This window comes from Aythya marila (assembly GCF_965140915.1).
Source record: "Aythya marila genome assembly, chromosome: 2".
Lineage (NCBI taxonomy): Eukaryota > Metazoa > Chordata > Aves > Anseriformes > Anatidae > Aythya > Aythya marila.
Window position 1 is genome coordinate 75,452,030 of NC_139043.1, and position 144,179 is coordinate 75,596,208.

The window sequence follows — 144,179 nt, forward strand, 5'->3', positions numbered from 1 at the left end:
ATTTTGATGAATGAGGAGTGTATTGATGGAAATTGCACAGTCTAATTAGTTCATGAAGATGCCACATCCAGACTGCATGATATATATCAGTAAGTGACAATATTATGTTGCTTCTACTGTTTTAATTCACAGACAAGAAAAAAAAAATCTATGTTTTGCTTTCATTTCAGCATATACTAATACAGCAAGTACAATATTTTTCCTTTAGCTGTCCAAATATGAAAAATAGTGTGCATATCATCTAGGAACCCCTTAAACAGCATAAGGTTTCAGGTTAAACATAGATCTTTTATCTTTTCTAGACCAAATGAAAATAAAAACTTAGGCCCTTACTTGAAAGCTAACTAAGTTAATATTGACTTAAAAATGTGCAAATCTAGGTGACTACATGAGTATTTTATTACTGAGATCAAAGTAATCTGAAGTCCTAGTTTAGGATAGGAAGCAGCTTCCAACTAATAAAAACTTAAATTGTATGTTTTGCCACCTTAAACTGTGAAGATGTTTTCTGACTGGCAATGGCATACATGCAATCCCCCACCACAGCTATGGTCACTCACTAAAAATACACACAGGTTTTTACATATCAAGGTTGCTTTTTTTTTTTGTTGTTTTGTTTCTCTTTTAAAATCAAAGGTTGGAACAGAATACGCAACTTCATTTTAAAGATTTTCAGAGATATTGGCCACAACAGCTTGAATCTAAAAGCTCCTATATCCCACAAACACTCTTCAAAATATTCTCCTAAATGTCACTTAGGGTGTACTCTAAAAAGGGCCTCAGATCTTAAATGTTCCTCCTCCAGCTGTAATTCAGCTCTGTTATAGAGCTCTCAGATTTTTCTTTAATGTTTTATTATCTGCATCACATTTGGGAAAAAAAAAAAAAAAAAAGTCTATGAGCTGTGGCTAACTGTAATGTATCCTACTGTGCCATAGGGCACAAACAGACAAGCTCAAGACTACAATGAAGCACTTCTAAATATTTCTGTGGTTGGAAATTTCAGGAAAAAACAAATCATTACTTAGTATAATATTTAAACATAGTTATGTTCCCCTATTGGAAGCAGAGTAAAGGATGAAAAGGGAGAAGTAAAGACTCTGTCCTCATCTTCCAATTACATGATACAGATGCTGAAGACAGCTCTTGGAGGCATATTAATCATCTGTCAAATTGCTATCTAGCTAAAGGGCCAAATGATATTTTCCAAGCTAACACTATGGTTTTTAGATTTTTTCATAACTAGTGTAATGATTTAAAGGTCAGTTAAATGAGAAGTGTCATTTTCATTTTATTTAATGACACTTAATACTCAAAAGATTTACCTTTAGCATATTAAAGATAAAATAATGCTTTCAATGCCTACTAGTAGATTTAATCTATTTATTTGAATAGTGAATACACAGTTTTCTCTGAATCCTCCCTTCTCAGTAAGAATGTGGTCATTACAATGTCTACTGTGAACAGAGGATAATCTGTTACATTATTTGTACTCCTTCAGCTGTGAGCTTCACTCACAGACTTGTGCTCTCTCAGCTGGTAGTTTGTTAGCTCTCAGCAGAAAGTAATGATGCCTTCAGTCTCATAGTTGCTAACGGAATGGTCTGATTTCTGCCTTAGAGAACTTAATGTCATGCATGAACTTACATTGATGCAACTCTAATATCCTTCTTTGCCTCTTACTTCTATATTCAGTATTTTTAAACAATATGTCACAGAAGGAAGCTAGAATATCTGAAGAAGAAAAACACTGCAAGAAGGATGGCAAATACATACTTATTGTTAACTATTATTTTGATGAAGCCTAGTGCTTTCCAGTGAAAGGGAGGGAAGTACAATCATTTATCACAAAAAGTTGCCTTCTAATTATATTGGTTCTTAGAAATTAAAACATTTCTTTTGTGTGTGATTTATTATTTCATGTTCATGTAATTCTTGTCAACAAACTATTTTTTATTTCTTGTTCAATTTTCTGTAATACGGTCTTTCAAAATAACACGTAACACTAATAGGTCATGTAAACGAGTCTTGATAAGGTCACATGCAACAATTACTTCTTTTACAGACAGTAGCTAAAGGGTGGAAATTATTTTAAAATGACATTACTCAAAAGCAAGTCCAAAAATTCTTTTAATTAAATGAAACAATGTTCAGTGCTATGTTCAGTAACTACAAATATGTTCTTACCAGTCCTTTAGCAACATTATCAGCCATGGAAAAAGGAAAACTTAGAAAACCAAGCAGTTGCGAGTGAATTACATTGTCTGGGGAGATGAATATAACATACAAAAGCAAAACTGAAATGACTGTACTGCTTCTATTACCACTACAAAGTTTTACCTTCCAAAATTGTTTAGTACAAATTCAGATACGAGGCGTGGGAATAAGCACATATTACTTGTAGTTTGACTAAATAATCCACAAACTGTAAACATTAAGCAAGAGAAAACTTTATTGAAAACAAGCAACATGTACTGAAAGTATGGAAATTATTTAAAAACCCAAACCAAATCAATGGTTTTGTTAATAAAAAGGGCAAAACTACCACAAATCTCTTTGACATTTATGTTTTCAGAGGTAGATATGTAGAATATACTCCATAATAGTTTACTTTACCAGCAACATTTGACCTTGTTTTTCAGAAACACCTCAATTTATTTGCACATGTAAATCTGAAATATGAACTGTCTTTTAAGTCTTTGAGACACAATTAGGCTCATAAGATTTGGAGAGTGTCTATACTGCATAAATACTATTGTGATCATTAACTTATGAGTATCCAGGCTCAACAGAGAATTACTTTTTAATGTGGTGGTTATAAGTGTACTGCACCGTGTAACATACAACAGTTTTGTTTTGACAAATACCTTGTAATTAAATTATAATATAATTAATATACCTACATGTCAAAAATGCATTCATTAAATATGAAGGGAGTTAGAATGATGATGAGCCTCTACTAATATTTCATCCTTCTGCAAGTGAGGAACTGTGACAACCATCAAACTGTGATTCCAAAGACATTGCTATGCAGATAAGATTTAGTCAAAATCAAATTTCAAAGTGCTACTGCTTACTATTTATTTTTTTTTTTTTTATTTTAAGCTTGGGAACTAACCTTAATTCTATCGGGCATGTTTTGTTTGTTTAAAAAAAAATTATGAAGGTTATATTTTTGAAAGTAAATTTAGATTAATTATTAAATGGTTCTTGATCTTGCTGCTTTTTGGATGAAAACATGTGCTGACAAAGTAGTTTTAGTCAATAAAGAATCATTTTATGAATTATTTTAGGAAATATTTAGGAATTATTTTAATATTAGAAATGGATTTCAAATCCTAATCCAAGGGGTGAATAACTTCATCTTCTTCTGAGAGAATATGATTTGCATTCTTGATCTCTTGATTTCAATAAAAAGTACAAACCTATTTGCACTTATAATGGAAAAGAACTATAAAGTTAGAAATTATGGAAACTGAGGTAAGCATGAACTAATTTGAGTTTCTTAGCCTGATGCTTAAATGACTTGCTCGGGAACAGAACAACAAGGTTCTAAATGCCTAAAGATGGCTGGTGAAGAGGTAAGTATAGTCCATTTTGCTATACAGCACAGAGGAAATTTAGCATGCAGCAGGGAAAGTAGGGGCTATGTATTAAAAACATATATATACATTTCTAATAATAGGAGTTATTTCTAATAACTCATTATTAGAAAAGATTAGATATAGAAAATAAATTATGCATGGTTTCATCTTACATTTAAGATTCACATTTGGAATGTCGGAAAATTTCAGCCTTGACTATTGCACAGACTTCCTGTGAAACCTTCTAAAATCCACTTAACAACAGTGCTAAAGAGCAAAAGAATAGATACTATCTGTGTATCATTCATCTTTGAAACTCATTTCTAGCGTGCTACTTGATACATGCAGGTTTTAATGAAAACATATATTATGAAATGTGTATTTAAGGAGCAGCAGTAGTTTCACCAAGGAATTGCAATGAATGTTTCTGCCAGAACATACCTGATGATTTTGAAGAACTGTTTGCTCATATTCACAATGACTGGAGACAACTTTATGCAACAGCCCAATTATATATACTGAAGTAGGGTTTTGCCGGACATTTAGGTCATCAATATTCGATGAGTATTCATGTAGTGGGCTGTCTTACCTGGATATTTTCCTAGAGTGTAGTTCCTCAGAAACTTGCACTGACAAAACAGAGGAGAGGGTGGATTGTATGTGCAGAAAAAATGGGCAACAGTGGGTGAAAGACACGGGGAAGTTCTTAAGCTGGCTTCATAGTCAAATATGTCATGTGTTGTAAATGAATTCTGATTGAATCCCTGGAAAACCTTGGACATACAGAATATTAGTCTGCAGAACCTCTAAGGAATACATGTTCTTATTAATTCTACATCAATAAACATATGTTTATAGCATCAAATGAATTCTACTTTTCATTGTGTTCATTATCTCATCATCTTTATAGTCTAGAAAATAGAATTAGGCATGTGCAATACAGACAGCCTCCAAAACAAATAATTTCTATGGTTCTTTCCTGCTGTTTAACTACACAGAGATCTATTACCAGGAATGCTTCATTTTGCTTGACAATTGGAGAATAAATTGATCTTATAGGTCATTTCACTGATATCACTGATTTGTCTTATGAATGGTTCTATCTGCTCTTTATGGATCCTCTTCAATAAAGATGAAAATTGCTTTTGTTCTGAGCTGGATTATACGAATATTAAAATTTATGAATTGTAAACCTGGTAAAAAGTCAGAATCTTGTTACTAAATGAATCTGTGTCCAGTGTCTTTTTTTTTTTTTTTTTTACTTTAATTTTTACATTAATTTAAAGAGATCTGTTTAGGTTTTATATCTATATTGGTACAGTGGATTTTATTTCATGAATCCCAGATTTTATATATATATATATATATATATATATATATATATATATATATTTCATATCACCGTAGAAATCTTAGAATTTGAAAGATATACACAAATGATGCAATGTCTTTGGAACCTACTTTTCAAGATTTCCACATTCTTTCATATTGTTTTTGTACAGCTTTCATTGGCCTACTGCTTATGTGTACCCTTGCTGTTTTTGAGAGTTCAGCCATTTCAAATCCATTTTGAAGTTGGCTGATTATGCAACCTAATTCCACATTCATCAGTCTTCTATAGGTATGTTATTTAAGCCAGCTTTATAGCAATAAGCTGTTGGCTCAAATCGCTATAGAGTTGTCTATAGCATGTTCTACGGTTCGTATTCTTGGTCACTGAGAGCTCTCATATTGTAAAAAATATATATATATTAATATTAATTCTTCTTTCATACCTAATTGTTATTCAGTGCAATAATGTTCATTGTTTGCTAGAAATTCTTATCGAGCAACACTGAATTAAAATTACTGAATTGTTATGATACCGAATACAGTATGCTAGCCCCTGTTCTGCTTTAGCTGTTTTTTTGTGATATCAAAGTTCTGGATGAAGTCTACTCAACCTGAGTGGACTGTATCCTTTCTTTACCCTTGAATACAGTGCAAGAACATAATTGTGAATAGTGTTATGGCATTTTCTTATTGTGTGGATTGTTCTTGAGAGGTGCTAAAATATGCCTGTTGATATAAAAAAAGCATGTAATCCACATAATCCACTTTTTTTTTTTTTTCCCCATATGGTAAATTACATAGGAACACTCCAGGATAAAGCAGTTGTAAGAGATTCTGTTTGTACCACTGAACTTGCACATATGACAAAATACTGCGTTTCTAGCTGGTGTGGCTACAGAAGCTAAATTTTCTATGGATAACAAAATGTTAAATATTATGTTTAACATATATTACTGAAATTATAGTAACTAACATAAAAGTGGTAAGATCTCTGGGAATCTAGGTTTTAATTAGATGGTGCTACAATAGGAAATGGAACTAGTCAGCAAAAAAAAACAAAACAACGCTCTCCAATGATATGGCAATCTAAACAAGCAAATAAGTAAAATGGCCAGAGAGCATAAGTTAAAAGTATTGTTTAGCATGACTGTAAATGCTGTTGGTACCTCACAGTTTTCTATTGCTTGATTTGTTTGTTTGTTTGTTTGTTTTGTTCTGTTTTGTTGTTTTCTTTTTTTTTTTCTGTTTGTTAGTAGAACAATCAGCAAATTTAAAAGGGAGCTTTAAGAACAGCTATACAAAGGAAGATTTCTTTGACTTTGCTGTATCATTTAGAGCACATATTAAAAAAGCTATGAAGAAACAGAAAAGGAAGAGTACAACAGCATTTTTTGATAACATTATCTCTAAGTGAAAGAAAAATGTCATTAATTGCTGAGATTCAGTATGGAAACCTCAACTCTGACATCCAACAAAATTTTCAGGCTTAGTTGAAGGACTCTGAAACAGAAATATGGATAATTTACATTCTTTTGGCAGGAATAAAGGGAACTATAGGAGGATATAATGGAATGGTAAAATCCTAAATGCAATGAAGTTGGAAAATGAAATTCACGCATCAGCATTGTATCTCAATCATTATTAGTTCAAAATAATGTTAAGGCTAGAAAAGAGAATGTTTCATTGTTTGAACTTGAAATACGGTAAGCACTGTATGAAAAAAAATCTTCAGAGGCACGGATTGATGGTAGAAGTCTTTTCCTAGGGATGGTATACATAAAGATTGTAGAGGATGGTTTCACAGTGTTTGATCTGATACAATTGGAAGCTGCTAAAGTCTTGAGGCACATTACTGATACTTTTTTTGAAAACTAAATAATATTAATTTCAAGTACATTTCAGCATTTACTCTGAACACTACTGCTGTCTGTTCCCACCTTCGATGCTTAATGCAGACTGATTTAAAAAGAGTGTATCTCAGATATTATTTTGCAAAATAAAATAAAACAAATCCTAAACTACAAGATAGTATGCAGCAGGAAAAAAAGTAAAATATATACATTTGTTATAAAATTTTTACCTACTTCAAGGTAGTGATAGATAAACATCCTTTTTTGGTAATGTTAAGAGATTGACAATAGACAGTGGGATTTTGGAGATAGTACTACATCTTTTGGGGGGTTTAATAACATTATGTACATTTTCCTGATCTCTCTGCCATGTTTATCTAATTTCTATGCACTGTTACTATTGATGCTATAGTTTCTGAAAGAAGTTTCACTACCCTACCCCTGCCTTGGATTGAAATGTAAATGAACCATGTACTTGTCTTTAGTTTCAAGTTCACCAGTCAAACTTGAAATAGACTTATTGAAAATAAATAAATAAATAAATAAATCTCCTTGTACTACTCAATGTAGTGCACAAAAGACTTGATACATAATGATATGTATATGCAGATGTGCAGCCCTCCTTACCCACCCTCAGTCTTTGGTCCATTGGATAGATCACTAATAATTAAGGCACAATAGATTTTAAAACTGCACATAAAAGGAAATGTAGGAAGTTATGCTTTTTGACCTAATAATGTTACATACTATTCTATCTTTTAAAATGTTTTCTTTGTATAGTAAATGGATGTAAATGAGCAATTTAACAATACATTAAAATATTTTGTGCATTATGGTTTACTTCATCTGTAAATTGAGATGTTGGAAATGTTTCCATTCCACATATTCAAAAATGTCACAAAAGATTTATTCTAGCTCCTATTTTAAAAAGCTGGAAAAAAAAAAAATAATAAAAAAAAAAGTATATTTTTGACAGAGGAAGGGATATCAAGATGTAATGAAATGCCTGTTTAAACTGTCTCAGCAGTTTCATGGATTTGACAAATTTTTGCAGTCTTCTATGTCTTTCCCATCTGCATTTCACATCTTTTTTTGATATCAGTTGAACATTTGTGAAAAAAAAATAATAATAATCAGACTTCTGTTTATGAATTCTGATTAAGTTTATTAGTGTTTTGGATGTATCTGTATGTGAGTGGTATTTCCAGTTTGCATATGGGGCCTTTTGCTTCTCTGATATTTTTTTTCAGCTCAGTCTTCAGAAGCAGCTCAGAAAGGGGATTGTTCAGAGCTAGCAGCAGAGGGCAGTTGCTTTAAGTGCTGATGCTCTGTAAGTTTTCTAACCCACAAGCTGACTATGTTTAAGGAAAACTAGTTTGTCAAAGGGAGAGTGTTGTCAAATTGATTAGTTTCAGCAATGATTCCAGTCAGGTTTCCCATCAAACAGACAGAGTAAGGAGAAAGGCAGAAAGGAATGGAAGTGGAGCTGTTTTATTTCCAGTCATGTTCAGCAGCTGAAAAGCTGAGGAAGACCCTCTTCATCCAGAACCACAGATGGGGTGAGACCTTCTCAGCAGTGTCAACACCAGTGCTGCTGAGCAGGAGGACCTTCGCCAAGAAAGGTTCTCATATCAGACAGAAGAAAATAAACGTGTTGCATCCCTTACTAGCAACCCATCACATGGCTACTCAGTCATAACTATCCCATTAGCCTTGTACCTTTGTTCACTAGGTTTCCAGGTAATTGTAGGTGGATGCTCAGTTTGGCTGAGTCAAAGTGGTGATACATGTGTTGAAAGGCTGGTTTACTTATTTCAGTGTTTGAAAGGCACTTCCTCACTGTCCCATGCTACTGACTTATGTTTTCTTTATTCTACATAACTTATTCCACCCCCCTTTCCCCATTCCCAACACACACACATTTCCTATTCCCACTGCATCTGTTTTCACTGTCAGCTCTCCTCCTTATCTATCCCCTTGTTATACTTCCTGTTAGTCTGGGATCTGTAGATCAATATGCACCGAACCTGTCATCAGCTGAGTGAGTGCAACAGTCATCTCAATCCCGGAATAATATTCTGGCAGATCATAAATAGTGTTATAGCTAGAAAAAGTGTAATTTGCGTTGATTCATCATATAGTGAGAAGTCAAATTAAGTGTATAATAAGTGAGCAAGAGATATTTTAGCAGGAAATGCAGCTGACAGGGGGAGGTGAAATAATCTTTGGAAGGAAGTGACAATCTATTATCCACTCATCTCCATTTTTCCATCATCTGCAACTGTAAGATCCAATTTATAGCTGAGGATACTCTTTACCATCCCAGTTTTACTATAAAAATGAGTGATTCCATTTGTTCTAGGTGCCAGGTTCGATCAAAATTGAACACAAATGTTCTGTGTATCGTTGGAACCTGAATGAAATGTGAAATATACACAACTCTTCCTAGTCTGATACGCAAGCCCTTTTTTTTTTTTTTTTTTTTTTCATTTTAGTGCATGGATGTAGCCTATGGCTTGTATGTATATCAGTTATTTAATTTAGCTTAATTTAGCTCATTTCATATAGCCTCAGGGATAAATAATTAGGTATAATAAAAATAGGCATTTGTGGTTGTAGATTTAATAGGCAAAACTCCCATGATTTGCAGTTGAAGATACAGAAAATAGAAATTCAGTGGAATAAGACTTTAAGTCCTAATTTTTCCCTGTTCTAATCAGAATTTGTGGTGGTTTGACTCTGGCCTGATCTTTTATTGCTGAACGTGATTGCTGAATATGATGTAGGACATCCCCTTGGTCAGTGTAGGTCAGTGGAATAAGACTTTAAGTCCTAATTTTTCCCTGTTCTGATCAGAATTTGTGGTGGTTTGACTCTGGCCTGATCTTTTATTGCTGAACGTGATTGCTGAATATGATGTAGGACATCCCCTTGGTCAGTGTAGGTCAGCTGTCCCAGCTGTGTCTCCTCCCAGTCTCTTGCCCAACCCCATCCTACTTGCGATGGGGGGCGGGGGGAGGTGGAAGGGGGGAATAGGAGTGGCAGGAAAGAAAGCCTTGATGCTGTGCAAGCACTGTTGAGGCAAAAGACTGTGCTGTGTTATCAGCATAGTGTTAGCCATAATTGGAAAGCGTAGCACCATATGGGCTGCTATGAAGGAAGTCAACTCCATCCCAGCCAGACCCAGGACAGAGTGTAGAGTAACCCCCCTAATAAACTGAGAGCTCTATACCATTAACATTCCTGCAGCTGAAACTGTGTTTATTTTACAGGCAATATCTAAAAATATTCCAGTAGACATCAGTATTATTTCACAGCGCTGTTTCTTTTAGTTCGATGTTGACTCATAAGCCTGTGAGAGAAAACTTAGTTCTCTAAGATAAGTTAAAAATTAAATAGTGAATCCTTTTCTCATATTCTGCAGAAGTAGGGGGAAATCTCTCATATTTGTAATTCCACTGCAAGTAACAACAATCTTACTAAGAAAATAAAATGTTTGTCAAGCAAGATGGCGTATTAGAGAAGTGTTTTCTATATTTATCTTCATCTGTAGAATCTTTGGATCTTCTTATCCAAAATATATTCTTTCTCAGTTAGTGACAGTTAGATTTTGTGATGCCTACTCACCTTTTTCATCTTCTGTTCCCAGTAAAGGTCCTTCCACTGAAAATGTTTCATTTTGCACTTCAATAGGTTTTAATAATATATAATTTCCCCCACCCCTCTATATTTAACAACTTTATGGACAGGGCTTTTTAAACAGTTTTTAACCAGAACTGATTGGGCAGGAACAGATAGCTGGAGATGGGAGCTCTGCTGCCAAAGAAAACCTACAATCTAACTAGTTTCATAGAGTTATTATTTGCAAATAGTATTTTCAGAAATGCTGCCTTTCAGGTGTTTCTTCCTTAATACTATATAATTTTTGTCATAAGACTTTTTGCTTTGCAATTTACATTAAAAAAAAAAAAAAGCAACAGTTCAGTGGGTTGTGTATATGGCAATAGGTAATATTAATTAACTCCTTAGAGAAGCATTAAACAATTATTAGAACTGCAGTAGAGATATAACAGACCATACTGCAAAAAGATGGTGATATATGTTTTTTTCACCATCACATTTTTCACTGTTCTCTATGACTGGTAAGTAGGATTTATGATAGCAGTACAGTTGTTGTGACCGTATTTTCTTTCTTTCTCTGTGTGTATACATTATATATGCATATATATGTGTATATGTACATACGAGAGAGTTTGAATTTTTTCACTTAAAGCAATACTTATATTGTACAGAGTAATTAATTTGGGGAAATACATGAAGTTATTCTGAAGAGAGGAAAATGAGCTATCATTAAAATGTGTTTTTTTTTTCTTTCTTTTTTTTCTCTTCAAATTCTCTTCCCCTTCCCCTTCCTTTAAGACATTTCAGGGTTAGAAATTTGTTAGGGATGCTAATTATCTACTTGCTACGTATTAATAAGTTTAAGGAAGAATTTAGTTAAAAGGTAAAAAGCACATTTACTCTTGAAAGTCCGGTGCAGACCATTGAAAATACCCTAGTCACTAATGACCACTTTGGTTCTTTGAGTGGTTTTCTGTAGTGGTAGTAAGAGTGAACAGAACTCAGTAATAACTCAGCAGTATTTATATGTTGGTTATACTCTGGGAGAGATTTTATGTTATGGGAAGGAGGATTAAAGTTGAAAAATCAGAGCAGGGTGATCTCTTGTAGCCATCAAAACCTACTGTTTCACAAGGGATGTATATTCAGATAGGGCAGATGGGAACATTTCTAGAAGCATCTGTTCCCCATCATTCTTCTACATAGCAACCCAGATGCTGTTGGCAACTTTTATGTAAATCATGCTGACAATTTGTTCAGTGTCTTTCCTGCTGTGACTGAGGTTGTTCTGGTCGTACCATCTATCAGATAGAGAAGATATTACAGTCCTGCAAGAATAGCTCCAACTGTTTTGTTGGCCAATGAAGTATGGAAGTCATTAAATCAGTGAAAAAGTTTCTCTAACCAGAATTTATCTTTATATTACAGAAGGAATTGTTACCTCATTCCCCGATTTTGTGGGAAAATGAATATTGGACATTAAATGTCATGCTGACTAGAAAAAGGCTAAATTGTTTTCTGTGATTGTTCTTTGCCTTTTTGCTTTAGTTTTTTTAGTGACATTGGCAGATATTTCTCTGACCTTGTGTTTTAAAACTACTTTCATCTCAAGGATGTGACAAGTAAGGGGGAAATTATGCATGTATTATTGTACAAATGCCAGGCTTTCTAGTTTGTGAATGCCTGCTATAAAATCTTCATATTCATAGAAAATTGATTTATACTCCATATCAGGTTTGAGTCATCTTCCTAATCTCGTACCCTAAAGGAAGGAAAAGATTTTGATATTGTATTATGGGGATGAGGGGTTGTGGGGAGGAGGAAAAGGGGGCGCAGGTGGGGAAAGAATGTCTAATGTTTTTTTAATTCATAAAGTTCTCCAAATAATGAACTAAAACACTGGCATTTAATAGAGTAATATAGCACTGTTATATATGGATTACGTGATTACATGGTTCTTCTGTAGTTTAAAAAAAAAAAAAGAAAAAGAAAAAGAAAAAAAAGATTTATGTAGAATGATATCCTACTTAAAAACAATGGAATAGTACAGATTTATTAGAAAGTAGGTAAGACATAGTACTTATGTGACAATTAAGAGAAGGCTTGCATCTTAGAGTTGTGATTGGTTTTAACATACCATTCCTTAATGGATGAGACTGGTGGTGGGACTCCCATGGTCAAATGTTAATGAATACAAGTTTCATCGTATGGTTGAAAGAATCAGAGAAAGACATTATATCATGAACTCTGAGTGCTTCTAGAGAGATAATGAGTTTACTCCCTATATATATAGGTTATATAATATATAACCTCTAATGTATTACTATTCCGAATACCTTCCAAGAACATGTAGAATTAGAAGACCAGAGAATGTCATAACAGCAGACATCCCAGAGTCTGTGCATTAATATGTCTAATAACCTGAATTCTTCTGTTCGTGTGAATGCCTTTGTGATCATTCTGTGGTGCTACCTATATGAGTGCAATGAATGAAATCTTGTTTGAGAAAAAAAAAAAAAAAAAAACTGTTCTACTACTTCACAAGTTATTTTTATGAGCCCTAATTTTCTGTCAACAAATACATAGAAATTATAACTTGAGGTTCTGCTGAATAATATCCCATGGCTTCCATTGTCTTAGGCTTGCTAGAGTCTCCATAATAGAGATTTTCTTTCAGAAATTCCTTTAGAATTCCAGTAGCACGATGGGAAAACAATTTGCTGTAGATTTTTTTTTTTTTTTTTGAGGGTCGTTTTTTTTTCTTCTTCTTCTGTAATTCAGTTCAAAACGTACGGAGTTTTCCTTATCATTCAGAAACAAATCTATTCAGAAGACCAGACAAAATGATTGCAACAGTAACTTAGTCCCTAAAACTTCACCCCAGCATCTTCACAGAATATACATATATTGGACTGTAATATATTTTAGAAATATTCCGTATACTTTTTTTTTTAAAGTACTCTTTTTGAAATAAAAAAGAAAAAATGGCTTTAGTGTTTTTTTTTTTCTTTTGTTTGTTTGTTTTTAATATATATATATCATTAAGATATTTCTGTTATGATCAATGGCAGCTGTTCTCCTGATTAATTTTTGATATGTTCTTAGGTTTATTCATGTTCATTATTCTCTTATCAACTACTAACTTGGAATAAAAAAGATAATATTCTCATTATTTTCTTATCAAATATTTTTTCTCTTGTCCTTCCTTACATAAATACTATCCAAAATAATAACTAGGTTCCTACACCCATGCACCAGTGATATTAACATAACATCTTGAACTCAGAGATGGTTAGTCTGAAAGGTTAAAAGTGAGGTTAAAACTGATTTTGTAGTCATGTCTGCAACAGGGAGAATCCAGTCTTAGCTATTGAATACTGTGTTTAAAGTAACCAAGCAGTACATTGATTAAAGAGATTACATGTGATATAATTCATTTATTGAAGTAGTAGAGTTTCTCAGCTACTTCCTATTATTCAGCAGCAAAAGTTGTGAAGTAATATTTTTGTTTGATATATTATTGTTTAATTTTAAAATTTCAAAATTTTGTAAAAAAAGGTTAGAATTTTTTGAAAAGGTCTTCAAAAAGGATAGTCACATAACTTAATAATATACATTTAATGTAGAATCCACTGTTACAACCACTGGTACAGCCTTCATGACCATGGAGCATCCAATGATGTGTATCTCAAATAACCTTTTTTCATCAAAAATAACTACTGTCTGTGCAGTTCATGTAAGAATGAGATCTCCTCTTTCTGCTCAATATGTATTTTGGGCAAAGCAGTATTTAACATTCATATGTCAGAGTAAACTCTAAGGAAATAGTTAGAAGTCCTATAGACAAAGAATAACACTATTGCTTAGTTAGAAACATGGTGTTCAGATTTAGACAATGAAGGATAGATAGAATAATACAGAAAAGGAACAATTTACAGTCCTGCCATCCTTGATTTGAAAGTAGAATTCTGATATGCAAAATTATTTTGCTCTTTTAACAATCGGCTTATTTTTATGGAGAGACTTTTCTTTTGATGAACTTTTGTGCCCATTGGCCTTTGCTAAATTCTTAAAATGTTCTTCTAAAAATTATTTTAAATAACATTCCTTGAGAAGTTAGGGTAATTTTACAATCTCAGGAGGTAAATTGCAGTGAACTTTCAGGATACTAACATTCCAGTCATGTTCACAATCCCTTTATAACCAAATCATTTCGACATAGCCTCTGTCGAAATGCTTTGTAGGAATATGAAAAGTTACTTGCTTTCACTTTCTAACTTCTGTTGCCCTATCCCCTTGTAGCTCTAACTGTAATCTGAGAATGCCCTTTAGTTATTTGTCTCTATATCTTACACAGTAAAACTAAGGTGCAAAAGAAAAATAACACAGGATAAAATGTGTAATTCTGGAAGCTTGATTAAATATGGTCATTTTTCTTTTTAAAATGTATCATTTGTAGCCATCTACACTAAAAATTTTGAGTATATTCCATACTTGATTTTGGTATGTTAATTCATTTTGCTTATTTTCCTGTCATCCTTTACATTTTAAAACATCATTGAAATAATGCAATTTAGTATTTAAGGAATTGATCTTGTAGCTAAATAGGATGCAGGAGTGCTTCTTGTTCTCATTCTTCAATGTTTATGGTTGGACTTGAATATGATAACTCTGAATCTGTTTTCTACTTTAGTCCAGCTCCATTTCATTCAGATTACTTCATATTTCTGCCGTGACATTATTATTTTTTCCCTGTAATGGTCATTACTTGAACCAATTTATACAAATATATTTTTCGGTAATGCTTTTTTTTTTTAATTTCAATAATGCATTTATCCATAGATGTGAATGCCAAAATCTTTATTTCAGTTTGTTTTATTGTCCCTCTGAAGGAAATGAAAGCATCTGGGAAATCATTACAAGTAGTCAGACATTTGTTGTAACTGAGTAAACAAGAGCAGGAGTTCCATCACATGTTCTCTTCCATTTATGGAAACAAATGTTCTTCCAAACATTTTAGAAATATTCCCTATACTATTTTTTTTTTTTTTTATCCCCTGTTTTTGGGGAACAGGGATACTTTGAACCACATATAGGACATAACTGATGTAGAGCTAGTTTTGAGGCAAAAGATTTAGGAAACCATGAATTGAGGTTACTGATTGGCTTTGATGATAATAATAACTAGAGTCAAAAAAATGACTTATTTTACTGATGTGGATAAATAAATGTAAAGGAAAATATTTTAATTGACTGATATTCTGTGAGTTTTATTACTAAATAGACAGGTGTATGAAAAACAGCTGAGAGTTTTCCTGTTGCTCTCTTGAATTCTTGTCATCAGGAGTCATGAAAATTGGAAGGACCTTCCCTTCACCCAAGGGAGGTGAATACATCTTAAAACCGTAAATACATCTTAAACGATTGTATGAGGTTCAAGAATGCTGTTTGTGAAATATAACAAGTTTAGTTAAGGTAGAAATCATTGTAGAATAGAAGTTATTTGGATGGGCTCTGTATGTCTGAAAAATAAGCAAATTGGATCCAGAAACTGGATGTTTTTAATAAAGAGAGAGATAATTAACTTCTACAGTTCCTTCTTGGTTCTGTTAAGAATGTTCCAGATTAACCTTTGGTGGGAGAGCTCTACCATCAGAAGTCTTAGACAGTTTTCTAAGGCTACAAGACCACAGTGTTTGCCTTCTACCTTTCACTTCCCATTGGTAGCTTTTGAACCCATTCACCACTTAAAAGAAAATTTCTCAAAGACATGAAAGTCTTAAAATTAACCTGGAAGACAAGTAGAAGAACCCATGTATGACCTGGAAAACTATACCTGGCCTGTTACTTTGTGTCTCTTGGACAGCAAATCATAAGTAGATGAGGAAAAAAAAAAAAGTGGGTGCAGTGATAAAAGTGTGTGGTGAAAGAAATACCAGAAATAAGTTGGAGGGACAAGATCACTACAAAATAAGGAAGAGAACTATAAGTACACTTGACTTCTCTAGCAAATTAAGCTTCATTATTTAACTTGCCCTTGGAACATATTGTTTATTGTTAAGAAAAATACAGAGTGGAGCTTCTCTGAAATTTGAAGTCTGTTACAATGGAGCTTTAAAAAGGCAAATAACTTCAATTTAATGTGAATGAGTTTATGATCCTGGGCCTCCAACCAAGATGTTCAGTAGTGATTAGTAATGTCATGATTTTTATTATGCTAATAGCCAATAGTAGATGTTGTAAAATGACCTCATTTTCAGAAAGCACTTTATCTTTGAAATGTAAGATTCTTCCTTTCAGGTGTGCAGAAGGGCAGAGCAAAGTCAGAGGAAATTGGATAGAGGAAACAGAGCTTACAGGTAGGATGTTTCTTTCAGTCTTTGTCATGACATAATTTATAGGAGTGGTTACTATTAAATAAACTGTTATGTTCATTCTACAGTTGTGTTATTTAGCAATTAAGCTTATTCAGTTGGTGAATTATTCCCAAGAGAGACTGTTGTGCATTGCACAGTTACAGAAACACTGAACAGTTGTCTTTAATATATTTTCTGATTATTTATTTTTCATTAAAAAGAATGGATAAGAAAGTAGTTTTTATATTGCGTCCATTTAACTACTTAGTACTGTAAGCTAAAAATAAATATAACCTTGAAGTGCTGTTTGTGATATAAATAAGAGGAAAATAAATTATCTGAGATTTCAATACTTAAAATAAGAAAAAAGCAATTAAAACAGTTCTGAGGACATCACTTCACATTAACTTTATTGTCAATCCCACTATAAAACTATGTAATGCATTTCATAATCCTCAACAAGACAAAAACCAAAATTATTCAGAAGTGATTCCTAAATTAAGTGTGGTACAAGTAGTAGAAATTTGGTCTTGCAATTACTGAAGGTCTGTGGTTCATACCTACTGTTTTCTTGTGTCTTGTTTCTATTGTGTCTATGAGGACAAATACAGTTGTAGGGTACTGAAAATACACTGTTACAGTACAGTCTCATCTACTTAGAATTTTTGAGTGGATTGAAAGGATCTTATAGAACTAATATTTCTGCGGCCTGCATGTTTTTTTGTATAATCCTATATTGTAATTCTTTGTGTACTTAATCAGAGGTTAACACAAGGGGAAGCAAAATACTGTATTAATATGTATAAAGGGAAATGAATAAAAAATAGAATAAGAAGCTTATTGTGCTTTTATTGGATTTATAGTATTTGCTCACAATTCTGATGAGGTCAAAATATTCCACATATGTATTGGTGAAGAAGGCATATGAATTAGATATTTAAGGAAACTCTGAATACCTCAATTTTATTCCCATTCTGATGGTTTTATCTCAGTTTTTGACTCATTTAACTTCTATCTGTCATTGTTCTACACTTGTTTAATGTATGTAATGAGAATAAATGTACTTCCATCAGCAAACTGGTCTTCTAGTTACTGGAGAAAAGGGTTCCGTTGGAGGATGGCCTTGAACGGAAGATCATGTCTTGAATACTCATTGGGTGTTTTGGCCAACTCAGTTGCAGGAGTAAGCTGTACTTAGGGGGAACTATTACCTCTGTTCTTTCCTTTAGAAAATAAATTTTAGAAAGGAAAGCATGTAGGATGTGCTGTGTGGAAAATTAACTATTTTTCAGCAAGAAGAAAGCTTATAAATATGTACTCACCAGATAGTCACCTGTTTAACCTCTGGAGCCACAGATACCACCCATCTGCTCAGAAAGAATAAAGTCAGGAGACTTCACACTATTTTACACTCTATTAACAGTTTTAATGAAATAGTGTTGAAAAAAAAAAGATTGTTTCTGGGAACAACAGGAGTTCTGCAGGCCTAATTGGTTTTTCAGATTTTTCAGCCTCTCACAGTATCAACCATGTGGTTTTACCGTGCTAGGCAGCTAAACACCACAACCGCTCTCTCACTCCCCCTCCTTAGACAAGGAAGGGAAGAAGTAAAGCAAAGAACAACTCACGGGTTGAGATAAGGATAATTTAATTAAAGGGAAATAATAATAATAATAATTAAGGAAAGGCTATTATGAACTAAACAATTTAACTAAAGGAGAAAAAAAGGGGGAAAGGGGAAAAGGGAGGGGGGAAGGAAAAAAAAGGGGGGGGGGGGGGAGGAAAACAAACAAATAAAACAAATAAAGGCTATGTGGAAGTGCAGAGGAAAGAAATTACTCTCTACTTCTCACAACTGAGTGAGGATTGACCACGTCCTTGAAGCAGGACCTCAACGCACGTAGCCAGTGTTTGAGAGGAGGACCGACATTTTCACAACGAGAGCCCACCCCTCCCCTCTTCTTCCTGTTTCCACCTTTTATTGCTGAGTGTGACATCACATGGTATGGAATATCCCTTTGGTTGGTTTAGGTCAGCTGCTGCAGGGAAAGTTAACATTCCAGCCAGACCCAGTACAAACCATCAGAGCCTGGATGTGGGGAGAAAAGTTGGACTCAAATTTCTTGCAATATTAAGGCACGTAGCTTGTAGCAAGCCTGGTCTGGTGCTGTAGGACAGAGAAGACAGGGTCTCAGCTCTTAAAAAAAAAAAAAAAGTAGATATCTAAGGAGGTTGAGCAATGACTACAAGCTAATTCACAGCCTAAAAAATTTGCAAAAGGTCAGGGGCTGTGAACAGTAAAAGAAGAGTTTGAAGACCTACGGTGTCAAGTCCATCATTTTAGGATTTCCAAATGCATGGTATGTCATATGCTATTCCTTTGCATTGGACACTGTCTAACACTGTCTTTGTACATCATTTTCATAATGCAGAAATAAATTAAGGAGTGAGCTGTTAAATAAAAAATACCAAAAGCCTTGTTTGGATCTTCAAATAATCTTTAGATTTCTATCCCAAGGTGAAGGAACCAATATCAAATTTCTGTGCTGTCTTCCAGAGGGGCATCAACAAACTAGCACCTAATTTATATGCCTAAATTTGCCTTTCCCTTTGAAAAATAAGGCACTGAAATAAAAGTTGTGTGAAGTGTTTCTTGTCCTTTCTGCCACATTTTTGTATTTTTGTGGACTTGATATTTAAGCCATTTGGACAGATAAATCCAGTATGAAGAATCTTCAAAACTCAATTGTAAGCATCTTGAAAAACACTAATTTGTTTAAAGATTTCCATCTTAATATTTACCAGATATTTGTATATCTACATTCTCTCTTTTCATAACAGTTTCACAAATGAGTTCTATTGTGTGGATGCTGTAGCTCTGATAGAAACATTTAAAAGCTGCCATAGTACAGATAACTCATTGGCAAAAAATGACTTTTACTTCATTCATGGAAAGCTGGAGACTGAATTTTCCTGAACTATAAGAAAACAATACACTTTATATAACTGGGAAATGCTTTTTCAACAATCTAATTTTAGACTGTTAACTGAATAATTTGGATTTTTGGGATTGTTTTTTTGGTTGCTTTTATTTTCTTTTCATTCATCACTCTCCTTGAATCTTGTTTTGAAATGCCTGCTCCTTTTTTTTTTTTTTTTCCCCTAAACCTATTCTGTCTTTGTGCTTCTTGATAGAAAAGAAATTAGTGCTGCATTTGAGACTGGACAAAATGTTACTATATTTTTATTATGAGTAAAACATGGATACTTTTAAAGGAAATTATTTTAAGATTAATAGTCTAAGCTATCTTGCAGTACAAATATTCAATATCTATAATGTTGCTATATTGCTGTCCTTTATTATACCTAGAGTAATCACTGACATCTCTCCACTGTGCTTTACAGTGTGCATTGTAACAGCTTGTTCTGTAGCCAGGAAAGTATTTAATACTCCTCCACTCCTCCGTCTTATAAAAGTCTTCTATATATTAAAATGTAGAAACCATTACAGAAGTGTGGTATATATCTTATTAGTATTACAATAACCATTAGGAAGATGATCTATATATCTTATTAACATAGCAATAACCATTAAACTATTTTAATATTAATAAAAGTGTGTAAAGATGTCATTTTAATATACAGCCTTAGTATCTTTTGTATACACAGTACATTTACTGTAACGTTACAATAAAAAGAAAATATTGGTCAATAAATACAGCAGACATACACTTTTATGTAATTTGAAGAATAGTTTGAAACAATCTCCACTATCCAACAAAAATTAAAACCTATACAAAGATGCATGCTATGCTTATGTAAATATACTTTGGATCTAGATTAATTGATCAGTGAGAGCATTTATATACCTATTTAATGGATTGTAGTTGTTATTGCCAGGCTGTATAATTCATCTAATTCTTCCATTAATTTCTCTTGACTAGAACTTGCATTAACACTCAAAACATTTGAGCAGATACACACAGTTGTATTTGAAAAATAAGGGAAATGGGAAGAAAATATTATGGAAAATTTCACCCCTTTCCACCAAGTTTTGATTTTATGACATTGGACTTCTACATCAATACTGAGCTAGTGAAAATTTTACTATCTTGTATCACATTAATTTCAACTTTCTGCTTTCTACTTAGTGCATAAACACTTTTTTTTTTTTTTTTTTTTTTTTTTTTTATTAAAACAGGAAATCTCTGCACAGTAGAACCATTGAAAACTTTTTTTTTTTTTACTGATGGATTTGACTCTTCATTATATATAGCTCTCTGGATTCACTGATGGTTTTTGCTACAGATTGGAGAATTAATAGATATACACACACACACATATATATATAACCCTCTGCCTGGATATTTATTTTAACAATTTCTGGAGAGAGGAGGCTCAGGGGAGACATTATTGCTTTCTACAACTACCTGAAAGGAAGGTGTTGGGAGCGGGGGGTTGGCCTCTTCTCACAGGTAACTATCGATAGGACTAGAGGAAATGGCCTCAAGTTGTGCCAGGGGAGGTTTAGGTTAGAAATTAGGAGACATTTCTTCTCAGAAAGAGCAGTCAGGCAGTGCAACATGTTGCTCAGGGAGGTGATGGTGTCACTGGGGGTGTTCAAGAAGAGGTTGGACATGGTGTTTAGGGACATGGTTTAGAGGGGGACATTGGTAGTAAGGTGACAGTTGGACTGGATGATCTTGAAGGTCTCTTTAAACCTTAATGCTTTTATGATTCTATGAAAACTGTAGAAACAATATCATTAGAAACAATTTGCATTCTTCAAGAATTCAAGAAATTGGATGGATGATTTGCAAGGTACTAGCAGGGGATTTGCATACATCAGCCTTGCTTCTGTATGTGTGTTTGTGTGTATTATGTGTGTGTTTATGTGTACTGACCACTTAAAACATCAGTTTATAGCCAGCGATAACAAGCAAATGGAATGTTGATTAATGCAGTCTTATGTCTTTGCAATCTATATTAATTCTGTAATTCCCTTTTGCATGTAGAGACGTGTACTTAGACCTACACTTCTTGAAATAAGGAGAATCCTTATTTCAAGAAGGTACAATCAAAAACTAAAATAATATCAATAAACCAATGTATGGAATATTGAAAATATGTGTGCATGTTTATGTTTATTGCTACTAAGTGGACACTAAGGGACCTGGGTCTCAGATCTTCAAGCACACAGTTTACATGTGTATACACCTACCTTTATTAGACTAAATAATCTTTTAAGTGATTAAATTTCTCCCTCCATAGATAAGCACTTTTCAAAGTTTCTAAAATATGAGGTTGTAATCTGCATGAAAGTTTCATTGGAGTTATTTGCTTGCTGATTTTCAGTACACACTGTACCCTGTTAATTAGCAGACTGGAACATTTTGTAAGCATTGAGCTATAAATTCTGTGCTAATATTAAAAATTAATGTTTGCATGTGTCAAAAATACTGTGGTAAAAATCAGTATTTTAAAGTATTAAGACAAAATTTGAAGTTCATAATGCATCTTAAATACTTGTAAACGAGTTCCAGAAAGAATTTTAGATTAAAATAAATTCATAAAAAAGGGTAAGAACAACATTCTGTACTTTTCTTTTTACATTTCCAAATTCCACTTACCCTGATGTTTTTGGAATGAAAAGTCAAATCCTAAGCAATTTTATGCATATGAAGAGCCTACTGATCACATTTCCTTCTTAGTTTGTCTTGTCTTTTTTTTTTTTTCTGTGAAAGCAACCAACCACACAACCAAATTTATTTTACTATTTCTTAAAACATATCAGTTCAGTGACCTATATAATTTGATGAATGTGTTTATTTTACAGTACTGGAATAATAAAAGGTTTGCTCTATAACAATGAAAAGAATTGGAAAGTGTAATAACTCTAATATTGCATCTTTCTCATATTGAACTTGGAATTATTTACAAAATATCCTTAATTTAATGATATCCTTCTGCCCATCATCAAATAAAACACTTTGAATTCACTTTTTGTAGATTACAATGCAGAATCATTTTTAGTATAAATAGTTTTTCTTGTGTAACATGTATCATATTTCCTTTAAGACAATGAAAGCTAAATATTACTATGCAAGTCTAGTGAACGGCAGTCTTTAGCAAAGACACCACAGAGTTTCTTTCATTGTTGTTCTTCAAAAATATAATTTTAATTTATTAGATACATTAAAAGGGAAATTATGTATCTGTAATAAAAGAGACAGATAATTTGGAATGAATGATGAGAGTCAGTAATTTTATTGAAGATTACAATGTGCGATTGTAAATAGGTCAGTACCAAATCAATTCATTAAGTATGCAAACTCCTAGAGTCTGTGATTAGAGTTGCTTGCCTGTATGGTACCTCAGAATTTAATTTTTACATTAACTTTTGATAGCACATTTTTATAAAGATTTTTATATTTTTGGTTGGTGGCAATTTTTCTGGGTAATGTGGCACAGTTTACCACTTTGAGTAGTTCTCCAGTGCTGGCTTAACTAAGAGTATCAAGTTACACGTATCCTTGCTGAAGCAATAACTTTGACCTTGGGCAGCCTTTTCACTAGAAAATGGTTACTGGGAAGACTTCAACTAAGAAGATATCACATACCTAGACTAATTTTAATATATCACATACCTAGACTAATTTTAGTAGGTGCTATACATCCAAGGCCTGCAGTATCATAGAATCATTCAGATTGCAAAAGGCCTCTAAGATCATGTAGTCCAACCTTTAACCTAGTATCTGACACTGTACTTGCAGTGTCAGGTGATTTTGCATATGGACAGTCCAAAGGATCTTTTCATTGTAAAATTTTGGAAGATACATGGAAGAGAAGAAAAATCAAAAAGTATATCCCCCAGGAAAGAAGAGCTAATATTTTGTCCTGACTTCACATTCTGTACTACTACAAGTTGAAGGGAAATGAAGAAAAAAAAAAAAAAAGTTGGAAAGAACTTAGAGATAATTGTGAGCTGCCTGATAGTACCTAAGAGACTATCAGTTGGATTTTTGATCTAAAATATTAATTTGGTAATAATGCTAAGGAGACTAATCTTCCCACTCATATATACTAATATCTTGACATGTGCAAACTGTATGAAATGTAGTTGTGTAAGAGAAGGGATAGTATTCATTCTATGAATGGATAGCTACAGAAATTGTCCTAGAAAATAATAAATGTATCTAATTTTAAAGAGACTCAAAGATCTTCCAAAGTAAGATACAAGCTTAGTCTACTTTTTCTTTCACATTTTACTCAGATTGCTTTGTGCTACCTAATCAGCTTATATTAATCATTTAGGTACCATGAAATACATACAAGCCCTAGGGGCAGTAGTGTTACATTTATCTTATTGTGACAGAACTGGTGCAGAACTGCCTTAAGATGTCTGTTTTCCTATAGTGTGTGTATAATGTCACTTGGAGCCACGCTGTGAATACGTGGCAGACTAATCAATCCTGTGAGCTTGTCCCTTCTCTTGTAGCCAACATAAAGAGTGTGGAATGGAGGTGGGAAAAGAGGAGAAGTTACTACCTTAACTCTAAACAAAATGGCTCTGGAGAACTCCTCCATTTGTATTTCAACTGTCATATTTATAATCTGTTTCATTAGTGAAAAAATAATGGGTTACTTTCCCTTCCCCTTCCCCTTCCCCTTCCCCTTCCCCTTCCCCTTCCCCTTCCCCTTCCCCTTCCCCTTCCCCTTCCCCTTCCCCTTCCCCTTCCCCTTCCCCTTCCCCTTCCCCTTCCCCTTCCCCTTCCCCTTCCCCTTCCCCTTCCCCTTCCCCTTTCCCCTTCCCCTTTCCCCTTCCCTTTTCCCCTTCCCTTTTCCCCTTCCCCTTTCCCCTTTCCCCTTTCCCCTTTCCCCTTTCCCCTTTCCCCTTTCCCCTTTCCCCTTTCCCCTTTCCCCTTTCCCCTTTCCCCTTTCCCCTTTCCCCTCTCCTCTCCTCTCCTCTCCTCTCCTCTCCTCTCCTCTCCTCTCCTCTCCTCTCCTCTCCTCTCCTCTCCTCTCCTCTCCTCTCCTCTCCTCTCCTCTCCTCTCCTCTCCTCTCCTCTCCTCTCCTCCCCTCTCCCTTTCTCCCCTCCCCCCTTTTTTTGATGTGAAACTTACACTTCTCATCAAGCAAATGGACAATCTAGCCTGAAATAATACACATGAAAAGTCTAGTTTTTGTGGTGTTTTGGTATTTGGATTGCTTGTCTCATTGCTTCAGTTAACCATCATTTAAAATAATAACATCTAAGTATGTGGTATTTCATAGGCTTTTGTCAGGCCTTTGAGTAAGCTGTAGTCTCAGACACGCATATTTGAATAGATTTGCTATCTTTTTAATTTCAATATTTCGTTACACTAGGGAAACTGAAGATGATTAATCTGGAGCTTGGTGTTAACTTCTTTTTCCTTCTAAATGGAGTCAAAAAATCAGACATGATGCTTAAAGAATTATTTTTTCCCTGTAAAGTTCATTTTCTTATTTAATTACCTGTTCTATTGGTCAGAAAGCATGTTCTTGTATTCACAGAATCATAAAATGGTTTGAGTTGGAAGGGACCTTTAAAAGTCATCTAGTACACCTGCCCTGCTATGGGCAGGGACACCTCTGACTAGACCAGGTTGCTCAAAGCCCCATCCAGCCTGGCCTTGAACACCTCCAGGGATGGGGCATCCACAGCTTCTCTGGGCAACCTGTTCCAGTGCCTCACCACCCTCTGAGTGAAGAGTTTCAATACTGAAGAATTGCAATGAATTATGAGTCAATGGAGGTCTTCAGACAATACTTGTGAGTTGTACTAAAGGAATTAGGAAGGGCTTCTCTGAGAAGACAATGTGACCAATAGCCCGTCTGACATGCCTCTACAGCAACATATGCAGCATGGGAAAACTAGCAGGAGGAGTTGGAAACCATGGTGCAATTAGAAAAGTATGACTTAATTGCTATCACACAAATCACACAACTGGAACACTGTAATAGAGGGCTACAAGCTTTTTGGAAGGGATAGGTGGGGAATGAAGCACGGGGGTGTTGCCCTCTATATTAAGGAGTGGATTGATTGTGAAGAGATGACAGAAACAGCCACAGACAGGTTGAGAGCTTTGGGGTAAAAGGACTGGACCAATAAAGGACACCTTGTGGCTGTGGTCTACTACAGTCCACCTGATCAAGGGGAGCCTGTTGCTGATGCCTTTCAGCTTCAGCTACAAGAAGCAGCGTGTGCACAGGCACACATCCTGATGAGGGTTTTCAACCACCTGGATGTTTGCTGGGAAAGCTGGTGTGGTATTAGACAAAGAAACCAGAGGAGAAGCATTATTAGCCCTAGTGCTCACCAAGGGTTTAAGACTGGAGGAAGTCTGGGCTGCAGTGACCATGCCTTGTTTAGGTTTGCGATCTCAAGGAATATGGACCTGGCAAAGAGCAAAGTCAGGACCCTGAACTTATGAAGAGAGAAATTCCAGCTGTTTAAAGACCTAGCGCATGAGATTCCCTGGAATACTGTCCTTAGGGACAAAGGTGCTGAACAGAGCTGTCAACTCTTTAAGGACACTCTTCTTAGAGCAAAAGAGCTCTCCATTCCCATGTGTAGGAAATCAAGGAGGGAAGGCAGGAAACTGGGATGGATGAGCAAGGACCTGCTGGTCAAGCTGAGGTGCAAGAAGAAAATGCACAGGCAGTGGAAGCAGGGACATGTGGCCTGGGAAGAGTACAGGGATGCTGTACATGTATATCCCTGGATGTGCAGGGATGGGATCAGGAAAGAAGGCACAGATGGAGCTGAACTTGGCAAGGGATGCAAAGAATAACAAGAAAAGATGCTGTAGGTACATTGCCCAGAAAAGAAAGTCCAAGGAAAGTGTTCCCCCTCTGATAAATGAGAAGGGTGAACTGGTAACAACAGACACAGAGAAGGCTGGGGTACTCAGCAACTTCTTTGCCTCAGTCTTCACTGCCATTCAGGCTTCCCACGTCTCTCAAGTCACTGAACCTCTAGGTGAGGGGTGAGGGAGCAAAGTCTCTCCTATGGTAAGCAAAGAGCAGGTTCGAGATCACCTGATGAAACTGAACAAATACGAGTCTATGGGACCCAGTGACATGCCTTCCAGAGTCCTGAGGGAACTGGATGATGAGGTTGCCAAGTCACTTTCCATCACATTTGAAAAAAACATGGCGGTCAGATAAAGTTCCTGGTGACTGGAAAAAGGGAAAATTCACTCCCATTTTTAAAGAGGGTAGAAAGGAGGACCTGGGGAACTACAAACCGGTGAGCCTCTGTGTCTGGCAAGATCATTAAACAGATCCTTCTAGAAGCAATGTCAAGGCACATGCAAGACAAAGAGGTGATCTGAGACAATCATCACAGCTTCACCAAGGGCAAATCATGCCTGACCAATCTGGTGGCTTTCTATAACAGAGCGACTGCATCAGTTGACAAGGGAAGACCAATCAATGTCATCTACCTGGACTTCTCTATGGCATTTGACACAGTCCCACATAACATGACAGCCTGACCTCCAAACTGGAGAGAGAGAGAGATTTGATGGGTGGACCATTGAGTATATAAGGAGTTGGCTTAAAGGCTGAACTCAGAGAGTTGTAGTCAATATCCAGGTGGAAGCTAGTGTCGAGTGGTTGTCGTCCTTCAGGTGTCTGTCTTGGGACCAGTGCTGTTTAATATCTTCATCAGTGACATTGAGTACACCCTCAGCAAGTTTGCAGATGACACCAAGATGAGTGATGCAGTTTATGCAACAGAAGGAAAGGATGTCATCCAAAGGGGACTGGACAGGTGGGAGAAGTGGGCCCATGTGAACCTAATGAGGTTCAACAAGCCTAAGTGCCAGGGGCTGCACCTAGGTGGGGGCAATCCCAGACATGAGGAAAGGCTGCAAGAAAAACTCATTGACAGCAGCCCTGCAGAGAAGGGTTTGGGGTTTCTGGTGGACAAAAAGCTCAAGAGAAACCAGCAGTGTGCACTTGCAGCCCAGAACTACATGCTGGGCTGCATCACTAGAGGTGAGGCCAGCAGGTGGAGAGAGGTGATTGTCCTCCTCTGCTCTGCCCTCCTGAGGCCCCGCTTGGGGTGCTGCATCCAGGCCTGTGGTCTCCAGCACAAAGAAGATGTGGACCTATTAGAGCAGGCCCAGAGGAGGGCCTCAAAGATGATCAGAGGTCAGGAGCATCTCTGCTATGATAAAGGCTGAGAGAGCTATGTTTGTTCAGCCTGGAGAAGAGAAGGCTCTGGGGAGACCTCATTGCGGCTTTTCAGTACTTAAAGGGGGCTTATAAAATTATGGAGAGTGTCTTTTTACTCAGGCAGACAGTGATATCACAATGGGGAATGGTTTAAACTAAAAGAGGGGATATTTAGATTAGATGTTAGAAGGCAATTCTCTACTCAGAGAGTGGTGAGGTACTGGAACAAGTTGCCCAGGGAAGTTGTGGATGCCCTATCCACACCTTGAACAGGTGTTCAAGGCCAGGTTGGTTGAGGTTTTGAGCAACCTGGTCTAGTGAAAGGTGTCCCTGCCCATGGCCGGGGGGTTGGAATTGGGTGGTCTTTAAGGTGTCTCCAACCCAAACCATTCTATGATTCCATGATGCAGACTGCCACTGACTTTAAAACTGAACTTACACTTCTTCTATTTTTCCTTAAGTTATAGAAATTGTTTTGTATAGTGTTAGAATAATCTTGATGAAGAAGAAAATTCAGCAACTAGTTCACAAAATGGAAAAAGATAGAATGCAAAGGAACTTGCTTCTCTTGCAACAGTTTTATACTGATGTTTTTTATGAACTTCAGTGGAATAAATTCTGATATACACTAATGTAAGGAGAAGCAAAATCACATCCTAAGTCTTTAGATATCATTTCAAAGAACAGCTTGAGAGATACACTCTGGCACATTTAGCTTCAAGCAATTAAAGATTTGAAGACTAAACTGCAGTCTCAAATTGCTAAGAAGATTGCATGTATTTAAAAAGGAAATAGAAATTAATTCTCACTCAACTAATACGTATCAATCAGATGAAAATTCAAAGCTCTTTTGGCTCTTTTAATTAGATATTGTTCATAGTAAGGTTAATGCTTCAAGGAAATATTTAGATGCTGCTAATTTTAAACTACTGGAATTATGTAAAAAGCTGAATGTTCTTTGTCATGTAATAATCTCATGGCTGTTCTACATGGCATGGAAAGGACTGCAGTGTTTTAGTGAAGACCTGCAGTCAGTGGAGAAGAAAGGAAAGGGTATTAGTCTTGAAAAAGTTTCTAAAGGTATTTTACCATCAACACACAGAATACATTGTATATGAAAAAGTATTTGATTCTTTTATACACGCTTATATATACATGTGTACATAAAAGATAAATATGTGCTATACATATATATGGAGAGAGACAGGGCTTAAAAATAAAGTATAACTGGTCATTACACAATAATTTTAAAACAAAAATTGTATGGAGTTAGTATGCTTGTTTTCTACATGTCATACTGAGAATTGTCCCAGACTTAAATGGGATTAGGACTACTTTTTGAGGCTTTATGCAGATGCAGTAATCTAAAAATTGTTTGGCCCATTCTTGGTTGAACTTGGACTAATTCGAAGCATCCTAATCATGACTGCCTTCTTCTGTTCCATCATTCCAATTCATCTGTTTAATTCATACTTTAACATTTTTCTGAAAACTTTTTTCATATGTACATATGGAGAGAAAAATATAATACTGAAAATGATGAAAAAAACATGTATTGCGTTCATCATTCATTTTAAGATTCTTCTTGAGAAGCCAGCAACATTTTGACTATTATGCATATCTCAAACATACTAAATAGTTGTGCATTACACCTTATGCTAAACTACCAGGTTATATCTTCAGTTCATCTGAATAATCTTAATATGACTGTCCTCAGAGGCAAACTTGCTGCTGCCCAAGATTCCCTCCAACAGAAGAAAGCATTTGTTGTTTCCTCGGCAACAGCTCTAATGATCCTCTGATCTTTTTATCTTTTTTTTTTTTTTTTTTTTGAGTCAATACAACTGAAAACTGATTTTAAACCCCTCCACAAAATAAATAAATAAATAAATAAAATAAAATAAAATAAAATAAAATAAAATAAAATAAAATAAAATAAAATAAAATAAAATAAAATAAAATAAAATATCTGCTGGGTTGCTGAGATGAATTTACTCATCTTTTGGTAAATTCCTCTACAGTTAATCTAACAAGTCCTAGAGTTGGCATGAAGTAGGTGGCAGAATGATACAGAAATTCAGGGGAACACAGGAGAACCGTGTGAGGAGTGAAACCTCTGGTTTTGGTGTTAACAAGCTACTAAATTTGCTCATCTGTATCATTTAGCCATGTCCCTGTGATGTGATTTTAATACTTTATATAAATAAATACTTGTGCTATGTTTCGGGCCTTCTTGTTTGTTCTTCCTCTGAGTTTAAAAAGCTCTTGTAAATGTAACTCTGACTACATCAGACAAAAGAAATCCACCCACCAATTCAGTTCTTTACTTTTCTGTCTTAATAAGATACAAAGATATTTAAATTGACATATTGCCTATGTTAATCATCACTGTCATTCCCCTGAAAGGTTAATGTCTCCACAAGCTCACTTGGACTCATTTAGCACAAAAAACATTTACACTTCCAGCTGTGTGATGATATTGTGTCATAATGTACTTGAAGAGCTCGGTGCCTATGTTAAAAAACAAACAAACAAACAAACAAAAAACTAATTTTTATTGTTTTCCCTAGTTCCCGTCTGTATCTGTCCATATCGTCTAGAGTGAGACTAAAAGTGAGAGTGTTTTGGTGGAGGAGGCTGCAGTGAAGGAGAAAGAGGAGCAGAAGCTCTCTTTCTTATTCTGTCTTACTCAAAATCCAAACAAGAATATTTGCATAGGTTTCCCGATCTTGGGCAATCTTGGGTAGTAGCAGTTTTTAAATAAAAGCGTGGTAAGGTATTTAAGAGAATGCAATTACATGTGATTACATGTGGGGTCTGGAGCCATCTAACCCACCAACTTAAGGAGCACAGTCACTCTGTGCCTAGTTGTTTGTAGATCCAGCTCTCTGGATCAAACAGGTATGACAGAATGTGTTAAAACTACTGTGTTTATCAACAACCATTTGCAACTGCCTGATGCAGTTGTTTAGTGAAAAAAAAATATATATATTTGCTAGCTTTTGTTTATCTAATAGTGTTGTTGAGACATAGTTAGCTAAATCCAAATTTTAAGTGTTTTTTTATAGCCAGAAATGACTGCATATATGGAGAAAGTGGAAAGGGTAGCTGTCAAAAGTTTGTGCAGTAGCAGCACTCAGATAAGTATTAATGCTGCATGCATCTGCATGGCTTTGGTTTGGCACATTATTACAAAGTTTAAAACATCTATTGATGCTTTATTTCATACTTTCCAGGGACACTTTTAAGATTCTTAAATTGGCATTTGTTTAATTTTGAAGAGGCTGCTTCATGCATGGTCAGATTAAGAGCTAGGCATTTTCCAAAGGTAAGCAGGAAAGCCGAGAAAGTTAACAAGAGAAGGAACATAAAATGACATAAAACATATAACGCATAACTGGTCAGAATTGTCTCTAGGAGCCTTAAGGATGTTACTGTCAGCTGAAAATGTACTAAACCATTTCTGAGGCCTGATCTCAGAGACTACTGAAGAGCACTGCAAGTTACTACCATACTTATTACAATCTATGCAAATAGATTGTAATGTGAGTATGTGAGTACCTTCTTAGTGTTAGAGCTATTGTAATGGTTTATTTCTTTTCTGTGTTAAATAATTAATGTATTTTTGATCACAATTTATTATGTTGTTATAAATGTTGTTATAATTTCTTCATTTTTTCAAGTTTGAGAAAATAAGTATTTAGTGTTAGAGAAAATACATATTTAGTGTTCAATCTTTATGATATTATATGGGAAAGTAAAAACATTCAAAAATGTAAGGAAGAAGTTACAGGAATGGAGTTTAGCCATATTTGACCCTAAAGAAGTCCGTTTAATTGCTGAGGTAACTATGTTTCATAGTTGTACATGGTGTGCATTTATCAAAAGTGATAAGTAATGACTCACCCCATAAAAACCAAACAAACAAGCAAACAAACCAACCAAACAAAAACAAACAAGAACTTTAAGAAAGATAGGTCTTTTTCAGCCCTAATCAAAACTGAAGTTTTATTTAACTAGAGTGCAAAGCTTTTCAAACATCTGTCTTTTCCAAATGTTGGCAGTTGGCAATGTTGGATATATATATATATATATATATATATATATATATATATATATATATATATACACACACATGTATATATAAAATATTATATATATATATTACAATGTATAATATAATTATATAGAATTATATACAATATAATATATTATTATATATTATATACATTATAATATTATATATTATAGCATTATATATTATATATGATATATAATACATAATGTTATATATATAATATATATAATATACATAAACGGTCTATTATTTAGTGTCTTAGAACATATATTTTATGCATAAATAATACTGAGTAAATTTTAAAATTCCTGGCTGAAAATATTTCTCCCAAACCCCCTGAAAATAAAAGCAACAACAACAAAAATAAATAAATAAACCCCAAATCAAACACCACCCAGTGACAGATGTGCATGTCTTCTGATTACCTACATTCCTTGTCCATCTGTTTGGGTGGCATTATGTTTAATCACATGTAAATCAAAGCCTTCCACAAGAGTGTTTTGGTTTGGCAAAAATAAGTTTGGAAGTAACAGTTTGTATTATGCTACGTGTGCCATTTTTCCTCTAGGCTAGCATTGTACATTAGTAGTGCATCTGTTCAGTTCTTAGTGAAAATCTAGTAAATAACCAGGACAAAATCAAAGCTGTTTATAGAAAGTCAAGCCTTGCACAACAGGTTGCATACCATTGTGTTGCTGAGAAAGTAAGAATTGAGGTCTTGAATTGACTTTAATAAAGGAAAGGTTCTCCCTCACAAATTGATGCCATTCACTTTATAACGCAAACCCTCACACATTGCCAATAAAAAAAGAAGCAGAGTAAACTATGAAAAATGTCTGAGATAATGAATTAACATGAAAAGTAAGAAGCAGTTCATAGGGCATAACATTCACAGAAATGAGCTATGAAACATCTTTTCAAAAGGGTTGAAGGACATACAGAATAGTGCTTTTCAGAGGAAACTCCTGGCTATTTTCCCCCTATTACCTAAAATTTTACCAAAAAAAAAAAAAAAAAAAAAAAAATGGATATTTAAAATAAACAGACAAAAAACTGTTTACTTAAAAATAGTGTGTCAAAATTTAATTTAGTCCTTTTAAAAATCTGAATTAGCTTCATTGTACTTTTGCTCTCTTTAAAATTTGCATGGAAGAAAATGAGATCTGTTTCACTGCTGTAGTTGTTATGATGCTAGAAACTGAATTGGCTAAATCAGGTGTTCAATTGCCATGTTTTAGAAAGCATTTTATGCTAGATGATATTCTGTACAAATTTGTCTCAGCCTGAAAAATATGTTTCATAGCCTTCTGCAACAGTTGATCTAGCTTCCATAGAGAAATTATATGGCCTTCTTTTTGTACTGTGAATACCATAATAAAGAGTGGCTCACATATAATAAGAAAAGGGATATGGTTTCAGGAAAGCTTTCAACAACATTGTATTTTCATATCTTGCTATTTGAAAACCAAACGGGACTTCCAAATGGGTTTTCCATGGAAAGACGGCTAGAATGGTTATAGCCTCAGGCATCAGACATAAGATATGACTGACCAGGAATGTCTAACAGTCCTGAACAGGATGCCATTGCCAGTTGAAAATGAGCTAAAACAGCTAGGAGACTTCAGCTCAGAAGAGATACTAAAGAGTCATAAGTTGTCACTATACTTGCAGTCTGTGTGAAATGTATTGAGAAGTTTTTTAGAGAGTTTCAGTGAGGGATGCAGTGTGCGAGTGGGATATTAGACCTTTTGCTATGAAGATAATACATGTATTATTTTAACATGAACTCCAGAAAAGTTTTTGTTGTTGTTCTTTTTTAAGAACATTCTTACAGATATCTCGTTAGTAAACAAAATCACTTAAGAAAGGCCTTAAATTTATCCTTTATCTAATTCTTTCTAGTATTCTATGGATTGCATTGATAATGCTACTATAGGACACTTAGTATTTGAGTACACTTTAAGTAAGACTTAATACAGTTGAAAAAACTATTATTCCAGCAATCTAATCATTTATGTAGAATAAATTAATGCTCTTGTAGTGTGATTGAACCCAAAATATTGAGGTGAAAGCAGTTTGGCAGCATTGTTGCTTAATATGACTGCTTAAAATGCCATAGTTGAATGGACTGCATCATGGAGATCTGCTCCATGTGGGACCCATGGGCTGCAGGGGTACAGTCTTCTGCTCCATGCCTGGAGCACCTCCTTCCCTCCTGCAGCACTCACCTTGTGGTCTGAGGGCTGCTTCTCTCACATTTTTTCACTCTTCTCCTCCTGCTGCTGTTCTACAGCTTTTTTTTCTTTTCTTTTCTGTCTTTTTTTTTTTTTTTTTTTTTTTTCCCTTTCTTCAATCTGCTCTCCCAGTTACCCCCTGGCTCAGCTCTGGCCAGCAGTGTGTCCCTTTTGGGGCTGGCTGGAACTGGCTCTGATATGGCATGAGGGCAGCTGCTGAGCTCTGCTGTAGAGACTACAGAATGCTATACATACCATGTATGCTGGAAATGTTATGACATATATTTCTGAAATATTTTATTAGATATCTATATACTTTGTATAAAGTATACATTTGTATAAATTTGTTTTGCTCATCATGTGCATTTAGTATGGGAGTCAGGAGTTCAGTTTGATGCAAGTTCTTGGCAATATCCTAATACTTAACATTTAACGGATTTATTTTTTTCATGTTATAAAAATAGCACTTGTTTGCTGAATGTCATGATATATTTTTATGTTCTTCAAGACAACAAGAAAGCAATGGATCACTGTTGGTAGTGTTTAAATTTAGTGTCTCAGCTTTTATTTGAGTATACTCGAGAACATATGACTGAAATATGCCAATCTTTGCATACTCAGCAAAACAGATGATATCTTCCATAGAAATTAGAAATACTGAGCTTTGCACTGAAAGGCAGTAGAATTTTGGCATATATAATGTGCAGTAATGTCTTGAACCTCCCCTTAGTGGCCTAGGTGATATTATCAAAATGCATATATTTTAGGAAAAGCATTTAAGAAAGATTGCAAAATGGACCATGTCTTTATATTTCTTGCCACCTTTAACAGGTCTTCTGGATAAGCAACCTGTAACCAATTATATTAAAATCATTTAATCAATGTGATGTGGTATTAACATATTTGGTTCTCAGAGAAATTATAAAGTATTGAGAGCAACATTTTTGCTGACACCTAGTAATGCCAGTCATGCATGCATATGGGTGATCTTCAGTACCATACAGAAATATAGGTGGTTTTCAATCTTTTATATATCTATATATATATAATAGAATATATATATATAATTTTTTTTGACTTATCAGTAAAAAACACCTCTACTGTTATTGGTTGCTTTTATGAATCATGACAGACTTCAGAGTTACACTGTCTTTTCTGGTTTTAATGTTTCTTTCCTGGTTTTCTCCTTATCTATCTTAAGGTTAATGGCACTTCCATCTGGAATTACACCAGGATATAGTAGTAGAATTTATTACAGTGCCTTTTCAAATTTCATTCTCTTCATGCCCAGAGCACAGATTAGTTTATGACCAGCTGGGCTTAAGAAGAGCATTAAGAAATGCATAGTCTGTTTTTTATTTATTTATTTATTTTGCATCTGAGGGACATATGAGAGACTTGTAGACTTTTTGAATGAATAAGCATTTACATTTACCTTGTACCTGCTTGTTTCTCAGGTACAAAATATTTGAATTGGAAGTTTTTATTTATTTATGTTTTCATCTTTGCCTGTTCTCTCTGAGTCCTTGATGGTGCATGAAAAAACCCACCATAGCTTTGAGAGACATGGAAAATTCAGAAATCATAAAGTAGGTGATTTTAATTAACTCTAATTGTATGCTGCTAAAATTAAGTGGATGTCATCTTATGGTAAATCAAACTCCATTGCTAGACTTAGTGCTCTACTTACTTTAACATCAAGGAACTAAAGTGTACTAGGGCCTAAAAACATTCAAGTAGGGTGTGAATGTAATCATCTGGATTTTGTACCAGATCAGAACTGAACTGAACTGAACTGAACCTCTCAACTATTTGAGGTACATCTACTGCTAACATGAAAGAAATAAAACCTAACTGTAGATAGAAGGAAATGTTTGCCATTTTCGCAAGTAATGCAGCAATATTCTGTTGTTATATTATTTTAATATTTGTCTTCTACTAACACTGCTCAAGAATAAGTGGAACTCATTGTTCAGCTTCCATTACTTTATTTATTAAAACTGAATTTATCCAGTTGCAGCATGACTTGATTTTGATTCTTTTCTCAGTTTTGGGGGTATTTGAGTGGTAGACAAAAACTAGACTGCTTCCCTCTTCTGCCTGATGTTTTTCTTTTAAAAATTAATTGTTTTCCTCTTAATAACTCATGTAAGATAAATGTGTGTTAAATGGCTTAGAAATTTATAAATAGCTGAAAGGTACTGGGAGGAGTTATTTTCAGTGCACTTACAGAGACTGTATACACATATAAATGTTGACTAGCATTGCTTTTAGTGAAATTAATTAAATTAATGGATGTACTCATAGAAATGTTTTGTCTTCATTGAAATGGAGAGAGGTGACAAATAACTACAAGGCTGAAGGTATACTATTCAGAGAATGTATTTTCTTGTTAGCTATATGAGTTGTTTTTCTTATTAAAAACTTTGAGAAAGATTTCCCCTTCTCTTCCCATTACAGGTCTTTAAAGTTACTCTCAAATCTGTTTTAGCTGTCTTCCACAAAGCTTATTGCCATTCACGTTAGTTATATTAAAGCATACTTGAGAAATAGATGGGTCTTGCTTGTTTTGTAGCACATGCTTTCCTTAATGATTAAAGCAGTAGCACCCTTTTGTAATGAGGAACAATCAATCAGCTTTATAGTGCTGGAACTATGCAGATTTGAACCTTGAAGGCAGATACTCTGAAGCTTGTTTGTTCTCTTAACTAAAATACACACTTTCTGTTTGAAAGCATGTTTTCTATCTTCAAGAATTGTGTTATATCCCGAACCCAATGTAGAAGGCTACATCACTTTTATATGCATAATTTTGCATTACAAATTTAACATTATTGTTACAGTCTTTGAGAGTATAGAGAAATCCTATGGTATTATGACAAGCGTTCATAATTTTATTAGCTTATCCCAAGGTGTGTTTCACTCCTTTCTCTGAACAAGTATCAAATCTAAGTCAAGGATGAGCTATAGGGCTCCAGGAGAGGCTACAGTGAATTACTGGGAGCATACCCCTAAAATTCAGTTTTATATCTCTCTTTGACTTAGTTCAATGAAAATAAATTAATGGATACTAAGAAAACAAAAAGGTATTCTTCCACTCAACACCTAGCTACATAACACTGGTTATGAATCTTGTATCCAAACTGCCTTTTGTGGCTGCCTTTCCTCTTCCTCCTTCCCCACAAGTACTCCGCTATGTTAAAAGAAAGGAAACACTAAAAGGCAGGTATAATGGGCAAGAAGTTTTCTACTTGGCTGGTAGAAAATTCAGGAAGATGACTTTTTATGATAGTATATGTCAGCTGCACTGTGGAAAAGCCAATAAATTGATCAGAATTTAACTAAAACTAAAAAGAATTTGTACTTCCTCATTTGAAGTGAGAGATGGAGGGGGCCCAGTGTGAAGAGGAAAAAGTGGCAGAGAGAGAGGAGCTGTTATGGACAGCTCCTGTGCTGCTTGTAGGGCAGTTGGGAATGGAGGAATGAGATTTGACCTGGGGAAAAGAAAGGGGGTGGAAGGGGTGGGTAGATGTTTTAGTTTTTGTCTTTGTTTCTCATTACCCAAACATATTTTAACTGACAATAAGTTAGATTAATTTTCCCCAAGTTAAGTGTGTTTTTTCTGTGGCAGTTAAAGTGTTCTCCCTGTCTTTTCTCAACCCACAAGATTCAACCATTCATTTCATTCCCTGTCCTGTTGCAGAGGGTGAGTGAGTGAGTAGCTGGGTGTCTAGCAGATGGTCAAGATTGATCCACAGCAGCATGAAAATCAAACTTGTGCTTAGCTGTCCTTCAAGGGAGACCCCAAACCACTGGCATTGCCTAGGAAGACCTTTATACAGTAGAAATGAATGTATTATATAAGGGTGATTCAGAAAACCCACTTCTGACTTCCCAGTCTGTATTATTTTAGTTATAGTCTTTCTGTGCAGAAACTTAAAATCTCCTGTGTTGGATTATGTCAGTGTCAATTACATCAATGATCTACCTCTGTCCAGTAATGATAGGAAAGAGAAAATAAGAACAGGAGGTGTTTTGAGTGACACTTTCATAGTCAGCAATTTAGGAATGTTTAGAAATAATGGTCTTGTCAGTGCATGTTGATGGTGCTTATTACATATTTTGTGTGATTTTATATATATATATATTTTTTAAAAAAATTCTTGATTGAAAATAATATTTGACTGAGATGTTAGAATATGATCACATAACTTTCTGATTTTGTTACTGTTTTATTTGTGAAGGTTTTGTGTTGTTGTTGTTTTGTTTTGTTTTGTTTTTCCCCTTGTATATGGCAGAAAAACATTCTGAAGTTTTACTTGGCATTTTTATAGAAGCTTCTGTTTTTTAAGACATACATATCTGGTAGAACCACGTATGCTAAGTAGGGAACAAAGAAAGAAGGCAGTTTTGATCAAATTTGAAATAAATTCATTTTTTTTAAGAATGCTAATGCTGCAAAAGTATTGTAGACCAGGCAAGTTTGGAAAAATGTATCACGTTTATTATGCATTACAAGGTGGTGAAAGCTGAATTTCTAAGGAAAAAAAAGATGACCTTTATTACATAGCAATTGCCATTGTACTCCAAAACCACTTTAGTTAACATTATTAAGTTGCAGAGGTAACTGAGGAAATGCCATTATTGAGGTTGTTTATCCTTATTTCTTTCATCTATGTGCATTGAGTTAATTCTTAAATACATAGTCATGTGGTATTTTTGTTCCAGTTTCTGCTTCACTGAATGTGAAGAATAGCCATCATGCACTTCATAAGTAACTATTGCCCTTGACCAATGGGCGTCCATACATTTCATTTGCTTTGTTCTGCTTAGAGTGGGATGTCAAGCAGATTTTTCAGTCATTCCTGTGGTGCTCATCACTATAGAAGATGAGTGTCTCACAATTTAGTCAGAAAACTCTCCAAGGCCTAACATAGTGTGTTTTGTTTATGTGTTTGTTTTTATTTTATTTTATTTTATTTTTTCTTAATCTGTATTTTACAAATGAGAAGTTGAGGAATAATTATTAAAGCAAGAAAATCCCATTTAGTTGAGATATGTCCTTCTGCATTCTCAGTCTTAAGGATTGATGGTTTTGCTTATCAGGAATGATTTTACACCAGTTTGGAAGTCAGTAAATGAAAATTATATTGGTAATGGTTACCAATACATTTTATTTTATTTTATTTTATTTATTTCATTTTATTTTACTTTATTTTATTTTATTTTATTTTAAGATGCTGTAGTAGAAGTAGAAATCTGCTTGTCTGGGAAGAATTCAGTGTGGTTAGAATACTTGTACTGCAAACTGTACAAAAAGAGGTAAGACTGCACAGAAAAGTTGTCATGCAGTAGCCTTCAATCATTCCCAGTGCAGTCTATCCAATGCATAACTGAGGAAAACAGGGCAATATGAACTAACATAGCTGACAATGTAGTAGCTATGAGAAGATTTGGAGTACATGTATATGGAAATTTGTGTTGAGGAAGAAGTTATCTTCCTCTCTCAATAGTGCACTAGTATGGAAGAAGGCCAGACTGAGCCCTTAGCTGAGTAATGGAGTCTTTTAGTGGAGTCTCTTTACAAAAAAATGTTTTTCAGACAGTATAATTAAAGGCCAGAAGACAACCTTCATGCTTTTTTTTTTTTTTTCCCTTTATCTTCCAGCCTCATTTATACTAAGGCTGCTTAGGTCACTGTTTTGAGATGATGATACAGAAAGGTATATGTATATTTGGCATAATTGTGCATAGTAGCTGTCTAAAGTTTCTCTTCTGGAAGTGTCATCTAGAAAGGTTGCTGTGACATTTCCAAAACAGTCTCATGTTAATATGAATAATAACGCCTAGGCATGACATGGGAAACAAACGTTGTATGTATGCATATGTGTATGTATACATATGCATATGTATATATATATATGCATATTTAAGTAAAGAACATAATGTATATGTGCATATATACTGAATATTGACATTCAAAATAATCTTTTCTTTTTGTCTATTCTGCCTTGAATGTATCAATAAAGAGTAGTAAGCATAACCATACTTCTCAAACATGGAAAATTTGGAGGAGAGAAGATGGGCAAGGTTCTTTCTAATAATACACTTTTCATCACACTCTCAGTTATGAATAAGTTTCACCAACTTCTGTTACTAAATAAAGTGCGCCAATGGCAGATAAATTAACTATCCTCCATTGTGTCTGATGGACTTTTATCCAGAGAAATAATTTAAATGGCATTTTAAATATAGCCACATTAAACCTAATGACTGTACAGCTTTTATGCCAGCAAAGTCTTGAAAATGTAGACAATATATTTTCATAGAATAAATTCATGTTCTGGGCCTATTTATGTTGAAGTGCAACTCTAGGGAAGGCAAGGTGAGATTAACTGGGTTTGACAAGTAAGAGAAAGTTTTTCTATCAGTACAGCTTAATGCATTCTTACTTCTCTTCTGGATACTACTGTTAAAGCATTTTCTGGAGAAATGATCCCATGATCATTCAGCAGCAGTTGCAGATACAAAAAAAATAAGAAATAAAAATAAAATAACAAATTCATTTGCATTCAGAATTATAGGCTGGGATTTGTTCTGGGGGGCAAATGGAATGGCTTCTCTTTCTTCTATTGAAAACCACAGTGAACAGCAGCTCCTTCCTGTATACGATTCACATTTTCATTTTGCCAACATGTCCCTACAGTTCTTATGACTGCCCTTTTATTTACTGGTCTTAATTATAATGACAGAAAAACTCTACTGCCTCTTTATTTTTCAGGTCAAAAGATCAAATTATGAAGGATTCCACTGGTGGGTGACCTTCACTCCTAATGTTTACTCCTATCATTGATTTTCTGTCTTTTGCCCAGGTGAAGACTATGACAGCTTAATTCTTTAGGAGTTTTGATTATAGCTCTTCTCAAACACCTTTTGGAAAACTAAACAGACTGTGTAATCTGGAATTCCCTCCTCCACATGTGATTATTGTGACTGTCTTGGTTCATACCAAGTGAAGGCGATGTACTGCAGGTGTCTTTCACTTTAAAAAATGGTTCAGAGACAGCTTTTGTCCCTGTGATCAAGCAGATTACCACACTATCTGGAAAACAGCCCAAAATCACAAATGTTCATTGCTTCTTTGTAATGATGAAATTCAGGAGGCGGTAATGAATAATAGAGACATGTATTACAACAGAGCCAATCTTTATATCTTTATGCACCATTGTTAAATATACCGAAATTCCTCTGTAAATTAAAGTTTGTCAACACTTTTATGACTTCCAAAACTTTGCATGAGTCATTGATTAACTCACTTATTGGATTTGGATTTGCTGTATTTTTTTTTTTTTTTTTTACTGTACAGCTGCAAATCACACAACTTTTTCATCCGGTAATTTGGATTTGGAACATTATGTTTAGAACATAAAATATACTCTTTGGATTAAACTGTCGGGTTTCACTGGCATTTTGATGAATATTACGTAATTAGAGTTTGCTCTGTTTCCCTGAAAAGGACGGATATACAGGAGGTTTGCTGAGAGTCTTTCATGCACTGTATTTAAACATGTTTGCAAGTATTTTTAGAAAAGAAAGGTTTCTTCCATGCTTAACTGATAATCAACATATTGTTGTGCAAACATTAAAGGAAATGGAAATTGGGTATTTTGCCAAGTATATGTTTAATATATATATATGTTTATATATATGAGATGATAAGGATGTCTCAATTTACCAGGTAAGACTCAAAGTTAACTGTCCAAAATATGTGGTTTGTAGCCAAAAATCAAAGAAAGAGTACTTGTCAATTTTATTTTCAATGTGTTTTTTTTTTTTTTTTCTCATTGTTTATTTAGGCTGACATCAACTTAAAACCAATGAAGATTTCTTAAAAATTAAATGTTTGAGTTGAAAATTTTGTTTTGAAAAAGGAGGCATTTACATAACTTGGAAATTTGGATAATTTTAAAGAAGAGAAAACAGAAGAACAAAGAATTAAATAAGTCCTGTCAGGCTTATTGTACTTAGAGATTCAGATGTTGTTACTATTTTTTTACATTAAATGTAAATATACATTCAATTATGTGTAATGTGATTTTTCAGACACTTCAACCATATTAGAGTAGAGTTTCAATAGGCCCCAATAAAACTGTAACGACAATAGAGAAGCCCGTGAAATTTTATAGGAAAAATTACATTCATGTATCTTCTTATATTTGTTTTTATCTCCCTATGTTTGTTATTTCCATAATATGTTGGACATAACAGGTTACACTGTTATGAATAAGTGAAATTGTTTCAGCTTAAACATTCATCTGTTCACCTTTTTGTGAACAGATTAGTTTTGGGTGATTTTGGTACTGTTCAAGAGAGTCTGATAAAATAATGCAGAGCTTGAAAGCTCCTAGTAACTTTTTGTAGTCAGGTCTGTAGTTTTCTAATTTGAAGAAAAGGAAGGAAGCCTAAGATCTTGTTGATATGCTTATACCACATACATGTCACTAACTAGTCTTCCTAAAAAAAATAATCATTGATTTTTCTTTTGAGGAATTAGTGATGGGGCAAAAGAAAGTACTTACTTTTTTCCCAAATGTTGGAAGCTGAGAGGAACACTCAAATATTTTGTTTTCTGCTACAATAATGGCATACCAGTCTGAAAAGCAGAACATGGGGGCAATGGTTGTGCATAGTGAGAAGCTCTGTAGCCCTTAACAGATATCTTTGTAATTACTCCAGTAGGAACAAATTATAAGAGGTTTGGAGGAGAATAGTGTAGCAGATTTGGTTATTTTTCTTGCAACTTTGTGTAATAGGTAGCCCAAGAATAAATTCAAAAACCATTGTGGGAAAAACTGATTCAAGGGAATCACACTGAGCAATGAGTGAAAGAAATGAAGGGTAGACACTTTTGATAGATGGCAATGTTATTGATAAATAGTTTGACAAGCAGCAAAACTTTTTTTTTTTTTTTTAAATTTTCCTACAGGCTAGGAATAGTATTTTTATATGCTGTTGAAGTGTTGAAGTAGCACTGGTGGAAATGTTACCATGTGACAGTGATGAGTAAAAAACAGCTGCATACCTAGGGGTGGCAAGTGGTGGATTTGTTGATCTGATGATATGCAATGAGACAATTTTGATGATTTAGGTGTTTTTATTTTTATTCACTATTTAATCTGCTTAAACAGTTCTTACCAATAACCATTTCCTGGAAGGCCCTGTGAAATGTTATTTTATCTATTATTGTTCATATATCTGGTTAACATAAGATCTTGTACAGCCCTCCTTTCTCAATATTCACAGTTTATGTATGTATGCATGTATGTATGTATTTATTATTTGGTAGAACAGGCACTAAGAACTCACTGTGGATTCAATGGTTACAATAGTTTTGAAGTTTCTGAATTTTTAAACATTCATTAGATTTGTCTTGTAAGTAATTCAGATGTTCCACCTGAAATGCAGTATTTTCACTTTGTTTTGTCTGGTCTTGTAATATTTTTATCATAAGAAGGTATAGAGAATTAATTTGGACTAAACAGTACAAAAGTCTTATCTCTTTGTTACATTTTGCTATATTTCAGTCACGTATGTGACTAGGTTTATCAGGTACTGATTGGGAAGGGGGTATCCTATCTTAAATTTTCTCTACTTTTTCAAGTCATTTGGGAGTTTCACTTTCCAATTCTTCACCATTCAATGGAATAAGAGACACTGAAATAGTGTCCTTGATTCCTTTCTTCTCCTTTTCCATGGCTTTCATCTCTTGTTCTAAGGCCCTAGGTTTTACTAAGCTGCTGTGACTCATTTATGGCATGGAGAACACATTATTTATGGACTATTCTATGTTTGAGTGCAATATTAAAGACCAGACTCAGCTGATGATGCAGTTCCTAAAATAAATTGAATATGACAATGAATTATTTTGCCTACATGGATGACTGCATGCTCCTAAGGAAACTTTCACTGGGATGCAGTATTTGTACAGTAACATGGTAGATATTTGTAAACTGAGATGTTATTTGTACAGTAACATGTATACTGCTGAAATTTTTGTTTGTTTGTTTGTTTGTTTTTTCTTTTTAATTCCAGAGTGTATTGGGAAATAAAACTCCAAGGATATGGCAAGAAGTAAAAGTAATTTTCATTTACACTATTCATATAATATTTTTAGTAGTATATTTATATGTCGCTATATGTTTCCACAAGGTATACCACTATTTTATTTAATAGGCCATGGAGGTTTCAATTTTAAATACTAGCATAAGGTTCTGCTCAATCATTATAAAATAACCTCCTTAAAGGTAGTGGCAGAGAAAAAAAAAATCATTAAGATTCAGAAATAAATACTGCAATGCAAATCAAAATAATAGAGTCTTATTTGATATTTGCTGATATATTTATGAAGGGAGGTGGGTGAGGGGTGCTTGTGTTTTTTGGTTTGTTTTGTTTTCAGGAATAAAACAGAGAACCTTACTGAATTGCATGTAAAAGTGTTGTCTGGGTTTGTGTAACCCAAATCTTTTTTTAGCAAAAGGATGGTGATGGCAAGCAGCTGTATTACCACCTTTATCTTCTGTCCTAGTACATACTCAGTTAAATGTACATGGTGTCACTGGTCTCAGTGCTGTTGCAGACAGAGAACAGTATTGGAAGAGAGCCTTTTGGCTATATACATATTAAATGGATTAATTTTATATGTTTATTTCCTACTGGTACGTGTTGAAGGACAAATGAAAGTTGGGAAAGGAGGAAAAATTAGATCCATTTCAATAAATAATCATAAGAAAGATCATAATCATAAAAAAATGTTCATATGGCTTTTCAAAAAAACTTTATAATACTAAATATCTAAGATGTTTCTTAATATTCTCAGAATTATTTTTCTATTAAGGAATATCAAAATTCCTTTGCTAATGAAGGTACTATTGAGTGAAATGAAGAAAAATCTATAATCTTCAAAGTTTCTTAATGGAACAAATACTTTAATTTGATATCAAGTCAATAAAAATTCGGTCTTCATTGCACCAAAGTAGCTTGCATAATGGCACTGTATTCAGCTTTCAACTTCATTGGGTTTAATCTCTCCATTTAGGAGAAAAAATATCTGGTGTAATAAGAATGCAGCAATGCACTTTTACAAGGACTAATGCATTTTCAATACCTGTTGATTTTATGCCAGTAAGAAGTTAACGGAGATAGAGAAGGAGAGATTGTCCTTCAGATGTGTTTCTTCCACAGTAAAAAAGTTATCATAGAACCTCACATCCTACTTTTTCTCTGAAATTATTTCCTCTTGGAAATGTTTATAAATCCCAGAGTGCTTGTTTGCGAAATAGATTTCTGTAATCTGAAGACCGTGGGAAGAAAGAGACATCCTAAAATGTCTTGTGATACATACTTTGTTTTGTGATAGCTAGGCTATGATTTCTGTTCCGGTTGGCTAGTTGCTCAGTTCTCTTTTTACTAGACTTTTCCAAGCCATCAGAAAACTCAGTAAATTGGGTGGGAGTGTGTGCTAGTTTTACTGGCACTTTGTCAGCCTTCAGCCTGGCAGTTTTAAAAGAGATTACTTTACCCTCATATAGTTGCAATAACATGCAGTGGTTTGTCATTTGGCTTTAGAAAAGGTTGGTGCATAAAAATAGCTGCTTAAACATCTTTCTGCACTTTCTCTGTTGCAGTTACAGATCACCTCTAATGATGCAATTGTGATTCAAAATGGAGGATGATAGAACAAATAATCTGTTTTCAGAATTAATTCTTTTATGAATTAGTTATATCAGCATGTTTTTAGAATTGTGTAATTCGTGTTGAGACAAAATAATAATTCATCTTTCTACAATAAGATAACAAAACAAATTTTCTCCTAAACATGACAGCTTTAGGAAGTCGAATTTTCAAGCAAGCAAATAGATCTACGATTTGCTTCTCTCCCTGTGAACACATGCACTTCTAGCATGTGTTCACTTATATGCATGCAGCATAGAGATATTGGCACTTGGCTGTGCTGTCACTGGAGAAATGTCATGCTTTCTTCAAGCCTGGAATTGATGGCCAGAACAGGCAGGCAAGCATCAGCATAGTTGTAAAAACTGGTTTATTTCTTAAAAATAAATACAAAAATATAAATATAAAACATTGGCAGATAGAATTTGATGAAATGAAGTTGCACAAACTTTTTTTTTTTTTTTTTAAACCAGCTGCATATTACACTTATTAACACCACGTGTACAATTTGTTTAAATTTTAATGTACAGAACAGGACATACTTGGTTTTTTCTTCTTTGCCATCTTAAAAGCTGCACTTGCAAGGGTAGAACATGTATCTAACAGAAGCGGCTTGTACATGAGGTTGCTTAAGGGATTATCACCCTGTTCAAATTTCTGAAAGTAAGGTATTTTTTATTTTAATTACTAAAATGGACAACACTGAATTTCCATAGCTTTGGCTCTTGGAAGGTGATTAAATAAAATGCTGTATATATTCCAAGTGGCATTCTACTAGAAAGAATGAATGACATTAATGGACAAACTGGAAACAAATTTTAAAAGGAAACCATTGTGCTGAGTGGCAGGAAAATTTTCCTGAATGTTAAATACTGTTGAGTGCAGAAGGTGTCTGTAAAATTACTTCCGCTCAAAGGAACCAAAAATGTAGCCTACTGTAGGTTAAGAAGCGTCTTTGTCACTTTCTCCTCCACCATACATTTCAGCTAACTTATTAAACCGAGGGCCCCATTCTCGGAGGTAATCATAGTTTTGGTCTCCTTCGGTAGTACCTGACTCTAAGGAGCTCAAGGATTCAGCTATTGAATCATTTCCCTCGTAGGCATAAGTTGCAAGTGAGTCATACGGTGGTGCAGAAGGATCAGTATCGTGCTCTTTTAGCCTTTGGTTAATGAAATCTCGGACATCTGTGTTATCTGGTGCTGAAGGAGTCCTCCGTGGTACAAATAATGTTTCAGGGATAATATCTCGTCGAAGCTTCTTATCTTCGATAGCTGCAGGATTCCTCAGTGTGCCAATATCAAAGGCTTGGGTGTCTTCCTCTCCACCACCTTCATCGTTATAACTCACAATGTTGTCTCTGATGTCCTCTTTAGACAGGATCAAAGGCTCCTTCTTTCGTTGCCTCTTCAGAGCAGCAAACAGCACCACTATAACTTGAAGGGAGAAGGAAAGAATGGGTAAAGATTTCAATTGAACAAGTTCTTAGTAGCAGAACCATCAGATACAACAGATTTACATCAGCAACATTTCACCAACTCATTTCTGCCTGATAAATCTGATAAATGGATAAACTTCACTGTTCCCATTAAAGTAACACAGTAAGGGCTGTACCAAAATGTGCTTTTAATGCAAACATTGTGTGTGCTGCTTTACAGAACCATGAGCTTTGTCTAGCGCTCCTGTAATAACTTTGATGAGCGTTACAATAGCCAGGTTTATTCTGAAGTTCTTTTCCTTTTTTTTTTTTTTTTTTTTAAAGCTTGGAGTATACTGTTCAAACTGTTTTCCAACTGGTCATTAAGTGATATTCTAAAAACCACAAAATAGTGTGTATACAAAGTTTGCAAATTTTTTGTTACCCCACAGAAACCTCTGGATAGACAGTGATTTAATACAGTAAAAGTATTCACTAGCATATTCTATGTGAAATATATACTGCAAGTTGACTTTAGGTATTTATTTAAATAAAACAAGATTTTTCCTCTCTCTCAAAACAAGTAAGTTAAAAATGAAAGAAAGCGATTTTTGATTATGTTATTCCTTCTGCCTGATCCCCTTTTTTAAAGACAACAAAAGGATAAAAATGCTGCTGGTTATACACTGATACATTTAACACTCTGGAACCTGATTTCATTTTTACTGTGTCCAATTTCCAGGCAAACAGTTTTTGCTTTTTTTTCTTTTAATTCGCAGTTGAATGTTTCTTGCAAAAGAAGCAAAACCCCTGGTCATTAATTCTACCAACCTGCATAGCTTTGTAAAATGTGTCAGGCCTGACACATTTGCTCACAGGGGAAAATATACATTTATTTTTCTTACCCAGCAGGATGATGATGCAGAGGAGAATGGCAATCAGTGCCCCTGTGCTGAGGCCAGCAGGGAGGAGCAGGGCCTCTGCATTGCAGGATTGCATGTTTCCCCGGCTGTCACAGGCACATACGCGTATGGTCAGCGTGCCAGTGCTGCTCTGGATCGGGTAGTCATTGTCTGATATCACCACCGGTAGAAGGTATGTACTTATTTCGTGTCGACTAAAGCCATTCCTTCTTGTCAAAATTCTGGCAGTGTTATCTAGATTGATTAAAATATACTGTTGTATTGTATAGGAATATAGAACATGTATCACATACAGTACATGCAAGCTATAATATTTTACGTCACTGGTAGTATTTCAAAATGGGCTTTTCCTCATATCATAGTGATCCCTCTCTTCTCTAGTGACATTCACATTTAATCAGAAAGCTATTTATGATTTTTTATGTACAGCTGGCCTGCTCCTCTGTGCCTCTGCAGAACCTCTGAGTGTGATTTGAAAAGAGGATTTCTCAAAGCTTAAAATGTTTTATAGATTAATGCATGCAGTGCACAACACAGTTCCATTCCATGGCTAAAGCCCTGAAATGAAGTGGCCAATGGAGAAAAAATAACCTTCCACTTCACGCTGTTTAACAAGCACTCTGTTCTGAAAGATTCTTTCCATGGATCTTCTGTGACAGCACCCAGGGGAATGCTATCTGTAAATGCAGGATGAGATTTTCCACACTAAAACACTTTCAACATGCTGTAGAACAATGAATTATATACTTTAGCACATGGCGTAGAATTTTTGTTGGAAATTTTTTTCAGGAATTCAGAAAACTGAAAGATGGTATTCCTGCTCAGTTTTGAGATGTGAATTTAATAAACTGTATTTGTGGCAAACGAATCTTAGTTCTACGTAATACATTTGAGCATCAAGTCTATTCAATGCAAGGGCAGAGAAGGAAAGAAAAAGGTACTGGAAAGAAATGAGCAACAGGAAGAGACTGTTCTATTGTCAAAGCCACTTTATGTTTATGAAAATGTAAGTCTACACTACAGTTTTGGACTTTTTAGCCCAAAAGAGGGAAAATATGGACATTAGAAGGAAGATATCATTTCCATCACACGTGGATTTCTTGAGGTAAATGGTTAGCTATCTTGCCAGCCAATATCAGGCTGAATTAAAATAACTCATGCAAAAGGAAGAAAGTAATTTTGGATAGAAAAGAAACACCAAGGTCAATACCTCTACATGCTCAGGACATAATCACTAGGATGTAATATTTGTTTAAAAAATTAATTGATATTTTTTTTCATGTCCTCCATGAAGGAAAATACAAAGTTCTTCTTTACTACATCCCTTGATTGCTTTGAGGTATTTGCATGCTATTTGTTTCACTCAGTATCAAAAACAATTTGTCTAACGTGTCTTTAAATACCTTTCTCTGCTGCTGGGGAATTCATAAGATACACAAACAATTTCACTCCAGTTCTTCACTCTCCCTACTGATGTAGTTTGTATCTAACCCAAATCTTCCTCAAGTTGTTTGCAGCCTGTTACTTCCTGTATTCTTCATCATTAAAATATAATTATTCCCATTGCCTTTATGAATTTAACTTATTTGAATGTTACATTGTATCCCCTCATTTAATCCTTCTGTGATCTACAGAATCTCTGTTAATTGTACAGATAATGAAGGCCAAAATGAGTTTGTTGTCCCACAGAATCTTCTGAAATTTTTTACCTGATAAGAGCTGAGGAATCTGACAAAGAATCAAAGGAAGTAACAAACTGGTGCTTGGAGTCATCGTTTTCATTCATCATCACAAAGAAGCAAAACAGAAATCAGGGGAATTGGAATCAGACAGAAGGCTAAAGTGAAACATCTAACCTTGCGACGTGAAGCCATTTTTGAAGCTTTTTTTCTCCTCCCTTTATTTGGTTACTCACCCTAAACCAACACTTTCACTGATTTTCTTTATAACTTTTTTAATTCTGTTTTTTACCAAACTAACTTTTGCCTTTCCTGCACAGATGAAAATATAGAAGTCCCAAACCACAAACATCCATGAAGAATTATTATTGTTAGCAGTAGCCTAAAGAGCTTGTCTATATATTGGTAGATATAAAAGAAAATTCAAGATATTATAGGCATGTATATGAGATAGTAAAGATACAATTTCCATGGGCTAGGCATGAATTTTACCTTCATTATCCTGAACAGTGAAGTTAGGGTTTACAGCAGCTAAACTGAAGAAAAATTTTTGTCCCCCGAGAGGGTCATCTTTGTCTACTGCACTTATGGTCTGAATAAGCTACAGGGAAGAAAAAGCAAGCAAACAAACAAACATCAACAAAACAAACACACAAGCATACATCTAGTTTGTTTACACAACTGTGATTATTTTAAGACTAGAAGAGTTAAGAAAATTTTGTATGCAAACTATATACATATTGGCTTAATACTTAAACTGCAGGACATATTAGCTGAACAAATGTTGAAAAAATGTATCATATAAGTTTTCCAACAAGAGAGCCCATACATATTTCATATGGTGTTACATGTACACATGTCAAATGGTCAGCTTATAACTTAGTCCTCCTCTGTTTCTTTTTTTTTAATACATATTTATATATTTTTGTAACTACATAAAGAACAAAACTATGATCAAATCAACACCTAAAACAGGAATTCAGAGGATATATATATGTGTATATACATAAATATATATATATATATATGATAAAAATGCTATTTTATCAGATATTAGATTTTATTAGATGCTTTTGGTAAGGAAGTTAAAGTTTCAAATTAAATTTCAAAATAAGAACATTTGTTTCTAAAACAACATTTTTCTGTTTCTTAGTAAAGCAAAAGATACAAATAAGATACTTGAAATTAAAAATGCCAGTTAAATTATATGGATATATTTCTACTTGTGAAACATGTAATACATAATGCCATACAGATTCACCACCTCAGGCTGGGATCTGAATCTGGTGTCACTGTTCTCTGAATAAGCTGCATCAGATCTGTTTGATGCTTAAATGGAGTGTTTTCTGCAATCCCTACATTTTTTTTTTGTTGTTTGTTTGTTTGCTAGTAATAGTAAAACTTTCATCAATGTTTGTGTATCTGTCAGGTAAATAAGTGTTTGGCTTTTTTTCCTCTGACATTTCTAGACCTAAGGCTATCAAGGAGCCACTTACCAAACAAAACACATTTTTTGTTTTCTCCATTGCTTTGTTTCAGTGCTTTGTGTGGTGTTTTATTTTGTTTTACACCTTAGCAATAAAAACTATACCTATTGCTGTTTTGTGTGTGTGTGTGAGAAAGAGAATGTTCAGTTATTTTCTTAAGTTTAACTTGCCAAAAATAGATTAATCTTTAGCCTAGGTCTTTTTTTTTTTATTCTTCATATCTGATCCATCATTTTAAATTGCAGTGTTTTTTTTCGAGTATGCAATAACTTCTAATTTTTGACACAATTCCTTCCCTGTGGCATACTTGTTAAATTCTTTGGTTTTCCTCTTCCCCTTCCTCCAAATACATCAGTTTTTAAGGTTTTGTCAGGACCAATCATCTTTAACATCAATGATTGCACTATACTCCAGTTTAATAAATGCATGATTAACTCCCAATTTCTTTCTTGTACATCCAGAATACAGCAACAAATTTCTTCATGAGGCACGGATTTGAGTTATTTTAATACAGCACTTTATGTTCTTTCTCATGTAGAGTTTTGTCTTCCTCTAAATTTGTTTAATCACATAAAACTCCAAAATCTTACTGGATGAGCAAAACAGATAATACAACTGTAGTATAGTACTTGCTTTTAAAGAATGAATCTTTTAATTATTTAGTGAGTTTATAAGTAAATTGGCAAATAAATCTTTACAGACTTTTGCAAAATTAAAGATATTTCTTAAGTCAAGAAAAAAATAGTCCGTTTTACTTCACAAGTGGAGACCATGAACACAGTCAGTTGTTGGTGTTAAGCTGATGAAAATCCAGTTATCTACTTGTGATTGTCCATACCCATCTTTTAGAATAAGTATTTAGATTTTTTTTTATTGCCTAGTTGTTTTATATATATAATTTACAGAGGTTACTAACCCACCACAACAATATCAACCAGTGTCCAGATCCCTTAGCAGAACAAACTGCAAAAAAAAAGTCACCTATTAACTTTCCCATCCATCATTTCTTGTAGCATTTGAAGTTCTGAATTGAATACTGATCATGTTTGACAATATAATACATTTTGTAAGCAAATTCAAGTAATTTGCTTATATTAGGAAGAAAAAATTCTTCTTGTGCTTTTTGTTTTTTGGTTGCAAGCATCCTTTGGATATGAAAATGTACAGATAATTTGGAAATGCTAAGAAATGTTTGGCTGACTAAATATTATGCAGTTTCCTATTAGTTACTGATATGTATCTTTAAAAGGTAAAGTTTTAAGGACAATCTTATTGAAACAATGTGTTTATGTGCATTATCACATTTATAGCATCTCACAGGTACATCACAAGTAACAGCACTATTTGTTTTGCTATTGTTCTCAATTAGAACCTAAGCTTTTAACAATCCTTGCAGATTTAGATATTACTGATAATTTACACTGGAAGTGCTTTACTAGCTCCTTTTCAAATAAATGCATATACACATAAAACAAGCACTCATCATCTCCTGTGCAAGCCTGGAAAGTTCTCCTTGCAGTATCTCTGGTGCACCCAAGTTCCTGATGTATGTCAGCACAAGGAACACACACTTTTCACCAGTGTGGGTGAAGTTTATATAGATCAGGGCTTGTGGGCTTCGGAGGGAGCACCATCTTCCTGTCAACTTTCTGAAGCACTGCATATGTTCTTTCAAGACCTGTATGTGAAGCAGGCTTCAGACAACGCATGGCCTCAACATACAAATGAGCAAGGGAAACAGCAGATTCTTCCTATATTGCTGAGAAGTACTCAAAATACAGATGTGTAGCCCACAATCAGTGATGTAGATTGTTTCAGTGATTTCTTTGCTTGCCTACTCCATCTCTCTTGCAGACAATTATAGCAGCATTGGAAATTTGGGTGGGAGATGAGGTCCCACAACCTAAATGGGATGTTTGACTTGTTGACTGTTGAACAAAAAGAGTTATCACAACTTCTGTTTGAGAGTGGGGTGAGGTCGGAAACCTCACTCAGCTGCATTACCATTTGTTGTTTTCATGATTGCTTCTTTGTATTTGCTTCCTCCATTCCTTTATTTCACGGGTTCTGGTCAAAACGAAGGAGAGGAGACACCAATAACCCCAGTGTGCTGGTGTGTCACAGGAAATCGTGTTTTCAGATTTTTTTCAGATTAGCCATTTAGACTTTAAAGGCTCTTCCTCTTCTCTAAGACTTGTCTAATCAACACTTGGATTGGCGTCAAACCCTTCAAACCCATACCATTTGTATCTGACAGTTCTTTGTGTTTGACTCTTCTTTTTCTACCTCGTCCAAGTGATTGCAAGGTGAAAGTGGTTCATAAGACTTACGTTATCTTCCAGACTTTCAGAGTATTGTATTTTCTGTTCCATGTCTTGTTCCTCCAATATTTCAATCTCAGCCTTCTTGGGGGCAATTTATGGATCTTATGAAAATGTGTCTTTGTTCACCCCATTTTTTTTTTTCCACAGATCTAAACAGTTTAGGCACACTTTACCACCGTCTGCTGCAGGTAAATCCAGTAACTCGACAATTTCCATCTGGTTATTATCCCATTGTTTGTGGGCACAGCACTGATGGAAGTAATTAAGAGTGTAAGTAACCATGGGAGCTGTGTTGCACAAGCTTTCCTTTCTGCACAGTTGCTAGGCAGCCACTTGGAATACTATCTGTGTTTTACCAAAGATGGACTCATTCTTGAAGCTTCAAGGACTGATACAGCCTTCAGTATAATCATTTTTAGCTGTTGTTTGCCTGACTCTGAAAACTATGGGCAGTAAATGATTGCATGGTAACTATTAAATATATGCAAATCCACTTGAAGAACAAAAAGACGTTTATCACGGAGTACACCTGTTTATTTGTAATCAAGATCTACATTAGTTCTTCAGCAGCATTTTCTTTTGAAATAGTAGAGAGTAAACCCTGCCTTATAGTTCATCTACCACCCAGAGTTGCATTGTAAATATATATAATATGTCTTACAGCATATTTGCCACTGCTAACATACATTTTTGTTATTTCATAGGAAAACTAAACAATACTGAAACATTAAAGGCTTTAGTCTTCAGTTTCTTATATTTGTCTATACCATTTCATACTATGTTTTTTTTAAATGAAATTAAACAACAACATCCATCCACATACTCCTGTCTCATTAGAAATCCTGTTTATTTAGGAGAAGGAGAAAGTAAAGGAGAAAATAAATAAGATCAAGTTCTACATCACCCTGACTTTTCATGATAAACTGATTTAACACACCAGAATTTCAGAAAGAGAGAGCCTACCAGGAAATAGCTAGTCTGAGGAAGTTTAAATGCTATCACAGCTATTTCAAAAAATGGAAATCTGGGGAACTTTTGTTTCCTTGGAATGGTAATAAAATTATTTTTCGTAGCCTTTATAGACAGAGCAACTGCATTGGTAAGTGTACTGACACAAAACAATATTAATAATCTAAGGGGGTTCTTACATTACATAATATGAATGCAATAGTCACAAAATTTATTTATTTTTTTTGTGTTGTAGATGTGGTGAGGGGCAAGCCTGGTTGGTGAGTATTCCATTGCTCCAGACAGTGCATCAAAACACAAATGTTACTTTGTCCTTTGTTCTGTTTACTTCTCATGGTATGGGGTGAGGGGAGAGAGGGGGTGCTTTTGGGTTACCTTAAACAAAACAAATAAACAGAATGTGAATGCATTTTCACGTATGATTTCCTGATGTCATTAGTATTGATGTGAAATACCCTACATTTCATACAGCATGGTTTTCCCTTTGTACTGATCAGCTGTAGGATACCTCCATTATTCCCACAGTATGTTGCTTCATGCATCCTAGCAGTGGCACAAAGCAGTGACAACAGCAGGGAAGCCAAGAACGTTACTCCAATGAAAACCAGGCAGAAATATAAGAGCCTTACAGTAGTCAAAGAGGGTTGCTAGCCACTGAAAAAAAATAGATAAAACACTAGAAACAATGTTGCTGTGTAGGTTGTTTTTTCCAAAACAATTCGCCTTTGTGCTTAGGTCCTCTGAAAATGTAAATAATCTTTTTTTTTTTTTCTTTCTTTCTTTCTTTTTTTTTTTTTTTTTCCCTGAAACAAACTATACATTTGCTTTTAAGTTCTGTGCAAATAAAAGAAAATATGTGTTATTAAGGAAAAAAAAAAGTTATTTGGAAACCCTATGTTGATTTCCATTACTAAAACTTTATTTTACTGGAGTAAGTCAGAGTAAAACTTTGAGAGTTATTGAATAAAATGGTGCAAAAAGAAAATTCTAGTACCACTAAAACCACTGGAATACATGAAATATAAGGAAATAGACTGAAGGGACTGAAGTAAAAATAGATTAAAAGAGACAGAAGAAGAAAGAAGAAAATATTCAAGTAAATTGACCACAAATTGTAGTATAACTAAAGAAAGGAGGAAGATACAAAAATGAAAGATAAACTAATACTTCAGGATCAAAAGATACAAGAAACTTCTATAAAAACATATAGAGAAAAAAAAAAAAAGAGAGAGAGAAGTAACTAAATTACTAGAAAATGAATTAGGAAATAATTTAGGTTTTAAATAGATATTTTGTTTTAATTTAAATAAGTTCAACAAGTTCAATAAGAGGAATAATGAATAGAAAGACATCTGTTGAATACAGTAAGGAAATTGTTGGAAATATAGAGGTAACAAAAGCCATGTTTAAGCACAGCTATGTTGGGGTAAATATCCCTGATGAAAAAAAAAACACGTTTTTATATGTGGGTCAAATGAGTTTATAAGAAGAGGAGGAGCAAATTAGTGAAAGAAACCTAGCATGATTATATAATTTATGATGAAGATTCAGGAAAAACAAGCAAGCAAAAAAGAATAAATCAGACATTTTAAAATGTCATTTAAAGAGAATTTATGATGAGCTAGACTGATTTATGTAACATCGGCAAAAATTAAAAAGGGAGTAGATATATACATATCTATATACATGTATACATATCTACTAGATTTGGTAAAACTAAGCAAGCATTCTTAGGGACCCAAAAAGATGAAAACACAACATTCCAGCATTCCTTATTACTTCTGAGGCTTTGAAAGCTGTAGGGAGCCACGCTGTTTTCCTATCTGCTACCTCTGGCTCAGGCAGATAGTCCTTCAGAGAAAGGGCACGGTTTTTGAAAGGACCAGAAGGGTGCTGGGCATCTGAGGCTGTACAGGTCTGTTACTGCAAGGCCTATGGCATGTGGTGTATGTTTGTTACTCAATATTTTTACATTTTAAATATATATATATATAATCCCCAAGACACATGTATATATGTATTAAAATAACCAGAGTAGGAGAAGATTGTGAAGCACCAAAGACACATGCACACACACACACAAAAAAAAAAAAAAAAAAAAGAGAGAGAGAGAGGAGAGAGACAGTGGAGAAAAACAATCAGGAAAGAAAAATTAACACACATGGAAGGAACCAAACGTTATTTAGTATGGATTAATTGTATTCAATCCCTCAAGACAGACTGAATTTCAAAATAACAAGTCTTATTAATGATCTTCCAGTTAGCAAGAATATAATTACATTCAAATAGATTACTCGTGTTATCCTGTATTGTATTTTTTTCTCTTCCTGTGAATTGATTTTTTTAAGACTCAATTGCAACTCAGATTGTTTAAAAATGGTTATAATTATATAATATATATAATAATTATAATTATATATTACATATAAAATGGCACTTCCTTCTGACAAGGGATATGCTGCTGAGCATTATAACACTTCAAATAAATGGGTATGTACACTTATTTAGCTTCTTATTAGTTATAAATACTTAGTCAGGTTTTGTTTGTTTGTTTGTTTGTTTGGTCTGACAGCCATTTCTGAATGTAAACAGAAATTGAGTTTTAATGCAGAAATAAGTTTTATATTTATCTTAAAATTATAGTAACTTAAATATTTTAGGTAGCTCAGAAAGAAAAGGATAGTCCAAAGTACATTTACCTGAAAATACAATGCTGTTTGTGTTCTCTATCGTTATTAAACCTGGACAAAACAGATTCTAAAACTTCAAACAGAATAAGAGTTCTGGATTAATGTGTTTCTTTTTTTTTTTTTTTTTTTTTTTTTTCAACCAGAGATGCTGGTGAAACTGCAAAAGAAAATTCTAACTACTGTTGCTTTAGAAAGACAAATGGCAACCTGAATGTGATGACTGAAACAGTTAAGACAAGCTGGCACTTCTTCCATGTTCTATTCAAAGGTGCTGAAATGCTTACACTGAGTTTCTATTGTGATTGTTTTAGAGGATTTATAACTGGCTGACTGTGCTCTGGGACATGCTGCGCTCTAATAGGAAAACAGTTTTTTAACAGTTCTAATAAGCAGCTGCCTATTAGGAACTGGATATTAAGCGCTGCAGTCATTTCACATAAATTAACGTATGCTTTCTGTAGACCATAAGAAGCAAAACAAAATCTTATGTTCCCAGATGAAAAATGTATGGTGTATATTTTATTTTCAAAAGTCTTTGGTGGTAATAAGACAAGTATTACAAATGGAAAAGAAAAAGAAATACAAAGGTGACAGATGTAGGCTGTAATCACCAACAGAATGAATTGAAATATATTTGAGGTTTGCCAGTTGTAATTTATTGAAAATAAATCAACTTTTTAGTAGATAAATATAACATTTTGCTTTCTCTGTGAACATAATGGCAAAGCTAATTATGTCCATGTCTCTTGGGCTTATCTAATTAGGATTTAACAATACTAAAGAGTTAGGTTGATGAAAGTGGTAATTCACACATTGATGCTGTTGTAATATATTGGTATTTCACTCTAAGCCTCACCTACAGAGCTACTTGCTACTTTCATTTTCAAAATTTCAAAAGATATTTTGGACATAATTTATCCCAAAAAACAGGCAAGAATGATCTACAATTGAGTGCCATAGCAAAGTTGGATAGTGGAAAGTATTTATCAAAGGCATACCTGTCCAGCTCTTGCATTTTCACAGACAAAGGTATCGTAGAACACAGCAAACTGTGGGGCATTGTCATTAACATCCAAAATTCTTACATAGACAGGAACACGAGTAGTGTCTTTGGGGTTGTCTGACAAGAGAAAAGAGAAGAATAATGAGCTTATTTTCCTACTAAAATTATTCTATCTTCCAAATATAATGAGCAGTAGACATTTAAAATTAGGTTTGAAATTAATCAAAATGTAGCATATAAACTGGTACCAGGTAAGAATCGGGTCTGCTGAAAAGTAAGGAGACGTCTTGCTTAGAGTAAAAAAAGAACAATGTGTTGTTATCTAGTGAGCAATTAATTTTTTTACATGAAAGTAGGGGCTGTTACTGCTAATGTTCTATGCAAATACAGCATGTGAAAAGTATGCCCATTACTATAATGACAAAATTGTTGATTTGGTGGGCTCAGGGGTATCATTCTGATGTAAGGTTTTGATTTGTAATTTTAAATCTGATTTGTTTTACACAGAAGAGACATATGGTTAAAGCTTTCCTGTGCCTTTATTAAGCGGGGAGAAATTCTGATAAAGCCAATATAAATATCCCAATAAAAATCAGAAGTGATTAGAATTAGAGTTTTTTATGTTTAAATTGTCTTAAAAATACAAATGTAGATTTTCAGACCTTAGGTTAAAAACCAACAATAGTAACTCCGTCTACCTCCCAAGATGCCCTACCCCTAGTATTATTTAGAGTGCCCTCTCATTACTTACTATAGGTTAATTCAGTAATACAAGTTCATTGATCCCACTTGCAGATCTAGCAAGAGTAATGCCTGGGAGTAACAAAGTACAGCGATTTCTTTGAATTCTGCTGGCTGGTAGCTAAAATTTATATGATTTTGTTACCGTAATGGAATAGGATAAATAGCAATAGGGATGACTCATATTTATTTATTTTTTTCATTTTAAGCTGAACCAAAGAAAACAGTAAATATTCAGGAGTAACTGACATTAAGTTCACATGTGATTTATAATGTCTTTGCTGAAATGTGATGTGGATCTTTTTGACATGCTGAAATGTTTAAAGTGGCAGGTTTGGGACATTTTTTTCCAAATTTATACTAGATTTCCAAGTGCATTCAATTTTTATCACTGCTCTCCTGTTGTCTCATGTTTCACAGGTAATATTTTTAAATATTTGAAAACTATTCTCCCCCTTCCATTCTTTCTCCAAAACAAATGTACCTCTTTAGAGAAGCTTAGCTGCTCCAACTATATTCTGGCAGGAAATAAGTTGAACACTGTGATATGATATAAGTATAAAATGATAATAGGTTTCTTCAGTATATAAATGCTTCTGATAAGTATTCTTACAACAGTGGATAACACTGTGAAGGAGTGCAAGCTCATGAACATGCACTGCAAAAAAAAAAAAAAAAAAAAGCTACTGGGTGTGCTCAATACAACCAGCCTACTGCAGGAGACACTTGGTCTCCGACTGCAGAAATAGTACTGGGCAGGCTAAGATTGGTTAATTGTCTGGACATGATGTTCCATTTAGTTCTCTGCATCGTAGTTCCTGCCAGTTGTGCTTCTCTGATGATCAGCAACTTCTCTGAGTGATTTAGAATTAACCCTAAAAATCAGTGTCTTTGAAAGCACATGACCTTCACTAGCTGATTTCAAAGATCAGATTTTTGTCTCTCAGAAAATTATCTGGCAGAGGGATTAGAGTTAATCTCAACCATGTGGTGGGATCTTTGCTTTCCTCGTTGTACTTTCAACATGAAAGTATCTACAAAAAGATGATGTAAACAGTCCAAGAAAAGTTACATCTTAGGGGTCAAGTGGAACCTAACTAACTTGTAAGATTCCAAGAGCTGTAGGTGTGGATACCAAAGGAATAATAAAATTATTCCTAAGGAAATGAAGAAACCTAAAGAGACAAAAGCATAGATTACCATTTTGAATTCTGCTACTGTAACATCAAAATCTGTCATTTTCCTCAAAGGAAAGAAAGGGAACAAAATCACTCCAGTGTTACTACTTAATTGGGTGACATTTCAAAAGTAGCTTGGATATTAAAGGTCATTGAAGGAAGAAGATGGGGAAAAAAAGCAACATGGAGATAGCTGCTGTTATCTATTACCCCAATTTAATTTCCAAGAATATCTTACAGAATTGGGTGGCAGGAAGGAAATGTTTTTTTTTTCATTATTTTTTTATTTTTATTTTTTTGCATGGAGCCACAGCTGTAACTTTGCAGGCTAAGGAAAACTGAATGAAAAAAAGATCAAATTGGCTTACTGATCTCAGCTGCTATAACGCTAAGATTGTGCCATTGTGATATCTCACGGTCAAGTGGCTTAGAAGTATAGATGGACCCATTTCCAGAATGAATATTGAATATCCTGTCAAGGTCTGTGTGACGATCCAGAGAAAACCTGCACACAAAGAAAGAAATTATTGTTAAAAGGATAGAAAATGAAAAAAAGCATGTTTCACAGCAAGTCAATACACTTTTCAGGTTCTATACATTACGTTAAAAAGGTTGCTTTTTATAAAACAAATATTTAGTTTTTGTAAATTTGGTGTTTCTTTTTTTTTTTTTCCCCACGCTGATCATTGCTATTTATTTTAATGATTGTTTCTAAAATTGAAATTGCATGTGCACATTTATAAAAATTCTTAAGAGTAATTCTGTAGAATGAGGAATAAAAATTGAAAGAATTTCATAAATATGATAAAATAGCGTAATATTTGATCATCTGAACATCTATAGACCTGTATAAGAATCATAAAAAGTAAGTCAGAATTTCAATATAATGATTCAATGATTGCTTTAATCCATAAAGGAAAATTCTCTTTGATGTACTGTTCCTTTAGACTGAGACAGACAGCTAATTTCTGAGCTTTTCAGAAGTGGTGTTATAAGCTCTCCTTACACTTTACTTATACACTTACATACTTTAGGATATGTTAATTTACTGGAGATGAAATTAAAATATATATATAAAAAATAAGTTCATATGCAGAAATTTCACTTTTATGAACATGCTCGTGTCAAAGGACTTTCTATAGAATCATAGAATCATAGAATACCCTGAGTTGGAAGGGACCCATAAGGATCAGCAAGTCCAACTCCTGGCATCACACAAGTCTACCCAAAAGTTTAGACCATGTGACTAAGTGCACAGTCCAAACACTTCTTAAACTGACAGGCTTGGTGCAGTGACTGCTTCCCTGGGGAGCCTGTTCCAGTGTGCAACCACCCTCTTGGTGAAGAACCTCTTCCTGATGTCCAGCCTAAACTTCTCCTGCCTCAGCTTAACACCGTTCCCGGGGGTCCTATTACTGGTGTTTACAGAGAATAGGTCACCTGCCTCTCCACTCCCCCTCACGAGGAAGTTGTAGACTGTGATGAGGTTCTCCATCAGCCTCCTCTTCTCCAGGCTGAACAGGCCCAGTGCCCTCAGCTGCTCCTCATACGTCTTCCCCTCTAGGCCCTTCATCGCCCTCCTCTGAAAACTCTCCAACAGTTTAATGTCCTTCTTGTACTGTCGTGCCCAGAACTGCACACAGTACTCGAGGTGAGGCCAGACCAGTGCAGAGTAGAGCAGGACAGTCACCTCCCTCCACCAACTAGCGATGCTGTGCTTGATGCATTCCAGGATATGGTTGGCCCTCCTGGCTGCCAGGGCACACTGCTGGCTCATATTCAACTTGCTGTCAACCACAACCCCCAGATCCCTCTCTGCAGGTCTGTTCTCTAGCACCTCATTGCCCAGTCTAGCACCTCATAGCACCTCTAGCCAGGGTTGCCCCATCCCCGGTGCAGGACCCGGCACTTGCCTTTCTTAAACTTCATGCAGTTGGTGATTCCCCAGCTCTCCAATCTGTCCAGATCTCTCTGCAAGGCCTTTCTACCCTCATCCGAGTCCACAACTCCTCTAAGTTTGGTGTTGTTGGTAAATTTGCTCAAAACACCTTCAACTACATCCAAATCATATATAAAGACATTGAAGAGGACCGGCACTAAATTGGAGCCTTGAGGGACCCCACTAGTGACCATCCGCCAGCCAGATGTGGCCCCATTAACCCTTTGAGCCCTGCACATCAGCCAATTGCTTACCCATCATATGATGTTTTTGTTAAGTTGTATGCTGGACATTTTGTCCAGTAGGATCCTATGGGAAACCGTGTCAAAAGCCTTGCTGAAGTCCAAAAACATCACATCAGCTGGTTTCCCTTGGTCAACTAGATGGGTGATCTTATCATAAAAGGAAATCAGATTTGTTAGGCAGGACCTACCCCTCATGAACCCATGTTGGCTGGGACCAGTGACTGCATTGTCCCCCAGATGCGCCTCAATAACTTCAAGAACCATCTTCTCCATAATTTTACCAAGCACTGACATGAGACTGACAGGCCCGTAATTGCTAGGGTCTTCTTTCTTACCCTTTTTGAAAACTGGGACAACATTTGCCAGCTTCCAGTCTACTGGGACCTCTCCAGATTTCCCAGGATCATTGAAAAATAATTGAGAGAGGTCCCGCGATGATGTCAACGAGCTCTTTAAGCACCCTGGGATGACTCCCAACCAGACCCATAGACTTGAATGGATCCAGGTGGAGCAGCAAATCCCGCACACATTCAGGGGTGGTTGGGAGCTTGTCATTCCCACCGTCATGGTCCTCCCGCTCAGGGCAACCAGGGTCCCGAAGCCCATCATCAGCATTTAAGACAGAGGTGAAGAAGGCATTAAACGCTTTGACTATGTCATTGTCTGTGAGGAGATCTTCCCCGTCAAGTAGTGGACCTATGTTTTCTTTGGTTCTCCTTTTTCTATTAACATATCTAAAAAAAACTTTTTTATTGTCTCTCACAGACATGGCCAGCTTCAACTGAAGTTGGGCTTTGGCCCCACAAATTTTCTCCCTACAAACACGAACAGCACCTCAGAAGATCCCTGGTCAGCCAGGCTGGCCTTCTGCCCCACCTACCTGCCTTCCGACATTTTGGAATTGCCTGACCTTGTGCTTTTAGGAGGCAGTGCTTAAAGACTGACCAGCACTCATAGATGCCAGTGCCTTCAAAAGCAGCTTCCCAGGGGACCTTGCTGACTAGTTCTCTGAGCAGCCTGAAGTCTGCTTTCCCCATATCCAGGGCCGAAGTTTTGGTGGCAGTTTTCCTTCTGTCGCCATAAATTCTAAACACAACCACTTCATGGTCACTATGACCAAGACGGCTGCCAATTGCCACATCTCCCACAAGACCCTCTCTGTTTTCCAGCAACAGATCAAGGAGGGCACCTTTCCTAGTTGGCTCCCTTAGAACCTGCACCAAGAAGTTATCATCTAGGTACTTTAGGAACCTCCTGGACTTGCTCATGTCAGCCCTGTGGTGATCCCAGTTGATGTCTTGTAAGCTGAAATCCCCCATAAGGACAAGGGGAGTTGATCTTGAGGCATCTCTTAGTTCTACAAAAAATAATTCATTGGCGTTGTTGTCCTGGCCAGGTGGTTGGTAATAGATTCCCACAACGACATCCCCTTTATTTGTTCATCCTTTAATCTTTACGTAGAGGCTCTCAACTTTGCCATCCCCAACTTGAAGTTCCATGCAGTCCAGTCCATGCTTCACATGCATCGCCACCCCACCACCTCACCTACCCTGCCTGTCCCTCCTGAAGGTCCTGTAACCATCTATTGCAGCACACCAGCCACAGGACTCATCCCACTAGGTTTCGCTTATGCCAATGATGTTCTAGCTGTGGGACTGGGCCAAGACTTCTAGGTCGTCCATTTTATTCCTCATACTGCATGTGTTTGTGTAGAAGCACTTCAAACGCGCTTCCCTACACACAGCACCTTGTGGAGCCGACTGAAGCACCTCACTGGCACACAGTCCCTCTGATTCTAGCACACCATCCCTTAGCTCATCACCGCTGTGCCTGGTTTTATCCCCTTACCCCTTCAACTCTAGTTTAAAGCCCTATCTATCAGCCTTGCCAACTCCTGAGCCCAAATCCTTACCCCTCTCTGAGAGAGGCACATCCCATCTGGTGACAGAAGGCCGGGTGTCATGTAGACCTTCCAATGATCGAAAAACCCAAAGTTCTGTCGGTTGCACCAGTCCCGAAGCCATGTGTTAATGTGGTGAGCCCACTTGTCAGCATCGATCCCCCCTATCAGAAGGACAGAGGCAAACACAACCTGTGCCCCTGATCCTTTAAGTAGTTGCCCCAAAGCCCTAAAGTCCCTTTTGATCGCTCTTGGACTTCTCGTTGCTACCTTGTCATTACCAGCCTGAAAGACAAGTAGTGGGTAGTAGTCGGTGGGCCGTACCAGGCACTTGACTTTCTTAGCTAAATCTCTCACCCGAGCCCCAGGGAGACAACAGACTTCCCTATCAGTTGGGTCCAGTCGGCATATCGGGCCCTCTGTCCCTTTCAGAAGGGAGTCCCCCATGACAACAACCCTTCTGTCTTTCTTGGCAGATGATGTAGCAATGCGGGGGGTAGGTTGCCTTGCCTTAGGCACCCTCTCCAACTGGGACGGGCTTTCGTCTACTTCGTTGTTCTGACTGTCGTGTTCTAGAGCCTTGTACCTGTCATATAAGGGTAGATGGGAAGGTGAGGTGGGCAGGGAGAGGGTTCGCCTACCACCCTGAACAGGAACCTGCCTCCATTCCTCCCCATGGCCTAGGTTCCTTCCTACTGCCTGGTGGGATGAGGGGACTTTTGTCTTCTGTGTAGCAGGAGGCACCTGTGCTGTGGCAGGCTCCTGAGTCTGTCTCAGAGAGGGCAGAGTACACCTCCACCAGTCAGTTTCCCTCTCTGACTCCCTGATGCTCCTGAGCCTGCTCACCTCCTCCCGAAGCTCCTCTACCTGTTTGAGCGGCTCTTCAACCTGGGCACACCTTCCACAGGCATACCCCTTGCTGCTACTGTTGGATATTGACAGGAGACTCAGGCACACCCTGCAGCCGAAGACCTGGACGGTGCTGTGTTTCCCCAAGCCCTCTATCTGAGTAGCCACATCGGTGACTGTGGCTGGAGAGGCCACAAGAGATGCAGAGGCCATGGTTTTCTGCCTGGTTGATGCCATGGCCAGGTTTCTCGCAAGCAGGCTACCAGTACCAGTACCGAAGGCAGAGACCGCTGCAAGGAAGTGGCGAGGGGCCCCCCCTACTCGCCCTGCCTGCGCTAACTGCAGCGCCACTCCCTTCTGATGCACCAAGCCCTGTTTGCCCGCTCCTGGTCGCCGCGCTCCCTAGGGGCTGCTTTTGAACAGCTGGGGAGGGGACGCTGCTGCCTCCGCCTCCGCCTCATCAGCCTCCCTCGCAAGGGCTGCTTGGTCCTGGCGGTTGCCTCGGCTGCTTCGAGTGGCCTCGATGCCAAAAAAAAAAGCCCTGCCTGTCTCGATTCACCACTCCGTTGCAGAACGCATCTGCCCCAGAGCCGATCGCCTTGGCAAATGGTGCTATATGGTGCTACAGATGCTATCCTTCCATGGGCAAAAGTTCTACTAAAATAAAATGGCAGAAATGTTAAACTACAGTCTGCAAACTGTTCTTTCCATCAATTTTTTCTAATATTCAACACTACCTTCAAAGCTAGGATCGAACCTTTGATGTGGAGTTAAGTGTAATATTTTGTGAGGTACAGAACATTTCTCTACTTCTGGCAGAATTGGGTCAATTTATCAAAAAAAAATCTACTGTACTTGTACAATTTGATAGAAATAATTGTTTATGTTCATGTTTGTATGAACTTTTATGACTGACCTAAACATTTCATAAAGTGTATCTATTTTTACTTACAGTATTTAACTGCATTAAGCCAAATGAAAAAAAATGTAATATAAAAATAATGCCTGTAACATTTTGGTGGGTTTTGTTTGTTCAATTCACAATAAAATAAATATATAAAAACAATGAAGCAACAAACTAGCTAACACCAAAATGAATACAAAAAAATCCCAAAAAAGTTAGAACAGCCAAAAAAAAACGTGAAACTGCAGGAAAGACTTGCTCAAATGTTTTTACTTGCTTATGTATACATAATAACTAAGTTACAAGTTACCTGAACAAATCTATTTTTCAGATAATTTATATTTAGGACTATTTGGCCCATATGATAAATAAGTGATTTTACTTCATCCATGGGACGAACTTCAGTGAGGAAAATAGCTTATTTAGATAGCAGTCTAACTAACAGTTTTTCAACAGGCAATAATCACTTCTCTGTCTAACAAAACCTATGCCACATTGTCTCATTAAAAATTCTGTACCATTTCATATTTGGTTGGCAAATGCTAATGAAATTATTAGTTTCAGAAAAAAAAAAAAAACCTCCATATTTTTTGAATAGAAATTAAGAAATATTGCAACAAGAAGCTGCAGGCACTGCAGGAATTCTAACTTACCTAGAATTTTAATACACAGAAGCTAATATTTGAAAAGGAACAGGTAAAAATAATAATAATAAATAAACAAAAGTTAAAAATCAGAACCAATTCTAAAACCTGAAGTTGTGATTTTTTTGTTGTTGTTTGTTTAACAATAGTATTAAAGTATTAAATTAATAGTATTAAATTGCTCAAATTTCAAAGTAATATGACAACTTCAAAATAATTTAGTTTAAATGTTACCTGTTCACTTATGGGGTGAACACATATTTCTTTGTATTTAATTTTGATGTTGTAAGAAGTAAAAGCTTATGAAAACTTATTCTAGCTAATTATTATTTTAGTGAGTATATAATGTTGCTTTGGAAGTTGAGGGATAGAGCCAATACTGCAGAGAAGAATTTGATCTATGGGGTGCAAGTTCTCTTAAGGTACTTAAGACCTTCTCTTAAGGCCTTCAACTAGGTAGCATTGAATGAAAGCTAAAAAAAAAATAAAAATGACTGAGCTGTATGTGAAGCAAATTATCACGTATAATTTTTTTTTCCTTTTGTTTTTTAATGAACTAAGTCTAAATAATCCCCGTTTGTTGTTGTTGTTGTTTTTTCTAGAAATTTATTTGCCTTTTTTATTTGCTATACCTGCCTCTTCACAGTTATGTGAAACATCAACTGGACACAGAAAAAATATATAGAATAGTATTTAAATTGCTAGTCTGCGTAAATGATACTGATGAGAGAAATACCTGCCACAGTCCTTCAAATCATCATGTGTGTCAGAAACAAAAAGGAAAAACACCAAGTCTGTTCTTTTTCTAGTCATGACTATGCAAACATAACTGCTAAAAATGCCAGTTGTCTCATGCAATTAGAGTGGATAAAGATGCAATGCTAAGGTATTTATATATTCTTAAATTTTAGAGGCTTGGTGTTTTCATCTGCTATCTTTTCTATACATGCAAATAACCACAGGAGAAAATTAGATTCAATTTCAATTCCTAATCCAGTTTTACCACCTGGGCCTCATTAAGAAGCATGTGGCAATTGATTTCAAAGTCAGTAAATAAAGTTCTTTTGCTAAAATGTATTTTTTGTACTTTGTTGGGTATTTCACAGTGACATAACCAACTTGGCCATCTTTGTCTTACCTGTTTCTTAAATCTTATGCATTGTAGCATAAGAAAAGCAGAAGAAAACAAAGTGCTGTTTAATACATTCAGCTAGATGTTATCTAGCTGATATTATTTAGCTAGATATTATCTAGCTGATATTATCAACTGAATGCATCAAGCAATATACACATAAAAGATTTTATTTTTTTTTTAATATTACTCTTTAATGTCTAATTCCTTCGGGTATTTGAGCACACACCAAGACAATTTTATCCTGTGTAGCTGTCACACTGGCAGCAGAAGCTCCAACCAGAGCAGGATGAGATTGGCACTGCATACTTTCCAGGAGTGTTGGAAGGAAGAATTTAAAGTTCTGTCCCCTTCCTGGCCCAAAGAATGGTTTGTCACATTTTCATATTCTGAAGTAACAGGCAGTCCTGAAGAGCCTACTTGAAATCAGTGTGTAATTTTATAAGTTTTCTGATATTTGAAGTACTAAAAAGCATTTCTTATGTGTCTTGTGTAAATTGAATGGCTGTTCCCTGAGGTGTTCTGAGGCTTACAGATAGCACTATTCTCAACACTGTCTATCACTTGTACATTAGTAAACAGGAGAAAAAGCATAATCACCTTCTTACTATTTCTCTTAATTTCTTTATCAAATTATGCAAATGGTGTATTACCTTATGGGGCTTGAAGCTGAATCAGGATCCCGTGCCATTACTGTTCCTATTATTGTCCCCAGCTCGATATCTTCATGCACCTCAAAAAGGTAAGAAGATCTGCTGAAGACAGGAGGTTCATCCACATCTTCTACAGAGATTTTCACGATAGTTGTATCTTTAAAAGGCCCAAGATAATAGAAGCGTGGATCCACATGGGTATTCTCAGCTTCTACTTTCAATGTATAAAGCCTTCTTGTCTCATAGTCCAGTGGCTAAAAATGAAGATGATGATAAACTATTAAATTACATTATGTATGAACAGATATTGACCTATATACATAATGGAAAATGAGAAGGACTCAAGTCTTGACAGATCTTGTTCTGGGTTCTGGGAACCCTATTATGGTTCAAATTTTATGTGGACATAAAGACCAATTTCTCTAGTAGGAAACTTCCAGTGTCTTTAAGGGGAGTTTCTGTTCCTCCATATCACCTGAATTAACATAGTACCAATCACAAAAAGATATTCAGTGCAAATTTACTGATTATTTGGTTAGCTTTGTAGCTCTTTCACAAGCGTAAGGATATGAAATAATCATGTAAGTATTTAAAATATTTGAAATACAGATTGGACATATTGAAATTGCAGAACAAGGTGCATAATAATTTTTTCAGGAAATACTTTAAATGTACTCAAAACTGTCTGAGTATCCCTATTGTCAAACAAATGTAGCTGTCCTTCAATATCAGCAATATGTTTGTGTTTGTTTGCTCATTATTTTTAAGGGAGGGGGAACTGTCAAAATTCTCTATATGTAGTAAGCTTAATCTTGTTCCTTTTCATTTAATTTCATTGATCAAACATCAGAGATTTTCTTTTTGCAAAATAGATTTGACATTTTTGTCAGCATTTTCTTTTTAAAATGGAAAGAGAAAAGGTTCAGGGTTATAATTAGAAACCTCAGTGGGTACAAAAGAACCCTTATTTCTTCAAATATTTCTAACTGTCATAGATGTAAAGTGTTAGCTACTTAATGATACTGAGGAAATGACCAAGCTGAGAATTTACCTTTTTGACACAAAGAAGACATCTTTAATTCCCCCCAGATCTCAGGGAGATATCGAACTAGTCATTTTCATTCATCAAAATCGGTGGTAGAAGACTTGTGCCTTTGTTTTTAATTATTTTTCTCTGCTGCTTTTAAATATAAATTCTTGTTCATGCAAGATGCCAGAATGACTGACTAGAAGTTTAAATTTTCAGTATAAGAGCAGAAGGATGCAGTCCAGACTATGAATTCTAGTCTCACACTTGTTTTAAAACACAGTCAGAGCAGAAGGGAGAATATCTATGAATATGGCCAGGAATTGCAACACTGTGGTGCTATCTGAACTATCTGAAGCTCTCTGAACAGTGTTGCTATATGAGACTATTGGTGTGTCTATAAAGTGCAGCATGCTGCTATTAAGGGATGCGATCTTCAAGTCTAAAGGCAAAGAATCCATGTTAATCCTACTTTTTTTCTAATTAGCAGGCTTAATTTGTCAGATGGTGCATCACACAGATGTATCTACCGTGCTACTAGTACATTCAAGTACAGTTTGGACATCTCTTCAGGCTACACCACAAAACATTGATATGAAATGTGTGAATTATAAGGGTATTCCAACACATTGCAAGTACTGAACATATGTAGAAAAGCTCCTAAGTTCTTTTGCAGATGGTGTTACACTGAGACTTAGTAACTAAAGGGCTATGAACACCAGTTACTTGTAGTTATTCACCATTGAAAACAGAAATCACAATCAAAGTGGCTAAATAATAAATAAATGATGAATAATTTCATAAAAGAACAAACTGAGCATGGTATCTCCTTCCTTGCTAGTCAATACTAGCTAGTCTGTGAGATCTGAATGATAAGCTACTTATTTATCAATGAGAAAACATCCTGAAAATTTTAGAGTGTGTCAGATTGCTAATAACAAAATGAGAGGATCTTGTTCATTATTACTTATTGGTGACACTTTTGGAGCTGCTGTCTTACAACATGAATTTTTTATGCTTGATGTAATTATTAGACTGTTGTTTTTTTTCAAGACTATATTGATTTAATATAATGGAAGTCTGCATGGAAAACCTCAAGCAAACAAGAAGGGAATAGCTCAAGAGAAGCCTTTGCAAACTTCTATGAAAAGGAAAAATATCTGGCCCCTGCCTTGGTGTTTCCATACTTTCCCAGATAAACTACAATGCTGACAATGAAGAATATAGAGTTCAAAAGGGAACTCAATGTCATCTTTGCAGAATTTATCTTTACCTTGGTTGCCATTATCAAGAGAGATAATGCAGAGAAAGAGGTAGTGGTATAGTAGTGTTTAATTTGTTATACTATGCTTAAGGTGATTTATTTAAAAAGCTAATATAAGCAATAGTTTGTGTTAGAAGTGCTCCCTAGACTTTTTAGAAATGCTCACAATCCCAAAGAAAAGGACTGGGGGACTTCTGGAAGGGAAAATGTTGAGGAGCAAGAGAATGGCATTTCAAACTTTGAGATCTTAAACCTTTGAAAGTGCTTCGAGATGAAAAACAGGGCAGAACTAAAGCTAGCTCTGAAACAAAAACACCATCATTATGCACTGCTTATGTCTGTACCAGCTGACCTGTTGGAAATACGAGCAAAACAATATAGCTTGTGACAGTTTACATGGGTGTATTTGTGTTTTGACAATCATTGGTCTCCTAATTTGACTCTGTGTGGATGAAAATCTAAATAAAGAAAGCCCAAGTCTCTCTATAATGAGTGAACTGTGCATCGTTTGCAGAAGAAAATAGGTTGCATGAATACTGAACAAATCTGTATTTGAAGTCACAGAGATACTAACATTGGGGATGGTCCATTTATTGCACAATTGGCTAATGCTTTAAACCTACTCTGTAGCTTGGAGATATTGCTGCCACCTGTTATTTCTAGTTCACCTTGAAAGGAAATAGTATTGTTCAGTCACCAATGAGGGATGCTTGCAAGTGCTAAGCAGTTAGAATTGCCATCACATGATCCAAGCACATTTTTACAATGAATATTTGTACCATAACATTGACAATAAAATCGCTTAGTGATTTTTTTTGATTTTGATTTTGATTTTTTTGACCTTTCGCACAGTTATGATGCCTTCCTGAGTGTCCTTCTGTGTCACGATATCAAACATATCTGTCCCATCACCATCTATAATTCTGTACTCTACTTCTGCATTTTTTCCAGTGTCTGCATCAGTGGCTTTGACGCTGCCAATGGCTGTCCCAACTGGGGAGGATTCAGGAATGCGGAGGTGGATGGTACCTGTCAAAGAAATGAAGAACTGCTCAGGAGCCCCACAAGCATTACACAAGCTTTACACAAGCCACTACACAAGCATTAAGTAATGTCTGTGTCACACAATAGCTGATTACATATTTTTGTGTATCTTTTATTCTAGAGATTTTCCCTTTTAATATAGATGGGGTGGGCAAAATATGAGGCAGAGAACTATGCACGAAAAAAGTTTAGGTAAAAGAGTGAAAAAAAATGTAGAAAAACAAAATCATAGAAAAATAGGATTTAAAAGCCCTTCTATATTCCTATCCCAAAGAAGGACCAACTATATCTATCTGTACTTTTCCCTAAATTCTCCATCCAACTATAAGAAGCAGATTGAAATTTCAGTCAGATACAATATTAAATAAATAAAGGGAAAGGTTCTTGAAAATCCACAAGCAGAAAGTGTGCCTACACTTGTTAAAGCAGTAATTCATGCTTGATTAAGACTCATGAACACTGCAATTTTGGTTTTGTCTTTCTTCCTCTGGCTCAGTTGCATCTGTTTATTGTGATTTCATAGTGCAGATAAAAAACACAGGAGTAAAACTGTCCTCATTCAGAAATGCTGCAATAAATTAAAATAAATACCTTACTCTACATTTTAGTATTCTATGTCTTAGCCATCCTGTTAAACTGTAAATAAGGATTGAGATCTCTGATCCCATCCATCAGAACGTAGGGTAGCAAAAGATGTGTGACACATTAACACACTAAGAATTCTCAAAAAAGGATTTTAAAATGAATACAGATACAGCTGCCATTCCAATGCAAATGTTAGGCCATCTAAGCTCTACTGAAAAACATTTTCTTTTCTGCCCTTATTGAAGTGTTTCTAGATTTGTTGTTTTACTTAAACACCTCATGAGCTAAGTAAAGTGAGTTAGAAAGAAAATTCAGTTAACAGTAATACAAAAGTGGAAGTGATAAAGGCTGGTACCATAAACAGAAAAAAGGAATAGGCTACCCAAAAGGCAGCACATACATACCTAGTTACAGATAAGAAGTGCAGAAAAATTCATAAAGGAAGTTAACAGTTTCGTGTGATCAGAAAGAATAATGGGGAGAGAGTAGTAGCAACATGACCTTATCATATATTCAGGAAGACACAGGTGGGGATTATAAGTGTCTTTTAACGGAGTATGTTGTCAGGCAACTAGAGAATGACAGAGGAATGTTTTTGGTTTTGAGGAGACATGGTGAAAAAATAAAACAATGCCCCATTATTCACTAGTAAGTTTAAGAGTTTCTCGCATTCTGTGGAACTATTTTTCTGTGCCATTATTTTGTTGTTTTAAAACCTAAAAAAAAAAAAAAAAAGCCAACAATTTTAAAAAAATAAAAAAATAAACATTCCCATATAACTTATTTATTAAATATTATTACATATGGAAGGGAAAAGAGTAAAATTGAATTTCTTAGTATTTCATCAGTTTTTTATATAAAACTGATAAACAACAGCAGAATTAATACTTTACTACCATATATACTCCATATTCTATTTATAATGAATTTATTTTCATGCAGTTACATTTTTGGTGTTTCAATCAAGTGTTTATCTTGCATTTGCTCTGACATTTTTCATTACCTTTCTCTAAAACCTAAATCTGTGTACTTTGCTACATTAGTATATAATCTCTGTGTAATCTGTTAATGTTAAAAAAAGAAGAAAAAGTAGCTGCTGCTCCCATTTAAAATTTTTTTAGTACTATGTTGGACTATGTTGAAAGACTACTTTTTTTTTTTTCAATTAATATTTATACGTTATAATTAGTTTTATGGCATGTCAACTATTCTCTGATTTTTATTTTTTATTATTATTATTATTTATTTATTTATTTGGGTGCTTTAAACCACAACCCAAAGCTGTGCCTTGTGGACACTACTATCCCACTGCAATACCTAACTCATTTATTTATCTAGAAAGTGCTAAGAACTCATAACCTCAAGTAATAATAAGGCAGTGGAAATAAAGAATAAAAATAACCAGAAATCTATCATCTGAAAGACTATTTTAATTTTATGGTTTAATTGAAATCTCTACCATGGTATGTGATACTCCCTTTTATTATTTTTGTCACTGAAGACTATAAATCATTTGACTACATACGGGATGCAATGCAAGTTAAAGCACCAGATCAGAATGTAAACTAGAAAAACTAGCATTATTCTTGCAAAACTCCTCTGTAAATCCTTTTTCTCTCATAGCTTTTTCCCCAAGGAGAGTCATGTACTGTTTGCATTTTCTCCACTGAGTGATGAAGAAAAGTGGAAGTTAGGTGGAAGATTTAGTCTACAAACTTGTGTCACTCAGTCATGAAAAATAAAAGAGCAACCTCATTCACATTTATCCCTCTTCCCATTTGCTCTGGAACAGTGTAAAGGTAAGTATTTTTACAGAGCAATATAGGCTCTATACAGGAGCTCTTACAGGAGATGTGGGCTGCCATGAGTTTCAGCCACATTCATGTTCTGAAGTCCATAAACCATTTTGAAAAATAAGAGTCAGACTCCAAAAATGAGCTGACTTATCCTAAAATAATTAACTCAAGGCAGTACATAGCTCTATTTGTAAAATAGAGAATGAAAATATTGATCTACAAAAATCAAGAAAATAAAAATATAATTCTAAAACACAGTACTTACCTAACAATTTTATTCCCAAAATCTTTTCCATCTGAACCCAGGATATTGTTTGTATTTTACTTTAAATATTTTATTTTATTTTACTTTACTTTTATTTTCTCTTCTTTTATTTTCCATTTAGCATATGTCAATACAATGTCCTTAATTCTGAAAATTCCTGAAAGTATGACAACTGAAGCAGAGATGCAAAATCTAAGGTCTTTGATGGCTTTTGTGTACAGAACCTCAATAAAATGTTCAATTTCATTACGTTTACTCAGAGGAACAGTTACTGATGTAACTGTAACCTGGTTTTCAGGTGATCTTTAAGAGAAGAAAAACATTCTGAAGAGACCCTGCTCTCCCTAAATCACAGAGGAATCAATGGTATGTTTTTTGTTTTTGTTTGTTTGTTTAGAAAAACAAAACAAAAGTGGAATTTTTCACAATTCAACTATGAATTTCCTTGTAAGAGAAGTTTTATCTGTCCTTTGATTAATATATAGCTGTAGTGTGCTGCTCAGTCCTGTGAAAATCTAAGGAAACTTAATATTTTTCCTGGTAGCTTATAAATCTGATAAATCCTTTATCAATAGGACAGAATAATTTAACTTAGTAAGTACCAATTCCAGTAGTTTCCTAAAACTCTATGAAAATCAGGAATCATTATAATGCCTCTTTGCGTTTTCAGATTAAATATAAAGATTTTTTAAAGGTCAATAGCTTTTTGTTTGTTTTTAATTTCAAACAACTTTTAAAATTACATTCATCTTTATAAATGTTTTAGATTTCATTTCCAGTGAAACATATGTAGCATGAGTATCAGTGGAGAGCAAAGAGAAAACCAAATAAAACAAAACAACATAAAAATGCCAACCATCAGAGTAAGACTTAAAACTTCTTTAAAGCAAAGGTCCTATCTGATTTACACTGACAACAGAAAAATGCACAGATATTTCTGGAACAGCAGAATGCCATCTCAATCCAATGAATATGATATTGGACTGCCATCTAAATCATATAAAAACAGTGTAGAAAGTTGAATAAGCCATTCTAGTTATTAATTTCACATGGTGTTGAAGAAACGAGAAAAAAAAATGAAGAGCGTAACAATGCATAGCTTATATGCTGTCCTAAGTAAAACTGTTAAAATTAGCTTTTCCATAAAGCTTTGAACATTCAACATCTTTGAAAAGTCATCCTAAATTTCTCCAGAGAGCAGTAAGTAAAACAGCATTCCTCACTTACACAGCACTGGAATTACCATAATCCTACATATATAAATGTAAACTAAAAATGTAATAAATCAAAACAATGTGAAATTACAAAGGGACTTAAAATGACAAATTAACACTAAATTCTGTCCAGAATAGGGCCTGTGGAGAAATGCTCAAACTGTAAATACTCAATTGCTCATGATTTTTCTGTTTTGAGAGTATATGAAATCACATGCTGATAAACATCTCAGCTAAATGCATATATATTAACAACAAAATTAGGTACTCCATTTGTGCTATAAAGAACATGCTTAAATCAGAATCATTTGAAACTGGTTCTGTTATTATGAGTCTGAAGGCTGATCATCAGTAACTACTGGATTTACTGGAGTTGTACTCCAGTTTAGTGGATTCAGAATAAAACCTGTACTGTGAGGATGATACAAATCTTTTAGCTATTATGTCCAAACCATCTTAAAAATATTATGACTTCAGTACACACAAAATGTTTCAAACATATTTAAAATGCTTAAACTTTACCACGTATCTAGTTACATAAAATTTCTGTACTATGTAGAGACTGATAATGTTTTCATATTTTACTTTGAGATTAAAATGTCTTGATAACTGTGCTATCAGAAGTATATTAAAAAAAAAAGTATTTTTTTAATAAAAAATATGGTAATTTTTTATAAAAAATATGGTAATTTTTTATAAAAAAAATATGGCCTTTGGTAAACATTAAATGCCATTTACTTCACTTTGAGAAATCTTTTATCTATCAGATTTTGTAGCACTAACTGGAAAAGTACAAATCTGCTTGTTTTCCTTCAAGTAATTTATTTTCCAAGTTCTTCATGATTAAATATTTAAGCAGATAAAACAGTTCAAACATTTCTGCATACCTACAAATACTACATGTTTTGTTTTCCAATGGGGGAGTGTCTAGGAATTAAGCAATAGGTAAGGGGAAAGAAATACATTGCTCTAATGCTCTTATGATTTCACCTCCAACTGCCTCCCATAGTACTGGAAGGTATCCCAGGTCTTCTGTAGTTATAGTTGATCATGTAACTGTTTTCCTAACAAACAAATACTGTAACATTTAATATTCTGCTTTAATAATAGTGAATAAATCAGTACATAAGCCTTTTTGTTGTTGTTGTTCATGTGTGCCCTGTAATCTAGATTTACTCTAAATTAAACCAGATGGTGATTGCTAAACTCTTTAGTTTGAACCTCTTAGAGTGCAGGACAACTATTAAATGCAGCTTACTCTGGGGGAATCGAGGTGGATTGTCGTTGACATCAGTCAAAGTGATGTTCACAGTGGTGGTCCCTGATAATCCACCCATCTGGCCTCCCATGTCCTTTGCCTGGATAACAACTTGGTACTGCTCCCTGTTCTCTCTGTTCATGTTTGGCAAAGCAGTCCTGATGATGCCTTAAATAAAGAACAAACAAAATTGTTAATTGTGCCTTTATTTTTAATGTGCAGCTATCTGCTGAGTCTTTTTTTTTTTTTTTTTTTTTTTGTATTAGTCTGTGAAATGTATTCCTAAAGTATTCATTTCATGCTTTAAAGTACAAAATTTTGTTCATGAGCTTTATAAACAGTCTTCAGAACAGTCTGTTTGTTATAAAAAAGATTAGTTCTTCAGTTTACATTTCATGCTAAAAATGATTCAAGATATTTATGCAAGACAAGGTTTGTGGGTGGAAAGAACACCTTTTATTAGTCTAACTAGAACCACTAAGAATAAAAGAACAACATTTTCTAGGACACAAACCTTTCATCATGCCTTTATCAAAAATATTCTTACTTAGAACTTTACACTGTCTTAGCTATTTCAATTATTCCACTGCAACAATACTTCTATTTCATAGTGTCAGCTGTAATAACTCTTAGTTTTTATTTTTATTTATTACAAGAACTACAAATTATGAGGGAAAAAGCAAGAAAAAATATTTCATTTCAGTTAGCTTTTAAATTTTTTTTTAGGTGATCTGAGATTTTTAAAATGAAAGAGCAAGCTTACAGTAAATGGAAATAATGACAATTTCCTGACCTGTTTCTGGTTCCACGGAGAAATATGGCTGCCCCTGAAGTATGCTGTAAATGACTCTGGCACTGTTTCCATAGGAAGGGTCATCGGCATCAGTAGCTGTGACTTGCACCACAGAAGTACCTGAAGCATCCAAAGTCAATTTAGTTTCAGATAGTACTAAATGGAGGTCCAACAACATTAATTTCTGATTGATCAGAACCCAAAGAAAGTTTCAGCTAATGATGACTGGATTTTTCAAGCATATTTATTATCTTACAGTCAACTTTAGATACTCTCTTCCCTGTTTGGGGTCTCATTCTACACAAATTGAACCTAAACTTCCATAATTCCACAATAATTAAGGCCTAATCAGTAACGGTAAACAATACATGTAGCAGTGGTTGAGCTGATTTTATCCCTACATTTTATCATGTGTTCATATTTATGTACTCACTTCTTTTCAGAGGACAGTACATCTCTGCTTTCAATTACCCAGAACAGTTATTGTTTTGTTTTGTCATGTTTTCATACAATGATGCCAATGTGATATACAAAAATCTCAGAATTGGAGAAATATGTATTACAAGGGTGGACCATTCTGTGGATAAGGAATTGTCTCAAAGGTTGCACTCAGAGAGTTGTGGTCAGTGGATCCATGTCCAGGTGGAGGCCAGTGACAAGTGGTGTCCCTCAGGGGTATGTTTTGGGACCAGTTCTGTTTAATATCTTTATCAGTGACATAGACAGTGGGATTTAGCACACCCTCAGCAAGTTTGCAGACAACACCAAGCTGAGAAGTACAGTCAATACAACAGAAGGAAGGGATGCCATCCAAAGGGACCTGGACAAGCTTAAGAATTGGGTCCATGTGAACCTAATGAGGTTCAATAAGTCTAAGTGCAGGGTGCTGCACCTGGGTCAGCGCAATACCAGCCATTAGGACAGACTGGGAAAAGAACTCATCGAGAGCAGCCCTGCAGAGAAGGACTTGGGGGTTCTGATGGATGAAAAGCTCAACATGAACCAGCAATGCAAGCTTGCAGCCCAGAACGTCCAGAAGCTGTGTATGCCCCATTCCTGGAGGCGTTCAAGATCAGGTTGGATGAGGCCTTGGACATCCTGATCTAGTGGGTGGAATCCCTGCCCATGGCAGGGGGATTGGAACTAGATGATCTTTAAGCTCCCTCCCAACCCACGCTGTTCTATGATCCCATGATTCTATGACAGCTATCATAATAGCATGAGTTAATGAGAAAACCTTACATGTATGTTGCAAACATGAACGGTGATATTTTGGAGCTACTATTGCAACTTTGTTATTTTCTGTTCTAACTTTTATATTTCATTTATATGGTCAAATATGTATTAGTTATATATATAGTTATTAATAGGAAGTAAATTGTATCATATTTTTATTTCATTTTTATTTAAAAAAATCTACTTCAACATATCATTTGGAAGAAAACTGAAGAGCATGTTTAGTAACATTAAAATAAATAAATGGAATAAAATTTCCTTTTGCGATGTAATAATGTCTCTAATAGCTCCCCCTCAATTATGAATGTCAAAATGCATATACAGTATATTACTTCATGCTATTTTAACACACATACACGAAGCAAGAAACAAATCATATCAGCTATCCTGTTCTCTAGATTACTCTCTAGAGTAATCACACATACAGACCCACATACACACCCAATAAAATATATCAGACACTGCTTCCAAAAAGAGATTTGATCCAATTCCCGTCACACAGTGATTTACTCCATCGGCTGTGCTCAGGGTAATGTATACCTCATCACCCCAAAACAGAAAGGATGAACTATGCTTTTACTATTGCCTCAGCTCCTTGGCTTTTGCTGTCCAGCCACCAGGCAGGTAGTGGCAGGAAAACAGCAAGGGCACAGCTTCATTTCTGCCTGCCATTCAGGGTACAGAAGTCACCACTTTAGTCATAGCCCTTATTCACAGAGGCAGAGAGACATGCTTTCTATGCATCCACAGAGGGATCAGTGATTCCTACATGAAACCTGACAGAAACCATGCAAAGAATCAATCAGGAAGAGCGTATTAGACTGGGAGCCCTTCCAGCAAACAGTATGACCAGTGCCACACATTATTTGTTCTGGGCTGCGGTCACATCACTGTGTGTCCTCTTTGCTCAGTCTCCCAATAGGCTGGTCACTCCAGATAATCAACATGCAGAGATCAGTTTGAAATTACCAACCATGCTGATTCTTCTTTACCTGCACATTTATCTGTTTTGACACAAACTATTTTCTGCAGCACTCATATTTGAAAATACACTGTAAATGAATAGTGCAATGCTACTTAGCCTTTTCCCAGAATTCTTCAATTTTTTGCAACTGTTTATTTCTGACCTGTAGCCCATTTTAATGTATTTCAAGAATATTACCCTGTATCATGCTTTGTGTTTCAAATTTTTGTAGCCCTGTCCTCTTTAGAGGAAAAATACCAAATATATTTCTGGTGTATGAGTAAAGCTCCTTTGCTTCCTCTTTGTTTATTAAATAAATTTAACGAATAAAAATAAATAAAAGCATACCAGGTCTTCAGGACTTGTGTATCTTTCAGTTTTATACTACTTTTTATTTTATAAAGCATTTTTAGTTTTTAAATTATTTCAAGCTGTTATTCTAAATGAAAGCCAGATCTGTAACAAGTCCACTATTTACACTACTGTAAGACTTTGTCTCTTCTCACCCCTCCAGTCAGAAATAATAATAATAATAACAATAACAATAACAATAATAATAATAATAATAATAATAAAACTCCTCATATTTGTATTTCCTTTTCCAATTGTGGAATTTTCCACATTTTTTTCCAATTCCTTTTTATTACAGCTAAATAAAACTGAGAACTGCTGCTGGGCAGATAAGGGAAAAAAGAAAGAAAGAGTGAGTGGGATAGAGTTGTATGCTAGTTGATATGTTGGGACATGCTAGAAGGCTGGTTAAGTGAGAGCATCAGGGCAGGGCTGGGCTGGGAAAGTAAGGCTCTGGTAGGAAGCCACTGAGTATCTCTTCAACAATTAAGGGTGGAAGATAAAGGCCTTTGAGAAAATGTGAGCGCCTGTCGTGGTTTAACCCGGCTGGCAGCTAAATACCACGCAGCCGTTCGCTCACCCTCCCCCCTCCCTCTCTGGGACGGGGGAGAGAAATGGAAAGTGAAGCCCGTGAGTTGAGATAAAGACAGTTTAATAAGACAGGAAAATAATAATAACAAAATAATAATAACAATAATAACAATAATGTTACAATGGTGATAATAGGAAAGTAATAATAATATGTACAAACAAGTGATGCACAATGCAATTGCTCACCACCCGCTGACCGATGCCCAGCTTAACCCCGAGCAGTCCGGCCCCCTCCCCCCGGCTAGCCACCCCTATATATTGTTTAGCATGACGTCAAATGGTATGGAATACCCCTTTGGCTAGTTTGGGTCACCTGTCCTGGGTCTGTCCCCTCCCAGCTCTTACTGCACCCCCAGCCTGCCTGTTGGCAGGACAGAGCGAAAGGCTGAGATGTCCTTGGCTTGGTGTAAGCACTGCTCTGCAACAATTAAAACATCGGGGTGTTATCAGCACTCTTCTCATCCTAAGCCAAAACACAGCATTCCACCAGCTACTAGGAAGAAAATTAATTCTGTTCTAACTGAAACCAGGACAGCGCCTTAAATTGAAGACAGGCATTCACATAAACTTTTTTTTTTTTTTTTTTTTTTTGCATCTAGCTTTTGATAATTGTAGTTAAAAATAGTAATAATGATAAATGGAGGTCAGCAGATTTTCAGAAACATTTTATATTAAAGTAAAAATAGCATGTTTAACACAGCAAGCTACCATTTGAATGAAAAGAAATTTCAAATCCTCTCTTCTTAGCTAGCATCAGCAAAAAATAACTGCGGGCTATGGAAGTGGACAATGCACATCAAGTAAAGCAGATTAGGAGTTTTGAAAGGCAGAAAAAAAAAAAAAAAGAAAAAAAAAAGAAAAAAAAAAGAAAACCCTTAGCTATGTCATTAAAGTAATATTGTGCACATCAGCTGTCAAACTATCAAAATTCTTGTTTTGCTTCAGTTCACTGAAGTCACTGAAGACCGCTGATCCTCAATACTGCTAATATATTGCTTGAAGCAGTCTGAAACCTGGGGTGAACTAACTGGTACCCAAGGCACTGATTTTGACTGCTCATGTTGGGGTTTACAAACCACAGTGTGGGTGTGACTTTGCACTCCTCAGTCCAGGCCTTGCTCTCTATCTTTTACATGGGCACAGGTTGCTTTTGATGAAGTCTTTGGCCTCCAGGACATAAAGCCTAATCTGAAGTCTATAGGAGGACATAAAGGACATAGTGACAATATACTGGAGAATGTGGCACCAGCTCTGGAATTATTAAGGTCATGAAAAAGACTGTGAATTAACTTCCTCCTCATATACTTGTGAATTTCATTATACAATAAACTAGAATCATATGGTGGTGAACTAGGCCAACAAAAAGAGCCATTTGTCAGATTATTGTAGTTCTCAAAAGACATATTTGAACATAATTTTAATTATAACCTTTGAATTTCCCTAAGGTCTCGTACCATAATAGTAATTAATGTAGGCTCTTTTTAATGCTTTCCTTGCAAACATCTTCAAACACCATACAAGTATTAATGATTGTAACAGAATCACAGAATCACAGAATTTTCTAGGTTGGAAGAGACCTCAAGGTCATCGAGTCCAACCTCTGACCTAACGCTAACAGTCCCCACTAAACCATTTCCCTAAGCTCTACATCTAAACGTCTTTTGAAGACTTCCAGGGATGGTGACTCCACCACTTCCCTGGGCAGCCTGTTCCAATGCCTCACAACCCTTTCAGTGAAGAAGTTCTTCCTAACATCTAACCTAAAACTCCCCTGGCTCAACTTAAGCCCATTCCCCCTCATCCTGTCACCAGGCACGTGGGAGAACAGGCCAACCCACACCTCGCTACAGCCTCCCTTGAGGTACCCATAGAGAGCAATAAGGTCGCCCCTGAGCCTCCTCTTCTCCAGGCTGAACAAGCCCAGCTCCCTCAGCCGCTCCTCGTAGGACTTGTTCTCCAGGCCCCTCACCAGCTTCGTCGCCCTTCTCTGAACCCGCTCAAGCACCTCGATGTCCTTCTTGTAGCGAGGGGCCCAAAACTGAACACAGTACTCGAGGTGCGGCCTCACCAGAGCTGAGTACAGGGGGACGATCACCTCCCTAGCCCTGCTGGTCACACTGTTTCTGATACAAGCCAGGATGCCGTTGGCCTTCTTGGCCACCTGAGCACACTGCTGGCTCATATTCAGCCGACTATCCACCATCACTCCCAGGTCCTTCTTTGCCTGGCAGCTCTCCAACCATTCCTCTCCCAGCCTGTAGCTCTGCTTGGGGTTATTGCGCGGCAGGTGGAGGACCCGGCACTTGGCCTTGTTGAACTTCATGCAGTTGACCTCAGCCCATCGGTGCAGCCTATCCAGATCCTCCTGCAGAGCTTTCCTACCCTCAAGCAGATCGACACACGCACCTAACTTGGTGTCATCTGCGAACTTACTGAGGGTGCACTCGATGCCCTCGTCCAGATCATCGATGAAGATATTAAAGAGGACCGGCCCCAGCACCAAGCCCTGGGGGACGCCACTAGTGACTCCTAGTAACCTCACAGAGCATTTAAGATATAGAAGTAATAGAGGAGAATCACTGAAGATAATTAACTGGGAAAACAAAACAAAACAAAACAAAGAACAAACAAACAAAAACAAAACAAATACAAACAAACAAACAAAAAACACACACACAAAAAAAACAGAGTATCTGTTGTGGAGCTGAATTTGTAACCTATATTTATTTCCTTATTCCCAAGTGAGTTATGTTATGTTTAACTACAACAAGAGCCTTCCATAGTAAATTATACATTAAAATAACAAGTTGAATTAACAGGAATTTTCCTCTTTCTAGTAGAAAAGAGAGGAAATAGTGAGATATGTTCTCCCAGAAATAAACTATTTAACACAGAAGAATAACAGGAAAGAGCTCCATATTCAGAGAAATCTATGTAGAAAGCTCTTTAGTTACATGATACTTCGGTAACTTAGAGGACAATAAGCTGGGAAAAAAGTATGTCAGTAGATGCTTCCAATTCTTTTAAAATTATACTTTTAAAGAAAAAAAAAATATATATATATATATATGTATGTATTTTTTTTCTCTGTATGAGGCAGGATTTATATGCAAAGTGAAATCGTAATATAATCAGTTTTTTTCAAAATCATGATTGACATTATGAAATTAAAAATGAGATGCAAAAGTTTTAGTGAGATAATTATGAAAAAAAATAAAGAAAATCTTTGTTAAAAGGAAACAATAAAGAATTGTAATAAAATAAATGCTATGGCAGAGGAAAGGATTAAGCACTGTGAACTTTTGGAACAGCACTAATGAGGGACTGAACAAAAAGCCTACGGAGAAAGCCAAGAAGTAGTAGCTCTAAATGCTGTCTGAAGAGACAGACAAAAAAGATAACCACAGGTAGGGATGACAAGCTAACTGTGGGAAGCCCAACCTGTAGATCACATGTAATCCCAGAGGGAGGTTACATTGAAGTGTACATTGATATCCCTAATTCAGAAGCAGAAAATACCAGCTAGGGAGCATGACAGCTAATAGCAGCTCAAAGTGTTTCTGAGACAATAATTCATAGGAAGAGTTACTTAGCACTGAAGATATAGGATGGAATAAGGATCAAGAATGGTTAGAGAATATCTAGGCTACAACAGATGAACAGAGAAGCATCACCAAATAACATAAATGAAGAAATGATGTGGTGACAGAAAGAAAAAAGCAAAAAAAGAAAAAAAAAAAAAAAAGGGAAAAAGAAAAAAGAAAAAAAAAAAGAAAAAAGGAAAAAGAAAAATAAAAAGGAAAAATAAAAAGGAAAAGAAAGCCTAAATAGGAGAAACTTCTGAAAGCTTCTCTAAAATATATCAAGAAACAAACAAACAAAAAAATCCACAGGAAAAGCTCTAGAGATTAAAATAGACTCATCTATGCAGTTCTGAAAAGAAGCTTTTAGGTGAGCAAGAAAAGAGACAAGTAAAGAATATAATGGGCAGAACAGAAGATTTTGGTCAGAATATTCTGTCATAAACTTTGAGATTAAGGAAAGAAAAAAAGTAAAAGAGGAGAAAATATTTGGAAATCTGTTCAAAGACTTCAGGAGTGCAAGATGTCTTCTATGCTATTGGCCTAAACTTGAGATCCCGAAGTTGGCCCATTTATCTCTGCCTTTGCTATGATTAATGAGCAGTAGAAGAAAGATGAACAAGACAAGAAAGAACTTATGCACCTCTGTCAAGACACTGTAATTGATAATAAAAATACCATTCTCAGGTATCCATCAAGCTACTACTACAGCCTGAGGCAGAAATCACAACTGCTGTTTCTTGTCTGAAAGACTTGCATATGGCTATGTCACGGTTTGATACCTTGAATGGGGGGCAGAGGAAGCAGATACAGGCTTAGTAGTATTATAAGGTACTACTACCCCTTTGTACCTTATAACACAGGGCATTTTAGGATGGAGCAAGCCTTGCACTTCAAGGGACGCCATAGATTTCAATTATTTCAAGCTGATGCTTGCATATTTTTGCTACTCGTGCACTTCTTTTGTGTAATTTGGTAAAGAAAGCAGGACATTAGGCAATAACAGTTTTCATATATGAATTGGTAAAGAAATACTGGTGATTAAACATTTACCAGTTTACTCAGTAATTAACAGAGACATGAAATGCATGCAAAAAAACTCATGCAATCTTGCTGAAAACTGTTAAAATAAAATGTGTGAGGAGGAACCCACTAGTTCTGAACACTAGCTACCAGCTACATTATATAGTATAGCTCTAAAAGCAATGAAGCATATGAATAATCTTACATGGTGTGATATGCTGCCAGAGCTGTCTTCTTTCTGGTATTCACATGAATGTATATAGAGTTAATACGAACATCTCAGCACTGTGCTTGTGGTACTGCTGTGTCCAAATGTGTGCACAACTCATCAGCAAAACAGCAAAATAGTTTACTATTTTTGACACTTCTTAGCATAGAGATAGGATTAAGCCAATCAATTTGAAACAGTCATATTCTCTATTGGGACTGAGAATTCAAGCACCAGGTGGTAACAGGGGTCTTTAGAATGCAGTTCCAGAATAATGTACAAGAGGCCCCAAAGGCATAAACACAAGTGGCAAGTTACTAATCATATTACAGACTAGCCAGGATTTAGAGTGTAACAAAGAAAACAAAGAACAAATAATCACAATACATAAAACATCATGTGTATGGTGAAAATACACGGAAGATGACTAGAGGATATAAAAGACAATGATAACATCTACAAGAATTGGAACAAATAAACAACAACAACAAAAAGTTATCTCCCTAAATAAAGGGCATTACTTCTGATCAATGTCGCAATCTGTCTACAGCAAGTCCTCTTTCACTTTTGATACTGAAAGAGCCATGCTTTTTCATTTATTCACATTTTCATGTTTCCAATTATATATATAGATATATATATAAATATATATATCTATACCAATTTCTAAACCAATCTCTATATCCGATTTACAAATAATAAGCCAATTATATAATTGGTTTAAATAAATTAAAACTTTGAAGAACAAATTTTGTGATTTTATGTACATGTTTGTTTAAGTGTTATGTGCCTGCCTGGTGCTCCAGCCTTCCCACATGATGGCAGCAGGAGTGCAAGGCGTTCTATAAATACAGAGCTATGTTTTTAGTGGTTATATAGCACAATGCAGTGCTATGTTGACTATGCCAGACTATATTAGCATGGTACTTTTTACTGCATGATATACCTTCTATTTACTTGACCAGCCAAAAAACACAGTAATTTGGCTTTGTAATATCTCTTTCTGGTACATTTGCTTGAGATAATATTCATATCCTAAACTCTGCTTAATGTTTTCAGACTCTTATAGAAAGATTTTATGTTTTTATATGCTCACAAAAGTGAGTACCATAGCAGGAGACCCATACAAAGCAACAGTACAATTCAATCCAAGACTGGAGTTTCTCTCTGCATTCATTAATTACATCAACAAGTCTGACAATCTCTTAGCTCACAGCCAACAATACTGGGTAAGTAATGGTAATACTGGAACTCAACAAAATTGATTTGGAGAGAGCAAACTATAGCAATCCAGGATCTTCTTCCTAACTTCCTTTTGATGTGAAGTTATTTTGCCTATACAAAAATAATTTTTATGTTTATTTTTCCATACATTTTTCATAAGTTTCTGTTCTAAAATATGATTGAATTCTATGATATATGGAAAAAAATTTTTTTTTTTTTTTCAACTCTTCAACTACTGCAGATTGCAAGCTAATTCAATTTTTCACAAATGTTCAGTGTTTCACAGATACAGAGTCATAGTGAAGAAAAGACTTGGAAGGCTCTGGGATGACAGATATCAAGGAATGGCAGGAGTTTTCCTAATGTAAAGTTCTAGCTAAGCATTCTACCCTCTATCCTTGTCAATACAATCAGCAATAAGGATAAGAATAATGTTCAAGGCTCATCCCTAGGAACTGAAAGTACAGTACAAACAGAAGCAAGATAAACTCAAAAAGCTGTTTAAGGCTCCTGAAGAGGCCATTCACGAGTATGTTAAGAGAGGAACACTGAAAGTACAAGAGAATTCGTTCATATATTCAAAAACTGAATGTGAAGAGGAGAATGAAGAGTGTATCTGCCTGCAGGCAGTGCATCAACAGTACATGAGCAAACAAGTAACTTTCCTCAGCCATGGAAAGAGTGAAAGACAAGATAGATTTCCATGTAGTGTATTTATCATTCTTATTCTAATAATTCTTAAGGAGGAGGGTGATTCACCATTATATACTATTTATATTCCAAATGACTGTAAGTTAATTTTTTAAATATTCTAAGTAGAAATAATCTCATATCACAAAATCTGTTTCTGGATGAAATTCTAGTATTTGAACAAGCAAACCAAAAAGAAAGATATTTATTCCATGAAGTAGAATTCCCGACATGACCTAATTTTCAGAGGATGGGGAAAATATCCATCAAATACTGTATTTTGAGCAGGCATTTATGCCTCAGTATAAAACACTCACCCACTACTGACATTTCAGGAACACTAGCAGTGTAAATTTCTTCTGGAAACGTTGGTTCATTGTCATTAATGTCATGGATTTTGATGACAAACTCAGATTCAGGTTCCACTGGTCTCAGAGTTCTTCTGTTAATAGCTTGGGCACGCAGGGTGTAAAAGGCTTTTTCTTCCCTGTCAATTCTCCGTGTGGCATGAATGTCACCTGTTTTCTCATCAATTATAAAAAGAGTACCAGCCCCATCTCCAGACAAAATGTATTTGAGGGATCCATCTCCCTTATCCTGGTCAGAATGAAGCTGAAGTGAAAAACAAAGGAAGAAAAATAAAACATTTTATTTAGAAGTAATCAAAAGCTGTTTTTTGTTTATTTGTGTTGTTGTTGTTTTGTTTTGTTTTTGTTATCGTTATTATATATTAAATCATTTTGAATGCAGCAACCAAGTTTTTTTCAGTCACCATTGACTAGCAGTCATGGTGTTATACTGAGGCATTTGTTTCCTAACTTAGCTCCAAGAATCTTTTAATTTGACTGTTGTGGCAGATTTCAGTTTTGCAGCAACACCTGTTTTCTGCTAAGAAACCTTGGCACCACAGTTCTTAAAGAAGATTTTTATGTTAATATTGACCTTTTCCTTCCTTGAAGAGATCCTATTAAAAATTCACAACCTGCTGTGCTAGTTGTAAATTCACAAAGCAGATAAAGAACATGGCAGGGTACATGACAATTAAGGAAAATTGAACAACTGGATCCATGTCATACTAATTTTAAATTTTATATTTCATATTATTTGTATTTCTCTTAAGCTGGAGAATATTTCATTTATAGTCATTATCATTTCCATCCCATGAACTAATGTAAATAACCTAAAGAAAATAAACACATTTACTAAGCATTCAGTATTGATTTTATAACCATTATCTAAGTAATGTAAAATATAGCCTCACCTATTAATAACTTCTACTAACTGATTTCAGTACATCTATAAAAACAACAACAACAACAACAAAAACAAATCTATTACATTGCTTTGTTCAGTACACTAATGTAGTTGGCTTATTTGATCTTTTGGATATACTTACTATAATTACTCTCATCACTTTGTTGCAAAGTTCCTTCTAGTATCATTGATTTCATACTTAACAGAAAGACTCTGGTATTCAGATTTGTTGTCACAATGAAATCTGTGTTTTATTTTTGGGTTCAGCAGAAGGGTCATAGCAAGTAGAAGCTTTAATTAATTTTAAGAATATTTTGAATATTTCTGATTTTATAAACAAGAAGTTACCTGTGTAGATTAACTACCTGCTCATAAACCTATACTGCAATATAGAAACATGATTAATTTAAAGAGTCGCATGTGATGTAATCATTGTTGACAACAATTTAGTGAGTTTTATTTTGTAAATCCAGAAAAGCATTCATAAGTGCACATGTATTAGTACAAATACATGTATGCAGAAGAAACAGCTCTAAAACTTTCTAATTTTGCAGTTAATGCAATAAAATTGCATTATTTTAATATATATCTTAGAGCACAAAACTAAAATGCAAATATAAAGACTGTTTTTAAAAATCAGACTCAAATATATCAGTATGTTATAAGAAGTCTGACAGAACTAGTTCCATTTGAATACACATTAACAACATCACTTAGAATTACACCAAGATTACACCAAGATAATATTTAATCATGTCAATGTTTTTTGTTAATTCAAGCTCATGAAAATTTCATTTTCAGTTCATGAAAAACATCGCACACTTAGCTCAATACTAATATCCCCACTGACATGTATCATGGAAGTATTTCTCTTTTTTGATGCTCTCAGATTTCTTTCCATAGTATCTATTTTAAGTCATTGCCAGGGGTAGAATATTATGTTTTTGATTGTGACTTTCCTTACCTTTTGTACTGAAATAAAACACTACGGTGTGGTGGGTTAAGCTCATGTCAAACAGTAAATTTCCCTGCTGTGAAACATTTTCATACACAGAATGCTTCCCAGACTCTTGTAATATGGGCAACATAAGGAGCTCATGCAGGATCTTGGATTAAAACCTTAATGGCAGAAATTTAGAAAACTACCATCATTCTGAACTTTATTTTCTATGTAATGGTTTTCTTACTTACTTTCAATTCTGAAATAAACTTTGAGAAACACTGTGAATATTTATCAAAGAATGACAAATTAAGCTTTGCTTACATCACATATAAGCATTACGTGTATATTTACTCTACAAAATGCATATTTTCATATTAGTTTCTTCATTTCATTCCATAAGAAATAAATAGGAGGCTCCACCAAACATGAGTAGGAAAGTATAAGAAACATCTTTTGCAAGTAAGTTCTGTTCCTTCTTTTCCTTCCATTTCCCTCACCAACTTCAAACTGAAGGTTTCAAGCCATTCTCAATCCCCTTCTGGGAAATGAATTTTTATACTGAACTTTAATCCCTTGTGCTCTTTTCAGTCAGGCCATTACAGTTGAAACTTTTCACCCTTTCACCCTTTTAAGTCACATTTCTCTTAGGGACTAGACAGTCTCACAGGCTGTGGCCCATTTTAGAATATCTTTTAGTGTAACTAGTTCTCAAAGGCCTACCAAGTGTTTTCTTCTCTGGGGCTTCCTAGGATACCACCTTTTCTTCAAAAATGTTATAATACCAAGAGCTCACTGCTCACTGGTGGCCCATAACCACTAGATACAATATTTTTAGGGCAGAGTGGTGAAGGACGGTTACAGAAGGCTGCTCTTCGTTAGATATCTGCACCAGAAATAAAAAACAAATGTCTACTTAAGCAAGAGAGATTGGGGCAAAATATTATTATTTTTTATTATTATTATTTTTTTTTTAACGGGAATGTTACAATATTCCCATATTCTTTCCAAAGTCAGGTCTGATATTATAAACTCTTACAAACTCAAACTGAATGGTTATGTAATAGCAAGTTGAGGCTAAAGTGCATGTTCTCAGAACATTCAGAAGCCAGTTAGCAGTCTGGCAACATACTTTCTAACAAATTTTCCATCTCCAGAATAATAGCAAACTATCCCGATGAACAGTATCTGGCCAAAGGTATTCACAAGCCAATTGTGAATCACCTTTGAAAGGTGAAAATTGTTGGGGAAAGTGATATTTAGCAAAAGCATGCCAAGGACTTGTTTAATAATTTAGCAATCCAGGTAACTCCTTTTTGGTGCCTGGGAATGTTGTCTTGCACAGAACATAATTAAATCTGAAGACAGATGAAAACCTCTCTACAACAATAAGTGAAGCTTTTGAAAAACTATAGTTAGATCTAATTAAGGATGTAAGATCTTTTATCACATTATTTGACTAATATGCAAGGTAGCATAAATACTCAAGATTTTCTCTCACTTCTTCTGTTACTATGTGTATGTCAAAAATTCTTACCGAGTGTATTTGGAAGTGAAAAATGTTATTTATATGCCATTTACAAAATCATTAATCTCTTCTCTCCCTCCAATGAAAACTTCATATATTTTTAAAAATAGATTATATTAGCCAGAAGGCTAGAAAGATTGCTGAACATATTTTTAAACATACATATTACATATATATTTTGAAACAGGCTTTTGGGGAGCTGCTAGCTGCACTTCACAATAGATTATTGATAAGGAGTATCATCCTGCATCATTTAGAAGAATGCTTTAAGCTATATAACACTTTAAATTTCCTAAAATTTTTTAATAATTTCACTTTGAACAGGTAATATATTTTCAGTTCTATGCATGCACATAACAGTTCACAGCTGTCACAGAACAACTTCAAATTCAAAAGGACATTTCAGAAGATCTTGGGAGATCAGGAAAAAAACACAAAAATACAAACTTTGCTATGAACAACTCTTCAGGGGATAATTAAAGAGGCAAAAATGCATATTCAATATAAGCAAGGAAAGAGAACACTTCTCATTTTGGTTTTTTTTAGTTCTTAATTCAATCCAGATGTTTTTAGATGAATAAGTATGGCTGCAGAGAGCCCTGTGTACTTGACAGCCTTGAAAACTAAATCTTTACTGAGCTCTGAAATGCATAAGCAGTGTGTTAATTTTCACTGCAAGGTTTTGCCAGTTTATTCTAGTATTAAAAACAAACAAAGAAACAAAATAAACAAAACAAAACAAAACAAAAACAAAAAAAAACAACACTTGTTAAGTATTTCTCGGCTACTTTTAGTAAAAAGTGCTTCCTACATTTATTTTGGCTAATGGGCATCTGTGTTTCATATCAGCCAAGCTGAGAAATGGAGAGACATCTGTTTCGTTTAGCAATTTTATTGCACAAAATGATCAGCTGTGAAGATGTGGTTTTGTTTTCATATCTGTCACGGACATTTTGCAAACTCTTGTTTCAGTGAATTTCTTTTCAACAGAAATTTCAGCTGTCAGCATATATATTTTATATACATTTTTTTCTCACCATACAGAAAATCAGAATACCTGTTGGTTTCAATCTATATAGCCCTGTTTCATCATAGAGTAATTGCAATTAAATATGAAACACAATTTTGCACATTTGGTCAACTATTTAAATTGTTAAACAGGCTTTTAAGTTGAGAAGGATTTCATAAAAATCAAAAAGAAAGTTATTGCTAAGAAGATATTAATTAGAGTGGGAGGGGTGACAAAGTAGAATGTTCTGTGAATACTTTAAAAAGAAATTGTTACCAATCCAAGACACGGAGAAAAATAAATTTAAAAAGATGGAAAATTTTTAGCTTCAATTACAATAAAAACATTGTTAATTCAGATATATTCCATTGTTCTTTAAGGTATATGCAGCCATAAATACAGTTAGTTAATGAAAAGAGTCCAGAATCAAATTTAGCTCAGTATCTTTTTAGGCATATAAAAACCCTTCAGAATACTTTAGGTGAAAAACATAATAATTCTCCTCTAAAACTGACTTGAAAATTACAGTGTGGGAATTCTATCTTAGTTGTCTTCCAGTGATTCAAATCAAACTTGCCAATTCCAAGAGTGATTTATTTTTTCTGAATGCTAGCCAAGTCTGAAATCTTACAGTTGAATATAAATTTTGTGAACGTTTTTCTAATAGCATACAAAGTGTTAACCCTATTTTCATCCAAAAGCCCAGAAGCTGCTACTGTGAAAACAGAGAGCAGTTCAGGTTCACCAGAGCCATTTTACCACATAAACAACTTCTGGAACTTGAAATGACTTATGACAGCCAGATAAAGGCTTCAAGATTGTAACATCTACTTTTATTTGAAATTCAGATTCAGAAGTCCCTCTATGAATTTTCAGTGTTCAGATAACTAAAGACCAGAATATGACTGTACTAACAAACCAGTCTTTAGTTTCAATTCTTACTGTAGGAATTCATACAGTTAAAGTAATTTCTCTGTGTGGTTTTAATACATTATAATAGATAGAAGACTTTCCAATAGTTTGCACTTTTTTTTTGAAGTCTTCATAAAACGACAGACTGCTATGTTATTACCTTATTAAACACATTTTTACTCTGCTACTTTAAAATAATGTCCTTTTTATTTTTATAATCTAGAAAACATTTTTCCTACTTCCTTCTGCAAAAATATTTGTCAACATTTCATTTAATCCAAGTATCACAATAACAATGAGAACTTAGTATGCTCCTGAATTAATTGATTGATTAATTAATCGATTAATAGTTTTTATTCAACTAAATCCTGTTTTTCCCCTTATTATGAGGACCAATTTCAGGGCTAGAGTGAAACATATTCGCTTTTTTCTAAGTAATCATATTAGTCATATGATGCCAAAATATACTCATGGAAGTATTCACTATTTCACTCCAAGTTTTCTACAGTACACGTTATAATATTACTATATGCTTCCTAGAATAATAATAATAGTCTCTCCAAAAATAATCTCAACAGTGGGCATATTAGATCTGAAATCAGCAGAGAATAATTGGCACAGAATTCCCACAGTGGGGTTATTTATTTTAAGCTTCGTGAACTGAGCTATTACATGATGCAGTTAATATTAGCTGCAATTATTCTAAAAGACCTTCAGACTTTCACCAGCTCATACGTCCTCTGCAATATTCTCCTAGTTGCCAGATTTAACTATCATGGCTTTGAGCCAGATTTTACTCACCAAAGAGGTTCACTTATTTCAATTCATCCTTAAGGAAATATTTAAAGCAACTCTCTTCAGTGATGAAAGATTTTCCACTAAGTTTTAATGAGACATGTCACACATTTAATTTTCTCACTCAGTCATATTGTCAGTTTGCAAGTTGTGTGCTATTATGTGTTATTTAAGAGGAGAAAGGTGGAAAGGAAAAAGGCACATTTCATATTTATTTATTTATTTATTTATTTATTATTTTTGTGAGACCAGGAAAGATAAAAGGAGAGTAAACTAAAATGGAAGCATAATAATGCAAGATGAGGAGAGAACTGAAATTCTTTTGCTTGTTGAGGAGAATCAACAAACAGTAACGAAAAACTCCAGACTGCAGTGCATTTTTAGCTTACATTCACTTGAGTCATTATTCAAAGAAGATAAACATCATTATTGTTGTTTCTACAGAGAGAGCTTGCAATTGTTACTTGCTGTTCAAGATTTTTGTTTGTTTCTACTATTTTTTTAAAGTTGTAAGCGATTATTTAGAACTAATAATATTTTTACGATTTCTTTACACATACCTGGTGAAGTAATGTGTAGTAAAGTAATGTGTGAAGTACTGTGTGAAGTATCACAGGATCAGAAATATGGTGTTTACAGCCCCCTATAATCATCATAACCAAGTGATGTCATCTGCATGACTCTCAGATTCCAGACTAATCATACAGGAATGGTATTTCTTTATCACTAGACTTGCATCTTTTGCACACTTTTCTAACTTAACTTGCTAACTTATTCTAAATAGAGGAATCAGAGTCTGGAGAAGGTAGGCAGGCTTGTCACTGATATCAGCTTCTAGGATTTCAGCTGAGAAAGGTAGTGTCCCTTTCTAAAATGCATCGTATGAGCAACTAAGGGACTTATGTAGATTCCCTGAGTCAGCATGCCAATAATCAAACTCCTTCCTCAAGCCAAGGTCTTTAGCTAATGTTCAGAAAGCTAGAACAAGAAAGTTGCAATTTCATTAGTTTGTTACAGCTTCCACTCCAGAAGATCCACAAGTTTTGAGCTACCATGAACTTGAGACTAATTGAATTTTATACACCAAAGGCTTCTTGCATGAGCCAATATGCATGTTTTCTTCCAATTTTAATGTAATAAATACAGCCTCTACATTAGATGCAGACAGAAAGTATAGAACTGGCACTGTAACTGAAATGCCCTTACTTTCTGGTAGAGTGGCCTAACATCTCCAGTAGGTAATTGCAAATTAATAGGCAAAAGGGAATTCTTTAGGTAAAGGAAGAAAAACAAACAAACAAACAACAAAGTCTATGCTATTTCAGGTTCACATTAATTAAAGATGTAGACTAAATTAAGAAACCTTTGTCTCCTACTCATCTTGATAGCTCAAGCCTGTATTCCTACCTCAATTAGTAATATCTGTACATGAAACTTTTGTCCTGGGATGGAAATATATTGAATATGACTTTCCTCAGATTTTAATATATATTCTGTATGTTTTATACTGTTTGTTTGACTGATTCTGGATGGTACATAATATTGTATTAAAAAAATAGACAGCTTCCAGAATCTCTTTATTGGAATGACCTAGGAAGTCTAATATGCTAAAACAAGACATATCCTTAATGAATGTTGAACTGCTTTTTTATTTCATTTTTTATTTTTTATGGATTTTTTTCTTTACTGATCCTCATGCTCTCTGCATTGATGACAACAATCAAAGACGTAATTAAGATACAATTTTAGGTTGTTATTTCATTTTGTTAACAAGGATCTTTTTATTATAGCTTATATGCATCTTCCTGAAGTAGCCTAGGTGTTAACCAAATAAGCATTAAAACAACAGTCATTTTTATATATCTTAACGCACAATTTGTACTATATATAAAGAAAAAAAAGTTGATGTTTTTTATTTGTTTTGTTTTGTTTTTGAAGTAAATGCAGAACATTATTAAGAGGTTGATGCTGAGTTCTTTTTGCCTACTGCTGTAAGCCATATAAAAACACATTAAAAACTTTGTTTCCAACTGAAATCACTGTAACATATGAGTTGGCGAGAGCAGTGAAGATTTGCTGCCTTTATTATGCCTGCATTTCCTCCTCATGAGTACTGTACAGTATATGTGTCATTGGAAGATGTATACTTGGGGACACAGCAAATACGTTTTTCTTCACAGAGAACTGAATGACAATGTCTGCCAACCTCCAAAACAGCAAATGTCATCTAAAGGGGGCGAAGGGGAAAGAGGGGAAATATACATTAAAATCAAAGAATAATAATAATAAAAAGGGATATTTTAATAATTTACAAAACATTGATTTCCATGATTGTATAGTATTATGGTTAAATTTTATTCCAAGAGAGGGAGAAGAGGAGAGAGAAAGTAGACATATTTTTCACAGGCTTCTTATTGCCTCAGGAACCTATTGACGAATCTGGACTGATGCTATCTCTAATAAAGGATTAAAAACAATGAGGAAAAAAAGATGTCTTGGATCAATCCTGAGGTCAGTGGGTCAACTAATGTAGTAGATGCACAGTCCAGGAGAGATGTATAAGTATTTTGCAACATTACGGTGGTACTCAAGGTACTGCAGGTGGATCTGCAAGGTATGAGAAGCAGAACATGCATAAAATCTTAACTGAAACTCACATTTGTATTTGTCCATCAAATTTAAGTAATTTATTTCATTAAGTTATGAAATCAATTACTCTAGAGAATAATGCTGACAAGAAAATCTGAACTATATATCCATTACTAAGTAAAGATACTGTTTAAAACATTACACACAATTACATTACAGTTAATTTAACTTAATTTAATCTTAATTTAATTTAACTTAATTTAATTGTAATAAGAATAGGCTGGTGGCTATCATTTAAATTTAAATTTAAAATAATTAATTAATAAATAATAAAATAATTAGATACCAAGCCAGCAACTTATATTCTTCTATCAGGCTGTTAAGATACCAAAATAACCAGATCTCAATATAATTTTTGGCAAGAGTGATATGTTATGTTATATACAAGACTATATCATCAGCCCAGTGAACTATATTCCTCACCTACTTTTACTGGATATAGAAAGTCCATCCTGATCTACAGTGCTACAAACACTACTGCATAACAATTGATTTTCCTTGCAATGTTAATTGCTGTATTCAGGAATTTATTGTGTGTCCTAATTCACTGATTTAAAATTATTTCCAACTTTGGTAACTGGTTGATAGGTCCAGTCAAGATTTCCATACATTTTCTGGCATTTGTAAAACATCAGTACCACTCTATCTCCCTTTTACTATTTTCCTGTAAAATATACTGATATTGGTTATGTTGTGGGATTTATGATTTATTTATTTTAAATCTCTTCGATTTGGTACAATTATCACTTATACCAAAATTTCTGTTCTTTTTGTTTTGTCTATAGAATCACAGAGAGTTTTTGCATTCTCTCTTTTTTTTTTTTCTTTTTTTTTTCTTTTTTTTTCTTCTCCAAATTATACCCAGTTTCATGAAGGTTTAGTTCTTGCCCTGTCCAAGATACTTCCTGCTTTCTTCTCTTTGCAGTAAAAAGAATTCAACACTATTCCTTGAAAACTTCCTAATTCTTTTTTATGATATGCAGTCTTACATGACACTTGAAATAGTATTCCTTGCTCCTTCAATGAGTATGTTTTATATAGCATGTCATTATCTCTTCCTAGCAAATACATCAGTAATACTGAAATCTCTACCATTATTCTTAAATGATAAGCCTAGTTTAATCCCATGCAGCAATTTTCAGCGTCACACTTCTCTGTGGTCTTCTAGATAATACATTTATTTTACTGGGCTTTTATTAGCAAATGTGCTACTCCTGACATAGAGAATGGTCTGCCACATAACCTGACCTAACTAAAGGGGTAATTAAGCAATCAGTTTCCTTATCTTCCAACTGCATTATTTATATAGAAGACTCATTATCATTTCTGAGTGACCTAAGACATCCTGCTGATTCCTAAGGTATTTCTAAATCCTCTGAGGAATCCTGTGTGGAGCTGGCATCTTTAGTTGCACCACCATGTGAAAATGTAGCAATATTACTGAACAGTAGTTCTTACAAGTGACATTATTTTTAAAGATCAAAAGGATTGGTAAGTGTGATATTTTACAAGTAAACAAATTGATATAAATTTACTTAAGTCCTGTACCTTTCCCAAATCTGTCCTCAAGTATTTATATTCTACTTGGTTATACCAATTTAAGCCACTTCTGCAGCTCATATATTCTATTTCTCATATTAATTTAGCATTTCAATTACCTCTTCTTCATTAAAAGCTTATCTAAATTTTTGTAACATGCCCTGGAACACTGCATTATTCTACCCATCCTTGCATTTTCCTTCCTCAAAGTAGATCATTTCACGACATTTCTTTAAATTCCTGCTTTTTAAATTATAAACATTATTGGAACTTCTCTCATTTATTCTCCCTGTTACTTCAACTCTTACACATAACTGCATTAGTCATTTTTCTCACTGTCAAAATTTGAAATATCAATACCATTTTAATCATTTAATACTAAACTAGATAATTTATAATCATGATTGCCTAGGTAGTAACAGTTGTTAATCATTATATTCACTCCAAAATAATATTTCTTAAATATTTTTACTTCTTAAAGGTAGCAAATAGAGACTCAGAAATTTTAATTTATGTGTATTTTACATCAAATGCCATACCTCAGAAAAGGATACATGAAAGTTCTCATTAAAAAAATGTGTTTCTTACTATAGAAGGAAGAAGTCTTTCCTACTACTTTATGGCTCTGCATGTCTAGTATAATTTATTCCTCTATTCACTCTATTCATATTAGTAATTTAAAAAAAAAAAAAAAAGCTATACTGAAACTTTTTAGGAAGGGAACTTTTTAGGAACACAAAGCAATTTCTGAAGTAAATGGAAGGAAAGAGAGGTCACTTCTTCCCATGGTTGTTTTGGGTAAGGAAGAGAAAAAGTATTCTGCATAATCATTTCTAGTCTATTATGTGCCCATTTTACCAAATAATCAGCTGGAATTTCCTGTGCTTCAGTTTGTGCCTGTTGCTGCTTGTCCTGTCACTGGGCACAACCAAAAAGAGACCAGCTCTATCCTCTCAACACCCTCTCGTCAGATATTTATATACATTAAGGATGTCTCCTCTCAGTATTCTCTTTTCCAGGATAAACAGACCCAAGTCTCTCAACCTGTCTTCATGTCCTCCATGTTGTTCTAGAGAACAAGTTCTCCAGACCCCTAATCATCTTAGTAGCCCTCCTCTGAACTTGCTCCAGTAGTTCTATGTCCCTCTTGTACTAGGGAGTCTAGAATCACAATGGCAAACTTCCAAGTTCTTCTATGAAGTATGTGTAGTTGCTTTTTTTTTTTTTTTAATGATTATTATTTTTTGTTTTTGCCACTACAGTTTTACCCTAAAATATTAAAAGCCATCAAATCCAACCTCTACTTCCAGCCTTGTTGTCTCAGTAAGTGCCATTTGCCTGAGAATTTTTAAGAAAGGACAAGCATCCTTCAGCCAAATATTGGCAATGAAAAACAGTATGCTTACCCCATGCTTTACATCAAGAGGAATTGTAATATGTTCATGTTTTCCCACCTCTGCTTTGAGATATACAAGTAGTCAAGTTAAAAGGAAAGGCAGGATCAAAGGAATAAAATAAATAAATAAATAAATAAATAAATAAATAAGCAAGCAGAGACGGCACCTACCTTTTTGCCTAAATAAAAATGACCCCCAGACATCACGGGTCTGTACTGCCTGCAAAACAATAATGCTAAATCCAGGTAGCATAAATGTACTGAAAACATAGATCTATGAAAGAAAGGTCAAAAATGTACAGAGCCAATATGAAGGAGAAAAATCTTCATCTAGGGAAAGGTGAACAAAAGAGATTAACAAAACTGCAACTGAGATTTTCTTTAATTTTTGCATAATACTGGAAGTATTTTGATTTTTTTTTTTTCCCTCACAGAAATTGTGTGGACCCAGCCATTTGAGTCTTAAATTCCAGGCAGTAATATCTGTAGCTACATAGTTTTCAGAAGTACAGCATCATGAATATCCCAGAACACGAAGGTTTTTGTTTCAGCTCATCTTTTTCATCAAGATGCTTGTATACAGTATGTTTCAATATGCCTTTTAGCATGCCACAACAATTATACTTTAATGTCTTTCTAAGCTGTTAGTTGTGTTCAGATATGTAAGGTACCTTGCAGCCAACTGGGTGGTCTGTGAATTGCATCTTTTCAATTAAAACAGCTTCTCTTATCAGACTTGAAGAATATATAGACTCATCTATGGTTGCACATTTAAAATTGCTACAGAATGAAATATTGTCAAACTAGAGGGCTGTTGTTTCCCTGAGTCCTGCTTTAACATCTTCTAATAAATAGCCGTGAAAAGATTCAGAAAATAAATAACTTAGTCTGAGGAAATAACAGGAAAATGAGTAATGGGTTGGAAAATGATGTTTGTTTACTCCTGAGAACACACACTCTCTGTTCACCAGAGACTTTAGATACATTGACCACACACTGCCTCAAAACAGAAGGCATTGCAGGGTTCAATAAAACTTGCCATTACAGCTTTTTGGTTAAGCATATTTTTAATTATCTTCAAAGAGAAAAACACTCATAAATGTAAGGCAGTGCTTCCAGCAGGAAGGCATTTTAAAAGAGTAAGCATCAACTTTTAACTTCTTAGAACTCTCTCCCTCATGGGTGTTTTGTTGCAAGCCACTGATTTTCCCTCAGTGCTACCCCAGCTCATCTTTGCTTTCTGTCTGTATAGGATATTTGAAAGGTCACCTGCATCTTATTAAAAAAAAAAAAAAAGCAGCCCCCTAAAGCATCAGCTTTTCAAATTGCTGTTGAAAACATTAGCTATGTATACATTTATCATTTCAAACAAGGTGTAGGTTAAACGTTCCTAAAGTTCCTTTTTCTAGTATGTTTTTTAATTCTTTGAGTGAATGAATGTACTCTGATGAAGTGGACTCAGCTTTTCCTGAACTATGGCTTTGAATGTAAATCATTGTAAATCAGTTCTTTCCTTTTTATATTTTACTGTGAAAAGCAGGTACAATTTTAGAATTGAAAGAGAAATTGAACTGAAACTGAAAGGAACTGGAGAGTTCAGACCAAACTATTTTCCTGTTTTTTGTTTGTTTGTTTGTTTTTTACTCTATTTTAAAGCATGGTGCTATTTTGAAGGCAATGCATACAACCTCTGATTTTGGAAACAACCCAAGAGAGCTATAAGTCTTTGCCATAAAAGCAGCAAAATACATCTTATTGGTGATTTTATACCCGCTGGAAGGATGTCCATAACTTTGACTATCTCCCCTCTAAATATTCCTTACAACTAACTGATCAACACTTTGTGCTTGCACAGAGCTGAATCATCTTTTTTTTAGAAATTAGATTTGCAATGGCAGATCACTGCTATTGGAACTATAAGGAAGAAAACCAACCAACCAAACAACAAACAAAATAAACAAACAAACCAAACAAACCAAAAACCCCAACATTTTAAAATAGTTTTCTCAGAGACTGAGAAAGGCAATGGCAGGAAACATACTCCAAAGATTAGTAGAACCATACTGACCTCTCAGTTTTGTTACCACTTATCATCAAATTCAAACCAGAACCAACCCTTTATTCAATGGAGTATTTATGCTGTAACTACCATCTCTACTGCACTTGGAAGATGTGTCCTGCACTCAGAAAAGAAACTGTACCTTCTCTGTAGCTTATACAGTGCTCTTCAAAACCATACACTGTTACAGATGAAATCTCTCTGACATACTGTATCACAGTTTGAGTTGCCAGGCTCTGAATCTATATTATTATTATTAAAGCAGCAGATCTAGTTGGACTAAAACATCTTTGAGGGTCCCTTCCAACTGTACTCTTCTATTTTATTATGGGCATGTGCCTGCTATTACTCTATTTACTTTTATTTACTTTTATTTACTACTTATTTAAAAATAAAATTTTAGTATATTTATAAATTGTTTGCACTCAAATATCGAATAAAAAAGTAAAGTGGAGAAGTTGAATAATCTTTACTCTCTCATCAAAACTACCAGGTTTTCACTAAAACCACTCGCTTGCTCCCCAGTGGCTTGCATTTGCTGTCATACCCTGTAGCACGGAAGAGCATTAGATCTAGCTGTCAGCTGCCGTATAGAAAAAGCAATATTCAGCTACTAGTCCCTACTCATATTTGCATTAGTTTCTTAGTAGACTTGAAATGTATTTGCAGATAGGGAAGTCACAGGAAAGCAATCGGATTGACACAGAAATATCTGTGAAGACATTCCCCAATGCCCCGCCCAACTGTTTTGAATGTGTTGTTTGTGAGGCACTTGTAGCAGGTTAGAATTAGATTGATTATAAGTATGCTACATGATTCTACAATATTCTGTTGATAACATCGAAAAAACAACAACAACAACAACAAACCTGTTTGAACACATATGAGCTATGTTACTGTACAGGGTGTGGGCGCCTATGGGTGTGGGCATGTGTCTGTGTTGCTGCATGTGGCGATGCCGGGGCTGCCCTGTGCTGGTTCCAATGGCCCCACGGCAGGGCACGGCTGGGCCCAGCAGCCAAGATGGCAGCGCCTCACCTCAGGGACAGCCTGGGGAAGAAAGGAGGGCACAGCGCTGCCGGCAGAAAGAAAGGAAGAAAGTGGGAGAAACAGCCCTGCCGGCACCCAGGGGGAGAGGAGGAGGAGGAGGGCAGGAGGGGCTCCAGGCGCTGGAGCAGAGATCCCCCTGGAGCAGGCATTTCCCTCCCTCAGCCCCTGGGCAGGCCTCACGCTGGAGCAGGGCACAGTGTGAGGAGGAAGGGGCTCCAGACTAAAAGCAGCCCACCACAGTTACCCTTTTCCACAAATGATTCAAGCAGAATTAAGCAGTAAGAACCAGTGACATATGACAACAAATAGGAAATACAGTACAGTGCTTGAACTCAGAACTTAAACATACCACTAATTGCATGTGAAATACATGCTTGACACAAAAACCTTTTAAATGCCTCCTAAGGGTCATTTTGGCAAGGAAAACCTTGGAAATTAATTTAATTTTCAACAAATTAATAACTCTGTACAGCAGAATTTAATATTTCAAGTCCTATTTCAATGAGCAGCTTCTTCTACTTTGCACCTCCTAGAAAAATGGCAATTTAAAATTTGTTTTCCTTAAGGGAACAACAACAACAAAAAAGTAATTATAACAAAGCCTGTACTCTAACCATCCCCCAAAATACCATTTATTATTATTATTTTTTTTTTCAGGAACAATTGCAGCTTCCTTGATTTCACTTTCAATTAAAGATCATTAATAGTGTCAAACGTTCTAATAGTTATGGTGCCATAGAGGCCGAGGAGAAATAAAAATAGACTGTAAAACTAGTATTTGCTTGAAAGCTGAGCAACTTCAACCCTTTAGAGAAGCACTTTTAGAGATGATATCCTATTTTATTCACCGTAACTCTCCCAGTTATTATGACTTCTAAAACGATGCAAACTATATACATATAAAACTGTAACCATCAAAATAAAAAAAGGTCCTGTATCAAGCTTAGCGTTTTTCAAGCAATTGTCTGTATGCACCATAATGTGCATTTGCCTAAGACATAGATGTTTCTACTGAAGCAATATTGTGTCTTACAATTCCTTTTCATGTAGTTTGCATTGCTTCTATACTTGGAGTCTTGTAGGCACAAAGAATGATTTCTGTCTCCCTGGAATGACAATTCATGTTGTTTACTGGGGCATCACTTGCTGTGTGACACAAGGTCTTCTGGCAATTAGCTACCTGCATGTAAGTGATGTGAGTCTAGAACTGGCAACTGCCACAGACTTCATTGCCAGTGAGCATGTGATGCATAAGCAAATCTGGAACTAAAGTGCTTCCTCTCTTTTCACTATACTGGTTGGTAAAAAAAAAAAGGCATATCCCTTTGATCGTAACTAGATTAGCACTGTTAAACAGCAGTTTTTCTCTAGCAGCATCTACACAGACATTATGCTCTGAGGTCTTTCCCTAGTGTCCAACTCATACAGTAATAAACATAAAGGACACCCTGTCTTTCAGTTCTGCTAAACCAGATTTTCTCTGCTAAGCTTGTGTTTGAATGGAACCAGTACTTAGTTAGCCTGTTTTCAAATTTGTAGGATTTTTTTGTTTCATTTTGCTATTTTTGCATATATCCATCCCCCCACACACCTTACTTTCTTTCTCTCAGACTGAAGTTTGCTCTATCTCCTCCAATGCCTCACTTGCCAGTCTGTTTAAAAGCCCACCGATGTATCCCCCATAGCAATCTGTCATATTCTTGTTATAAAATCATAGAACCATAGAATGGTTTGGGTTGGGAGGGACCCTAAAGATCATCTAATTCCACCCCCTGCCATGGGCAAGGACACCTTCCACTAGAAGCCTTCAGAGGCTGTGTTAGGTTTTGTATAAAAGCAAAAGACTTCCTAAATGTTGATCCCCCTCAAGTGTCAGTTTCACTACACTGCAGTATCTTCAATGAGACAAAGTTTTTGAAGATATAGAGCTGTGAACAGCTTGCTTTTTGCATCTACTAATCACACCAAAAATCCCAAATTAAATCTGTTACACAAAAATGTTTCCTATTTCACCTTGGCATCAGAATTCCAGATAAAGCAGATCACATTTCATTTATGCAGTTCATTTACCTCCAGCATGCTATGTATTACATGAAGGAAAAGACAACCATCACTACTGGGTTTACGTCTCAAGATTTTCATAGCTGGTGGTGCTGCAGGGGTGACCTCTGTGAGAAGAAACCATAGGCTACCCCCACGTCAGACAGAGCCCCTTCCAGCCAGCTCAGAAATGGACCCACTGCTGGCCATTGCTGAGCCTGTCAGAGACACCGGTGGCACATCTTAGAGAAAATATTTAAGAAAGGGTGGAGAGTGCTGTACAAGAGGAATACAAGAAGTACCAGGAGTGAGAAATAACCGTACAGACACCCACACCAGTAAAGAAGGAGGGGGAGAGGTGCTCCGGGTGCCAGAACAACCAGGTGCCTCCTGCAGCCTGTGGAAAGACCGCAGTAAAGCAGGCTGTCCACCTGAAGCCAGTGGAGGACCGCGTGGGAGCAGATCTCCATGCAGCAGCCCATGGACCCCATGCTGCAGCAGGCAGATATGCCCAGAGGGAGGCTGCAGCTGGTGGAGAGTCCCTGCAGGAGCAGGCTCATGGCAGGAAGTGCAGCCTGTGGAGAGTAAACCCATGGTGGAGCAGTTCTGGTGGGAGCTGCTGCCCATGGGGGACCCATGCTGGAGCAGTCTGTTCCTGAAGGATGGACCCCAAGGTACAGACACATATTTGAACAGTTCTTGAAGAACTGTGGCTCATGGGAAGGACCCATGCCAGAGCAGTTTGTGAAGGTATCACATCCTAAGGGAGGGAACCATGCAGGAGCAAGGGAAGAGAGTGAGAAGGAAGGAGCAGCAAAGACAAAACGGTGTAGACTGTCCACAACCCCCCTTCTCCACTCCCTGATGTCACTCAGAGGTGAGGAGGCAGAAGAATTGTAAGTAAAGTTGAGCCTGGGAAGAAGGGGGTGGTGTTGGGGAAAGGCGTTTCTAGTTTTAGTTCTCACTATTTTACTCTGCTATTAATTGGCAATAAATTAAACTAATCTCCCCTAAGTTTGTCCTGTGACCAGATGGTAAGTGACCTTTCTGTCTTTACTTTGACCCATGAGTTTTTTAATCATATTTTCCTCCCTTTCCCTGATGAGGAGGAGGAGAGATTGGCTTGGTGGTCACATGACAGCCAGCCAATGTTACACCCCTACACAGTCCTTCTTTCTTAAAATAATAAATACTGACCTGAAGCAATGCGTAATGTCCAGAACCAGTCAGTAAGTACTCTGCTGTTGAGACTATGGTACTGTTTCACAGGCATGGATGACTTAAGGAACTCTTCAGCATTTACTGGATTACATATCCCATTCATTCAGTGAACCCCATTTCCATAACATTATTCCAGTAGAACCCTCTCAAGGTGACTTAACAAGTGAATAAATGAATACATAAATTCTATTCTGAATTGTAGACACTGGTTTCAAGAATAATGTGATATTCAACAGTTTTCAAGCTCCCTTGACAGATATATTGATGCAGGATACGAAACCTAAGAAAAAATATATCATTCATGAACTCAGAAAGCAAGCAGATGTAAATTCTTAAATCCAGATGAATCTGGTAGCCTCAGTCTGCAGTTTCTGCTGATCCTTTCACTGACATGTTTGTCATCTATTATTCTCAGTTTTAAAAATCATACTTAGTACTTACTGTTGACTGAAACCTGTTCATGACATTCTCTCATTGGTCACAAATAATTTATTTCTAACTTGTGCTCCTATCTCACATGACTTCCAAACACCACCCCAAAACATATTGCAGAGAAATTAACAGTTGGGTGTCATTTTATGTCATCCAAGTTTCCAAATCATTCTGGCTTTGGAGAAAATCAGATAAAAGGAAACATCCAGAAACTTATTGGCTAAACAACCTTAGTTGATGGCACAGAATGCACCTTCAGTAAGTTTGCAGATGACACAAAACTCTGATGAGTGATTGTTAAACCAGACAGGTGTGCTGCCATTCAGAGAGACCTTAATAGGCTGGAAAAATGGGCTGACAGGACCCATTCAATAAAGGGAAATGCCAAGTCATGCAGCAGGAGAGGTACATGCTGGGGATCAACCATCGGGAAAGCAGTTTTCCTGTGATGGACATTGGAGCAAGGTGACCATGAGCCAGCAATGTGCCGTCTTAACAAAGAAGGCCAAAAGCATCCTCAGCTGCATGAGGAAGAATGTTGCCAGCAGGTTGACTGAGGTGATCCCTCTGTGGGGAAGAGAGATATGGAGCTACTGGGGAGATCCTAGTGAAGGGCCGCTAGGATGATTAATGGCTGGGAGCATCTTTTTTATGAGGAGCCACTGAGGGGCTGTTCACCTTGGAGAAGGGAAGGCCCAGGAGGACCTTATTAATGTGTATAAATACCTGATGGGAGGGAGTGAGGATGAAGAGCCGGGCTTTCAGTGCTGCCCAGTGACAGGACAAGAGGCAAACTGAAACGAGAAATTCCCTTGAAATATAAAACATTTTCTGTGTGGGTGGTCAAACACTTGAACAAACCTGTGATACTCTCAGGTACTCCAGAGATACTCTGGAGTCTCCATCTTTGCGGATATTTAAAACCCAAGAGGACACAGCACCGAGCAAGTTGTAGCTGGTCTTGCGTTGAGCAGGGGAGTTCAGCTAGATGATCTCCAAAGCTCTTTTACAGCCTCAGCTATTCTGTGATTTTGTCATTTTCAACAAGTGGGCACATCCCTGCAGTATTTTACAAGTTAAAAAACATGCTGATGTGAAAATCTGGATTATAGAACTTTACATTTCTGTGTTTATCACCAACCAGTGTTACTAACTGGTACCCATGATTGCTGCCACTAATTTCTGCTTTCAAGCACATCACCATTCTGAATTAATTCGTTACTTTCTTGTACCTGTTTGAATATTACTGTAGCATTACATTTTATATATTTTTCAATAAATTGCATGGAAAAATGTAACTGTTGACTAAAAATAATTTAAAGGACACTTCCAGACAGTATACATTCAGTGTATTCCTCAGGTGTACAAGCAGTTTGGCTCACTTCTGTTGTACTTTGCTTCTTAACCACCTCATTTCTACCACATGGTTGTTAATGAATTTTACTCACTGCAACTTATTGCAGGGAGAGTTGAAGAGGGAGAATATTTTTTCTTTTAAATAGGTTGCATTCTTCAAATAAAAGCACAGAAAATGAATGTATTATCTTGTATGAAATATGAAATATTCAAACAAGTAGTTGCAAAATGATTTTATAATAAGTTATATTTTTTGATATAGAAGAGAAACTGAGCAGGCTGCTGGGAGTTAAGATGTGCTAAAGAAAATAAATTTGTCAAAAATGTCTTCATTTGTTTCATTCAAATATTTCTGAATAACTTTCGCAACTTTACTTTTAGTGATTCTAAGAGTAGTAACAGTGGTATATGTTGCCTGGAAATCTGCTTCTTATGCATGAGAATAAAACATAGGAAATAAAGCTCTGTAGAAAGATAAGTAAACTTGACAATAATGCAGAAATTTTAATGAGAACCTACCTTGCCTACATACTGGTAATCAGATCCTGTGTATTCTTCTAAAAGGAAAAACTGGTTCCACATCCAGCCGCGCTTCTGGCGGTGAAGGGCTTTTCCATCGCTGCCTGATGTACGTCCCACAGAACTTCTGGGTCTGAGATCAGGAGTCCTTCTGAACAGCATTTCTGTGCGGCAGGGATGTAGCAGCCACATCCAGAGCAACAGAAGTAACAGGACTTGCTGTATTGTCATAGTTCTCCACTGCTGATACTCTTCGAGCTGGTCAGCAATGGAGTCTACAGTTTTGTTTTTCCTGACTTGCTTTTTATGTTTTTAGTTGGTGATGCAGCCAAGAAGTTTCCAGCAGCTCATCTCTGAACTGCACATAGTAGCCAGATCCTGAAAGCAGAGAAGAAACATTGTAAGTTGAAATACATTTACTCCCTAGTGTCCAGCATCCCTGCTACCCTGCAAATGCAAAGCACTATGAGATACAGAGCAACGTGGTTAGGAATATAAAGGCTGTCTTGCAAAGGGAGAACATTGCAAATATGTTAGGTAGCTGCTTTCCAAGCCCTTCCTAAGAAAGAACAAGTGTGCACTCAGATGAACAAGTATTTTCCCATTAAATCCTTATAATTTAGAAATTTTCAAGGATGTTATTTTATATAGGCTGGGGGATTAATACTGGTGGAACATACACATTAAATACTGCAGTCTTTACTTCAAATGTTTTCCACCTGATTTGATTTACAAGAATTCCAGTGTTTTATTAATCTTACTACCAAGAGGACTGAAAAGCCAACAGAAAGTAGTTTCAGAAATGAGGAAATGGTAAAACACCAGTTCTCCAGGGTGTTTTAAATAGCAAAAGAGAACATCATATGCATTAGAAGAAATACAACATGACAAGAAGCAAACTTTTAAATAAAAAGTTATTGAGAAGAGCTTAAAATATGGAGAGATGCAAAGTTAGCCTTAAAACTTAGGATGTGTATTAAAAATGAGGACCTGTTTTGCAAGTATCCTGAATAATTTTAATTTTGCAAAATAGTGAAATGAATCTCATTGTGGCAAGTGATATAGCAGAAAGAAGGCAATCTCCTAAATAATCTTTGGTTTGTCTCAACTTTTTTCTTTGCTTTGCTTAAGGTTTTTCTTCTAACAGAAGCATATGTCATTTCATCAAGACAAATTTTGCCAGGTTCTCCTTTCTTTACTTAAATCCTAGCATGCAAAGTGTAGCAAATTTTGCTACTGAGATCATCTGGTGATTTCTTCCTTCAGTAAATCATGAAAACCTAGCGTTTGTCTTCTTAATAGGATATAGTTTCTGGCAATTTTAATCGGCTTTTAATCTTTTTTTATTTTTATTTTTTTTTAAATGTCCACAGAAAAAAAATGTATGGATTGGAGTTACAGTTCCTTGTATACTCTTCCACATGTGGCAGAAAAGTTCAAGTGGTAAAAAGCATGGGTTCTCTTTTCTCCTCTTATTTCAGTAGATCAGATATTGCACACAGCAGTCCCATGTGTCCTCTGGTTTTAATAACACTATACTATAGTTGACTATCATCTTAAATAGTTTTATTTTATTTTTCCAAATAGAACAATGTAAAACTTTCAAACAGTCTGTGTTTGGTTTTGATATTGATGTACTACATAAGATATTTCCAGGAAGTCTGTGTTGATTTAAAGAGTTTACAATAGTATGTCAGAAGTTTGGAGTGCAAAGCCTATAAAATGTAGTGGTTTCTTACAGATAAAAGAATGTGTGCACTAAACTAATAACTGAACAGATTCAGTTCAGGAACCACCTTTTATCTTCAGAATTAAATTCTCTCAGGACAACATTTTCACTTCTCCAACATTTGGAAGACTAAAGAATTTATCACAGCCACAGCTTTCAAGGACTTCAGTCTCAAGACTGTCCAAAGGCATTCTTTTTTATTCATCTAAATAAACACCACATTGTGTATCCTTTTATTTGCCCCTTCTTCCTTTCTCCTAAAAAAAAAAAAAAAAAAAAAAAAAAAAAGATTAAATTTGCAGTTGTGGTCTTCCACATCAAAAATTATTTGTCACAATTCATATTTATGTTCTTTTGAAACACAGGCATATTCAGTGAGAAAGAAAAGCTATGATTTATTCTCAAATACTTATTAAAGTTTCTTCTCAAAGACCACAGAAATTTAAAACTCGAAATTAACTTTTCAGGATTTTATTAGTTTCTGTAAAAATTGGAAAGCTATTAGTTTGTTTGAAAAGTATATACAGTAGTTTCTTTCTCTCTCTCTCTCTCTCTCTCTCTCTTTTCTTTTTTGGTTAGTTTTTCCTCTTCTTATTGCCATCACTATATATAATCCACTATTCACACATTATTATTTGATGTAGAAGTGTTGTTAAATTCCTCTTGGGAAATAATGCTTCAATATTAGGGGTTGTTATTGAATTTCCTTCTTGTTAAATTAGGTCAGCAGAATGAAAGCTCAGATGAAATTTGTTAAAGTTACAGAAGTCGCTAATGTACACGGACTTGGCAAGCATGGCTGCTTAATGGATGTATGTACCAGTAAGGTTTTTTCCCTCCTTTGAGACTCCTGTTAGAGTTCAGCTTCCTGCCCTAAATGTTTGATAGTCATCTACACTAAAGCAATAACATTTACCTTTAAAAATAACGTAGCAAACAAGAAACCCCAGACTCTACTAACAGCAATGAATAGCCAAAAAGTCATTAAATAAAAGCACAGAAATAGAGGAAATGTTTGAAGGAAACCTTTTAATATATAAGTAAAGAAAGCAGAAGTCCCATTTCCGTAATACTTTACACATTTGAGTTGCGTGCTATGCTGCCAGAACCAGGGCAGTCAAATTTATCATACGTTTTACAATTTCCTGAAAAACTAATTGGAATAAAGCCTAAATATTGGTGAAATTCGTATCTTAAAAGAGGGTCTGAGAACTCAGCAGAAATGTAAGTTTTGCTGGCTTCAAGTATTTTTTTTTTCTTTTACAGAAGTGAAAGTTTTAAATAGTGTTAAATATCTTTAAATGAAACCATTTCTCTAGTAGTTCACTTTAAAACTCTCTCTAATTCTTCCAAGTTACAGTTCTCCAATTTTTCCCAATATAGAAAAGAAAGAAAGTAAAAGACCATAAACTTAGAGCTTGCTAAAAACTATGAAATGGGTACCATGATTCCATATTTCTGTGTAACACCCCTCTAAATTATATTAAATATATACAGAGGAACACTGTGCCCCTTTCTACTCAGTGTGTTTCTGTTTTATTTTTATTTTTATTTTTTGGATCATTCTCCAGTATGTAAGAGATGTATCATCAGCAAAACTATAAATCATTTCACATTTAGCTTTCAGCTACTAATTTTAAAATAATTAAGCAGTTCTCATTTTTCACATGTTAATCACTTCTGTATCTCTCAGAACTTAGGCAAAAACATTTTAATGCAACTTCAACTGTATTCCTGTGATTTCAGATGTAATTTTCTCAAAATTTTTAAAATACTGTATTTTGCGTGGTCAGCCATGCAAACCCCCTAATGATACTAAAACATACTTTACACCATTTGAAACTCGTGAGATTTAATGGATATATAAGATGGGCCATTAGTACCCTTAACTGACACACTATGAGGAACAGCCTTCTTATCAGTTAGACTTCCATTTACTGGTTGTTCCTAGCCATTGATCTTTTTCAGCTGAGAAATCCACATTTCTGTAGTATTAGTCTTTCTGCATTAATGTGTAGCTGCTTTTGGAGTCAGCAAAATTATATTTCAAATAAAAACTGTAATATGGATCAAAAGCTTGTCTAATGTCTTTTAATCAAAGAAATTTTAGTGAGCTTCTCTCTTCTGTGAAGGGCAACTCCAGCCGTCATCAGATTTTCCATGGGATAGCTGCCATCTTTCATTTTTGTTCCACATGTAGCTTTGGTCAAAGCTAAATGAACTGAGTTTTAAGTCTGGAACAATTCAGATAGTTTGTTTGAAAACATTTATGCATTTCCATTTCTGGTTTCTCTATTTCTGTTTCAGTTGGGAGGCATAATCTAGCCAACATCTCCAATCTTGTCTTTCAGCTCTTTATTTCTACATTCATACCAAAGGAAAACAATTTTGGAACAGGAGATGCTTCCTGAAAAATTAAATTAGGTTAAATTACACTGGAATTTTATGAGGAGAACAATCCTTATTTATTTATTTTTTTTATAGTGGAAGATGCTGTAACATACTTTTTGTTTTGTTTTTGTTCTACAGAGGTGATACCAATACTGTTCTTCATGCACATCCACAGTGAGAACCATTTTTTTATTTTCTGTCCAATTTCTCAAGGCCTTTGCTTCCTTTCCAGTCACCAGAACAGTGCTACCACCACAGGCTGCATATCGTCTTTCAAAGTGGCTACAGCCATCAGGTGTAATACATATTGCTACCATTTTGGTTTCCTCTTCGTAAGATGCCTCTCTATTCCAGTAGAAATCTGACTCCCAGTTTAAGATGTCATAAACAAATTCAAAACTATGGCTAGGTTTTGAAACAATCTGAATTACTTAAACTACTAAAAATGAAAGCAGAATGACAGCTAAATGCAGAAAAAGCTCAATTTCAAATTAAGACTCAGAAGAGCCCAAAGCTCATCTAATTTAGTTTTAACTTTCTTTGCCATCTCTTTATTAACACGGAGAAGAAAGTTCCAATGCTGTAGAAGCATGTACTTGAAACAGATACCTTTGGAAGAGGCTCTTTTTCAAAACACAACAGAATATTTGTCTGTAAGTGTAACTTACAAGTGTAATTTATCCCTTAAGGGAAAAAGACAACATTTTTATAATTTTTTTTTTTTAAAAAGACTACTTGAAGCCAACAAATAAGCTGTTTCAAATGATCGATTCTTAATGGATTCTAATCTCATCATTCATTTTATTATAGATTCATGTTCCTTGCTTTATCTATTCTGTTCCAATAAAATTGCCTGAAGCTGTTCATAATGTAATTGCCTAGTTCTGAACTAAGGAGATAATTGGTAAATTGTCAATAAGTTGCTCATTTTGTAGCCTCCAGCATAACACTTACACACTGCAGTGACCACACTTGCAGTTATTAAATTATAACATGAATTTGCAAAGTAGTCAGCTGTACCTTTGACCTTTAGAACTCAATCCTCTTTATGAAGTCCTGCAACACTTGATCCACTTAGGAATTTTAATTCGAGTATGCTAAATGCAAAAAAAAAAAAAAAAAGAAGCTAACCTTTCAGGAATTATGCAATTTAATTAGTAATAGTAATCCTATTTTCCTATCTTCAAAGCTACTTCACTCAAATGAGAGTTTCTAATGTTACTTTCATAGTTCATGGAGAGAAAGACTGGAAAAACAAATAAAGAGGAAATACTGAACACTATAACTTTTCCTACAAAAGTTAAGCAATATTTTAGACAAGAGAAATTTCATAGACACAAAACTTATGTCTTATTTTTAAGCATATATGTATAATACAAATCCTAATTGTTATTAAAACAAACAAACAAGCAAACAAAACTAGTGTGCATTATACTCATTTTGAAGTGGAAGGTTAAAAATCCAGTTTTATCTACTGGCAGGGCAGTAAATGGCCTCCACCTGTAACCCTTCCCTGTTTTTGTTGAGGAGGACAGAAACCCTCAGTCTTAGGACACAGCGGAACATTGGGCATACACAGAGAAAAGGCAGTAGATGTTATTAAGTTTTCATGCTGTACAATTTTGTCTGTTTATTAGTGAGTCTCTTCCATATTAATTACTTCACTTGGATATCTGACAATAATTCTTTGCTCTCCCTATATGATGACATCATTTTTTCTCACAGCAAGACATCAAGAGTAGCACACTGCAGTAATTCACTACGTACGCATTGACATGTAAATTTGCTTTTGTCCTTAAAATTTTGGGAGAGAAGTTTTGCATGCAGTGATGACAAAATGTAGGTGATGTGTGGACATGCAAAAGTGAGTTAAATCTATCATTTCTGACCCCTGTCAGGTGCCCATAACATTTTATTTCTACTGTTCTCCCTTCTAGATACCTCTTTCCTATCTGACTGGGAAAAAAAAAAAAAAAAAATTCTGAGTATTCCACACAAAACTAAAGAAGTTATCTAAAATGTGCAGGATAAGATTTAAAATAAATAAATAAATAAATAAATTGAAAAGTCATAATAGATTGTATAGGAAGAAACTAAATATCAACAGTTCTGGAGAATATAATTGAGGCATTGGAGTAAAATAGGTCCAAACAATCTCAGTATTGTGTATTTTTTCATCACTCATCTTCTAAGTCATGAAACAAAACTCATATAGGGAAAAAATATATATAAACAGCAATACTACTTTAAATATAATCCATCCTCTCCACTGATCCTCATTTCAAATGTTGTGTCAAGGTTTGAGCATCACAGTACCTATATGTAAATAGTTAGAAATCCAGCTGGCAACAGTGTTCAGAAAAAGAAAAAGAAAAAAAAAAAGCAACAAAGTGTTATTTTTGAGGAAAGGATAACTACATCTATTTGTGTAATATTCATAAAAAGATGGAGAAGGTGGTAAGACTGTAGTTCTCAAAATCAGAAACACTGTTGAAAATAAGAAATTACTCTAAATGTCCACTGCAGATAGTATAAGCAAATTATTTCAGTTACATTACAAATGACTTCGGTTAGGCATTGAGAAAAACTTCCTATCTATTAGCAGAGGTAGGCAGCAGCCAAAATGAGGTGGGACTGAAGGTTCAGAAGAGCAAGCTGATCAGTTTTCTTTCAGGAATGGGTTGCATGCAGCTGGTGTGAGCAGAGGATTTCTCATAGTCCTTTTTTAGCTATCCTGTAGAACTCCCCCCCATATTTTTCCATGTCATTATTTCTCATTATGTCTTTTTAATGTCACCAGTGGTTACCCTATTCTCTAAAATATGAATACGTATTATTCATTCCTGATCAGCTCAACTCCATCCTTTTCCATTTATCTGATTTCATCTCAAAACCAGATGTAGATATACTATTATGGCTTGAAAGCAACTTAAATTCTCTTGTTTTCCAGACAGTGTATCATCATGCTTTTCCACATAAAACGAACAGTTCTAGCCACACAGTTCCCTCAATTCCCTGCCATTTAGGTAAGGACTGTGCCAATCCCCTGAGTCTCTCTTCATAAGATTTTGGAGTTGTATTTATCCCAACAATTGTCTGTTATATTCTTCCAGTTTGAACGTGAATTTAGCTCTTTCCTATTTCTCCCTGACTTCATTCCATGTACTTCCTAAATGATCGCCCCCATTGTGTTTAGCCCATGGCCATGCTGCCTTTTAAAACATCCATATTCCATTATTAGTCGAGTCCTTTTATGAAGGTGGTTCTCTTCTTCATCCATCCATCCATCCATCCATCCATCCATCCATCCATCCATCCATCCATCCAACAAAAAACAAAAAAGCAGTTGCAGGTTTTAGTATTTGATTACACTTCCTTTTCTCTTTCTTTCTTTCTTTGTTCATTTAATAAAACATGCACCTCTCAATTTAAAAATCACCGTTTTGATATTTAGCGTGTATGCTAGGGGAAGAGGAGAAGAGTGTGTTGGCGGAGAGGAGGACATAATAACATTGTAGTTTGGACACGAGCATACACTGAAGGGTATTTGTACGGACCTTGTTAACAACACCACATTTGCTTTTTCTTACTCAGTTCAATACGTCTTTCACAGGCCATGATTTCTTTGGAAATGAAAAGATCAGCAAATTCTGTCTGAAGGTTGTTAAGAGGCAAAACTGAGAGACCACTGAATATCTAGACTTGGGAACTTAATATTCTTTCTCTCTATCCTGAAGGGTTTTCCCAAACAGGGCAAGTTGTAATGAGTAATGCTAAATGGTTACAAAAAAGACATTCTTTTCCTTCAGGGCAGGTGGGATTTTAAATTTCCTAGTCCTTGCTGTCCACTGCTTTCACCTGCCAGCAAACGATCAGCCTTATTAGAGAAATAGAATAAGCACAGAAGCTTGCCAAATATCTAAAAACTCACCATAATCTCATCAGGAGTTTATATCTTCAGCTCAGGCTGAAACCTTACAGCTTCAGAGAGCAGAGGCAGTTCACTAAAGCATAAAGAACTGGGGCACTGAGAGACCGTGCCTGCTTAGAAAACTGTGTAATTTAATAAAGTGCTCATTGATGTCTACTCAGTGGCTCCTCAAACTTGTGTTAGTGCCTGTGCCTGCAGCATGGACAGTCCCATTCTTCCTAATTAGATGACAGCAGGAGGATTACATTCTTTCTTAGCAGACAGGAAGAAATAGAAACAACCACTTCTCAAGGAAACTCACAGTTGAAATGTACAAAAGGAAAACAGTTTAGGAAAGCTAGTTCAGACATATCATTGTTATATCTCAAATTTATTAGAAACATTAGTATTGAGAAATGCAGCTTAGTATTCACAAATACCAGAAATGTCATATGTGGCACTACAAAATACACCCCAAATGACAAGAAGGTTTATAATTACAATGCATTTGAAAATTCATAGAAAACAAACTTCTTGGACTTTCATCTTGTGCTCAATTCCATTATAATTATTTTAACATATTAAAAAGTGCTACTATGGCTTTTGGTATTCTTCTCAGTTTACATAACAAACTAAAAATCACTTTGTGGGATGGCTGAGGGTTTTTTGGGGCAGGGATGATCTGAAATAATGAAAAAAAAGGAACAGTAATACCTTTTCTGATACTGGTTTGATCTGGTTGGATACAATTATAATTTAATCATCATTAGTACGCTACAATTACAAAGCCTGCTTTATAACCAGTTTTTAAATTGTATCAGGTGTTAACCTATGAGAAACCTCTGTTAAGAATATACTACGTATATGTATATTGTCTAATAAACTGTGCCTAACATCATACCATCTACAATATGAAGACATATTTATGTATGATGTATATATGTATGATGATATATATGTATGACGTATAACATCAACAAAATGAAGTACTGTAGGTCAGGTATTCATTGATGCTGCCTGTGCAATGCGAAGCTTTTGGCTGTATGATGTGTATGCATGAAAATACCAGCTAACTAGGAGATCACATCCTATACTTTTGCTCCAAATGGTCCTTTCTTTAAAACAGTATACAACAGGCTGAAACCAACATCTTTCCAAAATTAGTTTGGCACCATCATTAACTATAAAGACCTGTAATTCACATAATAAAAATGCACCATTCTTTCCATATCTGAAAGAGAAAAGGATGTGTCTTGACTAATTGCAAAAATAGATATCTACTCCTAAGTAGGACATCTCTCTTACAGCAAGGCATCCTATATAGGCACGATGAACCCCTGGATGACATGGGTCAATTAGAAACTTCAGCAGTGGGGAAATTTTCTCTTAGGAATGCTTCTATCTACTTTAAAACTCCACCTGCATTGTAATTATACTGATATTCAGACATCTCTTCCCAGTCACTAAATATTCCTTATGCATCTACTGACTCTGTTGTATGACCTTGGGTACCACACTTGTATCAAGACTGTTCTGAATGTCTTCTGCAGTATCTGTATAGTTCTATGCTTTATACAATCTCTGCTACCATCTCAGTCTTCAAGGTAAGTGTTTGTTAGGCCAATGTATGTTTCAGTTGGACCAGCAAGCATTGATGGAAAAGTCAGATAAAGTTGTAGATTTCAGGAATACTCTCTGAGCAAATCTGATGATATTTAAAACAACTTCACATAGTACAGCTTTTTTGACATGTCTTTCATGGTTGCTGGTTATACAGGAATAGACATGTTAGTCTGCTGTTTTTTTCTATACACGATTGTTTAATGGTTTTGTGGTTGACCATAGAACCTGGGCAAATGATAGTAAGATTGGAGTAGACCAGAAAGAGTCTATTGAATTTGAGAAAGAGAGCTATTGAATTTGTGGTGATAGATGGTAGGATTGAGCCCACTCTTCTAGTACAGATGTCATACATGTAGAACACTGCTTGACAAAACAAACACCTAAAAAAATTACTCTTTCAGGGAAAAAAAAAATAATCAATGTGCTGAAGAACACTTATAACACCCACCTCAGCAATGCAAAGAGGAACTCTTCCTAGTAAGAACACACTTCTGCAGAAACAGATCACTGAATTCTTTTTCCTTAATGTAACATGCTTGACACACTGTGCTGCATGTTTTTTCTGGGAATTATGTTGGTGGAAATCAGCAGCCCTATGCACTGGAATGAACTTGCATGGACAACTGATGAAGGGTTACACTCAGCTTCCGCAGGAAACACTCCCCCTCCCCCCCTTTTTTTCCCCGCCAAACAGTCATTCCATCTTTGATCTTTCACTTCCAGTTTTCAAGGGAAACCAACAAAATATCTTTCAAATATATGCCTGGAACAATACTTCAAAATTCAGCTGGAAACCAAGAACAATGGATTCAAATGAATTTCTGATAATATTGAATTTTACAGTATTTCTCCCTTCCCTCCTAACCACTGTAGGTCCACAAGTTATAAATTACCTTTCTCTTTCCTTTGAGAGCTACATTTTTTTTTATTATTATTATTTATTTCCTCAGCACTCTTTTCATATCAGTTTATATCATTGGTGGCAACTATATATTCATATATATATATAGTTTTACATATGTATACTTTTCAGAGTAAATATAATTGATAGCTATCTAATTAAAATTAAATAAATTGTCTTGAACTTGTGTTTAGTCTTTGAGTCCATTGTTTCTATTTCAGATCTAAAAAAGGTCATCTGTGTCTGAAAGAATGTAATCTTTTTCCAAATGCATCCAGAGAGGCTCATAAAATACACTGCTCTTTTTTTCAAAAAGCTAGACTTCATCTGTAAGTCCTTGGATCATTACAGTTTCAGCAAGTCCTTATGGACACTAACAGTTCTTATGGCAATCATTATTGCATCATCCAAGAAGCAGAGAAAGAATATACTCTTTCCTATTATTCAACAGAAGACAATAATAATACTTTATTATTTTATTCTAGTCTCTGTTAAGAAAAAACTCAGATGAATACAGACTAAGTGATCACCTGAGATTGCAGAGCAAGTATGTGATGGGCAGGGAGGCACATTGCATCTTCTGAAGTTTCAAGGTACAATACTGAATGGTCTTTCATTTATCCTCTTTGGAGAGACTTCTATTATGTAGCCTGTAGTTATGCATCCTGCTTCAAGTCTGTTTGATGAGATCATCAAGTTTATGAATTGTAATGAACATAGTATTAGCCAAGTTAAATCATTCAGCTGCTCAATGAGGTATGTGTGTGTGTAGACAAAGAAAAAAATACTAAGTACCTCTCTGTAAGATAAAGCTATGCTCTGAAGAGCTATAAATACACTTAAATTACTGTAGATGTGTAACTTAAGTAATAGAGCATTGGTGTAATTGAGTGTGGACTGATGAGCAACGAGACAGTGGAATAACAAGCAGCATGTCCATAGTCTGTAACAACACTAACTGTGTTTTACAGAGGGTATCTATGCTATTATATGAGAGAGGATATACAGACCAGAAAGTGTCCATGTATCACTTTCAAATATGTATAAAATAAATGTAACACTTCATGCTGGCTGTCATTAAAATTTGTCATACTATATATGAAAAGAGGAAGGTGGTAACGTATTTAAACATGAATACTAAGAACTGATAAATAATAAGAGAATGAATCATGATGTGTCAGGAACTGATAAAGAGACATCCAGGAGAGACATTGTTCTTTCTCAAGAAGCTACTCAAAACTGAAATCACTTAAATGGCTTTCGGTACATGGGAAGGATTTATCTCTCTGCTTCACTGCCTCAAGTAAAGAAACCTAAGAGTCAAATGAAATATTGAGTGGAATTTTCTGGGTAAGCATCAGTAGCACTTATCTTCAAAAGATGTGAGATCTAAGACAATTTCAGAAATCCATTTGTGATTCCTGCATGAGCAGTTGTCACTGGAGAAAGAATAGCTAAACAAGGCCCATACTGACAAACAGGACAAAATGGAGTGTGAGAGAAAAAAGACTGCAGAGAATGAGCACCCTCCATTTCCTAATCTCCCAAACCTTGCTTAGCAGCAAGTAGTGAAGCAGTAACATCCTTCGTATGCAACATGAAGAAGATATTCCAGAGTAATGACATTTGCAAGCAGAGGTGTAAGACAGCAAGCAAGAAAATAGCTCTGACTTGCGGTACAATTTAAAAGGAATGTTCATCCCATATTTGTATGTGTGCATGTTTTCCTTCCCATGTTTTACCTTGGGAAGGAAAGATCTTCCAGTGCAAGTGAAAGTCAGCATTTCAGTGATTGGGCTAAAGAAAGCAGGGCTTAATGCCATGCAATTAAATTTAAGCTTGTTCTTAAAAGAGCTGTGAAGGGAAGAGAAAAAGAGACTGTCTGGGAAATTTCCCAGACCTTGGCATTCATCTGAGATGTTTTCTGGTGGTCTGCCCATGCTGCCTTGAAGTAGGAAAGATGACAAACAGATCCTTAAGAAAAGTCCACTCTGTCTAAGGCTTTGAATTCAAGTTTTGAATTTATTGGCTTGGCCAAGAGTGTGTTAGAGAGAGAGAGAGAGAGAGAGAGAAAGAGAGAGAAAGAGAGAGAGAGAGAGAGAGAGAGAGAAAGCACTGTCTTTTGACATTATACTAGGTGTTATACATTGTAAGATACGATCTTAAAAATGTATTGATGCAAGAAAGGAGCCCAGCATATTTTCTCTCCAAAGTATGACTTCATTAACTCCAAAATCATTCACAAATTTCATACATATGGCAGCTAATCAGACAGATGTTAATGAGTTCATTCATCTCCAGGAGTTTGTTCTGATCACCAGGTCTTAAGATCTCTCATAGTCCTTCCCACTGAAATTATTCAACTCTGTGTAGAGTTTTAATAGTTGATGAAACATTGAAAAAAAAATAAATCGTAGAGAGTGGCAGCCACCTAGTAGTCACTTCATTTAAGACAGCCCCTGAGGAACTAAAATCAGACTGGCACACGCTTCGTTGGGTTAGAAACTGGCTGGATAGCCGGGCCCAAAGAGTCGTGGTGAATGGAGCCAAGTCCAGTTGGAGGCCAGTCACTACTGGCGTCCCCCAGGGCTCGGTCCTGGGGCCGGTCCTCTTTAATATCTTCATCAATGATCTGGACGAGGGCATTGAGTGCACCCTCAGTAAGTTTGCAGATGACACCAAGTTAGGTGCGTGTGTCGATCTGCTTGAGGGTAGGAAAGCTCTGCAGGATGATCTGGATAGGCTGCACCGATGGGCTGAGGTCAACTGCATGAAGTTCAACAAGGCCAAGTGCCGGGTCCTCCACCTGCCGCGCAATAACCCCAAGCAGAGCTACAGGCTGGGAGAGGAATGGTTGGAGAGCTGCCAGGCAGAGAAGGACCTGGGAGTGATGGTGGATAGTCGGCTGAATATGAGCCAGCAGTGTGCTCAGGTGGCCAAGGAGGCCAACGGCATCCTGGCTTGTATCAGAAACAGTGTGACCAGCAGGGCTAGGGAAGTGATCGTCCCCCTGTACTCAGCTCTGGTGAGGCCGCACCTCAAGTACTGTGTTCAGTTTTGGGCCCCTCGCTACAAGAAGGACACCGAGGTGCTTGAGCGGGTGCAGAGAAGGGCGACGAAGCTGGTGAGGGGCCTGGAGAACAAGTCCTACGAGGAGCGGCTGAGGGAGCTGGGCTTGTTCAGCCTGGAGAAGAGGAGGCTCAGGGGCGACCTTATCGCTCTCTATAGGTACCTCAAGGGAGGCTGTAGCGAGGTGGGGGTTGGTTTGTTCTCCCACGTGCCTGGTGACAGGACGAGGGGGAATGGGCTTAAGTTGAGCCAGGGGAGTTTTAGGTTAGATCTTAGGAAGAACTTCTTCACTGAAAGGGTTGTGAGGCATTGGAACAGGCTGCCCAGGGAAGTGGTGGAGTCACCATCCCTGGAAGTCTTCAAAAGACGTTTAGATGTAGAGCTTAGGGATATGGTTTAGTGGGGATTGCTAGCGTTAGGTCAGAGGTTGGACTCGATGATCTTGAGGTCTCTTCCAACCTAGAAATTCTGTGATTCTGTGATATGTAGCAAGGTAATGTATTATAGTTGCTGCTAATCTGCATTCTGGCAAAATCTCACTTCTCTTGCTTTCTACTTTCTAACAACAACTAATTTTCCTAGGAACCACACTAAATAATAATACTACTAATAATAAACACAAACTGGTGTTTTCATCAATATTTTCCAAGGTGCTAACACGTTTTTGAAAAAATAAAAATAAAAAGACTTGCAAGACCAGATTTCCCATGTATCAGTCACCAATAACTCCAACTGGCCATGAATTTCAGGCTACTGTTGTTGTTCTATTTAGGGACTTGAAAAGTGAAGCACTCTAAACTGGGAGCACCTGAACAGGTTGTTTATGATCCTTCTGAGTGAAAAGACTTTCTTCTTTTTTTCTTCTCTTTGTTGGTCACTGGGGACATGAAGAAATGATAGATCTGAAGCAATCATACAACAAGACTGCATTAAACTGTTTGACAGTAGCTAGCAGAATACAACCTTTCTTGGCTTTCATTTTTTATCTTTTTTTTTTTTTTTTTTTTTACTGAACGGCAGAGTAACATCTGTGCAGTAAATTCATCTTTCTTTTGCACCATTCTGTAGTTAAAAGAACAAGGATTCAATGTCATTTGCAGATAATTCAAGAAATTTCATACAAATTTCTATATTAGTGATAATTCAAATACTAAATGATTTTTTTTTTTTTTTTTTACTTTTATTGCGGGCATTTGATATATTAAAAATGGTAGGTTGTGTGTGAGACAGGTGAGGATTACTTTGGCAACAGAACTTATCCTTCTGTTCTTACAAAACATGCTGTCTTTTTGTCTAATCAGACATCAAAACTGGAACACTGGAATATTGTGAACTAGCAATTTGCAGGTAATATACAGGAACTAGTATCTATCCATGTAATACTTGAAACCAGCATCTGCTGTAGAATTTTCATTCTTTTTGCTCAAAGAAAGGAGAACAAAAATTAAAAACTTAAACAGCATCTTGAATGGTTTTTGTTTCTTGTTCGCTTCCCTTTAAAACTGGTATTTTCCTATCTCTTTAGTATGCAATTAATCCATTGCTATGTATCCATTGCTGAGTAAGTATCCTTTTATCTGTTTGTAGATACATAACATACATAGAACATAACATAAAATGAACAATTAACTGTGCCCACACCTGTTTAACTTAAAACTTTATAAGCCATTCAACCATCTATCTGACAGCACTTGCTATAAAACTATTACAGTCTGACGTGCTCTAGTTTTGTAACCCCAAAACATTTCATCTAATTAAAATGGCTGTGTTCTGCCATTATCAAAACCAACTTAAGCAACAGAAAGAAATCTGTGTAATACTAAAATTTGACAAAATAGCTAATTGTAGCTGTACTCCTCCAGCTTTTCTTTTTTATCTTGACCTTGTTTTATTCCTAGTTCTTAAATAAGTACAGACCACTGCTTTGTATATATGAATATTTTCTTCCTTTTCCATCTTAGAAATTTTCTGTGGGCAGCGTATTATGGAATTCTTCTCAGTGTTTATATCTGATTAATAATTCTGTTCAATATTCTGTTTCAAGTAAAACTATAGCTGCTTCTCTCATAAGTCCGCTCTGATCAGCTTGTTCAGCTGTGCTTCATTTGTTCTTCTTTTCCCCTGTATCACAAATTCCTCTTCCAATTGGACATGAGTAAAGTAACAACCAATAACAACTATCCTGAACAACTTTCCCTGTCAATAATAGCCAGTCCTTCTTCATCACATCCAGGCAAATTATCTGTTCCATAACGGCAATCTCTAGACTAGAAATGAAAAGCTCTAAGTTTCTCTACTACATAGAATCTATGCCTGTCCACACCTTATCCAAAATGGCATTGAGTCTTACTACTGTTTTGCTCAAATGATTTTCCAGCCACACCCCATCAACAAAACAAATTCAAACACTGTATACTGTATATTGGTTTAACCATTTAGCTAGCAAACAAACAACTAAAACAGACTGCAAGAAAACTTAGGATGCTCCAGTACAATTGTGAGATAACTTTGTCATGGTCAAAGGAAAATGGATTCATACGACATACGTTTATCTAACTCTTTCTTTTGTTAAACAATGAATAGTTTTAGCTAAATATATATATATATATTAACAAATAGAGTTAGAAAAGCAATACTTTTTTTTTTTTTTTCTTTCCCTGACATTCTAATGTAGGATTACATTTAGCCCAGGAAAAATAGTTGATATAAATTAATATCTACCATGAATTCTGTGGTTTTACATGTGAAGAAATTGTTTTATTACCCATGCAGTAGTTACAAAATTTTTGAATTATCTCCCTCCTTTATTTTATCTTGTTGCACTTTATTTTTGGTATTTTGAAGCTAAGATTAATAAATGACTGTTTGGAAATAGTCATTGGAAAACTGGAAATCAAATAGTACTTTTAATTAAATAGATAAATTATTGGAATTCTTTGTCAATTTTTATCTAGTCTCTAGCTTTTGTTTCTGTTTAGAGACTGCTTCATCAGAATGTGCACAGCTATTTATTTAACATCAAGTTTTATTTTCATCTGTCTTTTTTTCAAATGATAGAAATTATCAATAATTAATGATGTGTTGGTTTTAGCAGCTTACTGACCACAAAGCATTTTTTTTCCACAAAAGCTTTAAAGAGTTACAGGGGATGATTCCTTCCTTGTGCTGTATTATATGTAATGTTTCAGTGCAATTTCTTAACATGAGGTAACGTCTTAGGTAATATGTACACATCTTTTCTCTACAGAACATTCTTCTGTAAGCTTACCAAAGGTCTGTAACAACAAGTGAAGAGAAATCTCTCATGTAAAGAACCCAAATAGATAACCATGCAGAGACTGCAGAAAAATAATTATCTAATTCCAAGAGTCAACAATGTACTCAAATAAAGTGGCTTCTCTGTGATAAACAGACTTCCATCTCCTTCTTTCCTTCTAAGTGAATACATAATTATGTAAACATCATCTAGTTCCCTGAGAAAACTGCCTTGAACAAAGATGAATTCACCTACTTAAAGGCAGACTCCTTCAAGTCTCTCAAAGAAGGAATCAGTTCCTTAATTTTTGCAAATAATCTAACTGAAATATACATCTATTTATGTGGCAAATATTTATATAAGTAGCACGTGTGACAATATATAATATGTTGCAAAATTCCACAGCTAAAGCATTTTACATAAAATTTCTTTACTCCATGTTTAGAACAAAAATAGGAACCAGACCTGTCCATTTACCAACAGTTTTACCAACATTTTTACCATCATTCAAAACACTTGCAGAGAGGGAAGCACCGTAGATGTACACAGAACTGCTTGTCATAGACAGTCCTTTACAAACTTGAGTTGCAAGGTCATCAGAAAAATCTGACTCTCATGTCTTCTACTAGCACTGTCATCTAAATGCTGGCTGAGAAAAAAAAAAAATCTACGAAGATACACATACAAAAGTACACATACAGAAACAACATACCTAGATACCACCTGGAAAAAATATTCTGGGAGGTGTTGATATAAGAAATGTTGACTTTCTGTGACGAAAATCACTGCTGAGGAAGCAAATCCATTTCCTTCTAAGGCATACTATGACTTAACTAGTAGCTAAAGTTTTGTCCGATCTGCCTGATATATTTACAGAACAGCACCCAGCTTCTCACTTCTGGAAGGCTTATGGCAGGCTGAATCTTCGTCATACTGCTCCAAGCATTATTTTTTGTGCCTGCCAATAACAATGAATGGACCCAATGCTAGCATCAACATGGAGAAGCAATGCTGAATTTAAAGCTGCCTATTTGCAGCTTGCTTTAAGGTAAAAGAAGCAATTGCACAAAGCTTAGGACTTCAGATGAATGTATGAGAAGAATGTTCATCAAGGTCCAAAAAACCCACAGTTTCCAAATTGGAAATAAAAGTGATTCTTAACAGGCTGTAAAGGTCACATCAATTAAATGGTAATATCTACCATCAGCTGTTTTTGATGTCATTGCTGTTTTTTTCTTATGGCTCCTTTGGTTCACTTTTGCACCAGTTTCCATGCAATGCCAGTCACAATAAGTTATTTATTGTACCCTGTAATTCGAACACAGATTTTCATTGGTATGTTGACAGTTCTCCCTTCTTTTCCTAACATTTTCATTTTATTCCTGGTATTTCTTTTAGTCCTCTTCCAAACACTTGTTGGAGAAAGGCAGGCTAGCATAAGAATCTGATGTCAATAAAAGCATTATATTACTACAGGGATGTTAAGGATCTGTTCTCAGTTTCAGCAACAAAAAGCCAGCTACTTCAGTGACTGAAATGTACTTGCTGAAGATATTCACTGATGTCACTCAGAGCACAATGTGATTTAAAGTACATGTTAGCATATATATATTAAAAAAAAAAAAAAAAAACCTACAAGGATTTTTCTTGAAGTGATCAGAAGCACAGAACTACAATGGTATTATATATATACACATTAGCAAAGCTTTAGATAAAATGTCAAGCAATGAATTCCTCCCTCTCCTTTAAATATTGTTATACAGTAAAATAGATATATCATCTCTAATAATTGTTATATGAGTGAAGACTGAAGAAATCAAGTGTAAAGTTTTCCTGTGCTTATGAACAAACCTTACCATTTCCAATATTTCATCACATTACTCAATGTAACAATGCTAGCTGAATGACAGTGAAAAGAAAAAATAAAGCAACGCATTGGATCTAAAAGACAGGGACAGATGTTTAAAAAATGGTCACATACTGAATATGATAATGAAAGTCATACCATTGAAAATTTTGCACCTTTTTGGCAATTTGTGAGGGAAGACATCAAACAGCACCTAGCAGACAGTGAGGTCAGCACCAAGTAATGTCAGGCAGCTCCTGGGCCACAGCAGCAGCACTGCCACTGTCCTTTCCATCCTTAGTCCTGAAAGATACTGCATGTGTGCCCCTGCTTCTGGTCTGCAGTTGGACAGCAGCCTCTTCAAAGCCTCTGTATCTCAGTTTTCCCAGTTCCTGTTCTACAAACTGTTCCAAAATTGAGTTGGAAATATTCCTTCCCCCAAAACCTCTTATGCAAACTGCTGAGGTCTGCTACAAATGCTCATCCATGTGCAGGTATGCAAGTATTGTCAACGTTTTTCAGTGAGCTATTGGGTGAAGATCAGTTCTTTCTTATGGTACATGGAGGGAAACAAAGAAAGAAGATTGAGTTACTAAATTAGTAAAGAGGATTTTAAAGTAAGATGAAACAAGGGGATGCTAAACGGAAATATGTAATTCAGGTACAAACAGTTAATACCTGGAAATCAGTCCAGGTTATCCTCCATGGTCAAAGAAGATAAAAAGAACACATGACAGCAAGGATGAAAAAAATACTGCATTAGTCATATATCAAACATTCTTGACATCCCTACAGTAATACAAGAAGCACAGAGAGCAAACCTAGAAAATTGTGAAGGGTTCTGCTTTAGAAGCTGAAAATCATATAAGCACAATAGAGAAATAGTGAAGCATCCTGTAGGCCTGGAAGATTATGATAATATGTGCAGCATAGGCAGGAAGAACAAAGGAGGAGGCAGTTCTTGAAAGAGACTACATGGCACTAACAAAAGCTTCTCTAGTCCAAAAGTAGGACTGGAAATGCAATGAAGAACAAACTTTGGTTAGGCCACTATCTTTTAATTCAAAACAAGGAATTTCATAAATATCAAATACATCATCTTGTGAAATATGAGCATAAGGGAGAAAGAGGCAAAGAAAGAAGTAAAATGGACATGGTCAAGCTGCAAAATGAGAAGTCAGACATCTAAAATAATTCTGTAAGAGCATTAGCAACAGGAGGAAGATTAAAAACATCAGTTCAATAATCAATGGAGAAGTAGAGATTTTACAGATAGAATGGAGGAAGCTGGAGAGTGCAATGTCTTTTCTCAGCATCATTGTCTCTAATGGTAAATTTAGACCATGTAGCTAGTTAATATTGGCAGCAAGATGGTATGACCTCAACATTAAACAGGAAAATGTCAGAATAAAGATGATTTGGGGAACTTTGAAGAAAATAGCCAGCCTCTGCAATCCTGTCATCTGTGTAAGAACCAAATATGAAGAAGCACTAGAAAAGTCCAGAAATTTAGAAAATTCCAAAAATTAGGTGGGAAGTGACATTAACTCCTGAAGGAGACGGAATGGCGATGGACAAGGTATGCAGCCAGGCACAGGGCAACCCAATTACATCAGGAGATTACATTCAGTGGCAAGACAGTCAGGAAAACCACCAAATGTGTCAATGCATTCCTGTGTTGATAAAATGAAACCACATCAGCATGGGAATCAGGCATGGCTCAAGGGCCACATACTAGCCACTGCAAATTACAGGTTTTTAAAGTGCTGAGCCTAATGAATTTGTTATTAGAACACAAATTGTCTGAAGCAGTTTCAGAATAATTAGAGATTCTCTTATACAAAAACTTATTTTCCACTCCAATTCCACTCTAAATTCTTTCTATAATTGAATAATTATCATGCCTTGTGGACAGAGAAAAACTGTTAAATGACAACCATCTTAATGCTAGTGAGGCAAATGGATCACTGATCACTGGATACAGGTTATGTCACTAGCAGTATCTATGATCTAGCAGTATCTTCTGTTAAAAAAATGATATATAAAGAAGATTGATACCTGTAAGAAAAATGAGGCATATCTGCAGTACTTAGGCAACAATGGGAAAGGCTCAGCTAAAACGGTAAGACCATTTGTGAACATTGTACCTCAAGGTAGGTGTGGACAAGCCAGGGTGGAAGAGGAATTGTAATGATCGCTGTCACTCAGTCGAACAAACTGGTGCCTATAGGTCTTACTAGAAAAGCTTGTGAGAAGGGAGAGCAAGTTACAACTTTCAAATATGTAAAAGGCTTCTGCAAAGAGATGGGGAATAATCTGTTATCCATATCTACTGAACATGACAAGAAGTAATGGTTTAGATGATTTGTAACTGAGAGGTAGGATAAAAAAATAGTCCAGCCCAGTGAATGATTTTTTTTTTTTGTGCCTTAATGATAATTACATCTACAGACAGAACTAGCACACATTTGCATAGTACAATACATCTCTTAAGATTGTCTTGGAGATTAAATTCCCTTTCCACCTCTATCCGTCCGTAATCTTGTAAATGCTATACCCAGAAGACCAACTCTGAACTTCATTTTATTTACACTGGAAAAAGTTTAAAAAGCCTTTATATATAACATTTACTTTCAAATATATTTCACTCCCACACAGTACCTGTGAACAAAGTATGAAAAACAAATTTTTGGAGACAATCTTAATTACTCACATCCTATTCTGAGAAATAAAAAAATAACAAAAAGTCTGTTAACCTACATGCAACATAAAATAACCAATATTTGTAGCTGTCTTCTACAGCCCTCTGGGGATTAAACATAATTTGAAAAACTAAATGCCTACTCATATTTTGTTTAGTAGCAGCTCACTCTATGTTTGCTTTTTCAGGGTTGTCACTATAGAATACCAGATTTTCAGAAGTACCTTTTAACATCACTGGAAATGGGAAACATAGCCCAAGGGCCAGAACACACAATGGTTAATGCTTATATACCCGCTGTGTCTTCAAGGAGAGGAAGATGGAATGATTCCAGCTATGCAGAAGAGATGCTGTCTGAAAGAGGAAAATAGTATGAAAGCTATAATCACATAGCTATTAAGGATGGCCTGTCTCCAATATGATGTCTGATTCTTTTAGATATTTCAGCCATTTCAAATCACACTTAGCTCTAATGTGATATGTCATTTATCATCACATAAAATGTTCTATTTCCAAAGTGATTGGGGAGGGTGGTGGTGGGGGGAACAAATAATTAATTTTTAAGGTAGAGAACAAATCTAAAACAATAAAAAAATAAACATTTGTTTAAATTGGTAAATTAGTTACTTACGAGCTCCCAGTAGGGAATCCAGGTTTCCTGTTTCTTCCCTTCCCCTTCAAGCACTTTTTCTCAACCCTTTCACAAGCAATTCTCGTAGTGCAGAGTTTCAAGGCAGATGGAGGGATATTGGGCAGGATACATGAGTCCCACCAGGGTGTCTTTACATAGAAGGGACCCCAGTGATTATACCTAGAGCAACCCAACTAGTAGGAAAAATTCCAAAGTGAAAGCAAACCAGAATGCCATTCTCAATGTCTGTGCAGTCATAACTGTATTATTTGATGACAATGAATAGTCAAGGAAAACTTGATTTTAGATTTTACATCATAATAGCAGTGCTCTTTCTCCAGAATGATAAAAAAAAAACCAAAAACAAACAAAAAAAAACAACCAAACAACCAAACAAACAAAAAAAACAGTTTTGGAATTATAACTTACTTCACATTTCAACAAATAATCTTTGTGTACTGCCTGACCATCTGCAAGGTCAGAAAACTTCTAGAATTTAACAGCACTTCAAACGAAGTAGAATGGATGTGGTCTGAGTATGCTTTTTGTTATTGGCGGTTTTTTGTTTGTTTGTTTGTTTAGTATTCATTAATCTTAAAGCGTTCTCTGGACAACAAGGCCTAAAGCTCTTCGGTGACCCTAAGGCTCTCTCTGTTCTGTAATCAACCAGAGAGTGGATGAATAGATGAAAGGGCAGTACCTAAGCATAACCATTGTTGCAATTGAAAACCAACCAAACCAACAACAACAACAAAAAAAAGCCACAGTACTTTATTAGTACTATTAATAGCTGATTAGTGATAAATGATAAAAACTGGCTTTACCTTTATCATTCAATACATGTTCATAAATAGTATCTATTATATACTGAAAATTATCCAGGAACTACAACTGTACAAAATGAACAATGTTGATAACATTTAATATTCTTAAAATGTAGAAAAGCTGCAAATCATACCATGAAATCCATGCTTAAAAATCAGTAAGAGAATGAACATAAATAAATAAATAAATAAAAACACAAAGAAAATTATTTGTAGTATCATAATATCATTATATCATACAGATGAAAGTCACACATCCGTGACTGGTAGGAAAAAGAAAGTGAGAAGCAAATACCATAGGTGTTGTAAGCAAAGAACAGGATATGTAAAAAGGAACACACACACAGAAAAAGGAACACCTGCACAGAAAGAAAGCAGGTGATCAGGTTCTGAGAAACAAGTTCTGTTCAACAGAACAGTTGAGCAACTATTTAATGTATGCTTATAATTTTGGCAATCTATGAACAGAAATGCATAAAGCATAACACAACAAACATGAAAGTCCTAGGGGTAAAATAATCAAAAATAAAAGCAAAGAAATGAAAGCTTGTGGCTTGATTTCCCTTATAATTTTATGTCAGTCTTACAGTCTTACATTGTACAGTCTTACAGTCTTACATTGAAGATTTAATAATTATAATGTCAAATGAAATATTTGACAGTGTTTGACTTAAAAAAAACGTAGCCTTTTAAGTGAAACACAACATAGATAATTTATCCAATATATAATTCTGTATATTGTTTTGGATATGAAAATTTCCGTTTGGTGCACACTGAAGCAAAAGTGTAACTAAACACTTCCTGGGAAGTAAGAATGATCAGCTCAGCATATGTTCTCATTTTGTGCTTCCCTTCCAGAATAAGTTCTGGTCACACATATTCTATATATAATTGATTCATTCCAACTGTCCTGTACACTTCCTTATGGATGCTCACCTTGGTCTCTAAATCAATTAAACCAACTACCTGACAAATACTTATTGGAGATCATTAAAAGGTTATGGGAAAAAACAAACAAACAAACAAACAAAACAACAACAACAAAAACCTGCAATCTGAGGATTATATGAGGGATGAAAAATGTCCTTCTACTAAAATCTAGGTGGAAAACAGTAAAAGGTCTGAAAAACTTACAAGTCCTAAACACAGCACCATTTGACTAACACCACTAATAACAGCACTAAGCAGAGACCGAGACACAAATAGATAAGGTTGATGGTTAACACTCACTTAATACCAGAAATACGGAAATATTTATTCTAATTTTCTGCTAGGTAACAAAGGTCTCAGAACAAGGCACAGCTTTCATTAAGGACCAAGTTGGCCAAAGCACATGGATCTGTATCTGCACAGTGTTAAAAAACAATTTAAATGTGTTTACGTTGATATATATGATCAAATCCTGTTAAACACAATGGAAATTAAGCACAGGCTTAAGTTATACACAGAATGCTGGGGTTTCCTATGCATAAAGTCACAACTTCTGCAGTTCAGTATATCCTCCAAGATTGTAATAGTACGAGGTGGCTTTTAATCTTCCTCACAGGCCCACAGGCAAGTTTTTTTCTTCCATTAATTAGGGAGAGAACATCAGAAATTTGCTGACAATGAGGAGCTTCTGCAGTGCTGCCTAGCCCTGCATCTTCTGGCTCTTTAGACACATGGTTCTTACATGTGAACAAGTACTTAATATTTCAAGCATGGCCTAATCGACAAGAGCACCTGACTGTTGTTGTTAAACAAAATGCCTTTCAGAGAAAGTACCAAAAAGCACAGAAGGAGGCAGTGCAAATTAACACTTACTTATCCCCCTTCAGGACTTTTTATTTTTACTTCTTTATTTTTTAATAAGAAAGATTTGGTCTTTTCAAAGCATAAATATTGCAAAACAATCTCATGGACAGGAATGTGTACTGACCAGCTCAAGAACTGGTCATTGTTACCACTACTTTCTCATGTAAATTGGCTGTCACAAATTATTTGAGCATCTAGAAATAGCTGTAGCTTGGTCTAAGACTACCATAAAACTACTGGATTATCTACCAAGTTTTTTATTTTTTTTTTACTTTTACCTGAAGAGAACTTTATTGAATGCTGTTGGAGAAAGTTAAAATTCTAGAGATACAAGGTTGTAATTTCCCTGAAAATTTTCTTTCCTGCACCAAGATCTTGTAAGGCTATTACTGAATTATTGTTAAATTAGGAAAATAAAGTTTTAAAAATGCTACAGCAGGTCTTCTGCTCCCATTTTTAATTAAATAAAATTTATTTTGTCCTTAGTATCCTGCATTCTCTTTACAATACGCAAAAATAACAGCAAACTCCATGTAAGCATTTCAGTTTGTTCTATGTCAAAAGACATTGATATAAGTACATTTCAGAAAAATACCATTTTCTTTCTGAAGCACATGGGCTCTGTTATATCAGTCCAACTGATAATTTTATTTTTTTTCTTAGTGCTGCATATTTATACCTGAAAGCCAGTCTAGAGTACTTCAACACTGTAGAAAGTAGTGAAGGAAGCACGTGCTTCATCCACAGGTAGTGTATATATCACAGACTTCCAGAATCGCAGAATGATTGAGGTTGGAAGGGACCTCTGGAGGTCATCTGGTCCAACCCACTACTGTGTTGAAGTTTGTGCCCACTACCTCTTGTTCTGTCACTGGGCACCACTGAAAAGAGCCTGCCTCCATCTTCTTTGAACTCTCCCTTTAGGTATTTACACACAATGATAAGATTCCCACCCCCCCCCCAGCCTCTTCTTCTTCAGACTGAAAGGACCCAATACTCTCAGCTCTTCTTCATAGGAGAGGTACTTGGCTTCTCTGTTCACCTTTGTGAGGAAACAGCCAAGTTCACTTTGGTAAAGGAAAGATTTCCAACCAAAATATCAGTATCACTGCTCCTGTTTTAACACTTATCTTTTCAATTTAAATGGCACTTCTCGCTTTGCCTTAACTACTGTAATCTCTGAAGGGCAAAGACGTAGCGACAAACTCATTCAGACTGCTATTGCAGGTGTCTGAAAAGATGGCACACCTATGTCTTGTACATAAGGGCAGCACTCAGAGTCGTTGGGATCCTGTGCTTTTGTGACCTTGTTATCTTGCTTAGAATTTCTCTAAGCAGTCAGACCCTGAGACATGTCAGTTATATATTACTGCAGGAGGATGAATTTTCTTCCTTTGCTGCCACAGCCTAGGTGCACATTGCTTAGTCTAGCTAGTAGTCACACTAGACATAAATAATTTTGACAGTCAGGAGAAGAACACACTAAATATACAAGTTCCACAGATCAGCAATCAATCTTATCTGACAGACTAACCTCAGAAACAGTTTTAAAAAACATTTTTTCCTTTTGATCATCTAGACAAGTTCTGTGGCAGACACTTTTCTGTCTCCCCTTTATACATAGGATCTAACAGTTTCCAGCATAAATAATGTATTTACTTACCTACCTAAAATTCTAATTAGATGAAGCACACTGGGATTGAAATATAAAAATCTACGATTCAACAGGTGCAATTTGCAGCAGGGACATGCAAGGGATTTAGCAATTGTGATGAAGAAATTCTAGCAATTCTGCTTCTTTCAAAAACAGATTCTGAATGGTACTAGACAGATTACCAGGAGTTCTAGACTATGGTCACAAAATCATTAACAACTTCTGTTCTCTTTTCACCCCTAGAAGCTCCACAAATGGAAATAATCACTTTAATTGACAACTTCCTATTTGCTCTTTAACTTCAGTGAAGAAAGTGGTACTTTGTATTATTTCATCTTTCCAAAACATTTTCCTAACCATCTACATAAACTTTTTATCCTTTGCCTTTATTTTACATCCCTCTTAGCCAATCTGGCAGTAAATTCTCCTAACCTTGTATCAACTTTATCTCTGCTTAAATCCTTGGTCAAACTATTCTTTATTCTGTCACTGAACATTGTGCTTCTTTTGCATATGAAATCTTCCATAACACTTCAGTTTTTGAAGGCTGGTGCTGCGTATTCTAAGATCACAGAATCACTAACATTGGAAAAGACTTACAAGATCATCTGTTCCCCCCCACCACCACCATTACCCAATACACCATGTCCCTAAGTATCATGTCCAACCTCTCCTTAAACCCACAAGTAGGTGACTCCACCATCTCCCTGGGCAACCCGTTCCAATGGCTGACTGCTCTTTCTGAGAAGAAATTTCTCCTGATTTCCAACCTAAACCTCCTTTGGTGAAACTTGAGGCCATTTCCTCTTGTCCTAGATGGATTAAGAGATGCAATCTTTATAACATCTTTTCTTCAAATTTCACATTTCTGTTCAAATAAGCATCCATTTGATTTCCTGAAGTCCTTCAGGTATACATACCAATTAATCCAAGCAATTCCCTCTCTGTTCCTTCACAACATCTATTGGCTTACCAGTTACATTTCTGCTTTTTGTGCTGCATATACACAACAGCCTTTCACTGAGGACCTTCTCTTTGATAAACTTATGATGTGCTACATTATTGTTCTGCATCTGTGCTTGATTTGTTGCCTATTTCATTCCATGTTTCAGTTGAAGTATGCTGTCCTGCCTCACCTCCAGTTTTTATAGGTAAACACATTTAAGAAAAAAATTGAATTAAAAAAAAAAGACTTTTAATATACAGAGCATAGCATACTTTTCCTCTCTTGAAAGTTCTTAGAGATATTCTGCCCTAGGTTGGCATTAAATATAACCTCAAGAAAATTACAGTACTGCACATACACAAATGAAAATGATTCATCCAGAATAAGATGTTGAGAAACTGAAATTTTGGTAAGAAAGCTTTCTAGAAAGCTTTTAAACCTCTCATTCTTATAGACAAGTTACCCTGAAATGACAAAAAATGCTGTTCTGTGATATACTGACTACGTATTTCTGATGTTACAAAATGAAAAATCTCTTCCAGGCCTAGAAATTGTCTCTATCAGATCTAGAAAGCCAGAAATAGAAGCATATTGAAACTGGTTTTATATGCATTGCAAAAGGCACAAAAATACAAATAATAGTTTAGATTTCAATGTAATTAATATTGGTATACTCTATATGTCACAATATTTGCATTATTTATGCTAATAGTATTTATATTATTATGTTAATAATAATTGTATAATATTAAATATTATTTTATGTAAATATTATTTTTATCACCATCAATGACATTTTTATTAAACCATTTATCAATACCATTTTTATCAAAAAGTCTATACCCTAGACTTAGGTCTGTCTCTCTCATAAGGATATTCATGCCAAGTAAATGCACTGGAAAAAACAATTGCAATTCTTCCTTTCAGTAGGTCACTTACCACTTTAATCTTGTATGTAAAGCATACTATACAAAACACCACAAAATACGGAAAGAGTGAAGTATTCAAATGAGCTTAATTGTCAAGAGAATTTTACTGGTGTGAGGAGAAAAAATTTGAATGGACACAGCTCTTGCTCATACACAAAAATGTTGATATCCTATATCCTATTGCATTAATGTTGTGATCCTTCCTTCTGGTTTAGCTGACAAGCATGATTTTTTTTTTTTTTTTTTTTTTTATCTCTGGCTAACCCAGCTAACCCTAATCAGAAAAATCACAGTTTCTCACCATCAAAAAGGAACCCTTTGACAACTGACTGATTTATCACTCTCACTAGCTGGTGCAGCTGTACATCAGCTAGTGACTGCCTATTACAAAACACATTGTAGTGACAACATTTTAATATATATCCAGTAATTACTGGAAACCATATTTTTTATTAGCATCTTTATCATATTTTTGTTCTGTTTACAAAGCATGCACAATGAAACAGTATTGCCTTTGTGTACAGAAAATGATGGAAGCATCTTCCAATGTAAGAATATCCAATTGAAACACTACTTCCATTTTAAATATCAGAACCTGAAAAGTGTTCTCATTTGGTACTCATTTTGATAGTATGTCCTGCTTCAGTCAGGATTAATTTGGATGACTAAATTCTATTCTGAAAGATAGGAGAATAACAACAACAACAAAAAAAACACTTGTAAGATTTTATTTATTTATTTATTTATTTATTTTAATATTTGTAGCTATAGTACTGGACTGAAATTCAAAGTTTCAGTGTTTTGTGGCCCTAAGATATGAGCTTATAATTCTTATATGATTTCAGACCCCTTAAGTGGAAAAAAAAAGAGTATTATAATAAAAGGGTATTATAATCTCACTAAGTTATAATCAGCAACTGATCTTCAAAGACATAAAGATATTTACACATTATTTGGACCAGACTAAATAAATATCTTTTAGGAAAAAAAAAAAAAAAAAAAAAAAAGGAAAAGAAGGAAGAGGGAAGGAAGAGGGAAGAAAGAGAAAATAATAATCCTTTCTTTTGAAAGAATAAGAATCACTGGCTTAAGTGAAAACAGGACAGACATCTTGATTTCCTTTCCAGCTACTGACAAAGAATAATATTTTTGCATCTAGAGACTTTCAGCATGACTGGAACTCAGAGACAAATCAGTAAGCAAATATGGACTACCACACAGAAAACTCTGTATGAGATTGAGTGAGAATGTTATCTGTACTGATTGCAAACATCTACAAGCATTACCTTCAAAAACACAGGTATTAAACTAGTATTCATTTAGCTCAAAACCAAAAACACTGATCTTGTTGAAGTGCAGTGAGAATACCAGGAAAATAAACAGCATTCCTGTGCTGTTATTGCTTTTATTGCATGCAGGCTGGTATGAATTTTTCCAAACCTAAACCAGAAAATAAAATTAAAAATAAGAATGCTAGCATGGATACTGGCTTTAGCTAAACATTTCAGGATGCTAAAGTGAACATTGCCTTGAGCTACCTAAGTATTAAAATATTCTACAGAGATCTAATGAACTAATATAATAAAAATCTGTTGACTATTGCCTTGAACTAGTAAAGCATTTAAGTATTCTACAGAGTTCTAATGCGTTAAGGACTAAAAATCTATTTCTATGTGGTAACCATAGTCATTATTTGTGAGATTTCTCACAAGTCTCACAAATTTTTGTGAGATTTCTCACAAGTCTCACAAATCAATATTTGTAGTAATGTACATGAAAAGATCAAAAAAGAAACAACCAAAAAGATTTTTTCCTGTGCATGACTTGATTTGATATTTTACATTCAGTATAAAAATTCATACATATCTGTCACCAAAACAAAGTATTTTGCTGGTAGGCATAGAAGTGTAGGCTGGAAAAGAGTAACTAGTTTTCATATAATTATCGTCTTGCCACAAGATGGCACCAAAAGATTAAAAGTATCTGCATTCTTAAGATTCCCATCTGAAAAAACTGGAACAAACTTTTCAAGGAATTGCACAAGAAAAGTCATCAACATTTTACTTGCAGTAGTAAGTAACGAACATCATTCCGCTTACTTTGACAAACTGCTGAAATGTGGAGACTTACCATGTTAATGAATATTGAGAAAAATAATGTTTAACTAAAGCTTAGGTTTCCTACAAATTCTGAAGAATAAGGAATGAGAATTTAGAATGATATATTTCTTTTTCCAGACAGGGAAGTGAGAAGGTATTCAAATGTATGAATAAAAATTAAACACACACACACAAAAAAAAAAAAAAAAAAAAAAAAAAATCCAAACCTATCAACAACTTATAGTTTCCCCTAAAGAAAACCGGAAAACCTAATCAAAGTTCATCAGTTTCTTCATTAAGAATGTGTCTTTTTCTCCACTTCATTTTCCTTCCCAGTTGCAATTAAGAAAAAAAAAAAAAAAAAAGTTAATCTCAAATTTAGGAAGCTCTTAAAAAGATACACGTGGGAGATACAATGAGCTATATTGTGAGAGATAGTGAAGAAACAGTATTTCTAGTGTATCAGATATCTCATTGTCAGATGAATGCTTTTCAATTTCCACTGCAAAAACCCATCCTTCACTAAGGATTATTATATGATTATGATTCTATTATAGAATCATATATCATATAATAGGATTACTATATCCTATTATATGATAGGAACAGGTCAGAGTGCAGTAACAGTGTAAACACAAAACAAGATAAAAACCTAAAGGCTTCTGTGGGAGGAAACATTTCAAACCATAGTTACTTCACTGGTGATTATTTCACTGGTGATTATTTTGTGTAATAGATTTTACTTATGTATAGAAAACAAACAAACAAAACAAAGAAAAAACGATATTAAAAAGTGTTCACAGAACACTTCAGTCAGAAAGAAACCAAGCATCAAGCATCTCACAACACAGAAATACCAATTCACCAGCAAACTGCTGTAAGTCATTGTAATTGTTTCCTTTAAAGAGAAAAGACTCTGAACAATACCAACATTATAAAAATAATTATTTTTGTGTCAGTATTATCTTGAGCTTTGTTGCTAGTATTTCTGATTGTACAGAAATGTATTTAGCTAACTTCAAACTATTTTTCTCCATATATCACTTCATTTTAACTCATATATTTTAAAGTATTAATAGGCTACTCTGGAGAAGTCAGTGCTTGACTACACATTGGAATCATTAAGATGAATTCTCTTTACTTAAACAGAATTTCATTCTCAAAAATAATCATTTTTTTTTCTTGCAGTCATCAAGCCATTATGACACATTTTTTATGTTATTGTCCTGCTTGCTATCCAATAGTCCAGTTTTAATCTACTCTAATGAGAACAAAATAGCTTCTGAACTACTCCAGAAATCTTTTAGTGCTGAAGTAGCATGATTTTACTTCTGTGCCCTTTTTTAATTAAAAACAAAACAAAAACAAACAAACAAAAAACACAAGGGGAGGGGATGGGGGATTTTAGCTAGAGCTACAAATGGACTCCAGTGAGCATACACAGAGGAGTAACAAGGAACCAGTCACAACGCTAAAATGATGCCATAGTCATACACTCTTGCAAGACAAGACTGTTTGGGTGCTCTTCCAGAGACTGGGCTGGAACCATCTAACTGGGAGCTGTGGGGCTGATCCACCTAGCCTGCTATTATCCCATTAGACCTGACTTTTGCAGGCTGTACATTTGGCAAAACAGCTCAGACTTTATGTGCAGGTACTTGGATCTTGATGGCTGCAGCCATGGAGGAGAGAAAAGCTGGGTAATTTCTTTCCTGAATATACATAACCCGAAATGTAGCAAGTGGCTCCCGTGCTAACACAGCTGTTTGTTCGTTTGTTTTTATCCTGTAACTTAGAAGGCCAAACTACCTTAAGCTCTATTTGTATTTAACTCCAGCTAAGCGGGTGTTGTTAGAATGGAAAACCTAACAAACTCACTCCTTGATGGCTTTTTGTAATTTCTGTTCTAAGCATATCAAGTATAATTTAAACACCTGAATACAACAAATTGAAAATAAACTGTAACTTTTTGAACAACTATGGATTTCAGAATTTAAATAATTGATTTGTCCTTTTTTGTCACAATATTTTAGGTAGCCAATTTAGAGGAGCTCAAGCCCAGTGACCTGTCTCATTCACATTATAAATTCCTGAATTAACTTGAAGATTTATGCTCATCAAAACTTTAATGGTGTTATTACTATAATAAACTGTCTTAATTCATTGTTCATTTGTAATTCTCATTTTTCTGAGCTCACATAAAGGAAGCCACATCACAATTAAAATACATGCACAAAAAATACGTTTCAGAATGGGTTCGGATGCCTTGCTTGTCAAAGACAGGAAGAGGAAGAAGGGATGTATGATTTTTTTCTCCATTTTCCATTCTGTACATTGTATCACACACATACTTTAATTTTAGAAAAGAGATCAGTTTCTTTTCATCATCAGAATGACTGTTACTCCGTTAAAGTTTCTAAATATTATAAATAAATTTTAAAAGTAATACATTTCCACCTTAAGAAAGATTTTCTCAATTATTCAAATCTAGGTACTACTTCATTAACTTGAGAAGAGAAATTTGATAGCATTAAGTTGTAAACAAGAAAAAAAGTGTATCATTTATAAAAGAACAATATTACAAGGAAAATCCATCTATCTATATCTGTGTATCTGCCATTCACAGATGTAACTACCAGAAAAAAATGGATCTAGTAACAGATAACACAAAAGCCTGAAAGTTCTTAATCAAAAACTGTCAATAAAATGTGCCCAGCTATTAAGTCATGGAGAGAACCAAACGTTATACGCCTGGGGTTCGATTCACTTGTTTTAACCAAGGTGGCAGCTTCACTGCTGTCTTGACCACGGGCACCAAACTCTTACTCAAGGGAAAGAGCACATGTCGACATGCTAATGGCAGAAATCTTCATCCAACAAAAGGAAAAAAATCACACTCCTGTCCTACTTTTTATGGACACTACATATTTCTGCCACAAGGCTGTGGTAACTATCCCAAAGAGGAACTAGGAGACAGAAACAGTGTTTAAAAGATGCTCTTGGGATGGCAGTAACATATTTAGGGAATTTGGTTATAATATGCTTACAGGTAGAAAATAAGACCTGAAATATTTTTGTTTTCTTATTTCATTTTGTCATGTTTGGGAGTTATTCTTTGAAACACATTATGTTGTTTTTTTCTTTTCTTTTTCTTTCTATTTGTGTTGTTTTGCAATTATTCCTAACAACTGTCAATCTTCTACTGAAAATCCAGGTTATCTTGTGATTAGACTCAACATAAAACATAAAACACGATATTTTAAGGTTTAAATCTTATTCATCTCATTAGCATCTTCAGTGAATGGATTACTTACAATTTTTATGGTGTATAGAAACTGATGACATCTAAATCTACTTTTAACTGACTTACTGATGACACATTGGAAATCTTCAAGGGATATACCAAGAAAACAGGGAGGGACCTAAATAGAAACTTCTATTCTCACACTTTGCTGTTTTGAGGCTCACATATTTCTCCAGGGACAAGTGAAACATGAAAACATGACTTTAAATAAATATATTTTAAAAAATATAAACAGGTGTCCTTTTATACAAAAAACATCCTGAGGATAGAAAGAAGCCATTTTTATTTCAAATTAATTGTTGCAACACTATCCACAGATTTCAACCAAGACTAAAAGAAGTGTAGGCCCCTCTATCTCTACCCAAGGAGTAGAAAAATATATGGAGAACACAGGACAGTTCTTCACTGAGAAAGCAGGAACTTGTAGATATTATTATACACTACAGTCCTGATTCATAATTGAAGCTCGTAAGTCTGTCATGACTACATCAGACAGCATTTTAAGGCCTAGTGATGGATAATATTTTTAAAAGAATATTCTGGGAATGATAGCCATAACAAAAAAAAATATGATGTTGTGCCCATTAAACCACATAGACAGAGCCAGGAAAATCTCAATGTTGTGATGGACAAAGTGGTCTGTCTCTCCCTGCTGCCCACTGCTGCTTTCAAAGGTCTGTCTATACTCCCCTTTAGGAGACTTCATCTGTGGTAGTTGTACCAGTACAAAGACCTTTGCAAGGTTACAGGACCCCTAGCCCTGGAGAAAACTGCCCCATGACAGAGGTCACAGGCATATATATGCTAACACTATAATAATATAGCACAGCAATACTACTGATGTTGACTGAGTCCCACATCTTGGGCCTTGTATATATTTATGGTCCCAGTCTACTTACCATAGAAAAAGGCATCAGGACAATAACAGGTGACTGTTTGCAAGAAAAAGAAGTGTATACATTTAAGGGATGTTTTTTCTTAGAAGAAAAAAATCTTAGAAGCAAAATAAACTTCATCTGTTCTGAATATTGTCTCCAAACAATTACAAATACTTTTCATTTCTACCTCCTTCCTCACCCTCATTTCAAAAGAAAAAGTTTTTGTGCAGTTTCTTTGTCTCATGTCTATAATATGAAACATATCCAAGGAAAAAAAAAACAACTCTCTCTATTCCAAGCAGAAGTAAAAGTCAGCTGTACATTTTTATTACATTTAGGAACCAATGACAGGGTGGTCTTTGCAGTACAGCAACTACAAGTTTCCTAGACACAGGCATACAGATGTTTTATTTATATTAGGATAGTGTAACAACTAATAAGATAACCTTTTCATCCATTAAACTAGTGTAAATATCATATGAAACTACTATAGTGTGGTTGACAAGCCCACAATAACAGTTCAGTATCTATTTTTATTTTATGTTAATGTGGAGACCAAGGGAGGAATACCAGTCCTGTTTCATTTTGTGTTGTGCTCATAATAAAGTAAATTACATTTGTATCTATTCCTTAAGTCTTAAAAATCAGGTATTGTAGCACTGCAGGTTTCATGAAGACTGCATTCTTTTTTAAGGATCATGATCTGATCAGGCTAAGTTATGGTATATCATGATCTTTATGCTGTAATTTAGAACACTGAAATGGGATAATACAATAAAACCAATCTGTAATGTAGCAGATCACAGAATCACAGAATCACAGAATTTCTAGGTTGGAAGAGACCTCAAGATCATCGAGTCCAACCTCTGACCTAGCACTAACATGGCATATCAACAGAAAAATCAAAGAACATACACATAGGTACAGAAATATATATCACATAATACATAATTCTTCATGAGAATGTATTTCAGAGAGGCGTTTTTTTAATTATTGTTGTAAAACAGAAGAGGACAGTTCTAGCTTTTGACCAACATGACATATTTTTTGAATGATTGGCTTTGCATAAGCACACATACACTTGCTTTCTCTGCCTTACATGATTTCCTACTGTTTGATATACATGTATGTTTCAAAGTTCACTTTGAGTTAACATTAAGAGTTGCCATAATAAAGTTTAAAATAGAAAAACATCATGTTAAGAATGACGTGC

At 35.3% G+C, this 144,179-nt stretch overlaps 1 protein-coding gene across 1 annotated transcript; it reads right to left on the reverse strand.

The window, feature by feature from the left end:
* Positions 1 to 46,933: 46,933 nt before the first annotated feature.
* On the reverse strand, positions 46,934 to 108,712 carry CDH10 (cadherin 10; the record flags this gene model as incomplete). Its single annotated transcript, XM_082752272.1, has 11 exons — positions 46,934 to 47,427; positions 48,314 to 48,565; positions 50,503 to 50,611; positions 58,479 to 58,600; positions 60,771 to 60,907; positions 68,669 to 68,922; positions 71,801 to 71,988; positions 77,122 to 77,289; positions 77,915 to 78,034; positions 88,100 to 88,394; positions 108,482 to 108,712. The coding sequence occupies 11 exons, from the start codon at positions 108,710 to 108,712 to the stop codon at positions 46,934 to 46,936; spliced, it is 2,370 nt and encodes a 789-aa protein (XP_082608398.1).
* Positions 108,713 to 144,179: the final 35,467 nt, after the last annotated feature.